Source organism: Homo sapiens, chromosome 7, assembly GCF_000001405.40.
Source record: "Homo sapiens chromosome 7, GRCh38.p14 Primary Assembly".
NCBI classification, from domain to species: Eukaryota; Metazoa; Chordata; class Mammalia; order Primates; family Hominidae; genus Homo; species Homo sapiens.
In genome coordinates this window covers 37,645,073-37,784,400 of record NC_000007.14, presented here as the reverse complement: position 1 = coordinate 37,784,400, position 139,328 = coordinate 37,645,073, and the positions used below count along the sequence as shown (strand labels likewise).

At 38.5% G+C, this 139,328-nt stretch overlaps 1 protein-coding gene across 15 annotated transcripts, besides 7 other annotated features; it reads right to left on the bottom strand.

Moving 5' to 3' along the window:
- Positions 18,042–18,511: an enhancer, noted in NCBI's record as "active region_25862". NCBI's record gives its function as "activates an Ori minimal core promoter by ATAC-STARR-seq in GM12878 lymphoblastoid cells {active_cell/tissue: GM12878}" and the evidence as "EXISTENCE:reporter gene assay evidence [ECO:0000049][PMID:35858748]".
- GPR141 (G protein-coupled receptor 141) lies at positions 40,566–100,635 on the bottom strand. Of its 15 annotated transcripts, XM_011515374.4 has the most exons (7): positions 100,498–100,635; positions 99,103–99,222; positions 98,818–98,941; positions 74,602–74,683; positions 68,633–68,673; positions 54,363–54,398; positions 40,566–44,021 (listed from the first exon to the last, which is right to left on the bottom strand). In XM_011515374.4, the coding sequence occupies exons 2-7, from the start codon at positions 99,148–99,150 to the stop codon at positions 43,090–43,092; spliced, it is 1,263 nt and encodes a 420-aa protein (XP_011513676.1). In that variant the 5' UTR covers positions 99,151–99,222; positions 100,498–100,635; the 3' UTR covers positions 40,566–43,089. The 15 variants fall into 15 exon arrangements, with proteins under 15 accessions (XP_011513676.1, XP_011513677.1, XP_047276286.1 ...); XM_011515375.4 differs by lacking the exon at positions 54,363–54,398; XM_047420330.1 differs by lacking the exons at positions 74,602–74,683; positions 99,103–99,222; positions 100,498–100,635 and adding an exon at positions 86,197–87,204 and having other exon boundaries at positions 98,818–98,859.
- Positions 55,255–55,364: a silencer, noted in NCBI's record as "silent region_18106". NCBI's record gives its function as "represses an Ori minimal core promoter by ATAC-STARR-seq in GM12878 lymphoblastoid cells {active_cell/tissue: GM12878}" and the evidence as "EXISTENCE:reporter gene assay evidence [ECO:0000049][PMID:35858748]".
- Positions 65,270–65,379: an enhancer, noted in NCBI's record as "active region_25861". NCBI's record gives its function as "activates an Ori minimal core promoter by ATAC-STARR-seq in GM12878 lymphoblastoid cells {active_cell/tissue: GM12878}" and the evidence as "EXISTENCE:reporter gene assay evidence [ECO:0000049][PMID:35858748]".
- Positions 65,670–65,729: a silencer, noted in NCBI's record as "silent region_18105". NCBI's record gives its function as "represses an Ori minimal core promoter by ATAC-STARR-seq in GM12878 lymphoblastoid cells {active_cell/tissue: GM12878}" and the evidence as "EXISTENCE:reporter gene assay evidence [ECO:0000049][PMID:35858748]".
- Positions 74,173–74,222: an enhancer, noted in NCBI's record as "active region_25860". NCBI's record gives its function as "activates an Ori minimal core promoter by ATAC-STARR-seq in GM12878 lymphoblastoid cells {active_cell/tissue: GM12878}" and the evidence as "EXISTENCE:reporter gene assay evidence [ECO:0000049][PMID:35858748]".
- Positions 78,272–78,489: a silencer, noted in NCBI's record as "fragment chr7:37745514-37745731 (GRCh37/hg19 assembly coordinates)". NCBI's record gives its function as "represses an EF-1alpha promoter that drives an FKBP-Casp9 reporter gene in an ReSE screen in K562 erythroleukemia cells {active_cell/tissue: K562}" and the evidence as "EXISTENCE:reporter gene assay evidence [ECO:0000049][PMID:32094911]".
- Positions 102,573–102,632: an enhancer, noted in NCBI's record as "active region_25859". NCBI's record gives its function as "activates an Ori minimal core promoter by ATAC-STARR-seq in GM12878 lymphoblastoid cells {active_cell/tissue: GM12878}" and the evidence as "EXISTENCE:reporter gene assay evidence [ECO:0000049][PMID:35858748]".

Here is a 139,328-nt window from a genome sequence, read left to right as displayed (position 1 = left end):
TGGCCTACGACATCCTCCTTTTATATGCTTGACCATAATTCCTACCATGCCACGCTCCATCCCTTGGATTTTATTTTGCTCCTGGAGCCCACCCAGCTCTTTGTGCATTGTGATCTTTCCACCTGTGGGTTTCTCTGCCTGGAGTGCTTTTCTCACTTCCACATGTGGGGCAGTCCCTGGTCATTCCATTCTCAGTATTAATGGCACCTACTTGGGGAAGGCTGCTTTGACTGCCACAGTGTTAGGAAACTGCTCAAGCACTATCACATTATTCTATTTGAATTCTTTGCATATGACTTTCCACCAGATGTTTTTATTGCCCTATTACTTGGCATGGGTTCCTTGTCCGCCTTCTGCTGAGATATTCTGCCTCCAATATCTTAGTGGACTTAGTCACTATACTTTAAAATCAAACAAGGCACCCCCACCTGGCATTTTATAGTCTTGATCAGTGTAAACAGGGAGGGTAAACAGGTTTGAGAATTAGCAGTTGCTGATTTAGCTAACACTTTTCTAACAATATATTCCACATGGCCCTAACTATATTGTTTATTGTTATTTCCCAATGCCCAGAATAATGCCTTGCACATATTTGTTCAAGTAATTCAATATTTTCAATGATGGTCTAACTATACATGATTTTCTGAGAATAGTCGTGGAATAACCCTTCTTTTGTAGATAGCTATTTAATCATTCTTAACTTCATTTTCAAAACTTTTCTGGGATCAGTGTTGAATGTGAGGAGAACTGACCTAAAAAAAGGCTCTATCAAATCCATATACATTATTTTGCAGGGAAGGAACAGAACCCAGAGAGGCAGCCTGAGTAGAAAGTATTGAAATGCCCTGGCTCTGAGATTCTCAGTCCATCCTCCTTTCTTAACCAGAACTGGTACCCAAAGGGATCTCTCAAATCCCCTACAGCTGGAGGTTTCTCCATTTCCAAAGACAGCCTTTTTAGGGCACTGTATATCTTTATTTTAATATTAATATATGTGTTTCTTTATTAGTATAGTAAATACAGTATCTAGTGACAGGTTTAATGGTCACTGTAATATTGAAGTCATGATTTGCATAAATGGTATTCTGAGAATTTGCCACAGTTGCAGTGTAATGTTAAATGATCTGTGATTCCTACTGGTGACAGAGACACTGGTTTCTCTAATACAATTCTCCTTTTTTGTCTATATTTATAATAGATGGAAATGACAGATTTAGTTATAGATGAGTGAAAAATAAAAGTCAATTGTTTTCTGATCCCAGTTCACAGTTGAGGGCATTGTATATCTTAACACTTTGGAAGCATCCCATAGCATGGGTACATTCAATCAAGAATGAGAGAGGGAGGAGCAAGATGACTAAATAAAGCCCTCAATTTATCATCCTGCCAAAGGAATATCAAATTGAACAATTATCCACACAAGAAATCACCTTCTTAAGAAGCAAAATTCAGGTGAGCAATCACAGTATGTGGTTTTAACATCAGATCAAGGAAAGGGGAATGGAAGAGGGTAAGAAAGACAGTCTTGAAACACACCTTTCCCATCATTCCACAGCACCATGTGGAGCATGGAGAGATAATTTGTGTGCTTGCAGGAGGAAAAGTGAGTAATTGTGGGGCTTTGCATTGGAAATCAGTGCTTCCCTGTAACAATGGAGAGCAACACCAGGCAGAATCCAGCTTTTGCCCATGGAGGGAGCATTCCAGAGGAGAATCGCTCATCTTAGTGGCCTGAACCTGAGCTTCAGTTAGCTTCACCACTGCAGGTTAAAGTGCTCAGGGTCCTAAATAAATTTGAAAGAAAGATAGTCTAGGTCACAAGAAGTGCAATTCCTGGGCACTCCAGTGGACTTGGAGTGCATGTGACCTAGTGAGACACCAGCTGAGATGTCAGGGCCAAGAGATTGCTTTCATCACCCTTCCCCCAACTCCAGGCATCACAGCACACAGCTCTGAGACTTCTTCCACTTGAGGGAAGAACAAAGAAGACTTTGTTTTGTAGCTTGAATATCAACTTAGCCACAGTAAAATAAAGCACCAAGCAGAGTCCTGAAGCCCCTGTTCCAGGCCCTAGCTCCCTGGGCCAGAAAGGAATCTGCTGTCCTGAAAGGAAGGACTCAGTCCTGGCAGGATTCACCACAACCTGCTGGCTAAAGAGCCCTTGGGCCTTGCATAAACATCAGCAGTAGCTAGGCAGTAGTCAGCATGGGCCAGGGCAGTGGCAGACACAGGGAGAGACTCTTGCTTGAGGAAAGGAGAGGGAAGAGTAAAAGGACTTTGTCTTGCAACTTGGGTATGAGTTCAGCCATAGTAAAATAAAGCACCAAGTAGACTCCTTAAATTCCTGATTTCAGGCCCTATTCCCCAGATAACATTTCTAGGTCAATCCTGGGCCAGAAGGGAACCTGTTGACCTGAAGGAAAAGACACAGGCCTGGAAGGATATACCACTTGCTGACTAAAGAGCCCATGGGCCTTGAATAAACATCAGTGATAGCTAGGCAACAGTCTCCACAGGCCTTGGGTGAGACCGTACTGTGTTGGCTTCAGGTGTGACCCAGCAATGGAGGCCACAGGAGTGGTTCCATCACCCCTTCCCCAACTCCAGGCAGCTCATCACAGACAGGGAGACTCCATTTGTTTGGGGGAAAAGTATGGAAAGTGAACCAGAGACAATGCTTGGGAATTCAGGGAATTCACCCAGATCTTACCCAAGACCACCAAAATGATGCTTTTACAAGTCTGCAAGGGTCACATTGTTACTGGGCTTGGGGTGTCTCCTAATGCAGATGTGGCTGCAGTGAGTGACCAAAGACTTAAATCACAACACTCAATTCCCTTTGAATACTTGGAAAGCCTTCTCAAGAAAGACAGGTACAAATAAGCCCAGAGTGTGAAGATTAGAATAAATATCTAGCTCTTCAATGCCCAGATATCAGTGAATGTCCACAAGCCTCAAAATCATCTAAGTAAATGTGACTACATCAAACAAGCTACATAAATTACCAGTGACCGATCCCAGAGTAACCGAAATATGTGACCTTTCAGACAGAATTCAAAACAGTTGTTTTGAGGAAGCTCAATGAATTTCAACATAACACAGAGAAGGAATTCAGAGTCCTATCAGATAACTTTAGTAAAGAGATTGAAATAATTTTTTTAAATCAAGCAGAAATTCTGGAATTAAAAAATCAATTGACAAACTGCAGAATGCATTACTGTGTCTCAACAGCAGAATTGATCAAGCAGAAGAAGGAATTAGTGTGCTTAAGGATAGGCGATTTGAAAACACACAGATTAAACAAAAGAAAAAAAGAGTGAAGCATGCCTACAAGCCTAGAAAATAGCCTCAGAAGGGCATATCTAAGAGTTATTGGCCTTAATAAGGAAGCAGAGAGAAAGAGATCAGGGTAGAATGTTTATTCAAATGGATAATAATAGAGAACCTTTCCAAAATATACAAATATATTCATGTTTAAGTATAAGAATGGTATAGGCCACCAAGCATATTTAACCCAAATAAGAATACCTAAAGACATTTAATAATCAAGCTCCCAAAGGTCAAAGATAAAGAAAGATTCATAAAATCAGCAAAAGAAAGAAACAAACAACATATAAAGGAGCTCCAATACACCTGGCAGCAGATTTCTCATTGGAAAGCTTAGAGGCCAGAAGAGAGTGGCGTCACATATTTAAAGTGCTGAAGGGAAAAAACTTTTAGCCTAGAATAGTACATCCAACAAAAATACCCTACATAAATGAAGGAGAAATAAAGACTTTCCCAGACAAACGAAAGCTGAGGGATTTCATCAACACCAGACATGTCTTACAAGAAATGCTAAGGACAGTTCTTTAATGTGAAGGGAAAGGATGTTAACAGGCAATAAGAAATCACCTGAAGGTACAAAACTCACTGGTAATAATGAGTACACAAATACAGGATATTATATCACTGTAACTGTGGTGTGTAAATTATTCATATCTTGAGTAGGAAGACTAAAAGTCACACCTATCAAAAATAATAACTACAATGACTTTTTAATGCAGAGATAGTATAATAAGATATCAATAGAAAAGCAGTAAAAAGTTATAAAGTGGTGTGGATGAAGTTAAAGCATAGAGTGTTCATTAGTTTTTCTCTTTGTTTGTTTTTGTAGTCAGTTAAAGTTTTATCAGCTGAAATAATGATTTATAAGACGTTATGTGCAAGCCTCATGGAACCTCAAATCAAAAAACCTGTAACAGACATAAAAAATGAAAAGCAAGAAATTAAAACATACCATCAGAGAAAATCACTTTCAGAAAAGAGAAGACAGAAAGAAAGGAAGGAAGACAAGACCAAGAAACAACCAGAAAACAAATAGCAAAGTGGCTATACTAAATCCTTACTTATCAATTAAAAACATTGAATATAAATAGACTAAATTATATAATCAGAAGACATAGAGTGGCTGAAAGGATTGAAAAAAAAAAAACAAGATCCAATGATCTACAAGATACTTCACCTGTAAAGAAGCACATAGACTGAAAATAAAAGGCTAGAAAAATACTCTATGCAAATAAAAATAAAAACAGAAGTAGCTATACTTACATAAGATAAAATAGATTTCAAGACAAAACTTATAAAAAAGACAAAGATTGTTATATAATGATAAAGGGGTCAATTCACCAAGAGGATATTGGGTAAATATATATGCACCCACTGTTGGAATACCCAGATATATAAAGCATATATTATTAGACCTATATAGAGAGATAGATTGCAATACAATAATAGCTGGAGACTTCAACACTCTCCACTTTCAGCATTGGACAGACAGATCATTGAGACAGCAAATCAACAAAGAAACATTGGACTTAATCTGCACTATAGACCAAATGGATATAATAGATATTTATAGAACCTTTCATCCAATGGATGCAGAATACACATTCTTCTCAGCACATAGATTACACTCAAGGATAGACCATATGTTAGACCACAAAACAAGTCTTTAAATATTAAAAAAATTGAAATCATATCGAGTAACTTCTCTGAGAATAATGGAATATAACTACAATCAATAATATGAAGAACTTGGGAATCTATACAAACTCATGGTAATTAAACAATATGCTCTGAATGACCAATGCTTCAATTAATAAATTAAGAAGTAAATTTAGGCCAGGCACAGTGGCTCATGCCTGTAATCTCAGCCCTTTGGGAGGCTGAGGCAGGCGCATCACCTGAGGTCGGGAATTCGAGACCAGCCTGACCAACATGGAGAAACCCTGTCTCTAATAAAAATACAAAATTAGCAGTGCGTGGTGGCACATGTCTGTAATCCCAGCTACTCAGGAGACTGAGGCAGGAGAATTGCTTGAACCCAGGAGGCGGAGGTTGTGGTGTGTCGAGATTGCACCATTGCACTCCAGCCTGGGCAACAAGAACGAAACTCCATCTCAAAAAAAAAAAAGGAAATTTAAAAATTTCTTGAAGCAAATTAAAATGAAACCACAATATACCAAAACCAATAGGAGTGCAACAAAAGCGATACTAAAAGAAAAGTTTATAGCAACATGCACCTACCTCAGACAAGTAGAAACTTTTCAATAAGCAAGCTAATAATCAATAAACAACCTAATAAACAGTAAACAACCTAATGATGTATTTTAAACAACTAGAAAAACAAGAGCAAACTAAGCCCAAAATTATTAGAAGAAAAGAAATACTACAACACAAAAGCTCAATGAAATGAAAAGTTGTTTTTTTAAAGATAAGCAAAATCAACAAATCTTTAGCCAGACTAAGAAAAAAAAGAGAGAAGACCCAAATAAATAAAATCAGAGATGAAAAAGGAGATATTAAAACTGATACCACAGAAATTCAAAAGTCATTAGAGACTATTCTGAATAACTATATGCCAATAAATTGGAAAAACCAAAAGAAATTGATAAATTTCTAGATACATACAATCTACCAAGATTGACCAATGAAGAAATCCAAATTCAGAATAGAACACCAACAAGTAATGAAATTAAATCTCCTAGCAAAGAAAACTCTGGGACTTCATGGCTTCCCTGCAGAATTTTACCAAACATTTAAAGAAGAACTAATACCAATCCTACTCAAACTATTCTGAAAAATAGAGGAGGAGGGAATACATCCAAACTCATTCTATGAAGCCATTATTACCCTAATGCCAAAACCAGACAAAAACACATCAAAAAATGAGAGAGAGAGAGAGAGAGAGAGAGAGAGAGAGAGAGAGAGAGAGAGAGAGATAGGCCAGTATCTCTGATGAAAATTTATGCAAAAATTCTCAACAAAATACTAGCAAACTGAATTCATCTGAACATTAAAAAGATGCATTATAATCAAGTGGGATTTATTCCAGACATGCAAGGATGGTTTAATGTATGCAAATCAATCAATGTGATACATCATATCAAAAGAATAAAGGACAAAAATCACATAACCATTACAATTGATGCTGAAAAAACATTTGATATAATTCAACACCCCTTCATGATAAAAATCTCTCAAAAAACTGGATAAAGAAGAAACTACTTCAACAAAAAAAGTCATGTATGACAAATCCACATCTAGTATCATACAGCATGAGGAACAACTAAGTCTTTCCTCGAGATCTGAAACAAGACAAGGATGCCCACTTTCACCACTGTCATTAAGTAAAGTACTGGAAGTCTCAACTAGAGCAAAGATATGGGAGAAAGAAATAAAGTGGATCTAAATTGGAAAGGAAGAAGTCAAATTATCCTTGTTTGCAGGTAACACGATCTTATATTTGGAGAAACCTAAAGACTCCACCAGAAAAACTATTAGAACTGATAAACAAATTCAGTAACGTTTCAGGGCACAAAGTCAACATACAAAAATCAGTACCATTTCTATATGCCAACATCAAACAATCTGAAAAAGAAATTAAGAATATAATCCCATTTGCAATAGCTGCAAGTAAAGTAAAATACATAGGTATAAACTTAACCAAATAAGTAATAGGTCTCTATAATGAAATTTATTTTATTATAACTATTACTGATACTCAGTAATTTATAAAGGAAAAAAGATTTAATGGGAACAATTCAACATGGCTGGAAGAGACCTCAGGAAACTTACAATCATGGTGGAAGGGGAAGCAAACATGTCCTTCTTCACATGGTGGCAGCAAGGAGAAGAGCCAAGCAAAAGGGGAAAAGCCCCTTATAAAACTATCAGATCTTGTGAGAACTCACTTTCAGGAGGACAGCATGGAAGTAACCACTCCCATGATTCAAATACCTCCCATCAGGTCCCTCCCACAACATGTGGCGATTATGGAAACTATAATTCAACATGAGATTTGGGTGAGAACACAGCTAAACCATATCATTCCACTCCTGTCCCCTCCCAAATCTCATGTCTTCACATTTCAAAACACAATCATGCCTTCCAAACAGTCCCCCAAAATCTTAACTCATTCCAGCATTAACTCAAAAGTGCAAGTCCAAAGTCTTATCTGAAACAAGGTAAGTCCCCTCTGCCCATGAGCCTGTAAAATCAAAAGCAAGTTAGTTGCTTCCTAGATAAAATGGAGGTACATACTCCCATTCCAAATGGCAGAAATTGGCCAAAATGAAGGGGCTACAGACCCCATGCAAGTCTGAAATCCAAAAGGGCAGTCATTAAACCTTAAAGTTCCAAAATGATCTTGACTCCATGTCTCACATCCAGGTCATGCTGATGCAAGAGGTGGGCTCCCATGGTCTTGGGCAGCTCCACCCCTGTGGCTTTGCAGGATACAGCCTCCTTCCTTGCTGCTTTCACAGGCTAGCATTAAGTATCTGTGGCTCTTCCAGTTGCATGGTGCAAGCTGTCAGTGAATCTACAATTCTGGGGTCTGGAGGACAGTGGCCCTCTTCTCACAGCTCCTCTAGGCAGAGTCCCAGTGGGGACTTTGTGTAGGGTCTCCAACCCTACAATTCCCTTCTGCACTTCCCTAGAAGAGGTTCTCCATGAGGTCTCTGCCCCTGCAGCAGACTTCTGCCTAGATACACAGGCATTTCCATACATCCTCTGAAATCTAGGTGGAGGTTCCCAAATCTCAATTATTGACTTCTGTGCACCTGCAGGCTCAACAGCATGTGGAAACTGCCAAGGCTTGGGGCTTGCACCCTATGAAGCCACGGCCTGAGCTGTACCATGGCCGCTTTTAGCCATGGCTGGGGCAGCTGGGATGCAGGGCACCAATTCCCTAGGCTGCACACAGCAGGGGGGTCCTGGGCCTAGCCTGCAAAACCATTTTTTCCTCCTAGACCTCCAGGCCCGTGATGAGAGGGGTTGCCAAAAAGGTCTCTGACATGCCCTGGAGACATTTCCCCCATTGTCTTGATGATTAGCATTTGGCTCCTCATTACTTATGCACATTTCTGCAGCTGGCTTGAATTTCTCTGCAGAATATTGGCTTTTCTTTTCTATTGCATTGTCAGGCTGCAAATTTTCCAAACTTTTATGCTCTGCCTCCTCTTGAATGCTTTTCTGTTCAGAAATTTCTTTTCCAAGTATCCTAAATCATCTCTCTCAAGTTCAAAAGTTCCACAGATCTCTAAGTGAGGAGCAAAATGCTGCCAGTCTTTTTGCATAGAAAGAGCGACCTTTACTCCAGTTTCCAACAAGTTCCTTATCTCCATCTGAAACCACCTCAGCCTGGGCTTCATTGGCCATATCACTACCAGCGTTTTGGTCAAAGCCATTCAATAAGTCTCTAGGAAGTTCCAACCTTTCCCACATCTCCCTGTCTCTTGAGCCCTCCAAGTCTCTAGGAATTTCCAAACTTTCCCACATTTTCCTGTCTTCTTCTGAGCCCTCCAAACTGTTCCAATCTACCCAGTTCCAAAGTCACTTCCACATTTTTGGGTATCTTTATAGGAGCACCCCACTCTCTGCAGTACCAATTTATTATATTAGTCTGTTCTCATGCTGCTAATAAAGATATACCTGAGACTGGGAATTTATGAAGGAAAGAGGTTTAATTGACTCACAGCTCAGCATGGCTGGGGAGGCCTCAGGAAACTTACAATCACGGTGGGAGGGGAAGCAAACACATCCTTCTTCACATGGTGGCAGCAAGAAGTCCCAAGCAAAAGGGGAAAATCCCCTTATAAAACTATCAGATCTTCTGAGAATTCACTCACTTTCAGGAGAACAGCATGGAGATAACTGCCTCCATGATTCAATTACCTCCCACCAAGTCCCTGTGGGGATTATGGGAACTACAATTCAAGATATTTGGGTGAGGACATAGCCAAACCATATCAACTGTAAAAAGTTGATGCAAGAAATTAACGAGGACACAAAAAGATGAAAAAATATTCCATGTTCATGGATTGAAAGAATTAGTATTTTAAAATGTCCATAATACCCAAAGCAATCTACAAATTCAATGCAATCCTTATCAAAATACTGATGATATTGGCCAGGTGTGGTGGCTCACGCTTGTAATCCCAGCACTTTGGGAGGCCAAGATGGGCAGATCATGAGGTCAGGAGTTCAAGACCAGCCTGACCAACATGGTGAAACTCAGTCTCTGCTAAGAAATACAAAAATTAGCCGGGCATGGTGGCACACACCTGTAATCCCAGCTGCTCAGGAGGCTGAGTCAGGAGAATCGCTTGAACCTGGGAGGCAGAGGTTGCAGTGAGCTGATTATCATGCTACTGCACTCCAGCCTGGGTGACAGAGCAAGACTCTGTCTCAAAAAAATAAAAATAAATAAATAAATACTAATGATATTCTTCACAGAAGTAGGAAAAAAAAACCTAAAATTTATATGGAACTACAAAATACCCCAAATAGCCGAAGCCATCCTGAGCAAAAAGAACAAAACTGGAGGAATCACATACCTGATTTCAAATTATATTACAGAGAAATAGTAACCAAAACAGCACAGTACTAGCATTAAAATCGGCACATAGACCAATGGAATAGAATAGAGAATCAATAAATAAATCCATACATCTACAGTGAACTTATTTTCAAGAAAGGTGCCAAGAATATGCATTGGGGAAAGCACAGTCTTTTCAATAAATGGTACTGGGAAAATAGGATATTCATATTCAGAATAATGAAACTAGACCACTATCTCTTGGCACATACAAAAAACAAATCAAAATTGATTAAAGACTTAAATCTAAGACCTCAAACTATGAAACTACTAAAGGAAAATATTGGGAAAACTCTCCAGGGCGTTGGTTTGGGCACAGATTTTTTGAGTAATATCCCAAAAGCATGAGTATCAAATAATGGTCAAGAGGGAGCACATCAAGTTAAAAAAATAGGAAAAAATATAATAATCTAATTTAAAATGGCATTTATCAGAAGAAGACATACAAATGGCAAACAGATATATGAAAAGGTACTCAACATCACTGATTATTAGAGAAAATGCAAATCAAAACTACAATTGGATATCATCTCACCCCAGTTAAAATGGCTTTTATCCAAAAGACAATCAATAATGAATGCTGGTGCGGTGGTGGAGTAATGGGAACCCTGATACATTGTTGGTGAAAATGTGAATTATCATAGCCACCCTGGAGAACAGTACGGAGGTTCCTTAAAAAAACTAAAAATAAAACTAGCATATGATCCAGCAATCCCACAGATAAGCATTTACCCAAAATAAGAAAATCAGTATATCAAAGAGATATCTGCATTCCCATGTTTATTGTGGTACTATTCACAATATCCAAGATTTGGAATCAATCTAAGTGTTCATTAACAAATTTTTTTCTATTGAGTTGCTTGAGCTCCTTTATACATTGTATCTATTAATCACTTGTCAGACAGACAGTTTGCAAATATTTTTTCCCATTCTTTGTCTCTTCACTTTGTTGTTTCCTTTGCTGTGCATTTTTTTTTAACTTGATGTGATCCCTGTTGTCCATTATTGCTTTGATACTTGTGCTTTTGGGATACAACTCAAAGAAATCTGGGATAAAGAAAATGTGGTACATATACACAATGGAGTACTATTCAGCCATAAAAAAGAATGAGATCCTGTTATTTTCATCAATATGGATGTAACTGGAGATAATTATGTTAAGTGAAATAAGCTAGGCAAATAAAGACAAATTTCACATGTCCTCCCTCATTTGTGGGAGCTAAAATTTAAAACAATTGAACCAATGAAGATAGAGAGTAGAATGATGGTTACTAGAGGCTGGAAAGGGTAGTGGGGAAGTGGCAGGGGGCAGAGTGGGAATGGTCAATTGTTAATGGGTGCAAAAATATAGTTAGATAGATGGAATAAGATCTAGTACACACATACAGTCTACAGTAATTTATTGTACATTTTAAAATAAGTAAAAGCATAATTGGAATGTTTACAACACAAAGAAAGGGTAAATGCTTGAGGTGATGAATACCCCAATTACTTTGATGTGATTATTACACATTGTATGCCTGTATCAGAATATCTTATGCACCTCATAAAAATATGCACCAACATACCCATAAAAATTCAAAATTAAAAAGTAAATAAAATGAATGAAAAAACATTTTGTCCAATGTAGACTTTTTCTCTGATCTTCTTTTTAGTCTTAGATCCTTAAATGTTTTGTGCAAATCTTCACTCATGCCTTAGAGTACCAGTCTGATTTTAGTATAGAAGAAGCAAGTGACCTCTTTACAGGTTACTGTACAATGAGGTTTAATTTTTTTCATCTTCTTTATTCTATGTCTTTATGAAAGAAAGAAACTATTTATTTCCCCAGAGCACAGGAAGGGAGCTGGCATTTTTTCTAACAAATGATATACTCTGGACTAAAGAATGACATGTAGCTCAGATCAGTAGATTAAACTCAACTGTTTACAGAAACAATTATCTTAGAATTTTGACATCCAGAGGAATGTCAATCAAGATATAATCAACAATATATCTGATTAATGTGACAAGGAGGACTCTGTAAGAATTCACAGAAAGCACTTTCTTCAGGGTATAATAATATCCAGAAGTTGTACACATGTCTGTCACTCTAGTGGTTTAAAAGTTAAACTTCTAAAGCACTATTTCTCAAATATTATTGTGCTTACGAATCATCTGGTGATCTTGCTAAGATGCAGATTCTGAGTCTGTAGGTCCAGGGAGGAGCCTGAGAGTAGGCATTTATAACCAGCACCCAGGTGATGCAGAAGCCACTGGCCCATGGACCACATTTTATGTGGCAAGACTTCACAAAACACTGTCCAATAAAATAGCCATTTGTCACATGTGGCTCTTTCAATTAATTTAAATTAAATTACATTTAACAATTTACTTCTTCAATCACGTTGGCCACATTTCAAGTGCTCAATCAGAGAGAGTTCTATTGAATATATCTACTAAAGAAAACACAATTTATCAAACAACTCCTAATCCCTGTGATCTCACCTCATCTCTCTTTTAGCTGTGGGCTGACAGCTTACATTTGGAGAAGAGCAAAAATTGGCTGGATAAGCACTTGGATTTGGAACTGGGGGCAATGGGACTGAAGAGAACCAGTGAGAATAATTGTTAAGGAATCAAAAGAACAAGGGGATTTCAAGAAAGGCATGATCAACAGGGTCAAATGCTGCTGGGAGGAAAAAGAAGCTAAGGCTTAAAAACTGTTCATTGACCTTGAAGAGAAGGACAGAGTAAGAGGGCAGGAGTTGGTGGAATATAGCATCAAACAAGGGTTTCTGAAGATGGAAGATTTTTGCTTGTTTACATGATAACTCTCAAAATGGCCATGAGGATATACTGGTTTTGAATGCTCCAGTCGAAATGGGACCTGTGGTGACCTAATTTATGCTCTGACAGTTCAAAGAACTCAAACAAATACCATTAGCTGTTAAAGATTTCGGTCTCCCATTCTAAGAAGCAGATCTCAAGCCTTCAAAGAAACCTCCCATTTCCTTCTGGCTAAGTAGAAAAATAATTACTTTGTCATGAATACACCAGTGACTACAGAACTCTTCGCTGTTTTGCAGGCTCTAGTTAGGATGAGGAGCAATTTCACTAATCATTTTTTACTCAAAATCTCACCAGACCCTTAAAAATAAACCCTCTAGGCCAAGCGCTATGGGATTTTGCCAATCGAAATCTGAAGCCTTGTTCAGAGTGTGAAAAGCAGTTTTAATTAGGAGCACAGGCCAGCCTCTTTTTAAAGGAAAGAAAACTTCTTAAAATTACATTAATTGCCCTATTATTAGTAAATTAAAAAAAAACACAAAAGTCTGTAGAACTCAGTGATGGGTGAAACTGATTGCATTTTCCCGTTGCAGCAGCAGAAAAGCCCTCTCAAGGAGAATGGCATGCATCATGTGCTGGGGTAGATAAGGTTTAATTTCCCCCGGGCAGTGCCGGGCCTTGAACACTGAGAATATTGCTTCCTGGATTGTTCCAAATTACTACCAGAGCATTGCATCACTGCATTACATGCTGGCAAAGGACAGCTGACGAAGTTACTTGAAAGGACTCTTGGGACCAGTTGGACAATGAGATTTTGGCTCAAATGAGTACTGCGTGACTTCGGGCAAACCATAGATTATCTTAATTCTGTTATTTTTAAAATAGGCAAAATATAATTTTTTCTTCTCTTAAGAGATTTTTTTTAGAGGAACAAAAAGCAAAATAAACAAGGACATCAAAGGCATCTTGATTTCTTCAAGTAGTTGAGCAGTGCTGACCCAGCTCATGCACCGAACATTAGTTGATGGCTTATACTTTTATTTTAAGCAATTTTTTAAAATCTGAGTTTCCTTTGATTAACTCATAGAGGTCATTCATGGGGACACGGTATCAGTGGACATCTGGGAGATGACATAATTGAGTTGAGCTTAATTACAGGTACTGGAGAGAAAGATGAAGACAGAAAGGATGGGACTGAGGGAATGGACACCACCAAGGGGCTTGCCCCATTGGGGCAGTGGGGCCATCCAAGGGCAGGCTCAGATGAAATGACAGACTCAGGCAGGTTCGACCTGGTGAGGACAAGGAAGCAAGAGGAGATCCAGGTGGTGGATGTATTCTAAACCCAGGCAGGTAGAGGCAATGAACCTGGTTTTATGTTCATTCATGCATGGGCCCGGTGAGAGAACAGTCAGAAGGTATGTGGAACTTTCAGCTTTAACCCACTTCTGAGTCATCTGGGAGGCTTGCTGACATGACCCTTCCTGATGGACTGTGGGGAGCTGGGAGGAGACCGGGCATCCACACTTTTGAAAGCCGCTAGGTTGTCCTAATACAATTGATCAGATGACCACTTCTAAAGCAATGGAAAGGAGGCCTTGTCATTCCAGGTGTCAAGGTAGCACGCAACAGGGCCAGATTTTACCTGAGGCCCACCTAAAAAGGAAGCTAGTGTTCTAGAGAAGAAATAGAAGCAGAATCATAGTTGTGTGGATCAGGCAACAGGCTGATGAGCAGAAAACGATTAACTCGGGCTAGCCAGATGTGTTCACCTCATACATGTTGGCCAAAGCCCTACCACACTTCCTGCATGACTATGGTCTGTGAGATATAACCCTAGAGGCAGGGTTTAGAGGCAGATCCAACCATAGAGAAGCCTAGAAGGTAGGGATACATCACATCTAGAGTAGCCTCAGTAGTATTTATTACCAAGTGATGCCTTCAAGTTGAAGAATCCCAATACAAGAGTCTTGGATAAAATGAGAGATTTTGTATCCCACATTACAAGAGATTTGGGGTGGATGGCTCCAGACCAGGTTATTCTTGAGCACTCACTGATGGCAGAACTCTAGCTTGGTTTCCCTGTGGTCTCATGGCCTTCTTTTCATGACTACAAAAAGATGAATGTTGCTTCAATTTTCAGGCCATCACACAACCTTCTGGAGAGGAAGACAAAGAAACTATATCTTCCTGGTGCCTCTTTTTATCAGGGAGAAAAACATTTCCTGAAGCCCTCGTGCAGATCTGCCTTTACATCTCATTTGACAGAATGAATATTTGTTGATTCCTCAGTCCATCTTAGAAGCATTATAGTTCACACTGTGGCTAGAGAAGAGCCTCTTTTCCCTGAGCCTACTCCTCCCAGTACAGAAAAGTATTGTGGTGCAGTGAGCAAGGCAAGAATTGGCATATCTCTTTAAAGACAACACATAGTGCCTTTACCCTTTGACTCATGTGGCAAGGCTTGAAACCTCTCTAGCTCTGATGCCTTATAGTAAAATTAGTAGTTGTGTTAGATTATTGATGTTTCATTTGAACACTGATGATTTTATGATCCTATGCTTTCTCTCAGCAACTAGTCTTCTGGATTTTTTCATTTATTATCCAGTCATCAGGACTTTTACCTAAATTTTAGATACAATGGCTAAGTGCCAAGAACACATCCGTGCAGAGTTTACTGCATGGATTCTTTATGGTCTGCCCATTATCAAATTATGGCAGTAAAGTCATGGTCAAAGAACTAAGCTCCAAATACAACTGAGAAGACTGTAAGTCCTCCTTCCATTCATCCTCCTCTGAAAAACAGTAAAACAGTGTACATTCCCAGCACACAGCCTCCTGTGCAGGATTCTGCAGATCTTCTCTGTGTCATTGCAACCCTTGTTGTGATGCACTTAGCAATATTTCATAACTTGAATGTTTCCTCACTTTTTAAAAAAAAAACATAAATTCCTTCTTCCTACTTCTTTTCATTTTATTTTTCTCAAGGCTTATCTTAAGATATCGCACCTCTAACATATTTCCTTCTTCAAGGGAAAGTGTCTTAAGAAATGCTGCACAAAAGTAGTCTGGGTTCTGTTTTTGAAATGACATGAAATCATGTTTTTCTATATGCCCACAAGGACATTCATGCCTAACGATTTCTGTGAATAATGTAACTTAAAAACATATAGGCCAGGCACAGTGGTTCATGCGTGTAATCCGAACACTTTGGGAGGCCGAGGAGGGCGGATCACTTGAGGCCAGGAGTCCAAGACTAGCCTGGCCACATGTCAAAACCCCATCTTTACTAAAAATACAAACAAACAAACAGACTTCTTGCTTGGTTCCATTTATGTTTCATAATTTTATTATCTGGTTTGCACTTTTAAAGCTGTGGCAAGAGAATAAATACTAGCAGTAAGAGTATCTTAGTTGGCTTCTGTATTCCTGCATTCCCTTTTCTTTGGCAAGGTACATTTTAAAAAATCTCAATATCAAACAACTTATGTTTGAATATTCAAAACAAGCTTTTTTAGGAACAATAAAAAATGTTATTGCAGAACAATCAGCCATTGTATCTAGAATTTAGGTAAAAGTCCTGATGGCTGGATGATAAATGAAAAAATCCAGAAGACTAGTTGCTGAGAGAAAGCATAGGATCATAAAATTGTCAGTGTTCAAATGAAACATCAATAATCTAACACAGCCACTAATCTTACTGTAAGGCATCAGAGCTAGAGAGGTTTCAAGCCTTGCCACATCTCACATGAAGGAGGATGCGGAGACAACCCTTGTCTTGCTTGGGCTTATATCTTGGACCTGCACTGCTTAAGGCAGCAGCCCCAAGTCAAATGGGGCTGAACCCTTGAAATGTGGTCGTCCTAGTTGAGATGTGCTTGAAGGTAAACTACACACTGAATTTTGAAGTCTCACTATTAAAGAAAAGAAATGTAAGATATATTGTTAATATCCTTATATGGATTACAAGTTGAAGCGATTATATTTTTAACATATTATGTTAAACAAAATGATATACGAATTTCACCTATTTCTTTTTACTTTTTAAAAAATGTAGTTACTAGGGAATTTAAATTTTCTCACATGGCTGGCATTATATTTCTATTGTATTTAAACTTAGATGGTTAGCTCTTTTGGTCCTGAATACTAACCCTATTGAATGAGAAGGGCATAGTCTGGCCTCATGGAAGGTTTGTCTCACTATGATTTAAGGAGTTTTGGGGGGGAGGGGGCATAAATTGTGATTTTTTTAATTGGAAAAATTAAAAAATCAGCTCACAATGGGAGTGGATTTGAGGCAAATTGTGCAAGCAGATTTTCTTTAAGTGGCTAAGCAAAGTTTAAAAAGCAAGTAACAATGGAAAAAAAAATGTTTCTGGTACAGGACCAGCAGTACAAAAATAGTGTACGAGTACCTAGATAACATACCCATTTTGCAAAGTGCAACTTTTAAGTACACTATTTTAATGACTTTATTTGTTGCTTAATCCTTTGGATCATTATAAAATAGTTTTATGAATCAATCAATAGCCAGGAAATTTGAGGTATATTTCCTACCTCTATTGTTTATCGTACGTGTGTTGGTCTCTAGTCCCACTTAAACTCTACAGCCCATGCCTGGCAATTAGGGACTAACACTATGGATAGAGGTATATGGTTTTACCAGAATTCCTGACTGGAAAAAACAATCAGCTTTAACTGGTTAGAAGTCATCAGTGCTGGTTTATCTATTAAATAAATCACTTCCGTAAGTCTGACAGTGCCTTAGAAAGAAGCACTTTTCCCTGGAGACTTCACCTATGCGGAGCACAGAACAATGAACTCCAGAGCCAGCCATTGCTGGGAGATGGAACAACAGTAAGGAAAGCTGAGAGAAGCATGGTGTCAGTCCAGGGCTATTCCCTGCAAGCAGCAGAAACTTTGCCTTGGCTGACATTAAACAGAAAAGGAGGTTTTGCAAGGTTATTAGTTGGTTCACAGAATAATTGGGAAGATGCAGAACTAGTTTCTGAAAATAGGCATGAACGGAGGGCAGCCAGAACCACAGCCCAAATCAAGACTCAGAACTTGATCTTAGGGTGGTCAACGCCGCACTGCAGATGCTGCAGATTCCCCTGCAGTCACTGTTGACCCTGCACACTGAGGCTGAAACTGCCACCCCCAGACTCCAGCAGCAGGTGACCCACTTGCGCTGGTATGCTCAAAACTCTTTGCTGGTTTTAAACTGATAGTCTGGGCTCCTGAGAACCCCCTCTGTCTTCAGCAAAGCAGGACAGTTGGTCACACTAGTCGGAATAAATTCTCCACCATCCACGGCTCCCATGTTCAAGTGCTGGGCATGTATGTCTGATTAGGCCCTGCTGGGTCACCTAAGTTCTGGCTGCCAGAGAGATGAAGAGAGAGGGTCTGGCCATCTATCTTCCCTAGTGGGTGGCTGCCCCAGCTTTCCATCAGAGGCTTATAACTAAAACATAAGCAGACTACTTCTCAGTAATTTGAGTTAAATAGAGGAAACGGAACACAAAGAAAAGCAGCCAGGAGCAACAGGAACTGGTGGCTCTCCTTCTGAGGCAGCGTCCTGTGGTCAAAGGAGGAGGTGCTTTGCTGGGACTCATTTTGTTCATTCGAAAGTTGGAGAAAGGACTCTAAAGGAGCTCATGTAAGGAAAGTACCTAGCCCACATCACATGCTCAAATATTTCTTTCCCCTTTCTTCTGTTTTTCACTTTCTTTTCTCACCCCTTCATTGGAATCTGATGTCACTGCTGTAGAAACTAAACTGATTTACATTCTCTACCAACTAGCCATTATTAAAAATTCAAGTAATAATGTGTAGAACTCATCACTTACTAGAACTTATCAATTACTGTGTTTTATTTATTTATACTTTTGAAGTTACTTATGTCTTAGTTGCAAGTTGCGAGTTCTACATAATGCTGTGTCACTGCACATTTCTTCCCAAATCTGTGTTTGGTGACATCACTCGGATAGCTTGAAATTGGCCTGGTGGGAATTGGCAAATACTACAAATCAGGGCTCAATTTATTTTTTATTGACTGTCTAGACTTATGGAAGTGGTAGAGAAAATGTTGATAAAGCAGATTAAACTTAGAAGTGTGTTGTGTGTCTGTAGTTATTACACTGACCAGCACTGAAATGAAAAATACAGTTTTCTAGTATTCAACCACTATTACACAATTCAACAGGGAACTTGCTCACACCATGGACAAAACAGTGAATTTCCGAGACGTGAGTCTTCATTGTTTGACTTTTGTCTTACATGAGATAAACAAATGTGTCAACTAACTTATTCATCAGTTGCAAACAAAGGTTGGCTATAGATAAGAGTTTGGTAAAAATTAATAAAAGCATTCTGTGGGAACTAACTGGCTGTATGGAATTTATAATAAATAATATTGTGTATATAATATATATGCATATACACATACATACACACACACGCACATACATACACACACACACAGAGGTTTTTTTTAGGGAGAAGGGAACCAGTTGTTCAAAAATTACCAGTACACCACAGTGAGCTGCCCTCTTTAAACGTGATCTATCTTTACAATCATATTATTATTGTTGTTTTTAATTTTTATTTTACTTTAAGTTTCTGGATACATGTGCAGAACATGCAGGTTTGTTACATGGGTATACATGTGCCATGGTGGTTTGCTGCAACTATCAACCCGTCATCTAGGCTTTAAGCCCCAAATGCATTAGCTATTTGTCCTGATGATCTCCCTCTCCTCCTCCCCCTACAGGTCCCCATATGTGATGTTCCCCTCCCTGTGTCCATGTGTTCTCATTGTTCAACTCCCACTTATGAGTGAGAACATGTAGTGTTTGGTTTTCTGTTCCTGTGCTGGTTTGCTGAACAAGATGGCTTCTGGCTTCATCTATGTCCCTGCAAAGCACATGATCTCATTTGTTTTTATGGCTGCATAGTATTCCATAGTGTATATGTACCACATTTTATTTAACCAATCTATCATTGATGGGCATTTGGGTTGGTTCCATGTCTTTGCTATTGTAAATAGTGCTGCAATAAACATACATGTGCATGTATCTTTATAGTAGAATGATTTATATTCCTTTGGTTATGTACCCAGTAATGGGATTGCTGAGTCAAACGGAATTTCTGGTTCTAGATCCCTGAAGAATTGCCACACTGTCTTCCACAATGGTTGAACTAATTCACATTCCCACCAACAGTGTAAAAGCATTTCTATTTCTCCACAGCCTTGCCAGCATCTATTGTTTCTTCTGTCAGTTCATCCATGTCATCCTCCGTCCAGTTCTGTGCCCTTGCTGGAGAGGTGTTGTGATCATTTGGAAGAGAAGAGGCACTCTGGCCTTTTGGGTTTTCTGTGTTTTTTTTTATTTTTTCTCTTCTTCATAAGTTTGTCTAGTTTTGATCTTTGAGGCTGTTGATCCTTGGATGAGGATTTGTGGGGACTTTTTTGTTGATGCTATTGTTGTTGCTTTCTGTTTGTTTGTTTGTTTGTTTTTTAATAGTCAGCTCCCTCTTCTCTAGGGCTGCTGTGGTTTGCTGGGAGTTCACTTCAGGCCCTATTCATCAGGTTCACTCCCGTGCCTGGAGATGTCACTCGAGGAGACTGGAGAACAGCAAAGATGGATGCCTGCTCCTTCCTCTGGGATCTCTGACCTCGAGGGGCACCAATGTGATGCCAGTAGAAATGCTCCCATATAAGGTGTCTGACAACCTCTGTTGGAGGATCTCACTCAGTTGGATGGCATGGGATGCAGGACCCATTTAACGAAGCACTTTGGCTGTCCCTTGGTAGAGGGGGTGTGCCTCGCTGTGGGGAAACCTACTCCTCTGGGCTGCTCCGATTCCTCAGAACTAGAAGAACAAAAGACCAAGTCTGCTGGTCCACGGAGACTATGGCCACCCCTTCATGGGCTCAGGCCCAGGGAGATTAGAGTTCTGTCCCTGAGCCCCTGGTTGGAGTTGTTGGAATTCCTGCAGGGAGGCCCCACCCAGTGAGGAGGAATGGGTCAAGGTCAGGCCTGAAGAGGCACTTTGGCCGTAGTCTGCCACAGCCGGTTTGTTAGGCTGTGGCGAATACCTCTTGGGACCCAACCGTCCAGCCTCCTTGGCTCCAGCAGAGGAAAAGCGTGGCCTGGAGCTATAGAGATGGCTGCCGCCCTTCCCCTGCCCTGGGAGCATAGTGTGTTAGGCAGCTAGCATTCCCAGTGTTGCCTGCCGCCCCTCCTCCAAGGAGCCCAGAAGGCTTAGACAGCAGGCAGCTGCAGCTGTGGCGATGGCCTCCCCTCTCCTCAAGAACTGGGCAAGCTTAGGCAGATTCTAGCTGAGTGGCTGTTGAGAATCTGCATGGCTCCATAGTTGGGACGCTAGGCCACGGTGGCTTGGGTTCACGAGTGGGATCTTCTGATCTGTGGGTCGCTCAGTTGCATGGAAAAAGCACAGTTTCCCAGGCTGGGTAGTGTGCTCACTCACCACCTCCGTTGGCTGGGGGTTGAGGTCTCCTCCGCCCCTTATGGCTCTCAGGTGGGCCGCCCATCACACTGCTCTTCCTTCCTCTCCGTGGGTCACCCCAGCCTCCTACTCAGTCCTGATGACAGAACCTGGATATCTGGGTTGCCAGTGGAGGATTCGCACACTGTTTTGGTTCTTTTCAATGGAAGACTCTGACTGACACTGATTCTAGTCGGCCATCTTGGCCCTGCCCCCCAGTCATATTATTTTCCAAATCAAATAAAAATACATGATTGGACAGATTTATTTTCTGAATTGTAGAACTTTTTACATGAAAATGCTTACATACAATTAAATCATATTTAGTTTTATGTTTACTAGGTTGTCTTCATGAAAAAAATTGTCACATAAAACCAATACACAATTCTACATAAATTATAACAATGCATTACTTATTTGAATAATAATAATGTACTATATTATGAAAATATAATCAGAAAGACTTAGTGTTTAGCTTTTGCTGTGTGATATTGGGCAAATTATCCTGAGTATCAATTATCTCATCTATACACGCAATTAATGATATCACTCTCTCATCCTTTTATTCAAGTCTTTTAAAATAATTTCAACTTTTGTTTTAGATTCGGGGGTAGGCGGGCAGGTTACTTACATGGGTATATAGGATGATGCCAAGGTTAGGAGTACGAATTATCTCAACACCCAGATAGTGATTATAGTACCCAATAGGCAGCTTTCCAGTCCTTCTCTCCCTTTCCCCCTCTAGTAGTCCCCAGTAACTATTGTTCCCATCTTCATGCCTGTGAGTTCTCAGTGTTTAGCTCCCACTTATAAGTGAGAACATGCAATATTTGGTTTTCTGTTTCTGTGTTAATTCACTCAGGGTGATGGCCTCCAGCCACATTCATGTTCCTGCAAAGACATAATTTTATTCTTTTTAAAGAATGTGTAGTATTCCATGGTATACGTACCATATTTTCTTTATCCAGTTTACTGTTGATAGGTACCTAGGTTGATTCCATGTCTTTGTTATTGTGAGTAGTGCTGCAGTGAACATGAATGTATGTGTCTTGTTTGTAGAAGGATGTATTTCCCTTGAGTATATACCCAGTAATGGGATTGCTGGGTAGAATGGTAGTTTGTTTTTTATTTCTTTGAGAAATCTCTAAACTGCTTTCCACAGTGGCTAAACTAATTTACATTCCCACCAAGAGTGTATAAGCTCAACAAATATTTATTGAGTACCTACCATGTACCTCACACAGCACAGAGTGCATTGAACAAGACATGGTCACTGTTCTCAAGGAGCAGATGATTTCATGTCATATGAATTTTTTTAAATAATATGTAGAGTGTCAAACATGGCAGGCTCTCAGTAACAGTTGGTTTCTTATTTCCTTCTCATTTTTCCAGTCATCCAGGTCATATGGTCTTCAAAACTATGTACATTTTGCCCTCCCTGTGCTATTAAAGAACCTATAACTTTCTTCCCTTTGACAATCTTAATCATAAGATCACACACACACACACACACACACACACACAAATTGGAGAACAAAAATGTTTCTTCTGCAACTTGTCCTCTGACCTAATAAACCCTAAGTGTCAGAAGCAGAGAAGAGAAATTCAAAAATCAACTAAATTAAGAGCTGAAATAATACAGAAGACACTGTTTCCCTAGAAGCTGAAAGTGATATTTTCCTTATTCCTCTGTGAGTGAACTTAGCTGGCCCCCTGAAGTCTTTCCTGGCCAGAAATTAATTGTCTGTGTAAGTTCCCTTTCTTATCCTCAATTTCTATCTCAAAGTAGAGCTATTCTGAGCTTGAAGTTTTATATGCGTCTGGTTTTGCCACAAAGGAAATTAAATCAGCACCTGGTAGAGATATCTGCACTCTCACATTCATTGCAGCATCATTCACAATAGCCAAGTTATGGAAACAACCTAAGTATCCATCAATGGATGAATAGATAAAGACATTGTGGTATATATCTACAGCGGAATATTCAGTGGCCTTATAAAAAGGAGGAGACACTGCTACTTGCTACCACATGGATGAACCTGAAGGACACTGTGCTAAGTGAAATAAACAAAATCACAGAAAGAAAAATACTACATGATCTCACTTATATGTAGAATCCAAATGAAAGTCAAATACATAGAAACAGAGAGTTAGAATGGTGGTTATCAGGGGCTGGAAAGAAAAAGAAATGGGGACATGCAGGTCAAAGAGTCCAAATGCTATGATGTATGCTGAACAAGTCTAGAGATCTGATGTACAGCAGGGAGACTACAGTTAATAATATTGTATTGTATATTGAAAATTTGGTAAGGGGGTGAATTTTATATTAAGCATTTAAAATGAAAATGTTTACATATAATTAAATCACTTTAATTTTATGTTTACTAGATTCATCTTAACTGAAAAAAATTGTAACATGAAAGTAATACACTATTCTACATAAATTATAACATTTAATGCATTATGTATTTGAATGAGGCATGTCTCTAGATAATGTACCATAGTACAAAAATGCAATCAGAAAGACAGTGTTTTGCTTATGCTGTATGATATTGGACAAATTATTCTAAGTATCAGTTATCTCATCTATACATGCAATTAATGATATTTCTCTCTCATCCTTTTATTCATCACTTTTAAAAATAACTTCAGCTTTTATTTTAGATTCAGGGGTACATGTGCAGGTTTGTTACATGGGTATATAGCATGATGCCAAGGTTAGAAGTACAAATGATCCCATCACCCAGATAGTAAGTATAGTACCCAATAGGTAGCTTTTCAGTCCTTCTTGCCCTCTCTTCCCGTTTCTAGCAGTCCCCAGTGTCTATTGTTCCCGTCTTTATTTCCATAAGTGCCCAGTGTTTAGATCTGACTTATAAGTGAGAACATGCAGTATTTGGTTTTTTGTTTCTACTTTAATTAACTTGGGATGATGACCTCCAATTATATCCATGTTCCTGCAAAGGACATGATTTTATTCTTTTTAAAGAATGGGTAGTATTTCATGCTATAAAAGTAAAGGTACTCCAAGTTAAGTACCTATACTTTACTTACCTGTAATAATAAATTCACTACATGTATGAATACCTCATGTTGTGCACTATAAATATATACAATAAAAAATGAATCAACTTATTAGTTCATTAATGAAAACACAGTCATATTTCCTCCAGTATTCAAACTGTAATGACAATGTCCCCAAGCACATGGTTGGAAAGTGAGATTTTATTCTGGACTTCTATCCAGGTCATGCTAAGACTCTCTACTGTAGTTTATACTCCTGAATAATCAGCTCTCCTTGGTGTTTCCCTGCTGCTGCCATCTGTCTGGAGAACACAAAACCAGCTGTGCCCACGACAGCTGATCTCTAATCTGCTCACTTCTGGGCAGGTGGTGCAAGCCCCGTGTTCTGCTGGGACCCAGCGAGCAGTAAGCCAGTGTGATCCCACAGCTCTAAGCTGGGCTCTGCTTGCCCAAGGAATCACCATGGTAACCAAGGCCCAGCCATCCTTGCACAGCTGGCACTCCAGCAACCCTGTGTAATATGCTGTCTACAGCATTGATCCTTCAATGTTTCTCTGTAACAGATGAAAGTGTTTGACTCTTTAATAGTACACTCGACCAGGGGTGTCCTACAGCAACAGCCACAGGACGCAACACCCAACAGTTCTGGGCTCTGAGACAACAGCTCTTTGAGTTTGCATACATGCAGCTATCTTCCCAGTAGAAGATAGGAGGAAAGAGTAAAATAATGGGAACTGCATCAGGAAAGGGTACGGTACAGCCACAAATTGTGTCTTGATCCAGCCTTTTTCTGAGAATATCTAGGCTCTGGGTTACATCCAAATCACTCATTTAGATCCCTCCCTGATGGTGAGTTTCCTCCTAGGGTACCCTGTTGACCTTTCTTGGTAGCTGGTTTTATTTGCCACCCTTCTAATGCATCAAACAGATTCTAGTTAATTATTGTAAACTTCAGAGATGATATTTGTGTTCTATTTCTCTTTCTTCCAGAAAAGTCCTTGGCTTCTAGGAAAAAACATAAAGCAGAATCAAATCAATACATAAGAGATACATTTTGCCTAACCATACACAGCAAGGTTTCTGTGTCCCAGACTCCTGCTAGGCTGACATGGATGACACATTCTTCTTTCAGAACAGTGAGTGGGGTACTTGATCTACAGCAACATCACTAAGAGGGACCATTGAGAGCAAAAGGGTCTATTTCAGTAGGTACAAAACTTCAGGTACAAAAATATAAAGTCTGCTCATCTCCAGCCTTAGCGAGAAAACTGCTTTCAATGGAAATGTGAGCTTCTCAGCCTGCATTTAAGTTCCATCTGTTATGACATCTTTTCCATGTGTTCCAACATGTTCCCTGGAAGAGGAGAGGGCAACGCAGAATTACAGCTATTCCACAGGGAATATCCTCCAGCCTCCAGCCTCTGTGTGCTTTACTGGGAGAGATAGTGTACCACGTGTGAGTACTATCCATCACAGAATAGGGAAGAATAGTTGAGAATGACTGTGCAGAACTACATGCACCTGCCTGTTCACTCACTCAATGCTGCATGTGTCACCCTTGCCTACATGGGCACAGAAAATATTTCTAACAGGTAGTTTGTCAAATATTTTTTTGTCCCCAAATTTAGTCAAATTCAGAGAATATAACTGGGCTCCTGTCTGAGATGACTGTCCAAATGTTCTTGGACATCGCTAGACTGCAGTTGAACTAGGAAAGCAGGCCCATCTCAACCTTTGCCCTCCTGATCCTGACACTTGCCTCTCTCCACTGTTTCTTCCTTAGTAACTAGCCCTCATGGACTCCTACTCAGAACCCACGTTCCAGGCACTCGCAGTGATTTTCTGTCAAAGTCAGCCTCCAGCGAGGATTAGTTTCTTCACACTGAAAGAAAAATGACTGGTCTGACCAAGTGCTGCTCTTCCCAAAAGCCCAAAAGAATGCCAAGGAGAAGAATGAGAATCTGAGAGCTCCCCACTCTCCAAGTTATACTTGCAGATACATCTTATTACTTTGGAGAAAAGCAAATCATCAAGACTGAGAGTTACACAAATTCTATTTCTTCCAAAACTCTGTAGCTTTAATCAAGGCATGCTGACACTAGATGATGTCTGGTTTATGGCACCACAAAGTTAAATTAAATTAAATGATTAATTTACACTAGATTAAATATTTAACTGCTATGACCACATGGCAGACTTTGAAATAAAGATTGTTTCAGCAACAGCCCCTGCCTTCAAGGAGCTCATGATCCAGAAGACATATAAGCAAATACATAAGAGCAGAGTATATCAAGTACCTGCCAACAAGTGCACATAAGGGACTGATGACTAGAACCACAGAGCCTAGGGAGGGTGCAGCCAGGTTTGTGTCCTACTAACACTCTGTGGAAGTACTGCCGTCCCTACCAATTATCTTTTGGTTTTGACAAAAGTGATGACGTCGCTGTGGTAAGAGCTAATCAGCCACCTCTGAGAGCACTGGTTAAAAATCAGGTCAAGGCTGGGTGAGGTGGCTCTTGTCTGTAATCCCAGCATTTTGGGAGGCCAAGACAGATCACCTGAGGTCAGGAGTTTGAGACCAGCCTGACCAACTTGGAGAAACCCCATCTCTACTAAAAATACAAAATTAGCTGGGCGTGGTGTCCCATGCCTGTAATCCCAGCTACTCAGGAAGCTGAGGCAAGAGAATTGCTTGAACCCAGGAAGTGGAGGTTGCAGTTAGCCAAGATCACACCATTGCACTTCAGCCTGGGCAACAAGAGCAAAACTCCATCTCAAAAAAATAAAAAGAAAAAAAAATCATGTCAAATGCTGCACTAGTGCATGGCCAGAGAAGACAAGGCTCTGGCTGTGGGGCTTCCCCTGGAGGGCTCCCATCATGCGTGGCAATGCCAGGGGACTCTTCCACAAGGGGCCCAGATGATATTCTTTTACCTCACTTTTATCTGAATATCCTTATTTTAAAACTTCGGTTATTTGTTCTATTTCTGAAAATATTCACTTAAGCACCTAGGAAATATATTATTGAAAAGAAAAAAACACAAAAATGAAGAAATTGTATTGAATCTAGTTACACTTCAAAACTAAACCTTCTCTGTGAAGCTCAATTCTCTCTCCTCATTCCAACAGAGAGTAGTCATGTGATACCACCTCCTTCCAACTGAAAACCACCCTCTCTCCTTATCTGTGACTACGGTTTACTGTCACTAGACACCCAGCCCTCACAGCAAAAAATATCCCTTGGCAGATCGAATGAGATTACCTCATGGTCAACATTCTTTCAATTCTGCTTTTAATTGTTCACCAAAGGTGGCAATTGCACCATTAAATTCACCTTTTCCAAGAGTGAATAGATTGCTTTCTTAAACCTTAAAATATTACCGAAGTCATACACATTTACTACTTTAAAGTCCACAGGAGTAAAGACATTCAGAAAAAAAAAAAAAGCCAATCAGAATCAACTGTGAGTACAGCTAAAATCTCAATTTAAATTCTTCTCGATAACTTTACATGTAAAGATAAACACACACACTGTATTTGTCATATGCTTAGTTTCCTGAATAATACACAAAGAACATTTTTTTCATAGAAAGAAAAGTTCAGCAGCACCATTTTTAGGACTGCATAATAAAATAAAACACCTATGGATAATAGGCAGGGTTGCACAGATGAAGGAATGATCAGCTCTTCTTGAAGGAATGAATTCTGTTCTGGGTTTTAAAGGACAGTCAGCAATTTGCTGGGCAAACAATAGAGACCACTGTTGGCAGCAGAGAAACAAGACAATGGCGTGTGCAAAGTCACTGAGGCGAGAAAACATGTGAAGTGCTTTGGGAGTTTTAAAGAAACTTCATAATGCTAAAACATAAGAAAGTTGTAAGTGATGATTTTCTTTCTAGAAAAGTAAGTAAGGTTTTTTAGTTTGATGTAGCCCTACTTGTTTATTTTTGCTTTTGTTGCCTGAACTTTTGGTGTCATAACCCAAAACTCACTGCCAAAGCCCATGTAAAGGAGCTCATTCCCTATCTTTTTTTCCAGGAATTTTACAGCAAGTCTTACACTGAAGTCTTTAATCCATTTTGAGTTGATATTTGTGTATGGCGTAAGATAAGAGTTCAATTTCCTTTTTTTGCATGTGCATACCCAGTTCTCCCAATAGCATTTATTAAAGAGACTATCCTTTCTCTGTTGAGTATCATTGGTTTCCTTACTGAAAGTGAGTAGTCCTTATATGTTTGGACTTATTTCTGGACTCACTATTTTGTTCCATTGGTCTAGATGTTTGTTTTTATGCCAGCACCATACTCTTTTGATCACTATAACTTTGCAGTATAATTTGAAATCAAGAAGTGTGATGCCTCCAGCTTTGTTCTTCTTGTTCAAGATTGCTTTGGCTATTTTGGGTCTTTTGTGTTCCATTTGAATTTTAGAATTGTTAAAAATGTCATTGCAATTTTGAATAGGAATGCGTTGAATCTACATACTGCTTTGGATGAACATTTTAATGATTAATTCTTCTAAACCATGGACAAAGGATATATTTCCATTTATTTCTATCTAAGGACTGGGGGAATATATTTCTAAACAATATATCTGATTGGGGTTAATATCACAAATATATAATAAATGCACATAACTCACTAACAACAACAACAAAAAAACTCAAGTGGTTTAAAAATGGGCAAAGGACCTGAATAGACATCTTTTAAAAGAAAATATACAAATGACCAACAAGTATATAAAAAGAAGCTCAACATTACTAATCACCAGGAAAATGCAATTCCAAATCATATGACCTCACACTCCTTAGGATGGCCGTTACCAAAAAGACAAAAGATAGCAAGTGTTGATGAGGGTGTGGAAAAAAAAGGGAACCTTTGTACACTATTGGTGGGGCAGCTATTATGGAAAACAGAATGGAGATTCCGTAAAAAATTAAAAATAGAAATGCCATATGACCCAGTAATCCTTCTGTTGGATATATATCCAAAGGAAACGAAACCAGCACATGATAGAGGTACCTGCACTCCCATGTTCACGGCAGCCTTACTCATAATAGCCAAGCTATGGGAACAACCTAAGTGTCATTTGGTGGATTCATGGACTAAAATGGTGGATTTATGGATTAATATTAAAACTAATATATATATACACACACACACACACACACACACTATATGTGTGTGTGTGTACAGAATAGAATGTTATGTGACCTTTAAAAAGGAGATACTTCCATTTATGACAACATGGATGAGACATTAAGTAAAATAAGCCAGACACAGAAAGAAAAATATTGTATAATCTCACTTATATGTGGAATTTTAAAAAGTTAAATACATAGAAATAGGGATGGGGAGATAGTTGAAATGGGGAGATGTTGGTCAAAGGGTACAAAGTTGCTATTCTGTAGGATGAATGTTTAGAGATCTAATGACTAGCAGGAGGACTCCAGGTAATAAATCTGTACTGTATATGGAACATTTGCTAAGAGAGTAGATTTTAGGTTCTCTCTCCATAAGAAAAATAAAGGCAACTCTGTTTGTAGATGGGTATGTCAATTTGCTCAACTATAGCAATCATTTCACTATGCATGTGTGTAAGCAAACGTCATGCTGTACACTTTAAATAAATGCAATTTAAAAAAAAGAAAAAGCAGGCAAGGGCCAGATCAAGTTATGGAGGTCATAATGAGGAATGTGGGCTGTATCCTGCATGTCATTACTTTCTAAACTTCTTTTGAGTTGCATACTGACTTTGAAAATCTAGTGAGATCTATGGATTCTAAACCCTGAAAATACAGGCATACGAGGTACACACAAACATTTACAAATAATTTAGGAGAATCAGAGGCCTCTGAAGTTAAAACCAGTGAAGTGTTTTAGGCAGCGAGGTGACAAAGTTACATATGTCCCTGATTGGTTTCTAGTAATAATGCTTAACTGGGTTATATTCGGTTCCACACACATCCTTCAAATAGCTTTGTCACCTAAAAGAGAAAAGTAAACATACTGTGCAATCTCTAATGGCCATGTATAACAGTGATTTGTCATTTGGGATATGTAAATTCACAAAATAAAAACTTATACACTAAGAGATCTCTTTCTCTTAAACACTAACAGAAACGCAAAATATAACCCTGTTCTTTAATTCTGCTACGTATATCTTGAAACTTTTGTCTTTAATTATTATCATCCTCTATAAATATTCATAGACCTCCTAGCAGAGCACTCCTCTAAATCATGTAGATAAAAGGGGAAAAGGGATTTTGTTCCTGCTCCTGAAAGAAGTAAAACTTTAGAAAGTCTGTAATGCTTTAAATCAGAATCTTTACCCAGCCTTAGCTCATAGTTATCTCAATTCCTTGGCAAAGTTCAGCTGTCATTGAGAAGGAGACTTGACTTCTTTTCTAGATGGTTTCTGTTTTCCTGTAGCTTTGTTGTGATTTTTTTTTTTTTTTTTTTTTTGGTAACCAGAGGTTTTCCTCTGCCTGTCTTGCATAGAGACAGAGCACCAGCTTTCAGCCACATATACCTGGGCATAGCCACATCCATGTCTCTGCCAAATTTTATCCCTGTGTCCTCAGACTAGTCACTTAACTTCCCTGACTCCTATTCTTAGCCTTGGAATAAGTGGATGATAAGACCTATGCTTGTTGTTATGTTACTGTGAACATGTGTAAAAGTAGTACATATAGTTTTTAATAGAAGACTCCTGATTCATCAATGAAACAGGAAACAGCAATAGCAGCAGCAAAAACAACAATGTACCAATAAATGTGCTATGAGTAGGCCATCATCCACCTTTCCTATGCCCATACCACAGCTCTTTTTCCCACCTGAACTCAGAGAATCGTTGCAATTCTTCTCAACAGAGGAGTCCAAGCAGACAATACCATTCTAATGTAACTGGTCCTCAGGTTGAAGATTCTTTGATATCCTGAGCAGCTGATTCAATCACAAAGCCTCACAACACAGGACAAGCATCAACTCCTTCCCTAAAGTGCACATCTGCTCGGGGATAGGCTCTCCTCTCTTCCTTATTACATTTAGGTTATTGAAAAAGTAATTGTGGTAAGTAATTACTTTTAATGGCAAAACTGCAAGTTACTTTTGCACCATCCTAATACCTTTTGTTTACGTAGAAATGTTATTAATTTTTTAAATTAATCAAATTCACTGAGAGAGAGACTCTAATTATGATTCCCACAACAATTCTGTCAAAATTATTAAAACAAGAACATAGCCTATTAAGGCCTAAGGCACTCCCGAAGTTTATGCTCTACTGGATCAATTCGCAAAGTCAAAAAGAGTCATTACAAACCCATCAGAATTACAGAATTTCCCCAAGCACATAATTTATCATCTCTGAAAGAATCATTTTTAAATCATCCAAAAGAAACCAAAAAAACCATTTTATTAATGAAAAGAACTTTTCAAAGAAGCGAAACCATGATGCTTTTATCTGAATACAGGCTGTATATGCTAAGCTGCTCAGTGACGGGCAATTCACTTAGATATCTACTCTGCTTTATGGCATTGTGCATATGGGCTGGCACTGTTTCCACACCTCACAAATACCATCTCACTTGAGATCTGGAACCAAAATACCTCTGTCCCATAAACAACGCCATAGAACATACTCTCCTGCCCCAGTGCTAACCAAATCTGAGACAATATATTCTCCCTGTTTCTTTATTAATCAATACTGAGAACAAACAAAACACACTTAGCTACTTGCTCCTTGAAACACTTGCTTGTAGAATATAAGACTGTAAGCCAACCCAATCACTTATTCATTAGGACTAACAGCTTGCTAACTTAATTCATTTTACCACCCTCACCCTACTGTGTCCATCAAAGCACAGCTGTTTCATAAACTCTGTCCAATCCAAACCTTAATAGACACTCTTTAAAATCTCCCAGGCTGGCCTGTGGTCCTATAAATATCCTGCCCTAATTGCTCTTTTTAAGAAACTACTTAGACTCCATCAAGAGATGGCTCTGCTTGATCAAGAAGTCTTTCTTATGGTTTTTTGAGGAGATATCATCCAACCTGGTGAATTTTCACAGTAAGCTTGGGAGAGTTAAATGTTTTAAACTATCATCTTAGAGAAGAAGAATTTGAGGTTCTTAGATATTGAGAAACTGACTCAAACTTTATATGCTAAAAAATGGCAGATCATGGGTTCAAATCAGTGTTGAAAAGCAGGAATTCATTCCTTTACCCACTTTTTTATTCTTTCAACATATGTTTATTGAATGCCATTAAACCTTAGCTCACAATAGCCAGGCAAAAATAATTTCCTTCTTTATGACACTTAAATTCTAGTGGACAAAAATTTAATTAATTCTTGTTAATTAAGAATACTTAACATAATTTGTGGTAATAATAAATGCCAAAAAGAATATAAAGTAGCCAGGTGTGGTGGCTCATGCCTATAATCCCAGCACTTTGGGAGACCAAGGTGGGGAGGATCACTTGAGGTCAGGAGTTCAAGACTAGCCTGGCCAACATGGTGAAACCCCATCTCCACTAAAAATACAAAAATTAGCTGGGCGTGGTGGTGTGCCCTTGTAATCCCAGCTACTCAGGAGGCTGAGGCAGAAGAATCTCTTGAACCTAGGAGGTGGAGGTTGCAGTGATCCGAGATCGCACCACTGCACTCCAGCCTGGGCAACAGCATGAGACTCTATCTCTGAAAAAAAAAATATATATATATATGTATATGTATATATTATATATATATATATAAAATAGTATAAAAAGTAGGGAACAAAAAGCTACAATTTTACATAGAGAAATAGAGAAATCAGGACCTTCTTTGCAGAGATGACACTGGAGCAGTTATGAATGATACAGAGGAACCAGCTATTTGAGGAAATGTTCCCATCAGAGATAACAGAAAATTCAAAGCTTATGAGGCAAAAACAAAGGAACAGAAAGAAGTTGACTGAGAGACAGGCAAGGGTCTGATCATGGCGTTTACATTTTCATCTGAGTGAGATCAAAAGCCACAGGAAAAATTTTAGTGGAGACTATCATGATTTAACATCAGTACTATAAATTAGTATAACATTGAATTTATACTTTCACACGATGTATGGCTAATGTGCAGAGAACTGACCACAGTGCAGCGAAAGTGAAAACAGGGAGAGGGAGAATGTTGTACTAGCCTGAGAAGGTAGTAGCAGTAGAAATGGCGAGAAGTGGTCAGATGAGAGACACGCTTTAAAGCAGAGTCATCGGTATTAGAAGATACAGCATACGTGGTGTGGGTGTAAACAAAAGAAAGGCTATCCATCCATATATTGTCTTCGGCTCCAAATCCACCCTCTACTGCCCTGCCATGAAACTAGCACGTTTCTCCCTTACCAATGGGTGGGATGCTAAACTAATCTTCATCATTACAAGGCGCTGAAGCAGCACTTGGGGAAGAATAGGCTTTTCTCCCTGGCTCTGGTACCTGCTTTCTCGTAGCAGGCTCCTGCCTAATGCACGCAATGCATGTGGCCTCCTCGTGGACAGCCATCCCTGCCCTTCAGAGAGCAGCTTCCAAAGGCATTCGGTTCCTTGGGCAGATGCCCAGCATGGCCTGAGATGCAGTTTCTCCCCTTGGACAGCTTTTTCTAATACCCCTATGAGTGGCTTTTCAGCAAGTTCCATCAGCAAAGCACCTTTGTGAACTTCTCCATCATCCAGGGGACCCACCCTTTCCTGCAAGGTCTGCATTTCAGTGCTGGGTGTGTGTGTATGTGAGGTGGGCTGGTGGGGGTAAGGAGGCGGATTCCTTACCCAGGTTGGTTTTTCTTTGCATGCTTTGCCTCTGATCTGAAGATAGTGGCTGCTGGCTACATCTCCTACTCTTGTATTCTTTAGACATCTCTTTACCTCTTAGTAGCTAATCTCTCAACACTTCAATCTCCTTTTATAGCTAATGATTAAACTTTCCCTGTTTAAATCACCAAGCAGTTTCTGTCTCATAATTGGAACCCGATGGACACAAAGGGCATTGAGCATAACTTCTTGGTATTTGGTTTGAGCTAATGGGTAAAAAGTGATGCCATTTTCTGAGATGGGGAAGGCTGCTGAGGGGAGGAAATCCAGTGTTTTGCTCTGGTGAAATTAAATTGAAGTTGCGTATTATTATAAGCAGAGGCTTCAAGTGTAGCTGGAATCTAGGAGGGAGGACAGAGTGAGAGATATAAATTGGTGAAGATCAGCGTACAGATCACATTCAAAGCCACAAAACTGGTAAGATGTTTTAGGGAGGTGTGCAGAGAAAGGCAGGAAGGTTGCTGAGGATGAAGCCCTGTGCACTCCAACCTTTAGAAACTGGGAAGAAGAGGATGAATAGCAAAGAAATGGAAATGGAACACCTAATGAGGTAGGAGAAAACCCAAGAGCAGGAGACATTTTAGTAATTAAATGAGGAAAGTATTTCCATAAAAAGAGATTTCTCAACTGCATCCTACCCTACTTTGAGATTGAATAAGGTGAAGACTCAAACTTAACCATTGAATTATATAATTGATACCATTAATTACCTTGACAAAATTGGTATGGTGGAGTGGGGCATAAAGGAAACTATGGAACTGGGCCAAGGGAATAATGGAAGGTGAAGAACTGGAAACAGAATGCAGCTTTGGGAGGCCAAGAGGGGCGAATCACCTGAGGTCAGGAGATCGAGACCAGCCTGGCCAACATGGTGAAATCCCGTCTCTGCTAAAAATACAGGAATTAGCCAGGGGTGGTGGCTGGCGCCTGTAATTCCACCTACTCAGGAGGCTGAGGCAGGAGAATCACTTGAACCCAGGAGACAGAGGTTGCAGTGAGCCAAGATGACGCCATTGTACTCCAACCTGGGCAACAAAAGCAAAACTTCGCCTCAGAAATAAAATAAAATAAAATAATGTGGATGTTACCTTCAAGGAGTTTTCTTGTAGAAAACTTATAAAGGGAGGCAAAGCAATAGCATGGCATTTACTGGAGATGATGGGAGTGGTTTTGTTTCATTAATACTGTATCATTTATGCAGACATGGGTAGTTCAGTAGAAAGAGAGAAAATGATGGTGCAGGAGTCTGAGGCCACAGTAGCAGAGGCAAAGTCCTGAGTGGACAAGAGAGGATGAGGTCTGTGGAATAAGTACGTATTTATATACCAACACTCAAGATTTGGTAGTTTCATAATTTTGGAGCATTTTTACTTCAAAAAATTATCTGCATTGATCTTTTAGCATAGTATCTTATATTTAAATGTATTTAAAGGTTTTGTGGTTTTAAAGCATTAGAGCAGACAAAACTTATTAATATCATGCAGTAGAGTTGCTTTGATCATTTGCATTTAGCTCAATAAATCTGAAGTGAATATGTGAACACTCATATTTTCAAGTAATTCTGCATGACTCTCCTGGCAGGCTGGATGTTATTCTCATCATGCCCTTCTGTGAATTTACTCACAACACAATTCATGGCATACACATTTTTACTCTGTCAGGTCTTTTTAAAAACATTCAAGGCCAGGCGCTGTGGTTCACGCCTGTAATCCCAGCATTTTGGGAGGTCAAGGCAGGTGGATCACCTGAGGTCAGGAGTTCGAGACCAGCCTAGTCAACATGGTGAAACCCTGCCTCTACTAAAAATACAACAATTAGCCAGGCGTGGTGGCACACATCTGTAATTCCCGCTACTCAGGAGGCTGAGGCAGGGGAATCACTTGAACCTGGGAGGCGGAGGTTGCAGTGAGCTGAGATCGTGCCTTTGCACTCCAGCCTAGGCGACAGAGCAAGACTCTATGTCAAAAAAGAAAAAGAAAAAAAAAGAACATTCAAACAGACCAACTGGAACAAACTTCACTTTGATATGTTTAACATTATTGGTCTTTTAATATCCATAAAAGGTAGAATTAATTTTAATCATCAAATACATCAAAAGTCAGGACTTCGAGAGAAATTCAATGTGTGTTCACTTATTGATTTTTTACAAATAATTCCAATTGCATATAAAAATTTATTGTTTTAAAAACTTTGCCAGATATTTTTGGAGCAATGTGTCATCTGGGGTGACTTTACTGATAACAACAGCAGATATAGAACTCATTTTGTGTCCATGATATACCAAGACTGGCCAAAAGACATCTAAGGCCAAAGACTGGAAACTGACCAATATTGTCAAGAAAATTGTCTATGTGTGGTTCTTAGCACAACCACCATCTTGCAGATTACTTAATTATAATCTTATAAATGGTGCTTATAATAGTTCTAGTACATTATGATATAATACAAATAAAGTGAATTATAAAAATATGTCTCTGAATATATCATTAAATATGTTTCACTTTAAGAAAAACTCAGTGCATCATTATTGCATTTCTTATTTCCCTGGAAAAACAAAATTTTATTATGAATCAGCACCTCTCGTGTGTGGATTGAAGATTACTTAGAGGTTCACTGACATTGGGTAGAGGGGGTTTGTACACACAAAAAAAGGGCAGTTTCTTCACTCCAGAATCATTCTGGGTACACAGGGCTGACCACTTTACACAAGGGAATTAATAACTATACAAAAGAAACTGCAAAGTTAGTAGAGTTTTCCATAATCCCTACAGCCTCTCTCTTGCCCTTGGGCACTTAGCACCAGGAACTGGTAATCAATCTCCAATTTTTACATTTAAGTGGAAGCCTCTAAGAGCGCCTGATAATAAGGAGTTGCTGAGAAGAAGCCACTGACACAGTTGATAAGGAAAACTAAGGCCTGGTGATATCTTACTTAGGAATACAGGAATAAGGGGAAAAAACTACATGTGGCCAATAACCTGAACTGCTCAAATTGTAGAAAGAGCACGTCTGAAAAGAATTTTCTGAATGAGACGGAAAGGCATTGTAGACTGCACTGGTCAATTTTAAACCATTGATAAAACTCAAAATACATGTTTTCTATAGAACAGAGGTTAAATGTGCAATAAGTTAACAGGTTGTGATAAAAATGGAGATGAGGCAGAAATTTAATTTTAGGAAAGTTTAGGAAATAAGGTTGTGAAACTAAATATGCAATAAAAATTCAAATGCAAAGCAAAATTTTGAAGATGGTTGTGATAGGAGGAGAGAGACAATTATTTCAGAACAGATATCTGGCTCTCTTTCTAGTCTAACTAAGGAAATAGTGACATGGGAGCGGCTCTAAGCGGGAATGGAACGTGAGAACAAGAGGCCAGGGAAAGCTGCCTTCCTATTGTAAGAATCATGGAAGAAACATTTTTCTAGACTGAGTGCTGAATGGATCTTATTCTAAAAGGAAAGTTAGGTTTCGCCAGCAACTTGCCTCCTGAAAAGATAATTTGGCCTCAAGATAACCAAGTGGAGTTGCTCTCCTACCTGTGGAAGACCCTGGAGAGGGAGAAGCAATGGCTTTGGGATGATAAGCCCCGAGATGGAGAGGAAAATCCGTCTCAAGTTCCTTTGTTTACCCAGGGGCATGCACAGTAATTGCCTGCTTAGAGAGTTCTTAGCCATGATATTTTAAATCAAAATCCAATAGACATTGCTTCCCATTTTCTGGCATTAGGCTGTGAAGGAAAATACTTAATACCTTTCTAATTGTTTTTCTTTCTTTTAGAGGTAAACATTTCTCTTGCCTGGCTTTTTTTGTACTAATTCTTTGTTCTTAAAATTCAAAGCATTCTCCAAGGATATGTCCAGATGTGAAGTGTTTTCCATTTGCTTTCCCTATAGGTAGTCCCTTGATAGGAGGACTGAAGTCTTTCTATGTCTCAGACTAGCTTTTTTCTTTCTAATATTTTAACTTTCTCCATCAGCTCAGTTCTTGCCTATTAAAGTTTCTAAATATATATATATATAAATGTTATATATATAACTAAATATATATAAGATATATATATATCTTCTAATTTAAAAAATTGTTTATTGTGATAAATATGCATGACATGAAATCAACCATCTTAGCCGTTCTTAAGTGTACAGGTCAGTAGTGTGTCCCACTGTTAAGCACAATGCTACGAAAATAATGGAATTCTGAGAGGCAAAGGACAACTCAGAGAATGGGGTACCCAGCTGGGCTGTGGTAAGAAGTGTGCTGTGTTATACAGAATTGAACATCATTGGAGAGGGGGCCTAGATGTCTTTCCAGACCCTCCTGAGGGTGCCAGAGGCTGGTGTAGACTTTGGCAAGTGTCTACTCCTGACATGTAAGATGATGCTTTCCTGAAAACAGAAGGGAAACTCTTCAGACCCTTCTCTAAATTCCAAGGGATTCTTTTCTTACTTGACTTAAGGATGAGCTGGAGATCTTTATCCAAAATCTCTGATCAGGTTGCCAGTGGTTACATCTTTGTAACCACACCCTGTCCTCCATGAGATCTATGGCCCAGATCAGCAACAAAGGGCAGAAATAATTCATTGCTAATGACATAAACTATTAGGACAAACTGCAAATAAAATAAACCATGCTCGCCAGCACTTTCTTACCTCCTGTTCAAAACAGTCTTTGTTTGCTGCCTCCATTGCCCTGTCTTCCAAGAGCAGTCCTGTTTGCTCAGAACTCCTGAGCAAGACTCACACAAGCCCCTCCTGCTCTCAGCTAGCCGTTCTCAGACCTGGGTCTCATTTCCCCAGCAGCTCCTGCTGGGTCTTCAGATTCCCCTGGTTTCCAATACCCATGGGTGTCCCTTGGCATGTTGCAATCTCTGGGCATTATCCCCACAGTTCTGCCATCCCTGTGCCCCTTTACCATGGAGCTCTCAGTACCAACTGTCTACAGAATGCTGTAGTTGGCCCCTATAACAAGAAGAGCTTCCTTGTTCCTACCAGTACCAATAGGTGTGAGAGTCTTTGGCCTATGTCTGTCTCATAGAGGAAAGTGGGCAAAATCTATCCAATCAAAGCTATGACAGCATCCCAAATTCTAACTTCACACCAAAAGCCAATGACTGAGAATGGATTGGCCCAATACCCTCCTTCAGAAAAACTGATTCTTAACCCAACAATCGAGTTTTCATGGCAGCTTCATTGAGGAGGATTTGGGGAGGCAAGAGGGATTTATTAACACCTCTTGAATCACTTTACACAAAGTTCATTTCACCTACAATTTCTCCTTAATTTAAATGAAGTTGAGGAGGAAGGCAGGGGACTCAATGATCCTTTCACAGGAAAATTAAGGAATAAACAAGAGCCAAATAGTGTCCCTTTTAATGGGTGCCTGAAGAGATCTTTCTCCCTGGGCCTCAAAAATTATTATGTCTGGGTTAAAAATCTGGTAGATATTGATCAAGAGCCAATCTGAGAGTGGTGAGGCTCAGAAAAAGTGTATTTTTCTTATTAAAAAAGAAAATACACATGTATATTTTCTTCACATTTTTCTAAAAGTTGCATTTAATTGCTGTAGAAACAAAAGAAGTAATTTAGAATTGAATGAAGATGAGGTAAGTATTTCAAAAACACTGAAATATTTTTCCTGTTTATAATGTTAAAATTTATAAATTTCCCTCTTATTTTGTCCCTTTGTGGTAATTCAGTGGTTCTCAGCTTTCTCAGACCCAATACCTTGCTTTTTATCACAAATATTTGGTAATACTTTTACCATTCTAAAAGGAAACTTACAGATAATTTTACCATTTCAAAATGAAATGTATATGCTTTCTACACTAATAATGTAAACATACACATTATTTTTACGTATAATGTTCTCACTGTAATATAAATGAGTAATGAAAAGAAAAGTTATGGATAACAGTATATAATTCAGTGTGTAAATGCTCAGGCATAATCACATAAAGAGACAAAATGAGTGAGTCTGATGCTGACACCTGTATGTAATATCTCCTGAATACAATAGCTACAAATATTGCTTACAGGTATGTTGTGTCATATTTTAATGTCATAAATGGTATTGTTACTTATAATGTCATTTCCAAAGTACTGAACAACTCTTGGTAAAGCTCAGAGGAAACCAAAGTAAAATCTTTCTTCAATCCATGATAGCTGCATTTCCAGAAAATTCAGAGAATTAAAGCTATACAAAAAAAAATACTACGTGTTTACGAAAACTGGGTAAAACCTGATAGCTGCTCTGATTGTTATGAGTATATGTTTCACTTCATTAATATCTAATAGAGTATTCAAATAGAGAGCAAGACCTGATACTTCTTTATTGTACAGACAATTATGTGCAAGGCAAGATGTCTATTCCTTGGCTCCCACCACCAAATGCTAATACTAGTGCTCTCTTATAATGGTGATATCCAAAAATGGCCCTAGAGGCCAATGTCACTCCCAATGTCACATGAGGTTCATTTCTGTATTGATTCAAGACAAAGAACAGGAAAACTAAAATTTTTCTATTTATTCCATAAATACTGATGAAAAAGATATTTTATATTATGAAATATTGCATTTCTATCTTTTGAGAACATTTCTAATAAGCCTGTTATTATAATATATGAAAATAACATAGTGTTATGTTAACATTATAACAGATTAATACAGAGATTAATTCTTTTGAATTGCCTGACCTCAACATATCTAAAATCTGGAAAAGAGTATGACATAATCTACAAGGTAATGAAATTCTCATGAATACTTTTAATTTAAATATTTTTCTAAATTTTTTTTACATATTTATAGGTATTATAAATTTTCTTAAAACTATCAGGGGTCTTAGTAACGGTCTTACAAATTTTATGGTTCAAAATGAGAAAGAAAAAATGTAAAAAATAAATGGGAAAAAAGGCAAGAAAGAAAAGAAATATTACTTGTTTAAAAGGATATTTAAAAGAATATATAAAACAGAAAATATATGGAAACAAGTCATGTTTGAACTATGTTGCTACTTCTGCTTCCTCAGAATTAATTTCTGTGGCTCAGTAATTTTAGTGGTCACAGAAATTCACAGAGGTATTTCTTATTCATCTGAGGAATTTGTGGATCCACAGTGATAATAAATTATGAAAAACTTTTAAATCCCGAAGATATACCTTGATGAAAAAAAAAGTTCCCTTAATTCATTCTGTTATTCTATTCATGTTACTAATCACTTCAGGTTTTCTGCAGCATTAAATATGAAACTGGATCAGATCCTGGGAAAATTTTAAGATAAAACACTGAAGACACTGGAAGTATGGGCAGGAGCAAAAAAAACCCAAAAAGCAAAAACCCACAAGCCTATGTATCAACCTAGCCAGTAACAGAAGTTCTTGAAATAAAATCAGTTTAACGTGCCACATGCCACAAGTTATTAATACAATTTTACAAAAAGTAATTCCGAATTTGGAAAGAAAATCCATATTATTTTATTATTATTACTTTAAATTTTATTTTAAGTTCAGGGGTACATGTGCAGGTTTGTTACATAGGTAAACATGTGTCATGGGAGTTTGTTGTACAGATTATTTCATCCCGAGTATTAAGCCTAGTTCCCATTAGTTATTTTTCCTATATTTTAAAGGATTATGATTTTATTGCTTTGGGGGACATTTATTTATCCACTCTTCAAATATTCAGAAAACCTTCTTCATGCAACCTAATCTCACAGAGTCTAAATTAATGGTTTTTCTATATACTTCTCAAAAGTCCTCTTTTAAAAACACAGTTTTCATTTATTTAAAAATATATAATTTTAACCTGGAAACCATCATTCTCAGCAAACTAACACAGGAACAGAAAACCAAACACCGCATGTTCTCACTTAGAAGTGGGAGTTGAACAATGAAAACACATGGACACAGGGAGGGGAACATCACACAATGGGGCCTGTCCAGGGGTGGGGGGCTAGGGGAGGGAGAGCATTAGGAGAAATACCTAATGTAGATGGGTTGACAGGTGCCGCAAACCACCATGGCACGTGTATACCTATGTAACAAACCTGCACATTCTGCACATGTACCCCAGAACTTAAGGTATAATTTAAATATATATATATATAATTTTAACGGCGGAAGGGAGCTCTAAAGATTTCAGTATAACTTTCTGTCCCCCCTAAAAATCTTAATTAACTGTGGCCCAGGACATCTAGAAATTCTCTCAAAAAACAGAAGAGAAAAAAATTTTAATCACTTCCCTTGGGAACTCATTTTAATGCCTACCAGCACATTAGTCAGGGATAGTCTCTAAATTACAGTTTCACCATTATGTAGATATGTCCAGTAAGCTTTTAAATGATTTTTGGAGCAACAGTGCAATTGGTGATAATTGAGGAAGTTGATCCCCAAGTCCTTAAACGACCTTTCACAGGACAAATCTAGAAACCCTTGTTATAACAGGAGGCCACACGTTCTTTTTCTCTTGATTTCTAGACAGATGACTTCCTACCAGAGTTATGATACCCTAGAAAAATTTTTAACTATTCTCTCCCCTTATCAGTTTTTATCAGGGCATGAGATGAATGGGACATCTAACCTGGTTAGCGAAGGAGAGTTTGTGTCTTTGGAGCTGGGTGGTGGCCAGAATTTACTTACCTAAGGTGAAGTGGGATGAAAAGAACTAAAGGTCTGAGTTCAGTCCAAAACCTAAGAGACCATGCTTCAAACAGAGGAACTTAGAATGAGCTAATGAAACTCTAAAACTCTTAAAACCTATGTTGCTTTCATGGGCCACACAGACATTCTGTACTGGAAAATAATGTAATATTGCAACTCCAGGTGGATTCAACAACACTGGTCTTTGTACGGCCATCACTCAGAGATGGGAGGGATCCCATAAGGACTACAATGAGGGCTCTTGCATTTTATAGTCCTTTTGTTTTGGGTACATCAAGGCATGGTTTTGATCAAGTAATGAAATACCATTCTTACCTCCCCTATACCCATTTTTATTCCCAATATAAAGGAAGCAAATATGAATACTGTAGTTTGTGGCTAACGGCACAAAACACAATTCCATAAGCCAATTATCTTTTGCTTAAACCAATGGCTTCCCCCAAAGACAAAGAGAAGCAAATCATAGCAGCTAATTGCTGTTACACTCAAGAAGATTTCGTTATAAAATGCAACCTTGCTGTTACAGGCATTGGAATGCGTCACAACATTCAAGTAATAGATCCTAAAGAACTGGTAGGGAAGGAAACAAACAAGGATGACCCCTATAAAAAATAGGTTTTTCAGCTGAGCCCAGAACTCCTGGTGGGATAGTAAAGAGTGGCGTAGCTTCTGCACCATCAACATAATGATGAAGACCTGGAAGACCAACAGAATCACAGCAACGGCTATGACAAAAATGACTATCATATAGTTGATGATTTTCACATATGTGTAAGCAAGCTCTTTGTGAAATTTAAAACAGTGCTCCTCATTGTATTCCTCATGGATTCCATACCGGGAGACAACCAGGGGTACCACAATGACAATCACCAGCGTCCACATGCCAGCACTGGCAGCCACAGCATGCAGTTTTCTGTAGAATTCCACTTTGTCTTTGCACTTGAAGAAGATGAGGTATCTGGTGACCAGGATCACCACATAGAATAGGAACGTGAGGTACATGTGGATGTGCAGCATGGCACTCACAAATTTGCAGAAGGGCAGCCCAAACATCCAAGTCTTCTTGATGAGGTAGGTCAAGCGAAATGGCACTGTCAGCAGAAAAACGCTGTGGACCACCACCAAGTTAATGACCGCCATGGTGGTCACTGACCGGGTGTTCATTTTCACCAGGAGGAAAAGAATGGAAATGACACCCACCAGCCCGCCAATAAGCACTATGAAGTAGAGGCTGATTAAGTGGGGTGTCACTATAGGATCGCAAGAGGAATTCCTGGAGGTATTGTGGCCAGGCATACTTGGGAAGTCACCTGGAGGAGAAAAAGCACCAGAGTAACTGACAAGCTTTCAGAGCTTTGTTCCTATCTCTTTTACAGCACTGACAATGTGACTTTGCCATTTATGTGCTTATATGATATAAACTTTACATGCTTTAAGAATGAAGATTATTTCCTATGAATGTTTGCATACCCTAGACCTAAAACACAGTAAGCCATTGATTCTTACTCTTTAATAGGAATAAAAATCGAATCTGAATCTTCAAGTTGCCCCCCAGAGAGATGTATGTAGATAAGACAATTTACATAAAACTTCAGGAGGATTGCAGACCATCTGGAGCTAGTACTTGGATACTAGTACTACAGTAACCCTTTAAAAAGTTGTGAGATGGATAGAAAGATCGATGGATTCATGAAGTATACAATTTTTTTTTCTTACGGGCATGATTATAATTCTCTAATTCTTTCTTACTTATTAGCAAATGACCCAAGAATATTCATACTTAATTCATTTAGAATACTGATTAATTTGACCAAAAATACCATCTAAGTCAAGAGAGCAGCAAGCAATAGGAAGGTTTACCTGAATTTCTCATTACAGTTATTTTATCTTCTAGCAGTGAGTGAGGCCTTGCTAAGCCTTCCCATGGGCCCCACTGAAATATAGCATGTCTTCCAACTCTCTCATCTCCTACTCTCAAAGGCCTTGCAAATTCGTGACAGAGCCACTGGCATTTATCCCCTGGACTCCTGAAAGATCCGCTCCACAATTACTCTCAGTCCTTTCTAATTCATTCTCCATATTCTTATTCATTGCTTGCTGTAAAAGATTTAGTAATCTTTTAATTTCACTAAGAAAGTCATGTCAGTTTCCTATCTAAATCCCTTCAACGGCTTCCCATCTCTCCTACGATAAAGATTGATAGCCTTACATGTCTGGAATGTTCTGGGTTACAGTGGCAAAATCTGATCCCTTGAGACAAGATTCAAGCAATAATCAAGAGATGAAATTGGCAGGCTTTAATGGATTTGACATGGGGAAATGAGGAAAAAAGAAGTGTCTTGATACTCTCAGATTTCTGACTTGAACAATTGTGTTATTAGAGGTATGTCTACTGACACCAGGGAGACTAAGATTTGAGAAAGAACTCACTCCCTGACCTTTGCAACACATATGCAATTATTCTTATTCATTTATTGAATGTCTCTTTGTATAATGGAATATTACCCAGCAATAAAATGAACCAACTTCTGATACACACAATACTGATGAATCTCAAACACATTACACTAAATCATGTATTCTCAATGGGGTGATAGCACCTTGTGAGGGGCAAAACATTTTGAGGTGTGAAAAAAATCTTACTCTGTATAAAGCACAGGTGTATACACAGTACATAGACATATAGATATATCTGTGGTATCAAAATTTCATTAAGTGGGGAGAGACAATTAGGGAAAAATACTCATTAGAGGGACCATAACAAACACAAAAAGTTGAGAAACATTACTAAATAAAAGGTACCAGCCACCAAGATTATATATTGTATGATATCTTTTTCTAGAAGAAGCAAAACTAATGTGACAAAAAGCAAATCAGATAGCTCAAGATCTGGGTTGTGGGGGAAAGGATTAGTTTCTGTTTTATATCATGTTGGTTACCATTGTAGTTATTCATCAAAGCTCATTGAATTGTACACTTAAAATTGGTTATTTTTATTGCATATAACTTATACCTCAATGAAACTTAAAAAAAAAAAGATAATAATAACCCAACCTCACAAAGCCTTTTGCATTTGTGGGCATGGAAAAAAATTTTAAGGAATTGTGACTCACTTAACTGAACATGATTTTTTTGTTGGCTCTGCAACAGCTGTCTCATGTTACACTGTGTATTTCATCCGTAGGCTGAAATCTCTCTACTTGCCTTTTATTTTTCCTTGTAGAAAAGTAGTTTTATCAAGGAGACATGAAATTATATTGTGTTCACATGTGAGTCAAGAATGAATGTGCCACTATAGGTTCTGCTCACCATTTCCTTTGGCTATTGGCCTAGTAGGATTGACTCCTAATTGATGAAAGTAAAGTAAGTAGCACATCACTTGTCCCAAGTCCTCTTTCTTATTATAAACTGCCATGATCGTTGCCAGATATGAGAAACACATCTTCGATGTTTCAGGACTACACTACATCCTTGCCTGTACTTTGTCTTATTTAATTTAACCCTTACAACAGTTAATTGTGTAATGTATTATTATACTGAATTTTAGATGACAAAACTGAGTCCTAGCAGGATAAGTCATTTGACCAAAGTGTCCAAAGCACACATACACTCCCGAAAACTCATTATTATATATTATGGAGAAGCATTGTGAATCTCCTAAGTCCAAGTTTCTAAACTGTAATACAAGAAGGAAAGGAGGCCATGAAGAAATTTGGTTCTACTCACATGGCTGTATGCCAACATATCTTGAAAGGTGCTTTTCTCTCTTTTTGGATATCTTACTTTCCCATTCCCTTTACTAGGCTTATAGTCAATCCCATAGGTTAGTTCACGCAATATCCACCCGAACCCTTTCTGGACTGCTTTTCTGTACAGACTTTTTGCATCTAGAGTGCTTGTATGTGCCTTAGTTTCTGCTAGTCTGTTGCACTATTGCAAAACTTGGAGGTAAAAGTGAACCAAATGAGGGATGTCAATGTGCAGACAGATTAGACCAGAGGTGTCTAATCTTTTGGCTTCCCTGGGCCACACTGGGGAAGAAGAAGAATTTTCTTGGGCCATATAGAAAATACACTAACAATAACTAATGAGCTAAAAAAAAAAAGTTAAAAATAAATCTCACAATGTTTTAAGACAGTTTACAAATTTGTGTTGGGCTACATTCAAAGCCATCCTGGACTGTATGTGGCCCATGGGCCGCAAGTTGTATAACCTTGGATTAGACCATTTGACAAGACAGTAGTATGTTTATCTGGTTCCTCTGGGACTGCTGTAATAGAATCCTGGATTTCAAATACTAACATGATATATTACACATAATTTCAATCACATTTTACATTAAATGTAAATAGAGTAAACAGTCCAATTAAAAAATAAAGGTTGTTATACTGTATCAAAGAAACAGGATCCAGCTACATGGGTTTTAAGAAAGACATTATAAACACAGGAATTATAATAAAAGTGATATATTCATTATGAAATTTCCTCTTTATTTCAAATAATGATTCTTCCTCAAGATCAACTTTTGACACACTCAAGCTTCTTTTCTTTAGTGTGTGTACTTTATATCTTTTCCCTTTTTCTTGCAATCTTTATGATTATTACATTTAAAATGTGTGTGTTGTAAATAGAAATTTTGACTCTTGTTTAAAATGTTATAAATTCAGAGCATTTTAATTCCATTTACCCACTCCCTTATTCTCAGTTTTCATGCTTTTTATTTCTACATATCTAATTAAACCCCACACAATATTATTGTATTGTATCATTAACATTCAATCCCTAGTCATTTATTTTTGTCCATTTAGTTTTCTTATCCATTGATTTTTATGTCTTCTTGAATTTCTGTGTTTCCATTGGGTATAACTTTCCTTCTGCTGAAGAACTCCATTTTAAATTTCTTTCAGTACAAATTTCTTAGGGATAAATTCTCTCAGCTTTCGTATGTGTGTGTCTGAAAATGTTTTCATTTCATCTTTATTTTTAGGATATATTTGCAAGACATAAAAGCCGAGGTTGGCATTTCCTTTCAGTACTTTAAAGATGTTATTACATTGTCTCTTGCCTTTCATCATTGAGACTTCAGTTGTCAATATTGCCATTGCTTCTATTATGGTTGCATGTCTTTTTTCTTTCTTTCTTTCTTTTTAAGAAAGATTTTTTTGCACTTTTGCCTGGGTGTTTTTTTTTTTTTCCTCTGTTTATACTGTTTGGGGTTCTTAAATTTATAGGTTAATGTCTTTTGTCACTTTTGGGAAATAATCAGTTTTACCCCGCCAAATATTGCTTTGTCCCAATCTGTTATCTCCTCTTAAAGTTCAATTATAGTTATGTTAGACATTTTAACTGCTTTCCTTCTGTCTCTAATTTTTTCTGAATTTTATATACATTTCATCCATCTCTTCTTCCCTTTTTCCATTTGCATATATTCTTTTTTTTTTAAAGAGTCTTGCTCTGTCACCCAGGCTGGAGTGCAATGGCACGATCTTGGCTCACTGCAACCTCTGCCTCCCAGGTTCAAGCAATTATCCTGCCTCAGCCTCCCGAGTAACTGGGATTACAGGTCTCCACACCCGGCTAATGTTTGTATTTTTAGTAGAGACGGGTTTCACCATGTTGGTCCGTCTGGTCTCAAACTCCTGACCTCAAGTGATCCACCCGCCTCAGCCTCCCAAAGTGCTGGGATTACAGGTGTGAGCTATCATGCCCGGCCTGGATATATTCTTGTTCAGTGCTTTTATCTTTGGCTGTTTCTATTCTGCTGCTAAACCAACTAGAATTCTTAATACCAGATATGAAATACTTTCAGTTCTAGGCTGTGTCGGTCTTACACATTCTACTTTGTGAAATTTTCTCATCTATTTCATTTTCTTCACCTTTTCCTTTAATTTCTTAAATACTTTAATCATAGTTATTTCAAAAGGCTCGTCAAGAACATTTATAGATATACTTCTATTATCTGTTTTTTTCTCTTGGTTTTCCATTATGTAATCTTTTCCTTTGATATGTCTAGTAATTTACTAATAAATTCTGTATATTTTTCTTAAAAAAGGTAGTGGTTCCAAGTAATGTTCTTTTCCTTGAGAGGGGTCATCCTTTCTGCCACTATACTAACATTATTTTGAGTCAAGCCTTGTTTGCAGTTCTAGTAAGGCTTAGTGTACTTCTGGGTCTCCTTAGCCCCCTTTGTAATTTTAGCTACAGTCAATAGTCTTATCTCTGACCACTTTTTCTGATGAATCTGGCCTGACTTCAAATCCTGGTCTTATAAAACTGCTGACATCTTTGCTATATTTTTCAGCTGTTTTAAGGCTTAGGATATTAGTCTCCCATCCCCCCAAGTCCCAGAATTCATCAAAATGTCTTCATGCATTGGTGAAGAATTTGGATTCTCAGCTCTGAATTGGAAAAGCTACTGTTGTGAAAGAAGTTGCTTTGAGCTTTTCTCTCCTTGGGAGTCATGACCTCTTCACTAATTGCCTCAGCTGTGCTCCACTGTCTTCAAGCAAATAACTTCTGTATTTTACTTTATTTGATTTCTTGGATTATTCCTGGTGGGAGCTCTAATCAGTTGATCAACCTTCCATCCCATGAAGATGCAGAAGCTAACGCAATTTTTAATGTTTCAGTAGTGCAATACATTCTTACAGTCTTGAAATTAATTGAATTAACAAGAGAAAGGTAACTTCCTCCCCAACATACAAAGATTAGTTCCCTAACTTTTATAAATTTCAATTATAATGTAAATATGTTATAGTACTGTTATTTGTACATTTTAAAGTGCATCATCTAATCCCTGCTGGCAGCAGCCACACTCCATAACACCTTATCTTCACTCAATGCCTCAAGCTCTTTCTTGCCTTAGCACCAACACCTCTTCTCTCCCCTCCCCATCCATCTACTAATCCTTCAGGTCTTAAGTCTACTATCAGTTCTTTAGGGAAGTTTTCTCTGACTCCCATACTAGGTAAGATCTACTTGGTAAGATCTCTTTCAGAAGATAAGTCAGAGAACTCCTACACTACATGAGATCTATCTGACCTTCTCTTTTCTCCTCTTCTGAAGATAAAAGAATCACCTCTACAAGGGTGATTAAATAATCACTTGGGTTAATGGGTGCTGGTTGCTGGTATCTTCCCTCTTTCCCCTAGATTGTAAGCTCCTAAGCTCCACAAGGACAAGGACTGTGCATGTTTTTATTATTTTCCACTCTTTTATCCATAGCAATAGCCAACACATAGAAGATAGTCTCTAAATATGAAGTGGAAGAGTAATTAAATATTCATAACATGTAGCTAAGAGAACAATGCGTTACTTCAATTCTTGCTTCTACTACTGTTTGCAGTGTTACTGTGAACAAACTACTTAACCTCTCTGAGGCTTATTTCTCTCACCTAAAATGTGGATAAGCCCTACCTACCTCATATAGTCGTTATGAGACAAATTAGATAATTTATGCAAAATTAAAACAATATACAACATAATAATTAATATTGATTAATTGAGTAATTAATGAGTTGGGACAGTCTTGTTCTGTTGCCCAGGCTGGAGTGCAGTGGCATCATCATGGTTCACTGCAGCCTTGATCTCCTGTGCTCAAGTGATCCTCCCACCTCAGCCTTCCCAGTAGCTAGGACTACAGGTGTGCACCACCACGCCTGGCCTAACTTTTGTATTTTTTGTGGAGACAGGGTTTCACCATGTTGCCCAGGCTGGTCTCAAACTCCTCGGCTCAAGAAATCCACCTGCCTTGATCTCCCAAAATGTTGGGATTACAGGCATGGGGCACGATACTCGGCCAATATTGATTAATTTATGAGATAAATATCCAACGTATGAAGTGGAAAAAATCTTCTAGGAATATTTTAAACATCACCTTTTGGCTGCAAAATTCCTGCAAACTTCTGTTTTTCTGAGGGGTCTAGCAAGTGGGCAATAACTGGAATGGTAACTAACAGTGATGCTAATCCTAGCAATACTTTTTTTTTCTTTTCTTTTTTCTTTTTTTTTTTTTTTTTGAGATGGAGTTTCACTCTGTCACCCAGGCTGGAGTGCAGTGCTGGGATCTCGGCTCACCGCAACCTCCGCCTCCCGGCTTCAAGTGATTCTCCTGCCTCAGCCTCCGGAGTAGCTGGGATTACAGGTGCCTGCCACCACACCTGGCTTATTTTTTGTATTATAGTAGAGACGGAGTTTCACCATTTTGTCCAGGCTCTTCTTGAACTCCTGACCTCAGGTGATCCACCCGCCTCAGCCTCCCAAAGTGCTGGGATTACAAGCGTGAGCCACCCTGCCTGGCTGTAATACTTATCTGTGGTTTTCCTCATCCACGTCCCTGCTCCATTTGCTGGGACAAGTCACCATGTGTTATGGTGACATCACAGTTATTCCCAGGAGCTGGGGCTTCTTCCCATCCCAAAACCTAGGACCCAAGCTGTTTATAATAACATTCCTTGCCAGGCTGTATGATAATAAAAGCACCTGTAGATATAGCTGCAAAACATTCAGCTAGCCAAGCACATAGAGCCAAGTCCATATCTTCTCAGCCCCGCCCAGACCTATTCATGTACTCTATGTTACTCATTCTTGACTTGTCACCTGATATCTGGTTTTGGTTCTCTGCCTTACCTGACACACTTTGGCTCACTCCCCACCAGCTCCCTGGCTCAGACTCAGCGCTCTTGATTGTTTCCCAGGCAAACCCATCTGCCTGACTTTAAAGCCTAATTTTCCCTTCTAGGAAATGCCTCTTCATGTCTCAGCTCCCCCATATATTCTTGCTACTTTCCTGTGACTACATCTCCACCTCAAGCTTTGTAATAACCTTCTCCCAATCAGAACTAAGTTTTATCTGCGTCTCAGGAGATTCTGCATGAACCACTGCTGTGCCAATCCTCTCCTTACGACCATCTAGCTCTTATAAAGAGTCCTGCTCTGCTCCTTTGTTACATATCTATTACTGAGACTCCTTGGTGGTGCTGTTTATCTGCTCATTATCTTCATAACCTATTTATTGTTCCTATAGTGTAACCTTGAGGTCAAGTTCCATGATCCCACCTACCTATGATCACTTGTCCTGAAATTGAGTCCTGATAGGTTTTCCAGATGCTGCCTTTTATGTCTGCCTGAACTCAGCATGTTTCCAACTTCCAAATTCCTTTTTTATGGTGCTCTGTCCACACTTAATCAGGACATTGCACAAGACTTTCAGATGATCTGCATCAAATTGCAACATCTCCATTCTGTCCCATGGACTACAGCTAAAATTATCCTTCTGCTAAACCATGCACTCTCTCAATCTGCCTGCTGGGGGCAGACTCTCGCAACTCATCACTCTCAAGGTGAGGGGGCTCTGACTCTAGCCTAGGTAATAGGTTGTTGCAAAAGTAATTGCGGTTTTTGCCATTCAAAGCAATGACAAAAACCGCAATTACTTTTGCAACAACCTAATAACAAAAAGAGAGGTTGCAGTGAGCCGAGATCACGCCACTGCACTCCAGCCTGGGTGACAGAGTGAGACTCCATCTCAAAAAAAAAAAAAAAAAGAGAGAGAGAAAGAAAAGGAGAAGTTAGAAAGTTCTTCCTTCACGTTGTGCACATGTACCCTAGAACTTAAAGTATAATAAAAAAATAAAATAAATAAATAAATAAAAATAAAAAAAACAAACAAAGAAACCTCTCTTCCTCTTTACTTTGCTTCTTTCTACAAGGCACTTACTCCCTTATTGTCCCCTTGAAGACCACTTCATCTCATGTAATGGGCACCCTACTCCCAAGATGGCTCCCCAGCATCTAAAAGCAAAGCAAGAACTAGGATGGGGCCAAATGGAGGAACACCATGAAGCAATAAACATTTCAAGATTCACATTTAGTAAGAAAGGACAGAAAGCGATTGGGGCACAATTTTTTCCTAATGGGACAAAAAAATTATATATCTGTATAAGAAGTATTCCTTTGCGCCTGTAATCCCCGCACTTCGGGAGGCCGAGGCGGGCGGATCACGAGGTCAGGAGATTGAGACCATCCTGGCTAACTCGGTGAAACCCCGTCTCTACTAAAAATACAAAAAAAAAGAAAAATTAGCCGGGCGTTGTGGCGGGCGCCTGTAGTCCCAGCTACTCGGGAGGCTGAGGCAGGAGAATGGCGTGAACCCGGGAGGCGGAGCTTGCAGTGAGCCGAGATCCTGCCATTGCACTCCAGCCTGGGCGACAGAGTATTCCTTTGCATATGGGATGCTATTCTAGAGATTGATGGGAATTTTTAATTAGTTGACCTAAAATTTTCTCTCTACATTTCTTTCAGAGAGACACCTCGTTCTCCACGTGCATGACTTGCTTGCAGCCATGACTACATCCAGTGCCCGACCAGCAGAGCTGGACAATCACCTCCCCACCTATGCAGGTACAAGGGGGATTGCTACATACTCGTAACAGCCTGTCTCTAATCCCTGAGAAGAGATGAGTATGCAGGATCAATAACATGATTTTATCAGTATTACATTAAAGAACTGAATTCTCCAAATTGAATTTGAAACATTAAAATCTGCAGATAATTCTCATTTGAGTTTTAATTTTAGCAGTGTCACATTTATCCTCCAGGGCATATTTCTTTGTACAGTGGTTTATTTCAATAGCAATTAATAGCAACATCAATTCAGCCAAAGTAAACATATTTGTTTGAACTTAGACCGTTAAATATTTCCTAGTCTATTAATTTATGTGTCTGTTAGAGTTGGATGCCCACAAAGAATGAAGGAAATTTCGAGCCTTTTCACAAAATGGAAAGTTCAAAGCTTAACAACCTTGAAAGGAAATGTCTTCATTGCTAAAAAATTGAGCACATACAAAAATAATAAATGCTTCTCAGAAATGCTTCCAATACCTCACTTCAGAATATTAGCTTGCTATTTAGAACAGTCCCTGAGACTGTGGGAAAGCCAAGAGAATGTCTGAGAGACACAGTGAGCTGTGAAGCAGTGAGCCTGCCAGGTATGAGACAGACAAGCCTGAGAGACAAACACCATGGCCATGGCCGGGCCCTGGGACCCTGGAACAAGCAAGCCAGCACCTGCAGTCACAAAAACAAGTGCAACTGATGGCTTTGACGCGTGTTATATACAGAACCTGCCAAGTGTGGTTAAAACAAACACTTGCAGGTAAGAAATATGCAGTCTCTGATCAAACGAAAAGCTCTGTTTTCCTGGATGCCAGCTTTAGATGATATATGTTTAGATTTCTTAATATTCAGGTTCAGGTTTTGAAATTTGTCCTGAGCTTTGGGACACAGGCACTTTGAAGAGAAAACAACTGAAGCTTACAAGGTGCCCAGGATAGACTGTTTGAGATACACTTGTTATTATTATTTAGAGATCCACCTCACACTTTATTTTGTAGAAAAATATAGCATGTGCCGTAGCTCAGAATTTGGAACATGGTATGTGTCAAGTACTTCTGCAATGATTCAGTGAATTCATGAAAGAGAGCGAGAGATCAAGAAAGTGAGGGAGGAAAAGAGAGAAGAGAAAGAAGGGGGGAAACAAAGAAAAGGAATAAGAAAAAGAAAGAAGAGAAGAAGATGAAGGGAAAATAGGAGAGTAGGTTCTGAGGGTCCCAGCCAGTGATGCTGGTGTTATACTTAGGCATTGAACTGACCGTAATATTTTCCTGGGATCTGGTCTTTCTTTACACCTAGAAATGATTGAAATGTCTCAGTTACTTTCTCAGTTGATTCTCCAATATACTTTTGCTAAGGAGTGCAGCTGATCCCAGGAAAACCTGAAAGAAGGTAAGAGAGAGGTAGTTTCTGCTTCCACGGAGACAATCCATTCCAAATACAAGAAGCCAGGGAATTGTTTTTTAAACAACATTAACAACAGTTATTTGTTGATGCTACTTAGATATTTCACCTATATATCTTCATTGCGCTTTCTCTTCCCAAAATATTACCCCCACTCACACAGTCTTGCACATCTTTGAGGTGTAAACACAGACTGCATTTTCTTTCAAGCCCTTCAGGCCCCCGGGACATTCTCAGCTCCTTTCTCAAAAAGCTTTACAGGTGCCTTTCAGTCCTACCTTTGTTGTCTTATTCTCTGTTTTAATTATTTTAGTCATTTGTGGACTTGTTTTTAACTTTGAATTTCTTTCAAAACTAGCATATAATTTTTAAATAGTGGTCATGAGTTGTTAACTGAATGGGTGAAATAATGGTGAAAAAGTGCCCTGACTGGATTAAACATTTTTTGGATATGGCCACATTTGGATCTAGACCAACAACTGACATCAGGATCCCAGAAATAAACTGCAAACCCAGAGCCAGCTCTCTCAGGGGACAGGGCTGCCTCTCTGGCTGGCTGTGGACCTCCTTGTTCCACATGAGGATCCCCTCTTTACCTCTGTGATTGACCTTGGAAGGTCATCATGAAGCCTGGCCTCAAACTCTGATTTTCCCCTGCCCTCTGTCATGTCTCTGCTTAAAATCCTTCTTTGGTTACTGTTAGAGAAAAGAAAAAACTCTGAGTTCCTACCATGACATGTAAGCCCTTTGCAAGCTGGCCTCAGCTTCTATTTCAAGGGACACCTCCTCTCTAACCCCCTTCCTTCAGCCTCGAGCTGTGACTCAGACTTACCTGTCATTCTTGGAATGTTCTCTTTCATACCTCCAGCTTGCTTCTTGTTTCTCTAGGACCCAAATGTACAGCTAAACAACTAGAATGAAGTCCAAATTGCATCATCAATGATTTCACTTCTCTTTTTAAAAACTTTCCCTGGCATCCCATTGTCTATGGGAGCTGTGGGAACTGACATATTAGCTGACCTGACATACCAGGCCAGGCCTTGCTGGTATTTGTAGCTCTAAACAAGCCTCTGCCCTATCCTGGTGCACCAGGATTCTCCCATCCTGCCTGCATGATTCTCTTGTGATTCTGGTCTGATCTCATCCCACACACAAGAGAGCTCCTCAGGTCTTCCTGAGGCCTGGCTGGTGGCTATTCCCTTGTATCTTATCAACCCCCTTCCCAAAGCCTTGCCCACAACCTTGCTTGGGTCTCAGTGGTCATTGTCCATGGCCTGAGGACTACATCAATGTCAAAAGTGAGATATGGAAGTGGTTTCTGTGGCTGTTTTATAAGAAACCTATGGTAGAGCCAACATCAGAGACCAGCCTACAAAATGAGAGTCCTACACAATTTATAGAACCCTGAAAAATAACATTAAATAATCCAAATGCTCATTAGCGTGTAGACCTTAGTCACCAGAACCCCTCCCTGCACCATTTTAAAACAGACAAACAAGTATAACCTACTTTGGGATTTCTCACTTAATTTATTAAACAAGTGATATCACTCTAACTGTCTACTGTACAGTAGGTAGCAAAGATTCTGAAATGAATAAAACACATCACCGCTTTTAAATCTCCTGTTTGGTAGGAGAGAAAGAGGCACATCAATTATTTACAGAAACACCTATGGGTACGTGAAAAATGCTGCAAGAATTCAGAAAGAGCAGTAATTATTTAAGAGGTACTTGAGGATGAAGGCATCAAAATAAAGTAAAAGATGCTTGGGTACAGATATGTAGCAGTTACTGGATCTTGAAGGGTGCATTGAAGTTCTAGATGTAGAGAGGAGGAAATAAAGCACTCCAGGGAAAGAGAAGATTCTGGGCAAAGGCTTGGATGCACATTCGGGGAATTACCAATAGTTTGATGTACCTGGAACATTTGACATATTAGGAGAACGTGGGTGAGAATCTGTACATGAGGATTCCCATATTTACGGCATGTTGCCACTCTAAGGATTTTCAATTTTATTCTGAAAATTATGAGGGATGCAGGGAATTTTAGAATACTAAATGACATCTTAATATTTCAATTTTGAAAGCTTGTTTTGGCAACAGATTGGATAGTTGGCAAAGGGTTATTCAAGTTTAAATATTATAAGGATTGGAGCAAGATGACACCCACCTAGGAGAGCTTGCCCCCAAATTAAACAAAAATTGAAGAGTCTGGGCTTGGAAAAGAAAAGTACATGCTTCAGGTAACTTCATCCACATTCAACAGTAAAAAGACAAAGAACAGTCACTGGATATTTTAGGAGAGCTAATGACACATTAGATGGATACCAAATTTCCCAGACAAAAGAACTAACAGATGGGTTGGTTTGCTAAGAGGGCAAAGTGGAAAAAAGTAACTTTAAAATGTCCTCAGAGAGAAGAGAATGGTGTGAAATAAGACTCAGAGTTGTTATTTTAATTAAAATGTACCAAACCACACAATCAATGAGCTTGTAAGAAGGTTGAGAATACTCCCACAGATAGAAGCAAAAAAGGTCAAGAGATGGAAGATTTAAAAGAAAAGCTAAAAAACCCCAAGAACAAAACTATTAATAGAAGTTCCAACATCATCTGGAGACAGCAAAAGAGAATGAAATGCTCAGATAAATAATTAAAGGACATTTTCTACACATAGAAAAGATAAAATGTTTATGTTGAAAGGTCCCACCCAGCACTGAGCTAAACTACTAGAAAAGACTCAGATTTAGACACATAAAGATGTTATTTCAAATCACAAAGAACAAATTAGCATATCCACTTCGATGTATAATAAACATCTCAAACTTAGTATATCCAAGGCTGAACTGTGCCCCAGACATACACAAAAACTTCTTCCTTGCAAAGTCCTCGCAGTTTAACTAGTAATACGAACTCCATTTTCTATTTGCATACGTGAAAAATCTTACAATTATCCCTAATTCCTCTTTTTCTCCCATAATTCACCTCCACTCCTTCAGCAACTCCTATCCCCTGTCTCTCATATTAGTCCACATAGAGTCCATGGGCCAGATTTTTTCTATAAAGGATATTACTGGTATAATTGGCCAAATATTAACACAGTCTGCAGATTAAATAATAGAATTGTATCAATGTTATTTTCCTGATCTTGACCATTGTATGTGGTTGTATAAGAGAATATCCTGTTCTTATATAATATACACCACATACTATAAGGATAAAGGCAGCATGCTTTCTATTTATTATCAAATCAATCCAAAAAATTACAATATGGATATACAAAAAGAGAAAAACCAATGTGGAAAAGATTACAATTGGGGAATCTGGGTGAAGGTTATATTGGAGCTCTTTATCATTCTTCTAACATTGTAAATGTTTTGTGTAAAATTATTTCTAAATTTAAAAATTATGAAAAATTACATAAAATAAACATAGAGTTGGTCAACTCTTCATTGCCTAAATTGCAACAACTGGGATTCAGCCACATTAACTCTTAATGGGATTATTACAGCAAGCCCATGAATTCTCCCATTTTTTACTCCTAACTCCCCTATTCCCAACTCAGCAACCAGAGTAATCTTTCAGAATGTAAATTAGAAGATGTCATTCTTCTTATCTCAATCCTCCAATGGCTTCTCACCTTTCTCAGAATCAAATCAAGATTTGGAAATGGTCTGAAAGGCCTTACAGGATGTGATCCCTCCTCCCCGCTCTCTGTCCTTTGATCTCACTTCCTACAGTCAAAATGCAGTGAAACACATTTTAAACCTAAAATGCTCATGTTCATACCAAATTAAAACACCCATTGGTTTCCACATGGTGGCAGTGAGGGAAATAAAAGAGAGAAATTGTATGTGAATATCTCAGTATTTTTTGGTGGGGAGGAGGTTAAAGGTACTGTTTAAGTGTAGAGAAATAAAAATGAATATAACTTCTTGATGAAAACTTAAGAGCAATCAATTAGTGAACCAAAGTTGCATGTATGGCTTGCAAATTATGAGAAGGAAAAATGGAACACAGTAATAGCAGTAACAGAGGCAGGAAGGAAAAAAAAAAACAAAGCAAACATGGTAAATAGACATATTTTAAAATAAAAGAATGAAAAGTCCAGACATCTGAAATCACACAATTTATAATTTGTTCCTTCTTCCACCTACAAAAAGAAGAAATTTTGTCTATCACTCTGTGACTACACTAAAAACCACTGAATTGTGGTTCACCAACCATAAAGTTGTCCTTTGAAAAAAGAATGACTTTTATAGTTGGTGAATTATATTTCAGTAAAGCCATTGTGCAAAAAAAGAGAGAAAGAAATTGCGTCTGAGCTGAGCCTTGGGGATGAGGGAGGAGGGGGAGAATTATTGACAGAGAATCAATGCTGCCGGTGACTGCCTTCATTCATTCATATCAAGGGCAGAGCAGGAAACTCCCTGGTTAGAGGACTAGGAGGATGCCGTGCCAGGAACCAGGAGCCCTGGATGCCTCACCCTGCTCAAGTTCGCAGGCCTGGTCCCTCTGATGTGGCCGCTCATTCCTCCTTGCTCCCCGCTCCATCCCTGGCTTCACTTCTTTCTGCTGCACCTTGAACAGATGGGACTGCAGATTCACCTTCTTGATTCTTGACCACTCAATACAAGGAACCAGCCCTACCCAAGCCATGTTCTTCATAACACTGATCACTGTCATCTCACTTTTTCTTTGTCATTCTCTATATTCACCCCTTCTTCCAAGAAGAAAAGATCCATGAGAGTGGTCATGGTGTCTCCATCTCCAGGAGAGAAGGAACCCTTGGACCAGGAATCAGAAGAAAAAATCACAAATTCTTAGTGTCAGAGTGAAACCTAGAGATTATAGCATCCAGTGCACCCATTTAACTAAGGAAGACACCGAGGCCCACACAGCGACCTTTGAAAGCTAGCACGGCTTGTCACTGGCTAAATTCCAGGTTCTGTGTCTCAGTCTGGGACTATTCCTGTGACACAGCACTACTAAAGGCAGACTCCAGAGGCCCAGCAGGACAGACGGCAGCTTCTAATCAAGAGAACTATGCTTTAAGTCCAGCCCCATAGGCCCCACCTCAAGGACACCAGTTGGGAGCCAGGATGGATGTCCAGCCCCAGCTAGAAGAGGCATCACAGGTTGTTCTGAGAAAAGGTTGTCAGCAGACAAATGGCTTCCTGCCTTTGAGCTCTCCTTAGAACGAATTATAGTTTGTTGTGTTTGCAGAAAACAAATAGGAACAGTCACTTTAATCACTCACTCAGGGAAACTCAAGCAGCAGTTCATCCAAAATATATTGAGAAAAGATTCTGGGATGGCAGCTCCCACATTAAGGACGAGCTCAGTGTAGCTAAAAAACCAAAACCAAAAAAATCTGTCTGAAAATATCTGAAGCAGTGTGGGAAACAATAAAAAAGAAATATCAACTCTAAAGAAATTCACTGCAGAAGGTTATATGCCTAAGTAACATATAAAAATTGCCCCCTGCTTTGTTCATATTCGAACTCTCTCTCACAGTCCTCCTCCTCTGTACATCCTATTTCTGAAGTTTGAAAGGACTCTCTTGGGTTTTCTATGGTTTTTTTAATAGCAAAAAAAAATGTATATATATATTTTTTAGGCAGTTTCAAGTAAAGTTAGATCTGCAGCCTCACTCATCAAAGACATCATTTTTCACCAAAGAGCAGGCTTCTGGATTTGAGCTATCCTTTCTCTCCTCACTTGAGGAGTTCACCATTGCTGCTGACTCTCTAAAGGTGAGGATGCAAGTTCTGGTTACCTACAAGGGAAGTGGGAGCTGAAACTCAGAGGCTTTGTGTCTGTGTAGAGTGAGCCACACTGCTCTGCAAGGCACCCAGGGCACCCCTGCTGCCACCCATGTTCTCGAAAATAAGGAACTGTCAGTGAGTTCTTTCCATTCCCAGGGAGAGCCTTGCATAGATCTGTAGGTCTGCAGATATTGAAATGTGCTATGAATTCTGATCTTTGTGAATGTCCATCTCCTTACCAGAAATTTTGCTTCAAAGAAATCTTTCATTGTCCAGGAACTGTGCTTTATTCTCAGAAACTGTTAAATCTGGGGGACTGTGTTCCTGGCATTCCTGAGTGTCCAGTGCTACTACAGCCTTGTTGCCACCTTTGACACACCATCTGGCCTACTTAATCCACCCAACCTCAAAAGACAGAGAAACATGTCTATACGGACATGTAAGGGACGAGGCCTTCAGACAGGCAAAACGTGGTATCCAACAATGCTGGTAACTTCCTTGCCTCCAAGCCTCCTTATGGCCCATGAAGCACTAAAATGTGATAGAGCAAGAATAGGACATCACTAAAGGAGGCTGCTTTTCACATCACCATTTCACAAGATTCACTCTGTGCTTCACCCAGTATCATAGTTTCCTCCCTCCCTCACCATGTCCACTTCAGGCATTTCACTATCTGCTTGCTCATCTTCCGTGCCATTCACTTTTTTTTTTTCTTCCTAGTAACTTCTAGGGTTTTATTTCTTTTTATTTTCTCAGTGTTTCTGGTATTTTTTATATTAATAAAAAAAGAGGCAACTAAAAGGCACTAAAGAAAAATTAGGCATTTCTGGACTCTTAGGCCAGGCACGGTGGCTCATGTCTATAATCCAGGCACTTTGGGAGGCCGAGGTGGGTGGATCACCTGAGGTTAGGAGCTCAAGATGAGCATGGCCAACATGGTGAAATCCCGTCTGTACTAAAAATACAAAAATTAGCCAGGTGTGGTAACACACTCCTGTAGTCCCAGCTACTCAGGATGCTGAGGCAAGAGAATCACTTGAACCCAGGAGGCAGAGGTTATAATGAGCCAAGTGGTACAAGATACCACTGTACTCCAACCTGGGCAACAGACTGAGACTCTGTCAAAAAAAAAAAAGAAAGAAAGAAAGAAGGAAGGAAGGAAGGAAGGAAGGAAGGAAGGAAGGAAGGAAGGAAGGAAGGAAGGAAAGGAAAAAGAAAAATTAGAACAGAATTTTTCCACTTTTTAAAATATTAGTGTATTTTCTGCTAATATCTTTCTATGCATCTGTGTTAGATTGTTAGATAGTGATAATATTGCACCTCAATTTTCAAACCATGTTTTTTGCTAGTAATGTATAATACCAAAGTACTTAGCCTTGGAGTTTCTGAACTTTTTTTTTTTTTTTTTTGAGATGGAGTCTGGCTCTGTCACCCAGGCTGGAGTGCAGTGGCATAAGTTGGCTCACTGCAACCTCCACCTCCTGGGTTCAAGCAATTTTCCTGCATCAACCTCCCAAGCAGCTGGGATTACAGGCACCTGCAACCATGCTCAGCTAATTTTTGTATTTTTAGTAGAGACGGGGTTTCACCATGTTGGCCAGGCTAGTCTCGAACTCCTGACCTCAAGTGATCTGCCCACCTTGGCCTCCCAAAGTGCTGGGATTAGAGGGGTGAGCTACTGTGCCCGGCTTTTTTTTTTTTTTAAGAGAGGGAACCTTACTATAGTGCTTAGGCTGGTCTCAAGCTCCTGGCCTCAAGTCATCCTCCTGCCTCAACCTCCCAAGTAGCTGGGACTGCAGATGCAAGCCAGCATGCCTGACCTGTTTCCGTGCACTTTTATACGACCGTATAACATCTCATCAAGTGGATGTCTCCAAAGTGATTTAATCAAATTTTCAATGATGTTATGTTTCTAACTTATTGTTATAAATAACTCTAGGACAATCACTTTTGTGAATTTAGTGTTTTACATATTTTAGATTTTTCCAGAAGGTGGTGTCCAATAAAAAAGTGGTCATATGACATGAAAGTATTTGTGGATATAGATTAATAGTGCCAAGTTGCTTTATGTTGACAGACATGAAATATTTCCTTAAAGTCAAAAGTTTATTTCTGCTTTCTAATTTAAACTATTCCTGTCAAGAAGTTTTCCAATATGTTATCCAGATGACTTCAATCAACCATTAATCTTTATTCACTGTAGGTGAAATATACTTGTAGGCAAAATTCTGAAATGAACAAGACAAAAAAGGCTGTGGATAAAATATATCCTTCAAGTAACCCATTGCCCCCTGAGACAGACACCATACTTTCAGGCCTCCACAGTCTAGGCTGACAGTGAGAGAAGACTCTCCCAGAAGTTCTAAAAATTGTGTCTCCACTTTACACCCAAACAGAGACGTGGAGAAATTGTCAACCTTTGTCTTGGAGCCCAATATAATCTGCCAACAAGTTCAGCTGCCACGCCAACAAAAAATCTAGGGAGGACCAAGAATGGAAAATAATTTTAGGACACGTTGGGCATGTTTCTAATGGGCATTTCATCTGTAGAAGTAACCAACATCTATGGATGGAAAACACCACACCACCAAAGGGAAAGCCGTTCAGAGAAGACCTTTCTTAAATCAAAGCTACTGAGACATTAACCAGGCCAATCTGTCCAAGATAACCCTTACTCTGTCTTCAGCCCCAGGTACCTCTAGGTTTATGCCTTTTCACCAATAACGGGCACATCTATTGTAGCATAATGTATTGATAACTTTTGTCACCAGGTCCTGAGTGCCTCTTCAGTTCCTGGCACTAAGATGGAAATTTCTTATATGATACTTATAATCCTCCCAAGAAATCCAGGACAAGGGTACTTTTATTCCAAATATTAGTTGAAGAAATGAAGCTCGGAAAAGTTAAGCAACTTTCTGGGTTCACTCAACTAACAAATGACAGCCCTGAAATTGGAGACCCAGGCTGTTTGACTCTGAAGCCTAAATGTTCTGCAGCACATCACAGGGTCACAGCAACACAGAAGTCCCTTTCCTATGAAAAAAGAGAAAAAGTGACATTTCTTCACTGCTCCATCCCTGCTCTCCTTCGGAGCTGTGGATTCCCCTAGACAATTGGTCCTTGTTTTTCAACTGTATTGTTTGTATCTCTATGACCAATTATCAGGGTATTGAAAAGCAGTTAATTAGAATACTAGAAGAGGACTTGGAGAAGTAATTAAAACAGGCCTACTCAAGTTCTCTAAAGCCAATAAATGTTTGAAAAGCAGTTCATCAGATTGCAATGTAAGAGAAAAATAAAACTGCACTAAAAATTTAATTCCCCAAATTTAATGTATCCCAGAGAGGGTTCTGAACCCTTTTCTTAATTTCTCTTTTTTTTTTTTTTTTTTGAGACGGAGTCTGGCTTTTGCCCAGCCTGGAGTGCAGTGGCGCAATCTCAGCTCACTGCAAGCTCCGCCTTCCGGGTTCACGCCATTCTCCTGCCTCAGCCTCCTGAGTAGCTGGGAGTACAGGTGCCCACCACCACCCCTGGCTAATTTTTTTGTATTTTAGTAGAGAAGGGGTTTCACCATGTTAGCCAGGATGGTCTCGATCTCCTGACCTTGTGATCCATCTGCTTCGGCCTCCCAAAGTGCTGGGATTACAGGCATGAGCCATGGTGCCGGCCTAATTTCTTTTCCTTTTTGAACTCTTAAGTACTTAACTCTCTGCTTTTGTTGAAACTGGAAACTACACTCAGAGATTATTATGGTGTGCTCAATTCACATGCTCAGCTCCAGGAAGACCTAGCCCAAGGTGGGCCATGTAAAGCCATTGATGGGCACCAGGGTCTGGTATCTCTAAGTGCCTGCCGCCCTGTGCCCTGTGAACCCAGGATGAGTGCCTGGGGCAGGCCCTCTTTTGAAAGTGCCAGGCTTGAGTCATGGCACACCTTTTCTCTGCCTGCCTTCTGCCCAACTCCTGGTTCACCTCCCAGGCCCTGCTGAGTCCCAAGCCTTCCTGAACCCCATCAATCTCCCGACACCCTGGAACCCTTTTCTTTCATGTCGTTGCCCTGGCAGTAGTTTAGATGTTCCTCTTTGACCAGTAACCCTCCAAGACTGGTCACCCCTTCAGAGGCTGGTTCCAGGCTGGCCCTGACACTCTCTGGGGGCTGCTTTCCCCATTATTCCTGCTGCTCCCCATTTCCAAAGGCTGCCCTGGCTCCCCCATCCTTGCCTTATTTCTAATGGGATCTCTGGAAGGATTCAAGCTCCTCCTCACACTCTCATTCCCTCATCTCTTCCAATAAGCTCATTCCCTGCTGTATCTCACAGGAGTCGAAGGAATGTTTTTCAAAAAAAAATTCCTGACTGGGTGGAGAATCACTAATTTCACTCATTTCCTCAGTTTCTCACCTAATTCTCAGCCCCCTTTTTCTGGTTTTCTGCTCAGCTGCCTATGAACTGTACATTCTAAATATGGCCAAGGCGAACTCTAAGATTAGACAGTTTAGTCCCTTACAACAATAACTCATAATTCGCAGACGTGTGTGGCAAAGGTGAGTGTCAATATTTTTGAGGAAAGGAACTAAGTTGCTAGAATCATTTTGATCCTCCATATAAGATGGGAGAGGACCCATCTGTCAATTATTAAATACAAGATGAGATCCATGTTAGAATGGTTAGAAGAAGCTACTAACCATCAATGCTGGATGAAGGAAGAAGAGATGCAGATATCCAAGCATTATCAGGAAACTTCTTGCCAAATTGAAAACTTGCAAGATACAAAAACTTATCACTGAGTCTGATGGTCAGACAAGATGACTAATCCCAAGAGTGTATGATTTGACAAAGCCCTGGCTTTTGCAGTCATATCTTACCACCTCTCATAGCTCACACAGACTTCCACCTTAGGCTCAATCAACACAACTGTCTTGTGATAGTGCTGGTTACCAAGCAGCCAAAGGCATTTGTTTCCGGGTCCAACCTTTGATTCTGGCATGGCAGAACCAACCAGAACTGTGTGGACATTTTTAAGTATAAACTGGCCATGCTCCACATCACAGCTTTCCCAGGTCACAGGAGAAAGCTGAAATCGTCTGGTGAAACTCTTCACGCACAGGCAAGAAAGCTTATTCTTCTTGCCTCCATAATGCCCTCCAACCCTATCCCCCACCCTGCAACACATATACACGCACACACAACTTATCAGGGAAGCCTAAAATAAAACAAATGTGAGCCCTGCTTAAGATACTGCATCTTCAGTTCTATGTCGCTGGTGTGCATTCAAAGCCTAACAGAAGCCCTTGGTTAAGGTTCAATGAGCCAGGGAGATCTACATAGGCTCTATCACCCTTGTGATCTCAGAAGAGCAATTGTTAAGTGGATGTAGACAGGGCTCTAGTATCAGTTTCTCTCTCATTTATGCTCAGGGCAAATGTTGTTTCCTTTGCCAACCAGTGGCTTTTTCATGCATCTCCATAAATGAGGATAGCTCAATTTGTCTTAAATCAAGCTCATCAGCAGAAATGACTTTCTAACCCACATTTTCTCTAAACCTTCTTTTCTAGAATCCCTTCCTTCTTTCTTTCCTTCCTTCCTTCCTTCCTTCCTTCCTTCCTTTCTTCCTTCCTTCGAGACAGAGTCTCACTTTGTTTCCCAGGCTGGAGTGCAGTGGTTCATAGCTCACTGTAGCCTCGAACTCCTGGGATCAAGCAATCCTCCTGTCACAGCCTCTCAAGTAGCTAGAGTAGCTAGGATTACAGGCACACGCCACCATGCCTGCTAATTTTTGTAGTTTTTGTACAGATGGAGTCTTGTTATGTTGCCCAGGTGGCCTTGAACGTCTGGCCTCAAGTGATCCTCTCACATCAGCCTCTCAAATCACTGGAACTGTTTAATTTCTTTATAGCACTTATACAATGTCTATCTGTGAATCTATTTGCTAATTCGCATATGAATTGACCATTTTCCTCACTAGACTATAGTCCCCATGAGGGTGCTGAGAGTGACTATTTAGTTCATCACTAGCATGATACTAGATACCTAGTAAACACCAAATACTTTGCTGAACATTTGCTGAATTTAGGGCTTCTAATCACCCTTACTAGTTATAAACTTTTTAACAATTCTAACTTTCAATATAATTGACTTATTTCACCCCAGAGAGAAGAAAGAATACTTCGCAAGGCAATTAGACCAGGGGATCCACTTCCTGGTACATTTATCACACAATTATATTTAACAATTATACTCATGAGCAATGTAAACAATCAGATTTAAGATATATGTGTTTGCCCAAGAGATGTATAAAGATTGTTCAGTAACGAAGGAGGGACACACAGTAAAAGAAGAGCAGTCCTGCCCTCAAGGAGCTTATAATTTAGTGAAGGAGACAGATGCATGTTGTAGAAATTCATGAAGGTAAAATAAGATAGTGCATCAGAGCATTGTTGTGGGAGAACAAGCCAAACTGGGAGAAGGGGGAATCTGAGAAGGCTTCATGCAGGAAGCTGGTTTTGGAGTGACACTTAAAGGCAGAAAGGATTTAGTACACAACAAGGGGGGTGAGAGAAAGAAAGAGGGGGCAGAAAATGTCAGGGATGGACAGCATGAGCCACAAAAGGCAGGCACTGATATGGAAACGTTTGTTAATGAACAAAGTGGTCTTCTCCATTATGGTCTGAAATGCATCAATCAGCAAATACACAACCTCCACCTAGATTTTGACTATCTACTCCTCCTTTTTCAGAAATGTCCTCAATCCTCTTAACCTTTGGGGGAAAGGGAGATTTCAATAAGAAATATATTTGCAATTATCTTTTATTGGTTCAGTTTTAGGCCACCTACTTTAAATGTAGAAGAAAGAAACTGAGCTTTCCTTTTGTAGCTTTGAAAACAGCTTTTCATTCTTCTTCTCGCAAGCCCTCATGCATATTTTCTGAACCACATTCCCTCATAGTGTCTATTATGTATTTAGGAAATGAAGCAAATTTTCACCTTAGTGGAAGACACACATAATTAGCAAGGCCTATCTGTCCTCAGATGCACCCATGGTTTGGACATGGCTTGATTCTCTTTTGATCATATCCATCCTGTAAATTTGAGGCTCTTAGATAGAGGACCTCTCACCTATCTTCCTGGGAAGCTTACATAGAGCTGAGCCCTTTTAAATGCTCACAACACCCTCAGCCCCTTGGCAGGCACTTTATCCATCTCCAATCTGTAAAGGAAAACCCTCCCCTTAATACCTAGAAACAAAGAATTTGAGTTGAAAACTTAGCTGAAAGCTCAGGTATTTTGTGTCTTCTTTTAAAGCAAAAGAGATATAAGTAAACAAATACAGTTGAAACTTTATTCAGAGATAGAAATTCTTAAGAAGGAATCAGATAAGCTGACAGAAAATATACTTTGCAATACACTGGTTCCCTGAGCAAACAGCTAACTCAACAAAGAATATAGAAGTTACCATTTTTCAGCCAACAAGAAATTATACTTTTGTCCACACACTTCTGATTTTTTGACCACACTTATTGGAAAAACTGATCCCAAGTAAAACAGTGAAATTGGGTAATTTTTGTTCTTTGGAGCCCTATATTTTCTACTAAAACCCTGGGCATTACCTCTCCTCATCTTTATGTCTATCTTATTCCCTAACAAGTCTTACTCTCCCTGTGTCCCAGTTTCTCTCAGCATCATATCACACAGAGTTAAAAAAAATTCCTAAGTACCCCTTCTAGCTCTAAGAAATCTTTCACCCCCTTTGAAAATTTTCCATTATTTGTACCAAAAAGTAATTCTCCTTCTCACTCTAATAGGTAGTTGCCACTTTTATGTCACAGCATTTCAGGTTTTGATTATAGTTATTAATTTAGCTCCTCCCTCTCCATAATAAATTATAGGCAGCCTGGACAGGAACTATGTCTAATTCTTGTCAGTTTCTCCCACCGTTCTTAGCAAGCGTGCTCTCTAGATGCGTCTTTGAAAGAATAAATGATGTTGTGGACAGCTGGGTTTGCCTGGCTCCCAGACTCCCATGTCTGTCTGCCTTCCTCAAAGCCTGCCACTTCCATTTCAAGATCCACGTCATTCTGAAAAGTTGACTCTGTCTCAACTCCAAGGATGGGATTCTTGACTTGGGCTATGTTAAATGGAGTAGTGCATTTCACCCCCGCCTCACCCCTAATCACAATTACTAGTTTGGGCTGCACATAAGGCTTATGGTGGTTTAATCAGAATGAATTTCAGGACTCGTTTCAGGAAGGGTGTCAAAGGCAAATTCTCTTGTTTTAGGTAGTGGAATGTGTGCATTGGCGGCCTACAAATGCTGCCACCATGTTATTAACATAACAGAGGTCAATATTTAAACTAATACTCACCTCCTGACGCTAATACCTGCTGGCCACAGTCTTCTAGGGATCTGGTAGAAGAACAGTGTTTTAATATGAAAGGAAACAAACAAAATTTCCTATCAAATTTTGAACCCATCAAAGCCTGACAACCAAAAAAGCTAAATTAGAGATCTATGCAGTTTGCATTATCAAAATGCCATTGTTTCTTCATCTGTAATATGGAACTAACATTGCGATAAACTAAGTAAAGCACCCAGCGTAAGACTGGATGCTGAACAATCACTCCATAAACATCATGTTTCCTTTCCTTTTCCTCCTCATCTAAAGGTTTGGTTTTTTTTAAAGGAGGAAAAAAAACACTATTTAAAGGAGAAAATAGACTGGGCACAGTGGTCCCCAGCACTTTGGGAGGCCGAGGTGGGAGGATTGCCCAAGGCCAGGAGTTCCAGACTGGCCTGGGCAACATAGTAAGATCCTTTCTCTACAGAAATAAATTGTAAACAAGAATTAGACACGTTTGGTGGCTCACACCTATAGTCCCAGATACTCAGGAGGCTGAGGCAGGTGAAGTGCTTGAGCCTAAGGAGTTCAAGGCTGCAGTGCGCTGTGATCATGCCACTGCACTCCAGCCTGGGCAACAGAGTGAGACTCTGTCTCTAAAACACAATCAAATAAGATAAATAATAAATAAAAAACTTTAAAACCACTAACATATATCAATAGCCAACAATTCTTGTTAATAATAAATAAAAAACTTTAAAACCAGTAACATATATTAATAGCCAACAATTCTTGTTATAACATGTTTTGCAGAATTCAGGATAAAGACAAATAATATCCAGAAAAGAAATGCTATTTTCTAACTTTCATGAAGATAAAACTAACCCAAATCAGGACTCATAGGGTTTTTTGAAACTCCTAATGCTTGAGACACAGATGAATGGGAAGCCATTGCAAAGAACATAATAGCTTACATCCTGTTTCCACACATCAAAGTAACTGCCATGGCGTAACAGTGCTTGCTACACGAATGGCATATGAAAACAACATGAAGAAAAATAAACATGTTTTTGGACCATATCTTTACAGTAAAACATATTCATTGGAAAGTGAGGACAATGGAAGGGAAGAAATTTCAATTGGCTTTCTTCAAGGTTATTTAGATAAATTGAAATTAGTTTGACTTCTTTTTGGGTTATTCTTTAACTTAAATTGTCCAAGAAGTTAGGTAAACGACCACTAGTAACAAGAGTCCCAAGTTATTCAAAAATCCTTTTATAAACCCAATACTCTAGAACCTAGTGGGCCGTATGGCTGCATAGTAACTATCCTCTGCCATCTTATTTCTATGTTATTGCAATGTGAAGAACACCCATGCTATTATTATTCCCAAACTCTTCCAGAACTGTATAAAGAAATATAGTTCTTTAGGTCCAAGTTCACTGGCTAGTTCCAGTAGCAAAATTATAGACTCTCACACCTTCGATTACCATGATTAAACATAGTAATTGAAATAAGAGAAGAGAAAAATATACAGAGTCTGCATCCCAGTCCCTGTAAATCTCTTCACTTCAAAGTACTAGTCCCTGCAGCTTTACAGAGGATAATAATAACACGTGTTTCCACACTCACAGGCTCTCAAGAGAATAAAAAGAGATGGCACTAACACTTGCCACCCAAACATTCTTTACTACATCTCAGAGAAAAATCTAAAAACTCAAGTATATGGGTAAGAGGACGGGACATGATGAAAAAAAAAAAGATAAGTGAAAAATAATAGAAAAACCATTGGCTTCATAGCCAAACCAAACTATGTGAATTCTGATCTTATTACCATTTCATCCTTAAGCAATGTATTTAATCTTCCTGAGTTCAGTTTTGTTTACATAATGGGGATTGCTCAATCAATACTGCAGTATTGTTGTAAGGTTTAAAGGAGATGACAAACAGATATAAAGGATTTAGTGTAGATTCTTCCATTAGAAGGTTCTCAATATGTGGCAACTAAAATTACACAGGAGAGAAATAACGTCTCAGTCACGTAAATATATAACTGATGGGTATTCTGCAGAATGAACTGGAGGCTTTTTCACAGCAACTTTAAAGACATAGTATCTTTAAAGTGGCAGAACAATTGCAGATATAGAGTCTGAGAATTTTAATTGAGTAATACCATTCAAGGCAGACAAGTATAGCTTTGGAAGCATGAGGAACACAGAAAAGAATTAGAAGAATCTATACACAGAGAAGCAAAATAATTCTGAATAACACCAATCAGATTTGGATACATTGACTAAAGTGTTTTAACAGTTTATTCATAGGAAAGCATTATAAATTAACATCAGGCCAGGCACAGTGGCTCACATCTGTAACTGCAGCACTTTGAGAGGCCAAGGTAGAAGGATTGCTTGAGCCCAGGAGTTTGAGACCAGCCTGGGTAACATAATGAGATCTCTAAGAAAATAAAAAATAACAATAAAAAATTAGCATCAGAATCTAATGGTATTTTATCTAAATTTTCTTACATGTATTTCACTTAATTGATAACACATGGTATATATTTGTGTTAGGGACACTATTTGCCCAATTCTTCATGCACTGCCTATATGAACATTTCCTGACATATAACTTTGCAGTTTCTTCCACTGTAGGAGCATAATGTACTTCTGGCCCTCTTGACCCTGTGTTTGGCCAGGTGACTTGCTTTGGCCCATAGACCAAAGTGGAAGTCACAATGTGCTAGCTTGTGGCTCTGGCATTAAGAGATGGTGTTTCTGTACATTCCCCTATGCCTCTATCATTACCATGAGAAAAACATGCTGGGCTAGCCCCTGGTTTTAAGAGGAAGATGAAGACACATGAAGCAAGTGAAATCATCCAGGACAGCCCAGCTAGAGTCAGCAGACACCAGACATGGAAGCAGGCCCAGCTGAGCTCTGCAGAGCCACCAAACTCAGCCTTGACCAACTGGCTGACCCTCGGCCAATACACAGGTCCATAAGGATAAATGATTGCTCTTTTGTGCTATTGAGTCTTGGGATAAACTTATTAGGTGGCATTTTGCTGGCAGTAGCTAACTAAACACAATGTTCTTCAGAGGCATCTTATGTATCTTATTTTAAAATTATTGTCCCCATCTGCTCATGCATTGCCACCAGAAGGGCAGCCACTGTTTCTCATCTTTCAGGTATCAGGTGTGCTTAAAAACAAAAGGCCTTTGATTCATGACCTGGTGTTCTTGACCTGAGGTATTACCTGGAGAAACAGAGGGGCAGGTAGTGTGAGGAGTAAATATCAGTCTAGCATCATTAGTCCAAACAGAAGCAATATTCAGTAGGCAACACTGATCACTTTATTACCCTCCTTGTCTTTGTTTCTTTCATCCTCTTTATTACTTGACCCACCCAGCCCTCAGACATACACACCCTGGGTCCCTTAATTCTTGGGTCCTCCTCCCTATACCATATACCACCGATTCAGGCCAGCCCAGGAGATATGGAGGTGAATAGTCACTGTTATCAAGGGGATCACAGGTGGGAATTTGATTGCTTCTCTCTTGCTGTGTACCAAAGGCCAGCCAGTTTCTCAGTATCCCAGGGATGCCCCCACCCACTCTCCCCCTTGGGACTTCTCTCTAGAGCAGATTCTGTCTCCCTGGGATCTGCCTTTTGGATTTTCATATTTCCCTGTTAATCAAGTAACGGGAGATGAGAAACTCAAATACCCAGGGAGAGTTACAAAGCTTCTAGCAACTTTAAAATCCTAAAGGTGCTTCCTGGACTTAGATTCCTGAATTGTTATGAAATGAAGGTATCTCCCCTGACTTTGAGGGCATCTGTCATCTATTTTTACCATACAGACAGGACTGAGTTTTCTAAACCTCCAGCACTCTGGCTGCAACAAATTAAACCTGGAAGCCGTTACTCGAGCGAATCAGTGTACTCTTTTGTCTGGAGTTTAAAACTTGCACCTCTGGCATAACCTAGGTATCTAGATCACTGCCTGTTCAAGAATGTCTAAACAGATGCAGTAGGAAGTACTCAGGGACAAGAGAGGGATACAGGCAAAGGCTGTGGGATTTCAGAGAAAGGTTGCCTCCAATTAGGAGATTCACATAAAGATACCTAGCAGTGTTTGCAACAGGCTTACATTGAGATCAGTGGCTTAAATTCGTCTGGAGAGGGAGAATCTTTCTTAAGGATTTGATTTTTAAAAGGAGGAGTTATCTCAAAGGAATGAACCTATGATGAAAAATTGACAACCCCCAGTAGTAGTGAGGCAGCTGAGTCTTCTCTATCTGTCACATCAGGTAGAAAACAGCCTGGTCAACCCACAATTCACCTGCTCCTGCCCCATGACTTGATTTTTCCACACTTACTCCCATGTAGCTCAAAGTGAGTTCATCTCTACTTTAGCAGGGCTGTAGCCAAGAAGATGCTCCCGTTAGCTGTTATTTAGGCAACACGTAGATGGATTAGTGCCACTAAATCAGTCAGTGCACTGGCAGCATCAGCATCACCAGGGCCCCACCCAGACCTGTTGAAACAGAGTCTCTGGGGTGAGGCTCAGCAATTGGGTTTTAAGAAGGCCTCCAGATGATTCCTGGTCATATTAAATTTTGAGAACCATTGATTTAGATCACCTTGAGCAAGTCACCTTTCCAGCCTTAGTGTATCTCTCTACAAAATGAAGAGATCAACTAGAATGATTTCAGTAGACCCCCGTAGCTCTGTGATTCTGTGATTTTAATTTAAGTAACATCAGTCTCTCCACTTGCTTTATTTTCTTTTTGATTCATTGATGTTGCAGAGTATAAAGGAAGATTTTGAAAGCCAGGTCACATGGTAAGTCATCCCTATTCTCACCCAAAAGAACCTAAAACACTATCAGTTACAGTAATCACACTGAGTATTTAACTAAGAAGATACAGAACTCTGATACTCAGGAGAGAAAAAATGTTGTACTGTTATATAAATAAGTAAATAGCAATCAAAATATTGTGTGTAAAATAAAAATACCCTCCTATTACTTTCTAGCTCTGTCCAGAAATAATAACCATCAGAGTTGCAATAAGCGTCCCTGGCACTCAGACTGTGGGCATTTATTTAAATACCATTTCCCACTAAAAGTACCATTTATTTATACTTATTAAAGTGAGTACAACAACAAATCAACAAATGCAAGATACAGATCTTGTGTGGAACCCAATTCAAGAAATCAACTGTAAAAATATGAGGCAATCAGGAAAATCTGAACAGTAGTTGGCTATTTGGCAATTTTAAAGAATTTTTGGGCAAGATGATAGGTTTTTCAAAAACCATCTTGTAGAGATATATACCAAAATATTTATGGATAAATGATATTACATCTGGGATTTCTGGGATTTTCTTCAAAATTATGTAGCTGCAGGGTTGGAGGGGAGACAGAGTAAATCACTCAGGGCAGCCTTGCATGGAGTCTATGTAGTTGCATGTAGCTGAGTAATGGGTACATGGGGTTTATTGCTCTCTACTGTGCTACAGATTTCAAATTTTCCATAATAACATTTTTAAATTAGTAATCTAAGAACAAAAGAGTAAGGGCAGAAAAAAAATACCCAAAAGAAAAAAAATCCAAACAATAACAAAAGATAGTTCTACTTCCATTTTCTATTATGAAGAGTGAGATGACTAAACTCAATGCCTCAAAAGGAAATGTTGCCTGTGGGGCATCCTCCAGGTCATCACGTACTCTCAGTTTCTCTACTTGCAACCCATTCTTGTTTTACTCTTTGCAGAGAGAGCTTCATGAACAGAGAATCCATGCTGTGAGAGAATGCTTACTGCGGGCGTGCAGGGAACCCGGCAGGCATTTGGCAACTGTTCATGCAATGAAAAATACTCAAAGTGGAAGAAAGAGAGGCAAGTTGACAAACAACAGACATCCTTTAGTCCCTGCTGCTGTGATCCCAGCTCTTGTATGCAATACCCAAGCCTCCCTCACCCTTGAGTACTTACCTTGGCCCATTGAGAGTCACTTTGCCATTGGAGGGAAACATCCAGTTAAGCTGCCTTTTACAGGGATTTCTTTTATCCATGTCTTTAATAAGTTGTGTGGACAACGTAAAGTGACCATGCAAAGTGAAAATTAAAACAACAATATCTTTTAATCTATAAAATTGGTGAATTAAAATATTGTGACAATCTTCAATGCTGGCAAGGCAAGGTGATGTTGCTCATTAGAGCTGAGCTTGGTACTACTTTCTAAAAGTCACTTTGGCCATATGTGGCAAGATCACTAATAGCAATCATGCTCTTTGGGGTGGTAATCCCTCTTCTAGGAATTATGAAGAGGGATACCAGCAATAGGTACAAAATACATATACTATATGCAAGAGATTTGTTAACAATAAGTTAAGTAAATTATGCTCCACTCACATAATCTACTATGCCATTAAAATGATGTTTACTAAGAATATTAAATAAAATAGAAAATTTCTGTGATAAAGAAGACAACCCTGTATGCACACTATGATCTTTACCAAATAATCCAAATATATTTATTTATTGGAAGTAACTGTACCAAATATTTAAGCATTGCTGCTTTGGGCAGGTGGATCATGAATAATTTTTATTTCTTTCTGTGTACGATGATCTCTCATTTTTCTGCAATAATAATAAGACTATTTTCATATGCTTTTCTAATATACCTTCACCATGCAAAATTATCCTATATTTCTTAGTTGCCTAATGACAGAAACAAAACAGTCTTAGATGCACTCAAAATAGGTGCTATAGCTTGTGGATATATATATAATTTTACTCGGCTTAATTAAAAATATAGTTTAATAATACCTCCATTTCAGAGTCATTTAGCACATAAATGAGATATTACATATGAAAAAACCTTCATAAGCCTTTACATACGCAGTTCGCTTTGAATGTAAAATGTTGAGAAGGCTTGAGTGAGATGTCAAACCTGAACACACATTGTAATCTATGAAATGTTGTAAAAATGGTAGCCCCTATGACTTATTTAAATGGGTGCTTTAAGGAAAGCATTTGAGCTTTGATACCTTATTGCTCTTCTACACTCTAGGTGGCTCTTACATAATGAAGCTAATAGTTATGCATGAAAGGACCCTGTCTGTACGAGGTCAGTATCCTATAAATGTCACCCTGATTTCCCTCTTGAGTTTCTTGGAGTTATGTGCCTCTTCCCAGAGGAAACCCCTGACTTTACTGTATGTACAGCATGATATTATTGCTCTCAGACAGGATGCGTACTCATTTTTCCCAGGTCTTATAAGGTCAGCTTTAGCTTTCACCACTCTCTGAACATGGCACCTTATTGGGACACCACCATTCCAGTACTTCTTCTAAAGCATAGAGGAAGAAATGTGTCTTCCTAGTACAAAAAATAAATTCAAGAACAACTCTCTGCTTAATTCAAATGCAGGCTGCTTTTGGCCAGCTTTTGCGTTTTTTTTTTTTTTTTTTTTTTTTTGCCAGCAATTTGTCAAGAGGCAGTATGAAAGAAATGCTGGCAAGACTAGAAATGCTCACAAGACCAGATTCTGAGCTGAGCTCAATGACTAGATTAGTCATTTACCTGGATTCAACCACATGTCCTCATCATGCTTCAGTATGGCCACTTATAAAATTTTATCATTACATCTGTCAGGCTGCTGTGACGGTTTCAATGAGCTAACTTCTATATCCAAAGCATCTGAGAGGTCACATACTAGCTTAGAGGTCATATACACTCCAATGTTCTCTTCAATTTAGGAAATTTCTTTAGCATCTGAAAATTTCCAAGGTCAAAATATTCACACTCTGTTTTGAGAGGCAGTCTGTGGTGTTGTTAAAAATAGTTGCTGGAAAGTCCTTTATCACATTGTGCAGAAATCTGCCTCCCGAGAAAAACCCTGTCGTAGCATTGCAATGTAATTGTTTTTCCTCTCTAGCTGGTATTTCCTTGTCAACTGAATATTCCTATTTTCTCTCTTTGCTCCCAACCTCCATCTTCCTCTGTGTCCTGTCATCCTTTCTTGTTCAGGCAAGTAACTAAAGTTTCTAGTGTAGTATATGACTATAAGCGTTGGCTCTAAAATCTTGCCTTTATTATTTACTAGCTGGGCCATCTTGGGCAATTTACTTAATGTCTCCATAATTTATTTTCCTTATCTGTAAATTGGGGTGATTATAATGTTACCCGTTTCATAAAGTTTTTGTACTTATAAAACACATCATAAGACTTGGCATAGAGTGTACACTTGATAAATGCTTATTGTTGATGAGAGTGATAAAGATAGTATGGTTTTCAGTACCTTCCTCAGAGGGCCAGGATATTTGGACACTGTAGTTCATCAATGACCTTCATAAATTATAATGCCACAACTAGAGTCATAAAAATGTTACAATCAGGGAAGCTCAGAGTACAGTGGGATATATACCACTTGATTTGAATATTAGCTATCTGAAATTGAGCAAGTTGTTTGACCTCTCTAAGCCTACATTGATAAAATGGGGATAATGGTAATAACGGTATCTACTTGTAAGGTACAAACTATGTGCAAATTACCATTCTCAGCACTAAATTTAAAAATACTTAGAATTGTCTTGGCAAGAAGTAAACATTCTATTATTATGTAGACGTTCTGGGAGGTTCAGGACCTGAGGTTACCCTGCCCCTGAGAAATCCCACAAGGCTCTGACTACAGTTCTGTCTGGCTCCACCACCAGACACTTTTTAACAGGAAGGAGGTAAAGGGGAGGAGAAGAGGGTCAGGGAAGCTCTGGAGGGAAAGGGAAAGAGGAAGAGGCAGTGGGCGTGGAAGAGAAGAAAACGTACCAGCTGGGTGGGTGGTTGCTCTCAGGAGAGAGAAGAGGGAAAGCCACCATCTCAAGAAGGGGCAGTTCTTATTTTCCTTTGTCCATGCCCAGGCTATTTGCAAGGGTCTCTGGTCAATCATTACGATTTATATGAAAAGAAAATGTATGTGAAAAAGCGTCCTACAAAATTCACGCTGTCACTTGCATATAGAGAGGCAATGATATGGAGAACAAAGGATGTGAACTTTGGTATCAACACATTTTCCTTTTGTATAGTCACATTTTCATGACACCCATCATGAAACCTCTCCATTTGAGTACTAGGTTCAGCTGAGCCTCTGCCAAGTGTGGCCTTTGTTTGGCTAGAATCCTCTTAAAAGTTATTTTTGCCATTGATTTGTGAATTCTTTAACGCTTCCAGATGAGCGGAAGGAACTATGGTGGGGGGTCAGGGAAGATATTCCCACTTCCTCCTGGTACTCACAGAAATCTGCAGGGTGGAAAAAAGCTCTTCACTGGGAGTGTTAAACCTCAAGCCTTCTTCTTGAATCTGGATAAATGCTTTTACAAATATTTTGCTGTTTAAAGTTCACTAAAACAACAGAGTACAACAGTGCTCTGAATTTTGGAAGTTCATCTATCCCAAACCAGTGATTCTCAATCTGGTTTTTAAATGCTCTCCAAGTATTTCTCAATCTATTGACAGACTTGCACCATCTTGTCCCTTCTATGCATCCGTAGAGTCCCTGGCCACAAAGGTTAGCGTTAGACGCCATGAATAATAAGAGCTGTTACTGTGACACCTGCAGGTAGAACTGAAGAGAAGCCATTATTTTTGTGTGTGTGTAAACACCATGCAGGCCCGAGAGCTTCTGGAGGAAGAAGACCTGTAGTTCGCCAGTGGGTCTCAGGCTTCTTCTAAACCACCCTCATTGGAGCAAAGCAGCTGCCCTCTTTAGTGGTAGTTTCCAAAGATTCTCGCATTTCCTGATTTCTGGAACAGGAGCAGCAGCTTTTTCTGGTCTTTCCTCTCTCAGCCCGTTCAGTGCTGTCGCAGCCTCTGATTCCCTACATTAGACCCCTTCCTGTTTCAAATACCTGGAGTGGTTTCAGTTTTCTCATGGCATCCGGATTGATGCATCAACTGTGGCTGCCCTATAGAATTGCCTGGGAAGCTTTTGCAAAATAGTGACACGTGGTTCTCACTTATGGGAATACCGTATAGCTGTCTATATTTTTTATTGCTCTCCAAATATTTTCAATAGGCATCCCAGAATGAAAACCATTTTCTTAATTGCAAATTTGAATTTTCAGCCTCAGGCTTTGGTATCTTTTCCCTCAGACCCCCATCTCATTGTCACTTCAAATCAGGTTTACCAAGTCAGAGAACTCACTTTATTTCTTGCCCTCAATATGTTTTCTCAACATATTGAGAAGAGGCCAGCAAGCAATTTCCAATGTAAAAACCCTAGATTTGCAGATGTACTTTCCTTCAGACAATTAGCATAAGCCAGAATCCAACTGATATATCGCAGTCCCCAGAATTTCCTTTCTCTACTGAGGTTATAGAAATAATATTATAAATGGAGAATACATTCTCTAGATGTATTTATGCTGTGATGTAAATAATTTATCAGTGATATAGGTTTTACCATTTAGTCTGGTGATCAAACCAACATTTAGAGTATTATTTTCTATGGCAGAATATTCTTCAAAAGAGCAAACACATGAATTGTGGACTGCCCATCTGAAGTCAGTAAAAATTCCTAAAGTTGCAGATTGAGGCCTGCATTCTGTTCAGAGCTTTAATAGAATGTTTTAAATTTAACATATTTTAATTGTCTTCAATATCAAAGTAAGCTTTCCTTGGGTTTTTAGAGAAATATCTAAATAATACCAGGGTTACATTCAACTATACATATATTTATTCATTTAATAAGTATTATTAGAGTGGCTATTGCATACTAAGTATTGGGCTTGTCACTGAGCACATAGCAATAACTCTGATGTGGAATTTGAGGCAGAGTCAGTTAGTGTTGACCTCGGTTCACAGTGGAAAGTACCCTAAAATGCGAAAAATCATTTTTTAAACATCTTTTAAAAACTCATGGATGAGTTAAAAATAAGTAGAAAGTCTTAGTAGAAAAGAATAATTTCATAATACATAAATCAAGAAAGGTAAGCGAGTAAATGAGTATAAAAGCAGAGGCAGCTCTGAAGTTATTCATCAATGCTGGAGACTTAGATCTTTCCTGTTAACAGACCCATATACACAGCACAACAGGGACAAAGCCTGGGCCCCATATAAGGTGTAAAGTCAGATTGGACTCGACCACACTGATATGATTTAGCTGTGTCCCCATTCAAATCTCATCTTGAACTGTAATCCCTACAATCCCCATGTGTCATGGGAGGGACTCAGTGGGAGGTAATTGAATCATGGGGGTGGTTTCCCCCATGCTGTTCCCATGATAGTGAGTGAGTTCTCACAAGATCTGATGGTTTTATAAGCATCTGGCATTTCCCCTACTGGGTCTCATTCTCTCTCCTGCCACCCTGTGAAGAGGTGCCTTCTGCCACGATTGTAAGTCTCCTGAGGCCTCCCCAGCCATGCGGAACTGTGAGTTAATTAAACTTCTTTCCTTTATAAATTAACCAGTCTCAGGTGTTTCTTCATAGCAGCATGAGAACAGACTAACACACACACAAAGCTACAACCTAAGAAAAGGAAAACACTTGGAAAAAAAAAAATCAACTCCAGAGAAAGACACAGTCTACTTACTTGTCCTAGTTTTAGCTTTGGGTGGAAAAGAAAAAATATATTCTCCCCACAAAAATTCATAACCATAAGACAGCTTTGTCAGAGTTTGGACAAAGGAATCTATACTATCAGTGGGTCTCAAAAAATCCCATGTTGAAAATTTAGTTTGAAATGGCCCAGGGTTTCTGGGTATCTGGCAGAAGGTAACTAGCAATAGCAAATGCCAATGCAAACGTACATATATAAAATAATGTAATATATTAAAAGTAAGTGATTTTTTAAAATGTATAGGCATTTTGAAAAATAACCAAAAATTACTTTTCGAAAGTTGTATTTTTGAAAGTGAAAAATATACTAATAGAACCAGAAAGAGAAAATAAAAATTGGTGAACCATATAATAGAGATGAAAAAAATTGCTCAGAATGCAACACAAAAAGAAAATAAGAGCAAATACACTGTGCAAGCTTCTTAGCACTTTACACATATTTCATCTTGCAATCTTTACAACAATCCTATGAAGTAGATACTATTGCTCCCTCCATTTTAGAACTGAGGGAACTGAGGCACAGAAAGCTTAAGAAACTTTCTTGAATTTATATACCAACTAAGAGTTAAAGGCATCATTTCAACCCAGAGTTTGGATTCAATTCTGTTTCTTAGCAACTATGCTATGTTCCTGTAAGAAAAATGAAAATTACAAAAAGGAAGTCACATGGAGGTTAAATTTGTTCCAGAGTAGAAGATAAAGAGAGCCAAGTGAAGGCAGTTTTTTTGAGAGATAATAGCTGAGAAATTTCCAGAATTGATGAAAAACATCAATCATCAGATTCAGTAAGGCCAAAAGTTCTTAAGCAGGGTGAATAAAAAGAAATCATACCTAGACACAGCATAGTGAAACCACAGAATACTAAGGAAAAAGAAGCTGATATTAAAGGCAGCCAATTAGAGAAGACAGACCACTAAAAAAAATCCTCTACACAGACAAACAGCTTCTTAAAAGTGGCAGTGGAAGCAGGAAGACAGTCGACTACTATCTTTAAAAAAATGAGTGAAAATAATAATCAACCTACAATGTGTACACAGTAAAATTCTTTGAAGAATGTGAGCAAAATAAAGACCTTTTATACAAATGAAAATTGAAAGATAATACTACCGGTTTACCCTTACTAAAGGTACATATGGAGGATACATTTGAAAAACAATGAAAGTTACACAGGAAGGAAAATCAAATAATAAAGGAAGAAATGTTACCTCAAAACACTGTAAATATGTGGGTAAACATATTTTATATGAATCAACAATATCTGATTTATCAGTTTAAAATACTAGAAAATACTAAAATACTAGGCAACAATATTATATGACTTTGGGGGGACTTTTTTTTTTAATTTTTATTTTATTTATTTTTTTTTTTGAATTGAACTGGGTTTTAATTTTTTATTTTTTTATTTTTTTATTTTTATTTATTTATTTATTTATTTTTTATTATACTTTAAGTTTTAGGGTACATGTGCACATTGTGCAGGTTAGTTACATATGTATACATGTGCCATGCTGGTGTGCTGCACCCACTAACTCGTCATCTAGCATTAGGTATATCTCCCAGTGCTATCCCTCCCCACTCCTGGGGGGACTTTCTGTCTATGTGTTCCGAGATATGTGTATTGTTTGAGAAGAAAGTAAGATTATTTAACTTCCGTTTTCTTAAACTAATGTGAAAATTTGTATTTGACAGCAATAAAAGAGTAAAAATAGAGTGTATATCTTCCGAACTAGTAAAGGTAAAAAAACGAAGTGAAGAAGAAAAAAGTTTACTTGATTAAAAAAGAAATGAAGGAAGGAGGAAAGGAAGGAAGGAAAAAAAGACAGAAGGGAGGAAGGGAGAAAAGGAGGGAAAAGGGAAGAAGAAAGGAGAGAAAAATAAAACCTAAAACAATATTGACAAATAGTAAACAAAAAACTAAAAGGCAGAAATAGATGTACATTTTATCAATATATAATTTGTGTACCAAACTCTACAGTTAAAAATGAGATTTTTAAAATCAGACTTTATGTCTAAAAATTACTTAGAAGGCCATTATTTAGACATGTTTTAAATAAGATGACTTGGAAAGTTTTGAAAGAAAAAAATCTTAAAAAGTTATGTCTGACAAAACACAAACCAAACAAGAAAGAAATTGGTATGTCTATGTCATTATTACAAAACAAGCCTTAAACCATGTAGGTTGCTGCAACAGAAAGAAGTACAGCCTGTTGAAAGGGAAAAGGGAGGAGCTCCTTATTCTTCCTGGAAAGGTTAGGAAAGCATTGAAATAAGTTTGAGAGGAAAAAAGAAAATAAACATTTACCTAATGATTTTCGAGCAGCTGCTGAATCCTAACCTGAACCTAGATTTATTTGCATTTTCTCCATTTAATCCTCATGACAACTCTACGATATGAATTATTAGCTGCAGGTTAAGCAAGTTTTCTAAAGGCTTATGTGTGGTTGTGCAGAAAATTAAGTACAATTCCACTGAATGAGAAAACTCTCCACATGAAAACTCAGAGCCTTAAGGATTTGTGTGTAGGGTTGACAGATAAAATGCAGGATAACCAGTTAAATTTGAAATTCAGGCAAACAACAAATGATTATTTTGTATAAATACCCCATGCAATATTTGGAACATAGTTGTACTAAAAAAATATTTACCATTAATCTGAAATTCAAATTTTACTGGGAGTCCCATGTTTTCATTTTCTAAATCTGGCAAGTCTGCATAGGAAGTGAAATAGAACAGAAGACAGAATTGAGCTGAGATCTAGTGGTGCTTCTCAAAGGCCTTTCCCTGGGTCATGAAGCAAGTCTCCCTCCATTCCTCTCCCAACAACCCACTCAAACATTAAAGTCAGAAATACATGGATGACCATTTTTCTATTATGATTTATATTTCCTATTATTAATAGTTATTACTATTTTCGTAAATGAATGTACAATGAGGTACTGGAGAAAGAAAGAGACTTAGGAAAAATAATCATACATTTTCTTCTATATTCCATTTGAAGCACTTGGAAGACTTTTCTTTGCCAAATCACAACGAATCATAAGATGTATTGTCCCCAAGTTTGCAAATGGAACTACTAGGAGTATGTTCACTATAATAATGTCCTACCACAATGACATAGTTCCATGTACAATGGGGTATATGATCACTTTTCAGCATAAGCTAAGGATGCAAATCCTGTCTAGACTGGAAGAATAAAGCATCCACGCTCAGGTTAATCAGACACAATTTCCTGGGGCAGGTGAGTTTACTAGGCTGGTAGTAGGAGAAAAATATAGGTTGGACTCTTCTAAAAGAGAATACTGTTTAGTGGCGATATTAAAGATTTGAAGATTTGAAGATCTGGCTTCAAATTTCATCTTACATATATAATATACTTGTGATAATGTTGGGATATCTTCCATATTTATCCATAGAAATATGTAGGAGCTGGGTATATGGTATAAATGAATGTATAAATTGTATGACTAGGAGGTTGTTTTAATTAATTTGCATGAAAAATATCATTTGTATGTTATTTGACTATAAACATAAAATCATAACAATGTACCGTACCAGTTACCTATATATGTTTGTATTTGTTTTCCACATTTACAGAATAGGAGATTCTAGTTGAAAATTCCTTTTGCCTGAGATCAGTGGCATAGCATGTGGTAGAGGAGGTTCACAGTGAATCTCTCTCATGATATGCCTTACCTCATCTTTCTACCATCAAGCTACAGTGGAGACAATCTGACATGGTGGCGGTAGATAATCTTGGTTTTCAGGTGGGGTTATTATGCTATGCTTTGCCGAAAGAAGAATCTATAAAAAGGAAATTAGCATGCTGAGGCTCAATATGCAATGACCTTCAACACTATGGTACTGAATTGTGATTTCCACATTTAGCCTCTAATCCTAATTTTTCAAAAAAGTAAAATGTAACAAAATACACTCTGCACTAAATTCAATCTGATCACATCATTTTAGTTCGATGATTCAGAAGATAATCCAAGATCTTCTTTTGGCCCAGAACATCAATTGAATAATTTGTAAAAATTGAGGGATAAGGTATAGTGGAAAAAGTGTGAGTTTCAGCACCAGCTCTACCACAATATCTGGATGACTGAGGACAAATTGTTCACCCTCTCCAAGCTTCAGTTTAGCAAACAAGAGTTATCATTTAAGGAATAATAAAAGGAAGGGCCAAGTATGGTGCCTGATAGACTGAAGGACAGAAAAGCTATTCAATAACCACTTTGGCCTCACAAGATCCAGTTGTCACTATACAGATGGAAAAAGCAAATGGCATGAGGCCCCATGCTGATTCTCTGTCGTGTTTGGAAATAAGCATTTTTAAAAATAAGTAAATAAATAAACCCCTGAAAAAACAAAACCTCACAACATTTATATTTGCTCATATTTATATTTATTACACATATTTACTTATTCAAAGCAACTTTAAATGTGTTCAATACATTTTTAAAAATCCAAGTTCATTTGGGATCTTGTTTACTTATCATCTAGATAAAAAGTTTGCAAACTATAGCCAAAGGGCCCAATCCCACCTGCCACCTGATTTTATAAATAAAGTTTTACTGGAGCATAACTACACCTATTTGTTTTGTTTTGTTTTTTGAGTCGGAGTCTCGCTGTGTTGCCCAGGCTGGAGTGCAGTGGCACGATCTCAGCTCACTGCAAGCTCCGCCTCTTGGGTTCACACCATTCTCCTGCCTCAGCCTCCCGAGTAGGTGGGACTACAGGCGCCCGCCACCACGCCCGGCTAATTTTTTGTATTTTTAGTAGAAATGGGGTTTCACCGTGTTAGCCAGGATGGTCTTGATCTCCTGACCTCGTGATCCACCCGCCTCGGCCTCCCAAAGTGCTGGGATTACAGGTGTGAGCCACCATGCCTGGCCCACCTATGTGTTTACATATGATCTATGGCCACTCTTTCACTACATTGCCAGTTGGGTAGTCCTACTACAAACTTTATGGCCCACAGAACCACAAATATTTACTATCTGATTCTTCATAGAAAAAAAAACTGCCAATCCGTGATTCTGGATCAAAGTATGTTTTCTATTATAAGTAAAGTCAAAGCCAGGCCATTTCAACAGACAGGCAGGAATTCATTCACATGCTCTAATGGTGCCCAAAGCACAGCTCAATAAGGTGACAGCACACCAGACTGGGAGTTTCAGTGGTTAAAAGTCAGCTAGATCTGGCTTCAAATCCCACCTTATGTAGATAAGATACTTGTGACATTCTCAGAAGGATCAAAGTTTATCTTGACGTAGGATACAGAAACTGCTCAACAAATATTCAGTGTCTCAACACTTCTTCACCTTTCACAATTCAAATATATATCAGCTTTGCTCCTACATTTTCTTTTATTTCAGATGTGAGAAATTAAAAAAAGAGAGCAGCTCAAGTAAGATCACTCTAAGGCCATGACAAAGTGGTACAAAACAAGTCTATTGCAAAATTTTGTCTAAGCACAGACAAAAACAAGGTCATTGGGCCACCCATAAAATACCAAATACCCCCTTTTCTGGTTAAAATTAGTGACTGACATTTCTTTACCTAATCATAAAGTTGTCCCTGCTTTCTGACAGCATCCAATACATAGCAAATCCCCAGTTACCCAACCAAAACCCAAATCCTTCCACAGACTGTTTCTAATACTCCCTTACTAAGTTGCCTCAAGATTCCCCATGGCGTGTGTTTCCCCTCCCCGCAATGAGTCATAAGCCCTACACACAGGTTCTCGTGGCCTTTGGCTGAAAATCGTTGACTGATGGAATAGTGAGACAGGATAGTTTGTTTTTATTTATAGATGTTATAAAAACTAAAAACTGTACCATGGTGGTAGGAGGGAAGAAGGGTAATAATTTTGAATAATGCTCTGTCCTAGGCATTTTTCACACATTATTACTTTTGATCCTCACAATTTTCATTTGAGTTAGATATCACTCTCTTCCTTTTACTTACATGAGAAGCTGAGGCTTGATGAAGCTGACCAAGGCCATGCATCTGGAATATGGCAGGTGTGCTTGTTTCTTTAAAGTACTCAATAGCAGAGAGAATCATCACGGTTTTTATAAAGAAAGTCTAGGCAATAAGGAATAAACTTACTAGCCTATATTTCACCCTGTGGCATAAGCCTCCTGTATGTATCCCATGCTGCCAGGCACGGGGGCCAGGATGCACAGGGTGTCTCTGAATATCTTAGAAACTTCTCTATTCCTCCTTCTCTTAAACTTAAGCCCTCAGATCGGCTGTTAGTTATGTCCTTGGTATTGGCACTTACTATACAAGATGAGAGATAACCAGGCTCCTAACCACTAGCCTTCATAATCACCTAAAGAGATTAATCAAATCCCTCGTGCCCAGAGCCTCTTCTCAGACCACTGGATTAGAATTTGTGGAGAGACTGGTGCTGATAAGTGGTTCAGGTGATTCTGAAACAAACCCACTTTGAGAATCACTGCCTTAATGTGCCTGAGTGTCAATTTTCTTGTTGTTTATCCAAATGCCATTTGTACATTGAGACTCAGTGAAGAGTCAACCTTCTGATCTCGCCACCTTCACTGATCTCCCTCCTTCCTAAACCACCACAGCATTCAGGGTCCACATCCGTAACTCATGCCTGAGCATGGAGGCTGCTGAGACACACTTAGAGCTGGAAGTCAAAATTCACTCTCCTGACTGGCTAGGTGACCTTGAGCCTTGATTTTTCCATTTGTATTATAAGGCTTTAAAGTTTTTAAAATAAACTTTAATTGTATTAGGACATATTCTAGAAAACTAGCTACAAAACTAACTACCCACTCAGTCATTTGGTTAATGATATTTACTCAATGTTCTTTTTCCATTTATGCTAACAAAGATTATCTAATCACTCTGTTTTTCTGCAAATGTCTCCGAATTGGCCTGTTTTAGATCTGTTCCTGTGAAGAAAATTTGACGCTTAACTTGTAATTTCTCGTAATTAAGTATCTGGGAAAAAAAAACAGTAAAATAAGAATTATTACTTCTACCTCCTCTTTATAAATCATAAAGCATTTTACAAGTATAGATTTTCAGAAAGTCTTCTGATCTTGGCATTAGTTTTACATATATAAATTGTGTCCTTCTAACTAATTATAGTCTCCTGGAATGCATGGGTTATAAAAATATCTTTGAATCTCTCTGTCTCTCTCACTCTCTATCTATCTATGGTATTATAAAGATAAATTAGGTAAAATCATTTCTATTTTACTATTAAAATTTTTTCCAGAAAACGCAACTAAGAAAACCTATATATGTTTGTGTCAAATTTACTGCATCTGAAATGAGTATGAAGGGTGACTGGGGAGAGGAGAGAGAGAGTAGGCATCAAATTAATGTGACGATTGTTTAACTTTTTAAAACATTATTGCATCTCATGCCAAAATTTTAAGCAAGGCCATCACATAGCATAAAGACTGGATCCTGTTCTACAAGGAGATTACAACCAAATAATAAGATTAAACCTAAACTAAAATTATCTTTGTAAGGCAGCATAGATGTGCTATATGAGTGCCATTATACTAGATGACACAGAGAAATGAGAACAATTCCATATGTGCACATCAGTGGTCCTTGTGCTGGGCTGAATAACAAGTCGCGCTGAGGAAAATGAGGTGGTTGAATGCCAGGCATAGAGCATAACATTCCAAAGAAGGGAATTGACAATATATGTTTGCAGGAGCAACAGGTGGAGGACAGTGGGCGGTAATGCATGAAAAACACATAGCAGGGTATTCTTAGACAAGATTCCAATATGGATGCTCCTCAATTTTCAAAGGGGTTTTGTCTCTAAAAACTCATCGTAAGTTGAAAATACCATTAAATTGAAAGTGTATTTAACATACCTCACCTACCAAACATCATAGCTTAGCCTCAACTACTTTAAATATGCTTAGAAGACATCCATTAACCTACAGTTGGGCAAAATCATCTAACACAAAGCTATTTTATAATAACGTTATTATAAATGATTTTTAAGCAAAACTCAAGATTCAGAGTCTGTTTTCTACTGAGTATTGCTTTCACACTATTATAAAGTTGCAAACTTATAAGTCAACCATTGTTTATATGGGGAATTGTCTGTACTTCCAAACCAGAGGTGGCTGGAGGCCAAGGTATATGGGTAACTTATTTTTTCATGTGATTCCAAGAACAGATGCAAGAATTTATCTTTAAGGAAAAGAACAAATATTATGTAATTTCATTTATACAAGGGACCTAAAATTGTCAAATTTATAGAGACTGAAAGTAGAATAGAGATAATCAGGGGATAACCTCCACCGCCACACAGTGACAACACGGCATGTTGGCTTGTCAATATACATTTTTAAATTCAAACACTACATAAGTGTTTAAAGAGAAAGTATAGCTGAGTGACAGAAAGATGGCTGACTAGAAGCCCCTAGCACATGTCCTCACCACAAAGACAGACAAAACAATGAATAAATAACTACATTTTAATAAAAAAGGCTAAAGCAGAGTGGCGGAGTTCCTAAAAGAAGTAATAGAAACCTGAGTGAACACGGAAACTTAGGATACCCACATAGAGAACGGAAGGAAACACAAGGACTCCTACATCCCATCCCCCACCCAGGATCAGCTGGGAGCCAGGAGGAATTTCTCCCATTGTCAGAAAGGTGAGCAAGAGAACCCTAGCCAACATCATCCACACTTTGGACATCTACAGACCTTGCCAGTGGGTCTCTACAGTCCTCACAGGCATTAAGTTGAGCTGAGGGAGCTGCCTGGAGTCCACACAGCTGTGCTCTTAGCAGAGGAGTGGACACAGTGTCCCACCCCCAGTGGCCTGCATGGCTACTGTGTTATGCCATTTTGGAACTGGAACTATGTTGGAGTGTGTCTTGCTCCAGGGGCATGGAGCTATGGGTGCCTCTTCATCCCTGAAGTTAAGCTGCCACAGAACCACCCCCATTCTGTGGCCTGAAATCCCCAAGTTGAGCTGTGAGCAGCTGTTACACCCTTCCCTGGAGACCAAGCAGCAGTGGAACCACTCTACCTGCTCCTCCATCTGCCCCCTTGCCTGGAGCTAAAGCTGAAGCTGTGCAATCCCTCCTAGGGAAACCTTGCTTTGGCAGAACAGCTCCATATACATCTCCCAGTCGTGGCTGTGCCCTGCCTTCAGGGCCCTAAGCTGAGGCTGTACACTGCCTGCTGGGAAAATGGTGCCTTAGTGGAATTCCTTTATCTACCCTTCCCAGTCACTGAGCTCTAGCCTTAGGATAGAGCTGTAGTTTGGATATTTGACCCTCCAAGCCTAATGTTGAAATTTGATCCACAATGTTGGAATCCAGGCCAAACAGGAGGTGCTAAGGTCATGGGGGTGGATCCCTCATGAATGGCTTGGTGCTCTCCTCATGGTAATAAGTGAATTCTTGCTCTATTAATTCCTGTGAGAATTTCCCTGAGAGCTGGTTGTTAAAAAGAGCCTGGCACTTTCCCCATCTCTCTTGCTTCCTCTCTTGCCATGTGATCTGCACACCTGCCATGTTTCTTGTACAGGCTGCAGAACCATGAGCTAAATAAACCAATCTTCTTTATAAACTACCCAGCCTCAATATTCCTTCATTGCAACACAAATGGACTAAGACAGGGTCTGACCTGCAGCTGCACGCTCCCTGCTAGGAAAACAGTTCTTCAGCAGAACAGCTCCATCTACCTCTCCAGTTGTTGCTGCGCCCTGCCCCTTGGGGCCTGAGCTCAAGTTGCACAACCTTTCCTGGGGAAATGGTGCCTTGGTGAAGTTGCTTCATATACTTCTCCCAGTTGCTGCTGCACCCTGCCCTGAGGGGCCTAAGCCAAGGCTGTGCATTGCCTCCCAAGTAAACAGTGCCCCGGCAGAGCTGCTCCAAAAGCCCCTCCCACTTGCTGCTGCACCTGTCCCACAGGACCAATACTGAAGTTGCACACTGCTTCTCATCCCTTCCAGTTACTACTGTGCCCTGACACAGGTTTCAGAGCTGAAGCTATGCCTGACATCCCAGGGAAACAGTTCCTTGGCTGCCCAAAGCAGTCATACCTCACCAAAGTCTAAGTTGAAGCAACAACCTGCCTCCCAGGAAATGGTGCCTTGACTGTCTGAAGTGGTCATACCCTGCAGCACCTAAGCCGAAACAGTGCCCTATATCCCAAGGAAATGGTGCCCGGGTCATCCAGACTAGTCATGCCTTCCAGGACTGGCTGAAGTGGCTCATTGCCCCTTGGGAACTTTGTCTTTACAGACTTCAAGCTAAGAAGCTGCACATCTAAGGCTGAACTGACATGACACCCTACATCCAAGGGAAACAGCAGTGGCTGAGCTGAGACACCCCACATTTACAGGCAAAACAACTCCAGTATTCTGCTTCCCTGGAGTTGGACTAGCCCCCTAGAGTCTGAACTACTGAGATACCCCTCTTCCCAGGGAGTAGAGTCATTGTTGTGCTGCTTCATGCTCCCCCAGGGCCCCAACAGCTGTGCCCCACCATTCTGGGGTACTTGCTGCCACTGTACCTGCTCTCACAAGTCTGGGATGCTGCTAAGCCCCACCATCCCAGGGTCTAGACTCACCACTACAAGGTGCTTCATCCCCTTTGTCCCAAGTTGCCACTGAGGCCTATTGGTTCAGTTTACAGAAACACAGCCGTATGTGACTCCTCAAGCCCATATAACCAAGACAATCCTAAGCAAAAAGTACAAAGCTGGAGGCATCATGCTACCTGACTTCAAACTATACTACAAGGCTACAGTAACCAAAACAGCATGATACTGGTACCAAAACAGACATATAGACCAATGGAACAGAACAGAGGCCTCAGAAATAATGCCGCATATCTACAATCATCTGATCTTTGACAAACCTAACAAAAACAAACAATGAGGAAAGGATTCCCTATTTAATAAGTGGTGTTGGGAAAACTGGCTAGCCATATGCAGAAAACTGAAACTGGACCCCTTCCTTACACCTTATACAAAAATTAACTCAAGATGGTTAAAGACTTAAATATAAAGCCTAAAACCATAAAAACCCTAGAAGAAAACCTAGGCAATACTATTCAGGACATAGGCATGGGCAAAGGCTTCATGACTAAAACACCAAAAGCAATGGCAACAAAAACCAAAATTGAAAAATAGGATCTAATTAAACTAAAGAGCTTCTGCGCAGCAAAAAAATAAAACAACTGTCATCAGAGTGAAAAGACAACCTTCAGAATGGGAGAAAATTTTTGCAATCTATCCATCTGACAAAGGGCTTATATCCAGAATTTACAAGGAACTCAAACAAATTTACAAGAAAAAACAAACAACCCCATCAAAAAGTGGGCAAAGGATATGAACAAAGACTTCTCAAAAGAAGACATTTATGTGGCCATCAAACATATGAAAAAAAGCTCATCATCACTGGTCATTAGAGAAATGCAAATCAAAACCACAATGAGATACCATCCCACGCCAGTTAGAATAGTATCATTAAAAAGCCAGGAAACAACAGATGCTGGAGAGGATATGGAGAAATACGTATGCTTTTACACTGTTGGTAGGAGTGTAAATTATTTCAACCATTGTGGAAGACAGGTGTGGTGATTCCTCAAGGATCTAGAACCAGAAATGCCATTTGACCCAGCAATCTCATTACTGGGTATATACCCAAAGGATTATAAATCATTCTACTATAAAGACACATGTACATGTATGTTTATTGCTGCACTATTCACAATAGCAAAGACTTGGATCCAACCCAAATGCCCATAAATGATAGACTGGATAAAGAAAATGTGGCACATATACACCATGGAATACTATGCAGCCATAAAAAAGGATGCGTTCATGTTTTTTGCAGGGATATGGATGAAGCTTGAAACCATCATTCTCAGCAAACTAACAGAGGAACAGAAAACCAAACACTGCATGTTCTCACTCATAAGTGGGAGTTGAACAATGAGAACACATGGACACAGGGAGGGGAACATCACACACTGGGGGCTGTTGGGGGATGGGGAGCTAGGGGAGGGATAGCGTTAGGAGAAATACCTAATATAGATAACAGGTCAATGGGTGCAGCAAACCACCATGGCACATGCATATCTATGTAACAAACTTGCATGTTCTGCACATGTATCACAGAACTTAAAGTGTAATAAAAAAAGAAAGAAAAACAGCATGCAATTCAGCCCACACAAAAAAAAGAAGTCAAAGACAGCGAGAATTCTTAAAACAGCAATAAAAAGTATAAAGTCACTCTAAAGGAATCCCCGTTAGATTAACAACACATTTCTTAAGAGAAATCTAACAGGCCAGGAGAGAATGGGATGACATATTCAAAGTGTTAAAGGGGGGGAAAAAACTCCACTCAAGACTACACCCAGAAAAGCTATCTTTCAGAAATGGAGATAAAAACATCTTTCCCAGACAAAGAAAAACTAAGAGAATTTACTACCACTCACCAGCCTTACCAAAAAATGCTCAAGGGAGTCCTACATCTAAAGCAAAACGACAATCATCACGAAAACATGCAAAAGCATAAAACTAACTTGTACAGCAGATACACAAAGGAGAAACAGAAAATAATCAAACTTTATACTACAGAAAATCATCAAACCACAATACTAAACAATAAGAGAGGAAAAAAGAACAAAGAACATACAAAACTACAATAAAACAATTAACAAAATAACAGGAGTAAGTCTTCACCTATAAATAATAACCTTGAATGTAAATGGATTAAATTCTCCACTTAAAAGATATAGACTGACTTGAACCCGGGAGGCAGAGGTTGCAGTGAGCCAAGATGGCGCCACTGCACTCCAGCCTGGGCAGCAGAGCGAGACTCTGTCTCAAAAAAAAAAAAAAAAAAAAAAAAGGATATAGACTGGGTAACTAGGTTAAAAAAAAAAAAAAAAAAGGACCCAACTATATGCTGTTCACAATAAACTTACTTCACCTGTAATAATACAGATAGACTAGAAGTGAAGAGATGAAAAAAGATATTCCATGTAAACAGAAACCAAACGTGAGCAGGAGTAACTATACTTATACAGATAAAAGAGATTTTAATCAAAATTCTAAAAAGATACAAAGAAGGTCATCATACAATGATAAAAAGGATCAATTCAGAAAGAGAACACACCAATTGCAAATATATATGACCCAACACCAGAGCACATAGATACATAAAACAAATGTAATTGAATCTAAAGGGAGAGATAGACTACAATACAGTAACACAGGAGACTTCAACACTTTGTTCTCAGCATGGCCAAATGATATAGAGCGAAAATAAACAAAGAAATATTGGATTTAAGCTGCACTTTGGATGAAATATACCTAACTGATATTTACAGAACATTTCATCTAGCGGCTGCAGAATACACTTTTTTTTTTTTCATCAACACATGAAACATTCTTCAGGATAGGTTACATGTTAGGCCACAAAACAATCCTCAACACATTTAAAAGAATTGAAATAATATCAAATATCTTTTCTTACCACGATGAAATAATCTAGAAATGAATAACAAGAGTGTATTAGGTTGCTCTTGTATTGCTATAAAAAATATCGGAGACTGGGTAATTTATAAGAAAAGAGGTTTATTTGGCTCATGGCTCTGCAGGCTCTACAGTAAGCATAGTGCCAGTATCTGCTTCTGGGGAGACCTCAGGAAGATTTTACTCACTGTGGAAGGCAAAGCAAGAGCAGGCACGTCGCACTGTGAAAGGGGAAAGGACAGGGGAAGTGCTACACACTTAAATGAGTGGATCTTGCGAAAACCCTCTCGCTATCAGGAGGACAGCACCAAGCCGTGAGGGATCTGCTCCCACGACCCAAACACCTCCCACCAGGTCTCACCTCTAACGCCGGGAATTACATCTTAACATGAGATTCGGAGGGGACATCCAAAGTATATTACAAGAGAAATGTTCAAAACCGTAAAAATGCATGGAAATTAAAAACAAAAACAAAAACAAACAAACAAAAAAACATGCTCCTGAATGACCAATTGGTCATGAAGAAATTAAGAAGGATATCTTAAAATTTCTTGAAATAAATGAAAATAGAAACCTAAAATTCCAAAATTTATGGAGCACAGCAAAAGCAGTATTAAGAGAGATGTTTGTAAAAATAAATGCCTACATCGAAAAAGTAGAAAGATTTCAAATAAACAATGTATCTCTAGGGACTAGAAAAACAAAAACAAAACAAACCCCAAATTAGAAGAAGGAAAGAAATAATAACGATCGGAGCAGAAATAAATGAAATTGAAACTGAAAAAAAATAACAAGAGAAATGAAACAAAAACTTAACTGTTTGAAAATATAAATGAAATTGACAAATGATTATCTAAACTAACCAAGAATAAAAGAGAAAATACCCAAATAAATAAAATCAGAAATGAAAAGAGACTGTACAATTAATAGCACAGAAATTTTAAAAAAAAAGGATCACTGAAGACTACCATGAACAACTGTACACCAACAAGTTGGAAAACCTAGCAAAAATGGATAAATTCATGGACACATACACCCTACCAAGACTGACTCAAGAAGAAACAAAAACTCTGAATAGACCAATTATTAATAATAAAACTGAATCCATAATTTTAAAAAAGTCTCCCATCAAAGAAAAGCCCAAGACCTCATGACTTTGCTGCTGAACCCTACCAAACATTCAGAAAATAACTAATACTATTTCTTTTCAAACTCTTCCATAAAATTGAAGAGAAGGAAAGTCTTTTAAGCTCATTCTACAAGGCCAGCATTAACCTGTTTCCAAAACCAGACAAGGATACAACCAAAAAAGAAAATTATAGGCCTATATCCCTGATGAGCACAGATGCAAAAATCCTCAACAAAATACTAGTAAATGGAATCTGGCAGCACATTAAAAAGATTATTCACCATGACCAAAAGGGATTTATCCTAAGGATAGAAGGATAGTTTGACATATGCAAATCGACAAATCTGACATATCACATCAATAGAATGAAAGACAAAAGCCATGTAATCATCTCAATAGATTCAGAAAAAGCATTTGATAAATTTCATCATAGCTTCATAAGATTACCAGGGGCCTGAGAGAAGGAAAGAATGGGGAGTAACTGTTTAATGAGTAAAGAGTTTTAGTCTGGGATAACGAAAAACTTCTGGAAATGAGTTGTAGTCCTGGTTGCACAACAAACTGAATGTATTTAAGCCACTAAGCTATCTGGTAAAATATTTAAAATGGTAAATTTTATATACTTTACCATAATAATAATTTTTAAAAGAAAGGGGAAAAGAATTGTCTTTATGGCAGACTCTCTCTTTAGTCAAGAAAGGAAAATTTTGATAAGCCCTTTAGTGGTATTAATGGAAGGTAAGTGCTACTGGTAGTTTCAGAGATGCTTCCGACCTCCATGGACCACATTTCTATTCAATGGGCCTTCCTCTTGTCAGATGACTATGACATGAACTTGTTTTTCACATCCCTAGCTGGGGCTTAACCTGTGCGGAGAAGAACCTGAAATTGTGGAAGTGAAGGCAAGGAGGAGAGAGGACTTCTGGCCAGGAAGGATGAGTGCGTCTCAGTAGCATGGCCTCAGGCCAGGGCTAAAATGAATGATGGACACCTCCAGGAAGGGAAGTGCTGATACCTCTGGAAGGCATTCTCTAACTGTCAGTTTTATATCTCTTTTTACTACATTGTAATTTTATTTATTTATTTATTTATTTATTTTCTCAAATGGAGTTTTGCTCTTGTTGCCCAGGTTGAAGTGGAATGGTGCAATCTTGGCTCACTGCAACCTCTGCCTCCTGGGTTTAAGTGATTCTCCTGCCTCAGCCCCCTGAGTAGCTGGGATTACAGGCGTGTACCACCATGCCCCAGCCAATTTTTGTATTTTTAGTAGAGACGGGGGTTCACCATATTGGCCAGGCTGGTCTCGAACTCCTGACCTCAGGTGATCCACCCACCTCCCAAAGTGCTGGGATCACAGGCGTGAGTCACCGCGCCCAGCCTACTACATAGTAGTTTTTAAAAGTTGACACGAAGCATTCAATATAGTTCATGGGCCAGCAAAGTACATCCCATGGGCTGGCCACTCGTTTTTGTAAACACAGTTTTTATCTGATCACAGCCAAGCTTATTTATTTATGCATCGTCTGTGGTTGCATTCACATTGCAATTGTAAGTTGTATCGTTGCAACAGAGATTGTTTGGCTCACAAAATCTAAAATATTTATGATCTGGTCCTTTAAGAAAAAGTTTGCTCCAAAAATAGCTTTGTCACAGATTTAAGTTTACTTGTGTTTGAGAGGGAATGGAAGGGGTCTTGACCACGTTTTGGAGTAAAGCCTTCCAGGGAAGTGCAGGGGTCATCTGAAAATGGAGCTTGGGACAGCAGTCGAAGCGAGAGGAGTGTGTGCTACCAGTCTTGAATTTGTAGAACATGCAAGCACTGCCCAGGGAGTCTCAGAAATCCTCAGAGAGGGGACTAAGCTTCCTGCCACATCCAAGTGAGACCTTGGATCATAAGACATATTCGAGCTCCCATTCATGAAGCATGTGGTCTTTGGATTATATTTGGGACTTATCTCAATCCTTAAGGAGATCCGGGAATATGTCCTCAGTAGAACTGCTAAATGTGTGAAGAAAATGGTGCTATTTAATATAGAGTGATACTGCACAGGCTCACTGTATAATTGTATCCCAAAGCAAATAGTATATTTCTATTTCCTAACAGCTTCTGAGATGAGAGGATGACAAGAGTAGAGGTGAGAGGCACTTTTTTGAATAAGGATGTCTCAGGCATGACACCAACTATATACAAAGCTACTCAGGTTTTTCATTACCATTTCTCAACATTTTAAATCTTAAATTTCCCTAAGAAGTGAATGAATCATATACTAGATATTATAGATTGGATTTCCTTTAGTGGAATTGTTCCTGGAGTGAGAACAGAGCTACAATTTGATTGATCACAAGTTATTCCCCTGCCCTGGGTAGCTGTGGGAAATTCCCAGGAAACAGTGCTCCGACTGACATCATCAATTGGGCAGGCAGTGGAGCTCAGTCTGAACTTCTTTATCAGGGAGCAGAGTGGTGCCCTAAATTCTACCAGACTTGACTTTTGGATTTCCCAGAAAAGCTACCAGTTATGCATGATGTTCCAGCTGATACTATCTTCTACCCAGTCTCAGGACACGAGGGGCTCAGATGCTGATGGCAATGCTTTTCATTAACAAAATTTCACTCTCCACTCACGCCATCCCAGAGAGTAGGTTACTAGCAACCTTGTAAAAAGTATTTCTCTCTCCTATGTTAATTAAATTCCACAAATTTCACTCTTTTTAAAAAGTGACTTAATCATCAGGAACTGCAATATTGAGTTGGCCAATTATTTTGAAATCACAGTTACATCCAATTTTGAAAAGAGAAGCCATCTTTGGACTTAGCAACTACTGCTTTTAGACCATCTGGAGTTCCAAGCCTTCACTATCTATGGTACGTAATCTCCATGATAATACCTTCATCATTTCATTCACTTATTCACTCATATAACCATTCCAAAGATGCTGGGTACTTATTATGGGTCAAACCCTGTTCTAAAATATAAAGGTAGCAAAGGCATAGTTCCTGCCCTTAAGGAAATTATGTTTTTAGGAAACAGACTATGCTTAGATTAAGTTTGATTATGACTGTCACGAATAATAACATTGTCATTCAAAATAAGATGGGACAATAACATAATTTGGAAAATACTTTGGTATAACGTATGAACTAGCTTTGAAAACACTTTGCAAAGCAATGTCTCAGAAATCTTTGATCAATTGAAAATTGTTTTCAATGTTATTACTTTGAAAGACAGCACAGACTTGCACATATTCTAACTTCTTTAAAATATTTTTAGTCTGAGTCTGAGTCAGGAAGACTGCTTGAGCCCAGGGATTTGAGACCAGCCTTGGCAACATAGTGAGACCCCCTCTCTAAAGAAAAAAAAAAAAAAAAAAGGCAGGCAGGGTGGCTCACACCTGCACTCCCAGCTATTCGGAAGGCTGAAGTGAGAGGACCACTTGATTCCAGGAGGTGAAGGCTTCAGTGAGCTGTGATTGTGCCACTGCACTCCTGCCTTGGAGACAGAGCGAGGCCCTGTCCCAAAAATATATTTTTTAACATATTATTTAACAATATATTTAACACATTATTTTAGTCACAACATGCTACGTCTCTTATAGTGCTAGCACAATGGCTTACCCATAGTAGACACCAGTAAACATTTCACAGGCTCATTGATTTTAAATTTGGAAAGCACTTTTAGAAATTAGCTAGACCTGTGGTCCTTAACTACAATTGGATTTTGGACCACTTTGAAAATCAATCCGTGTTTTTCTTATTTAAAAAAAAAAAAAAAAAAAAAAAAGTGCTGCCAGGCACAGTGGCTCATGTTTGTTATCCCAGTACTCTGAAAAGCCAAGGCAGGAGGATCACTTGTGCCCAGGAGTTTGAGACTAACCTGGGCAACATGAGCAAGACCCTGTCTCTATTTAAAAAAAAAAATTAATTAATTAGCCAGGTGTGGTGGCAAGTACCTGTAGTCTCAGCTACTGAGGAGGCTGAGATGAAAGGATCACTTGAGCCCCGGAGGTCGATGCTGCAGTCAGTGAGCCATGATTGAGTCGCTAAACTCCAGCCTGGGCAACAGAGAGAAAGGCCCTGAAGAAAGAAAGAGAGAAAGAGAGAGAGAGATGGAGGGAGGGAGGGAGGGAAGAAGGCAGGAAGGCAGGCAGGCAGGCAGGCAGGCAGGCAGGAAGGAAGGAGGGAGGGAGAGAAACACACACACGCACAAAAGGAAGAAAAGAAAAACACACACTTACATTTTTGCATGCAATTTCAGAGGATTGGTGTATCAATCTAAAGACCATCCAGGAACTCCCTTAGCTGAGCATCTCTTATCCAGTCTACAACTTCCATTTTATAATTGTTGAAAATCATTGCTAGAAGAATAGTTGGAAAATTGTGTCACCTAAGCCAAAGCTGGCTCACTTCTTGTTTTTATACAGCCTGTGAGCTACGAATGGTTTTTATAGTTTTAAATGGTTATGTAAGTACCAATATATTAGCCTCAGTTCTACCTCTTGGCTTGCAAAGCCTAAAATATTTACTATCAAGGCTTTTGTAGAAAAAGTTTGCCAACCCCTGGTCTGGAATCCTTAGACAATATTCCCCCAAATTATGCAGCCAATTACTAGAAAACAGAGGACTAGAATTCACACCACCTGATTCCTCATCCATTGGTCTTCCCATTACTTCTATTGACTGATTAAAATCCTAATTAACTGATTTAAACCCAATAAAACAGAAAACAAAGACATGTAATTCTGGAGTACTTAATAAGTAATTTCTCAGATAAGTAATTGTGCAGTTATGTAGAACGCTGAAGTCCAGAGAATTAAGTGACCTATCAAAAGTCATATAACAAATTTGTAAAAGAAACAAAATTAAATGCCTATATTCAGGTTAGGCATTACTGACTTATTGTTTAAAAACTTTGCATTATATTTCATTCCACATATTTGAAAAATATTACTTCTTGGAAGTAGAAAATACTGGTATAGAAAGTATTTTACTTAAAGTAAAATTATTTGAACAGATGTTGTTCTTTTTATTTATCTTATTTAAGAAGTTATTTTCAGATCCTTCCTGTTAAGTAGTACTTTAAAAGTGGGATGGAAAGAATTATAATTACCATTATTTCACATGTTATTTTGAATATACTTCTTTTAGAAATTTCTAAGTACTTGATTGCTTACAGATTGTTTCCTTCTATTGACTAGGGCTGCCTGAATAGTTTCAAACTCTATCTGAAAATAATGCAGTAATAGAGTTAAAGGATTTTCATAACAAAAGGAAATTAAGACATCACTTAAAAGATAAGCATTTGAATAATTATACACAAATTCAATAGTGCCAACTGCTCTAAAAAATTCTATGATATGTTTAGCTGGTTTTTTGACAGAGAGATTCTGAAATCATTTTTGTTCACATTTACCCATAAATATTAGGTTTTACTTTCAGAGCAGCATATCCTAAGCAGTAAGAATAGAACAATTCTTTCTATAAAGGAGGAGTTGTGGTCAGAGAATAAGCTTGCTTTTTAGAGCAGAACCATTTGAAGATTCTGAATTAGGACTATGCCAACAAATTAAGTGTGCTTTATTTCTATAGCACTTTCATTCATGTCTCCCCAAACCTAAGTCATCTGCACTTACCTTGAAAATCCAGATTTCTCAGTGATGGCTACAGAGATGGGCCACATGTCTGCCTTCCAAATAGGATTCTGTTTCAACAGCAGGGCAGCTGGGTCATTTCCATGCTCTGCATGCATTTGCAAAGGCTCTGGACAGCTCACCAAGCAAAAGGAAGTGAATGTGTTCTAAGTTCCTCAGAATGTCAACAGACCATAAAACCTCAAAACCATTTGAAACACAATAGTCTTGAAAAACCAAGCTCTTAAACATGAGTAGTCCAGGTTGCAAACTACAGAGAGGCCAATTGTCAAGAAATATTTATGAAGGATTGATGACTACGATGAATCAAGTTTTTAAAATGTTCTTCAAACTAAATTTTGTAGAGAATGGGGAACAAAGTGGTATTATCAAAAACAAAAAGGGAAGGTAAACTGTGTATTGTTCTTCTGGTGAAGGAATATGTGTAATATTTCCTTTCAGTAAGGAGAAAATTTCCAGAGTTGCTCTATACCTCACTGGTAACTTAGGGCTCCCACTTTTATAATTGTGTTAATTAGCTGTCACTGATAAATGGCATTGACTGGGATATGGCACTATAATTATGTCATTTAATTAGAATTAAGAGAGAAAATATTTAAAATCAGAGTGTGCTATAGGGGCAGGGGAGGGGAGTAAATCGTCACAGCTTAACTTTTTAGACTGTCAACATTATCTCCAGAAGAAGCTGCCCATACAGTCATAGAGATGCACTGCAAGTATTGAGAAAAAAAAACATCAGTTCCTCAAACTGCTTGAACTTTCCTACCATTTGATGACCACTCTATAAATTAGGATTTTATAAACTTTCTAATTATGTAAATCGGTGGTCCCCAACCTTTTTTGGCACCAGGGAAAGGTTTCATGGAAGACAATTTTTCCACAGACAGGGGTGGGGATGTTTTCTGGATGATTCAAGCACATTACATTTATTGCGCACTTTATTTCAATTGTTATTACATGATAATATATAATGAAATAATTATACAACTCATCATAATGTAGAATCAGTGGAAGCCCTGAGGTTGTTTTTCTGCAACTAGATGGTCCCATTTGGGGGTGATGGAAGACAATGATAGATCATCAGACATTAGATTCTCATAAGGAACACTGCAACCTAGATCCCTAGCATGGACAATTCAACAATAAGGTTCATGCTCCCATGAGAATCTAATGCCGCTGCTGATCTAACAGGAGGTGGAGCTCAGGCAGTAATGCAAGTGATGGGGAGCAGCTGTAAATATAGACGAAACTTTGCTGGCCCACTCGTGCACTGCTCCGCTCCTTCTGTACAGCCCAGTTCCTAACAGGCCACGAACCACTGCTGGTCTGTGGCCCAGGGGTTGAGAACTCCTGATGTAGACAGCATGTTAATATTATATAGAAATTGGTCAATTAAAAAGTACTAATTTATTAAATATCAACATTTTCAACATTCCCCTATTTTTAAAATCCATTGTGACATTTCACTATTTCAAAAAGAAATTTTAAAAGGCATCAAAATGATACTGGCCCTGGGTTCTTTCTATTTTAAGGTCCCTAAGTAGAATGATAACTTTGGTAATTTGGGGTGATTCCTGGTATTCTTTACAGTGCTAAAACACTCATTATTTTAGGCGAAATTTTTGCAGTTCTGTTTTCATCAGTATTCACATTTCTTACTCCAAACATAATGTTCTAAGTGCTTCCAACTTTGTTTCTTAGTTTGAAGAGAAGGCCTCTGCATCAGGAAACTCTTCAATTTCAGCAGATGTGCGTTCTTTCTGCCATATGAGTTAAAATGCTATCTGCTTCAAAATAACTCATGCTAGAGATATTTCAAGCTTTATTAGTTGTAGAGAAGATTGTTGCTGACAAACCCTCCTGCTGAGAGCAGCTTACAAAAATGAACAGAATGCAAAACCTATAAGTTTGAAGGCTTCAGAAAGCTGCCCAGGCAATGACACCTTGAAGAAATAAAATCCCCAGAAGACAGGAAGTACAAATCAGTGAATCTGATTTTCAACTCCTGAGTACTTTTTACTCAAGGCACTGCTGATTTGAAACTGGACACTGAGAGGTGAAGAAACAGGTGAAATACAGTGGCTAAGATGCTCAGAAGTTAAGGAAATCTAGTTTAAGAAGCAAACAGAGACCACCAAGGAGGTGGTGCCCTTATAATTACCTCAAATTTTCAGTTAGGACCCCTGAAGGGCTACACCCTAGGAGACAGCATGTGCTAAAAATATTGTACCATCACAAAGTGGGAGCCCAATTTCAAATCACCTAAATTGCTGAATTAGGTAGACAATCACTGAATAGATAGGAGATTTGCCATCGTCATAACGACCTCCTCACACACATCAAGCAAAAGTAAATACTCTCTGGAGGACGATAACACTAACCAGATCAATGAATTGACTCTCAAACTTTTTAAACACAATGTCCAAATTTCAATAACTATTAAAAGCCATGTCTGAAGATAAGTCTAGAAAAACAGACCATGAAAATAAACAGAAAATAGAAACAAATGCACAAGGGCATTCAGAATTGATTGGTTTTAAAATAGCTGTAATCAATGTTTGAAGAGAGTACACAAAATATAGAAAATTTACACTAGAGAATTTTTTTAATAAAATAGAAATTCTGAAACTGAAAAATAAAACAACTAAAGTTACTTAACTGATGAAGACTAATAGAAGATTAGACACAGAGGATGATGGAATTGAAATATAGGTCAGTAGAAAGTAGCAGATTGGGCTGGGCATGGTGGCTCACACCTGTAATCCCAGCACTTTGGGAGGCCAAGGCAGGTGGATCACCTGAGGTCAGGAGTTCAAGACCAGCCTGGCCAACATGGTGAAACCCTGTCTTTACTAAAAATACAAAAATTAGCTGGACATAGTGGTGGGTGCCTGTAATCCCAGCTACCAGGGAGGCCAAGGCAGGAGAATCGCTTGATCCCAGGAGGTAGAGGTTGCAATGAGCTAAGATCACACCATTGCACTCCAGCCTGGGTGACAAGCGCAAAACTCAGTCTCAAAAAAAAAAGAAAAAGAAAAAAAAGAAATACCAGATTGAATAATGGCAACAAAAAAAAGATAAAAATTATATAAAATCACACAAAAGTCATGAAAGACATAGGGCAAAGTTTTAACATGCCTATAATGTTGCTCTGGAAAGAAACAAGAGGAAGAATTTGGAAGAAACGATATTTTAAAGGGCAATACATTTTTTAAAAAATCATAATAAAAAAAGACATAGACTCAAGAAGCACTATGAATCCCAAAGAGAATAGAAACAACAACAAAAACTCTACCAAGGTCCAATATATGAAATAAAAAAATGAAGAAAGAAATTTTAAAATTATGTTACACGAGAAGCTGAGATGATAGGATTGCTTTCAGCCAGGAGTTTGAGACCAGCCTAAGCAACATAGTGAGACCTCCATCTCTAAAGAAAAAACAAAAACAAAACTTAAAATCTGTTCGGAGGCAAAAACTTTTAAGTGTGCAACAATAAGATTGAAGACAGCCTTTTCAACAACAGCAATGGAACCCAAAGGAAATGGAACAACATCTTCAAAATTGTAAAAGAAAATAACTGCTAATTTAGAGTTCTTTATGCAATAAAAATATCCATCATCTTGATGACACAATAATATTTTCAGACAAACTGAAACTATGATGATTTGTAACCCACCAACATGAACTAAGGGAAATGCTAAAAGGAGTGATTCCAAAAGTGCAAAGGCAATCCCAGGTGAGAGCCAGAACTGCACAAAGAAACCAAGAGCAATAGAAAGAGCAAATGTGTGGGTAAACCTATGTACATATCAAAGATTTACAATAACAATAGTAATCACCTAACAGGATTTGAAATATAGGTAGAGTCAAAATTCCTGACAATAATGGGATAAAGCATGGAGAGATATAAATTGAATTCAAGTGTTCTAAAATCTTTGCATCTTCTTGAAGGTGGTAAAAGTACTAATTAACATTAGACTTTAATCAATCAAGAATGCTCACCATCATCTTTGGAATAGTGACTAAAAAATAACAACAAAATTAGCAAGATAAAACAGGAAAAAATGGAATGAAGAAATATTATCCAAAAAAATGCCAAAAAGTACAGAAAAGACATATAGAATGAATAGATAAGTAGAAAACAAAGAGTAAGAGAGCAAATTTAAAACCCCAAATTTGATGATAATAATATGTAAATGCACTGAGCACTTACCAGATTAGACTTTAAGGCAAGAAACATTATTGGCAACAAAGAGAGGTAATTTCATAATAAAAGTGTCAATCTTTCTAAAACATTACAATTCTGAATTTGTTGCAGTTTTAGTCTCAAATATGTGAAGCAAAACAATGACATGACGAAAGGGAAAATGGACAAATTTATTATCATAGTAGAAGATTTTAACAAACCTCTCTGTGATACAACAAGCAAACAAAAATTCAATGTGAATATAGTACACTTGAACAAGGCAATCAATAAACTTGACCTAATTCATATTCCTTATACTCAGCAAATGCAGAATTCACATCATATGAACAACCTCAATTAACCCAATGGTAGATATAAAGCAAATATAACAAATATAATAAGACTGAAACTATACAGAGTATATTTTCTGATAAAAGGCACAATTAGGCTAGAAATCAGTAACAAAAAGATAATGTTAAAACCTTTATATGTTTGAAAAGTACTCAATATACTTCTAAATAAATCACAAGCTAAAATGTGAGTACAAATGAAAATTAGGAAATACTGTTATTTGAATGATAATGAAAATTCAACTTATAAAAACTTTAATATTACAATTAAGGTCATATTTAAATGCATATAGTAGAGGTGGAAAGGTGAAATGAATGAAACTCGAGGTAAGCAGCAAGAAAGAAGAAAAATCAAGCAGAAGTCAATGAAAGATAAAACAAATATATAAAAGAGAAAATAAATCTACAAGTTCATTCTTTTAAAGACTAATAAATTCAATGAATCTCTAGAAAAATAGAGAAAAAAAGAAAGAGGGCACAAAATCCAAGTATCAAGATTTTTTTAAAGAAGGGGCTTAACTACAAATCCCTCAGGTAATAAAATGCTAACAAAAAGATATCATAACAGTTTTAGAGCAATGATTTCAATAAAATGGTGAAATAATTTAAAAAGCCATAATTTATATACTATACTGCCACATGAAGAAATATATAATACAAATAGTTAATATCTAGTAAAAGAAATGAAATCTGTAACTACAACCCTTTGAAAACAAATTTCCAGGCCTAATGATTTTATGTGAATTCTTCTAAACATTTAGAAATAACATCAATTTTACATATATTATTCCAGAGCACAGAAAAAAAAGATTTCTAACTCATGTTTTGAGGTTATCGTAACTTTGATAGCAAAATCCAGTGAGGAAATTATAATAAAGGACCTAAGCAAAGTCTACTCTGATTTATATAGACACAAAACTCGTAAACAAAATATTAGCAAATAAAATCTAGTGATACATATATATAAATTATAGCTGGGCATGGTGGCTCAAGTCTGTAATGCCAGCATTTTGGGAGGTCAAAGCAAGAGCCCAGGAGTTCAACACTGCAGTGAACTATGATCAAGTCACTGCACTACAGCCTGAGCAACAGAATGAGACCTGACTCAGAAAACACACACACACACACACACACACACACACACACACACACTAAGGCATGGCATTATGGTCAGGCGAGAATTATTCCAAGAAGACAACACATGTAAAAATCAGTGAGTGCAATTCACCACCTAGGCAAAATAGAGGAGAAAAATCATAGGATCTTCTCAAACAGAGGCAGAAAAATCGTGATAAAATTCAACATCCATCCATGATTTTTTAAAAGGCACCTACAAATGAAGAATAGATGGATACATACAAAATCCTACAGCAAACGACCTGCTTTAATGGGAAAATATTGAATGCTTTCCTCCTGGTAGCAAGTATAAGTCAAGGATGCCATCTGTTGCCACTCTTACTAAAGATGTTTTATTGGATCCTAACAGAATGCAGTGAGGCAAAATAATTAATAAAAGGTATAAATATTGGAAAGAAAGAAATAACACAATCTTTATTTCCAAGGGACATTATTTTATACATATAAAATACAAAGACTCCATAGATAGACTTATAGAATAAATTTGTTAACTATTGTAAAGCCAAAAGTTACATATTAATTTTCAAAAATCAATTGCATTTCACACTTGCAACAAAGAAGCAAATAATACAATTTTTTTAAATAATACCATTTTAATTAGCATCAAAATGAAAAAACTTCAATGCCTAGGAATAAATTTAACAGTAGATAAGCAAGTCTTCAATGTAGAATAATATAAAATATTGAGAGAAATTAACAAAGATCTCAGTGGGTGGAAGACTATGCATTACTTTCACATAAAAAGGTTCAATATTGTGAAGATAGCAGTGCTTCCCCAAAACTACCTATGTTCAATATATTCCTAATAAAAACCCAAATAAATGATTTTGTGAAAATTAACAAGTAAATCCAAAAATTTATATGGCAATGTAAAGCGCCTTAAATGTCCAAGAAAATGGAAGAAAATTAAAATATTTGAAAGACTGAATTACCAGATACCAAGATTTATTTTAAAGCTAAAATTATTAAAACTGCATGGTATTAGCACAATCATAAAGAAATATAGTATAGAGTCCAGCAAATGATCCACACGCATAGATGAACACTTATTTACAAAAACGGTGGCAATGTAAAGCAGTGGGGAAGAAGAAGAGAAGAAAGAGGGAAAGAAAGAAAGACAGGGAGAGAGGGAGGGAGAGAAGGAAGGAAGGAAGGAAGGAAGGAAGGAAGGAAAGAAGGAAGGAAGTCTTTTTAATAAATGATGTTGGGTCGATTAAACATTCAAATCAGGGGGAAAAATGAATCTTGAGTTTCTACCTCACATTATTTGCAAAAAATCAGTTCCAGATAGATTGTTGACCTAAATGTGAAAAGTGAGACAATAAGGCTTCTAGAAGATAACAAAGATTATCTTCTTTACCTTGGAGTATAGGAAAAATTTTTTAAGAATACAAAACTCACTAATCACTAAAAAGGAGACTGAGTCAAACTACTTTAAAATAAGACTTTATACTCATCAAAGATATCAAGACAGTAAAAAGAGAAACCATGGAATGAAAGCAGATATTTGTAGTTCATATAACTGACCAAAGATTCATATCAAATATGTATAAATGAGAAAAAAGATAGATAATATAATAAAATTAGTACATACAAAATACCTGGATAAGCAATTTGCAAAAGAAGGTTTTCTCATAAGTACAGGCGATGTTACTCATCTAAATTAGTCACTTGGTAAATGATAATTAAAAACAGCCATGGAATACCACTAAATATATACCAAATGGCTAAAATTAAAAAAACCACAATACCAAGTATTGAGGAGGATGTGGAGCAAATAGAATTTGCATACGCTGCTAGTGGTACAGCTAAAGCTTTACTTCTCAAGCTCAACATTCCTTTGTCTCATGATGCAGCAATTTCATTATTAGATATGTACCCAACAGAAAATGCATATGTATATGTGCCAAAAATACTACAAGAATGTTCATAACAGAAAAAAGCACAGTAGTCAAAATCTGGAAATAATCCTTGATGTGGCTTAACAATAAAATGTATTCTTTTTTAAAAAAAATATGGACGCGTAGTTGCTCTTTAACAATGAAAATGAATGAAATAATGTTACATGCAAAAACATAGATGCATTTCACAAACATAGTATTGAGAAAAGAAGCCAAAAACAAAGAATTCACTGTGTGGTTACATTTATATGAAGTTTAAATACAGGGAAAACTGATCTATGATGTTGCAAGCCCTGCCAGTGGTTACCACTGAAGGCATGGGAGGAGTGGGAGCAATTAGGGGAAGAAGGGGTACTTCCCTGCTATCTCTTGATCTGGGTGGCGAGCACTCAAATGTGCTGACATTGTGATAACTCATCTGGTTGCACTCTGTGATTTGTGCATTTTTCTGTGTAAACAATATACTTAAATAATAAAAGTTCATTTTTAAATGTTCCACACTAAAAATTTACTGGTACAGGTGATTTGACACTAATTATTTTCACAGTTCCATTATTATTATCGTTATTATTTTATGATGGAGTTTTTGCTCTTGTTGCCCAGGCTGGAGTGCGATGGCGCGATCTGGGCTCACTGCAACCTCCACCTCCTGGGTTCAAGTGATTCTCCTGCCTCAGCCTCCCTAGTAGCTAGGATTACAGGCGGGTGCCACTGCACCTGGCTAATTTTTGTATTTTTAGTAAAGACGGGGTTTCACCACCTTGGCCAGGCTGGTCTCGAACTCCTGACCTTGTGATCCACCCGCCTCAGCCCACAGTTCTATTATTTCTAAATAATGATTCAGCCAACATTCTGTTTTCTCATATGAAGCTTCACATTAAGTGTCCTCCTTTTCTGAATTACCTGCATGCTAGAGCTCATTTTCCTGGGAACAATGCTAAAACATCCTCTTCCTCACTTTGAAATATATTTGTCCAATGCTTTATCTCATTGAAATAGATGCCAGAACAATTAGTTCCAAATCCATATTTAGAGCTCATTTAGAACAAATTTGCATATGGCATTTGTGAGCTTCCAGCTCTCACCTATTAAATCAACGTGCAAAGTAAACTCTGGTTGAACCCTGCTGCAGATCTTCAAAATTATCTGAATCACCTAAAAAGGATGATTTCCATTATTGGGACTCCACACAAAAAAGAGGGTGGTGATAACATGCCAAATATTTAAAGAGCAAAGGAGGGATCTGTGAAGCACAGAATCTCAGTGTTCAGAACTACTCACTGATACTGGAGATACCCCTCCAAGTACCATCCAGTCTCTAGTTGTTCATCTTCTGACAGCTCTGGCATTTAAAGTTATTTATTACTTACAAACTGAAATGTTTCCTTATACTAACGACCCACATTTTAAATTCCCATCTTATAGCCAAGGAGAAAAAAAGTTTAATCCCTTTTCTCCCTGACAGCCCTGCAGATGATTGTCTTGTACGGTCTGAGTCTTCCCTTCTCCGTGTCTGGAACTGTGATCTTCTAAAGCAATATTCACATGATGTGGTTTTGAGTTCCTCCATTCTCCCAGCCACTCTGTTTACAACATCCTTCAGTTTCCGTAAGTTCCTCTTTCTTAAAGTGTTCATCCAGAACTGCACCAAATGCCTTCAGTGTGCTCCGATTTGTGAAATAAAATTTCTCTCCTCTTATGTGGTGCTTTAAGAACTGCCTTCAAGCACAGCTTTCACCATCCTGTGATTTGGGACCCAGGAGAAGGACCTTTTATCAATCATTATTAAACTTTAGTTTGCTCCTGCCTTCTTCAGGACTTTTTAGATCCTAAGTCTGACCACTCACCTCATTCAAGATGTGAAAAACTGTCCAAAACAACAGACCTGAGGTACAAGTCCTCCACCAGCTACCTGACAGTCTCCAGTTGGGCACCAGTTCATTCACGAGTGTCCTTTGCCTGGAGGTATTCTCCAAATATCATACAGGCTGTGTTTCTGTAAGGTCAACATAGCCAGCAGCGGCCTTGCCAAATGCCTCGCTGAAAACCACATACCTGTGACTAATGAATATTGTCCATCTTCATTCTGATAACCTGTCCAAAATATCCCTTTTGCAACTGAGCTTTCCAGCCATGTGAATTAGGATGTAGATGCTGCATTCACAGTAGTACAAAGAGATTTGGAAGTTCATCTGCACTCAATTCCTCCCCTTCATCTAGTAAACTGAGTGCCTGTAGAAAGACCATATAGACTTTCTGAGCGTCATTTTGCTAATTACAACAGTGGGGTAATTGCCTATATCTCTATTATAGATTTTTTGAAAATTTCTTTGTTTTACAATTTGGTGACCTTTGTTTAAAGCAGTATTTTCTCTTTAAAGTGTTCAACAAATTTCAAACTTCACACTTCAGAATGATCTGAAACAGAGGCCACCAAACATCCCCACCAGTGCAGAGGCAAAGGTTCTTACCATTTAATGCATTCAGATACTATATTTAGTTGTAGAAACCTTTGTCACCTGTAAAGAAATATTGTGAAAAGAAATAGTGATATCATGAAGATGACGAAGATGATGATGATGATGATGATGATGATGATGATGATGATGATGATATCCTGGCTTCCACCCTGAAGTCTACACCTGGAAGACTTCTGATGTTGGAATAACTTATGTCACTTGCTTGGCTTCTCAGAGTATGAGAAATTGTATTTATACTCATGTCAGGATACTACAAGGTATTTTAGGGCAGTTGCTAGGGTGACAAACATATTTTATGGGGAATATGAATGCACCTCAAATCTGTACTTCATCTCAGCAAAGGACTAGATTCAAGTCGTGTGTAATTCTCAGGAAACAGAGTTACAGAGTATCATTTTTAAAGCAGAATGTGTTTTTCCAGAAACAAAGCAGCAGGCCCTGCTCTGTGGGAGAGAATACCCCTATAAATAGAGAAGAAATCTAATGGTATTTTGTCTTAGGCAGGAAGGCTTAGAATATCAGGGCAGAATTTCAATTTTTAATGTATTTATTCATCAATAAGTTTCAAACACACACATGTACACATATCAAATAGATCTAGTAACTGAATCACCAAACAAGAGCTTTTAATCCAGGCTAAGCCCAGTCAGCTCCCATTTATGAGCTTCAGGCATCCTAGCCACGTTTACTGGAAGAGTCTCTGACCTTTTCTTTTGACCTTAAACCTTAACTTCTTGCCTCATTGCCTACATTAGTCAGGGTTCTCTAGAGGGACAGAACTAATAAGATAGATGTATATATGAAGGGGAGTTTGTTAAGGAGTATTGACTCACACGGTCACAAGGTGAGGTCCCACAATAGGCTGTCTGCAAGCTGAGGAGCAAGGAAGCCAGTCCGAGTCCCAAAACCTCAAAAGTAGAGAAGCCCACAGTGCAGCCTTCAGTCTGTGGTCAAAGGTCCAAGAGTCCCAAAGCTGAAGAGTTTGGAGTCCAATGTTCGTGGGCAGGAAGCATCTAGCATGGGAGAAAGATGGAGGCTGGAAGACTCAACCAGTCTAGTCTTTCCATGTTCTTCTGTCTGCTTTTATTCTGGCCATGCTGGCAGCTGATTAGATGGTGCCCACCCAGACTGAGGGTGGGTCTGCCTCTCCCAGTCCACTGACTCAAATGTTAATTTCCTTTGACAACACCCTCACAGACCCACCAAGGAACAATACTTTGCATCCTTCAGTCCAATCAAGTCGACACTCAATATTAATCATCACACTGCCAAGTCTACATTTACTCAGCTCTTGACAGTTTAGCCTTAATTCCTTTTAGTGGCCCTGGGCTGCACCCTGGACTTGAAGGTAGATTTAGCTTCTTCAGTTCCAGGCAATCTCTCTCTCTGATGGAGTCCCGGCTTGGAACTCATCATCAATGATAGTTTTAACACTCACTCATTCCCTGAGAGGTTCAAAGAGAATGGCCAGCTCTTGCTTGAGAAAGATAAGAAACAGCTACACTGTGTCTTCACCTTAGTGGCTTTAAAAGAGTTTTACTCTCTTTAAAAAAAAAAAAAAAATTCTGTGGCTTACTGTTTACTTAACATCCTTCTCTTAATCCTTTATTTTGGTCCCTGAATCTTCAGAGTGTATTTCCTCCAAGGATGACTTTATCAATTCATTCAAAAATGCTTATTACACCAGGCATTGTACTTAACAGCGTAGGTCCAGAAGCTGCCTGTTAGTTTGATTCTGCCTTTGCTAGGGAACGTGTCATCTGCTTGTGCAATGTCACTCAACAGCCTCCTTGCATTTGCCAGCACTCCATTAGACACAGTCTCTTTGCCTTTGAATTCCTTCACCTTTATGCACCAGTCTCCCTCTCACACACTCTCACTTTCACTACCATTTCAACTTGCACATCAAAACCTTAAATTATCTACCATAATAAACTCAATTGTTAGATTCGATATCCATATTTTGTATACAGTTCAACAGAAAGGTGGGTCTATGAAATTAGGAACTATGATTTATCTATTTCCCTATGTTATCCTAATTTCATAGGGAATATCTGGATTATCCTAATTTCATAGGGAATTTTCTATGAAATTAGGAACGATGATTTATCTATTACTGCTTCACCAGCACTTAGCACAGTGGCACCAAACACACTGTATGTGCTCACATGTTTGCTTAGTGGGCAGATGGACAGATGCTTACTTTGTGCCAGGCAGACAGTAAGAATTTCATAATTTTTTAATATTATCCTCACAACAATTTTATGAGGGTAGGAATCATCAGTTTCGTTTTATAGATAGGGAAGCAAACTAGAAATATTGTGGTAATTTGCTCAAGGCCATTATTAACAAATACTATTATTACTTGGTATTATGTTAGTCAGATTTGCATTTATGATATTTATAATCCTATTGCTAGCGTTTATTGGATACTTATGCCTTCAACAAATATTTTCTTCCTATTATCTTATAGAGTCCTCAGGCAACCCTGCAAGATAGTACAATTATTACATTCATTGTATGTATTCTCTACGTGCAGGACAATCTAAATGAGAGCTGTTAAATGCGATCTTTTCACTTACATTTCTCTCTCCATGGCCAACCCAGGAAATGGAGCATACAAAAAAAACTTCTGCTTTCCTAGAAACAGCATTACCTAAAGAAAATTAAATCAGTTTACATCTACAGTTGCTCCTCTGGTTCTCCATTACCAGAAAGTCATCAGGATCACTAAATTGTCATCACTAAATCAATTTGAAACTTCATCTTCCATTATTGATAGGGACCAGGATGGAACCACAGGTTTTGACATGCTTTGATATTATTAAATATATGTATTTGTTTTTTCTTACACATCATATCAGTTAAATAGGAAATAAAACTGTGGTGTGTTTTATGATAGGAAAACTCAACTATGAATCAGGTTTGTCTAATTTCCTCATTCTTCATTTAAATGTACTCTACCATCAAGTCAATATATCTATCAATTGTTTTCAGGTATTGAATCTTTCCTAGTCTTCTATTTCCTTCTCTTCATCTACAGAAACTAAAGTAAGTACCAAACACCATGAACCAAAAGTTGACACAAGGATGAAATTTCCTCTATATTGACATTTTTGGAAAACACAGCTATCGCTCACCCAGGGATTTTCCCACTTCCTTTCAAATGGGATGTCAATTGTGTTTGGTTGGCAAAGTGCCCAGCTCTGGTGGATCTATTCTCAGCCAATAAATTTTTAGCCAGCCTTGGTGATGCACATCCTCCTTGCTGGTGATTGGTCTAAAGATAGGAATATGACACAGGCACAGCCACTGGAGGTTCCTGAGAAAGACTTTGCTCTCCCATTTTTTAGGGGGTTAGCAGGGAGATAACAAAGACACCTGTCCTTTCTTTTTGAAACTGAGTTATGAGAACAAGCTTCCATAGCTGTACCCATGCAGGGGGTACTTCTAAGAACAAGTACCCAACATGCTGAGGTTGGCGTACTGGATTATTAAAGAGCTGGGTCTTTGACATCTGTCCAGGCACTGCACAAAACCCCTGTTCCTCCATGCATTCTAAAAATTCTTCTAATATGAGATAATTTAATGCCTGTAACTTTTGTCATATTTAGTTAAGCTTTCCATTTCTTTAAGTGCAAAAAAAAAAATCCCTAACTTAATCAATATGTGTTACTAGTTGCAACTGAAGAGAAAAAGAGACCATTTGCATCCTTAAGAGACAATTTAACTGTGCTGCCAGCAGCCAGAGCTAACATGTGTCATGTCCCTCTGTCGACTTGGCCAAGTTGACAAACCACAATTTCTTCATGAAAAAAAAAAAACCACAGGAATATAATACTTACCTCACCTGATTACTGTGAAAAGAAAATGTACATGACACATACCTGATATATAACTAGTGTCAGGTAACTGATAAATACAAGTTTCTGTGATTTCTTTAGAATTATCTCAGTGGGTGATGAAGTATTGCTGAGTAATTGATTGTTCTTTTTGCACTTAACTGATATTTTTTGTATGACAAAGGCTACAGGAAAGGCAGGAAAATCCTCTCTCTCCATATTTCGAGAAACCCCTCTGAAGAGCTTTTTTCATGAATGCCCACTGTGCCTTTTTCATTGATGCCACTTGCTATTTCAACCTTTCCTGTCCTAATTCATAGACAGTGTCCTACCACGGCAAAAACAAGCAAACAAACAAAAAACAAAACACACAGACACATACACAATTTTCAGACCTTCCACCATCCAGCTAATTTTACTGAAAAGCTGTAAAATAAACCTGCAGGCAAGTAAAAGTAGGTATTAGTGAAATTTCCCTGTTTTTTGTTTGTTTGTTTGTTTGAGACAGGGTCTTGCTCTGTCACCCAGGCTGGAATGCAGTGTCGTGATCATGGCTCACTGCAGCCTTGACCTTCCAGGCTCAAGCAATCCTCCCTCCTCAGCCTCCTGAGTAGCTGGGACTACAGGTGTACGCCATCACACCCGGCTAATTTTTTGTAGAGATAAGGTCTCCCTATGTTGCCCAGGCAGGTCTTGAACTCTTGGGCTCAAGTGATCCTCGTGCCTTAGCCTCCCAAAGTGCTGGGATTATAGGCCATGGCAACTGACTTCCTGTTTTTTATCTTTCTCTCAGCATTTTTTCTAGAAAATAAATATTGCAAGACCTCATCTGGGGAAAACTGGAGCAACATCACGAACTCATCCCAATAGTATTTCTCTGAAGGGACACTGGTAAGCTTGTCCAATACCCAATATAGGTGAGCACTAGACACACCCAAACTGTGGCTGCACATGCCCTGAAAACTTGCATATGAAATTTTCCCATTCTCCTCAGTTTTGGTCTAATTTTAGACAAGAAATCTTTTCCTATCTAGCTTTCTCATCTGAAAAAGGAGCAATCAATATCGTCTACCTTTTAGCCATTGAAGGGATTCACAGATTGCAGGAAAAACAAAGTACTTGTCACGAAGAAAACACCAGTGACTCAAATACCACTCTTAGAGGTGAGAAGACCAGATACATATGCAGATTCCTTCTTCCCCAGATATGATAAAATGCGTAATGCCAATGTGAACTTCTTGGCAGGGGGATTCTCCCTGTTAAGTGTATGTTTACCAGTCTTGGACTCATGACCATGAGTCTTGACTGACAGACATCCCGGTGAGCCTAAAATCAAGAATATTTTCATGGTCTGTCTCCTTAACTTGCACTCCCATTGTGTTTCTGCTAACATATTTTGCCTGGGATACATTTTAGAAGCTAGGACTACTGTGATAAACTTTAAAAATATGAGGCACTCAATGACTTAACATTGAATTAATAACTTCAAAGGAACTATATTCTTCCAACTTCAAGACCGCAGAAAAAAACGTCAACTCCACCTTGTATCAAAAACCCATCAGGTTGACAGAATAGATTAAGAATTGACTAAGCTAAATCTGGAAGCTTAGTTTCTTTCAATTTTAACTTTCAGAGCCAAGTAAATTGGGTGTCAGGCCTTACTTCTTTTGGTCTTTAATGTGTTTGGATTTTAACTTGCAAGAAAATTTATTCTTTGAACTAAATTCTCTCCCTTGGGATATCATGATGGAAGTCACTTACATTCCAAATTGGGGTGTCTCTCTTTTTTTTTTTTTTTTTTGAGGCGGAGCCTTGCTCTGTCACCCAGGCTAGAGTGCAGTGGTGCGATCTCGGCTCACCTCCCAGGTTCAAGTGATTCTCCTACCTCAGCCTCCCAAGTAGCTGAGATTACAGGCATGCACCACCATGCCCAGCTAATTTTTGTACTTTTAGTAGAGATGGGGTTTTGCCATGTTGGCCAGGCTGGTGTTGAACTCCTGACTTCAGGTGATCTGCCCACCTTGGCATCCCAAAGTCTGAGATTATAGGCATGAGCCATCGCGCCTGGCCTTGGAGTTTCTCTTCTAACTCAGCATCTTCATGTTATTATCTGATCTCAATGCAGAAGCCTATATTGAATTATGTAGCTGGATACAATATGGGATGAAAAATAATATAGCCAATAAAAATTTTAGCTTTGGGAACAGAGTGGCTACAGGGTTAATTTTATTTAACATTTTGTCCTGATCCTTTTCAGAGTGTTCAGTGAAAAAAAATAGTTAAAGTCCTAGGAGGACCCTAAAATGAAGAGTGATTGATATTAGAGGAGGAGATCTGTGCTAATAGAATCATAATCTTCCCTCCCAAAGGGGTAAACACAAACTCCTTGATTAGCATGAGCTTAATGGTTAACCCCACTGAATTAAGAGAAGCAGCAGCTGAGAAAATGTTAGATGGTTTCCAGAAGAGGAGGTTTTTCCTTATGTTCTCTTGCCTACCTCTTAATTCTCCCCATAGAGGTGAGAACAATTATCGTATTGATGAACAATAGCAGTTGGTCTCCATACTTCCATATTGGGTGGAGCTAATTTATCAAAAGCCCTAGACATGGAAGAGATTATCTTTTGCTTCTTTCTCCTCTTCTACCTGGGACCTACGGAAGTCAGCCCCTCAAAGTTTCCTCCCTGAAGGCCATTCTCTGTGATCATGAAGTTGGCAAGCCCATTTAGCTCTCACACCAAAACCACGGCATTCAATATCACTTTATATGCACGATAATCTTTATTTGGTCTCTCTGGATCCTTCATCTTATATCTCCAGTCACGTGGACCTCATGCAAAGAAATGGGCGCTCTTAGCCTCCCCTCCTCCTCCCACAGCCTGCACGTTGGCCAGTTTCTGTCTTCTTTCAGATTGTATCTTATACTCTTATCCTGTTTTGTCACCTTTCATCTCATTTCAGCATCCACGTTTTCTTGTTTGTCCTTGAGAACAGAGTAAATGCTCTCAAAGGCATTGTCTTTTCTTGTGAATAATCATCAGAAGAAGTTAATTGTTAGGATTCTTATATTTCTCCTCCACATGCCTTCATGAGCCTTGAGTTTGTGCTGTTGCCTCTTTCTCTAAGTGAATGAGAGTAGAGACATAGTGATGAGGCTGCAGGAGAGAAGGAGGGTGAGGAGAGAAGAGGAAGGAGAGGGAGGAGGTAAGCAAAGGAAGAGGGGAGAGAATCCTCACTGCCTCAGAAAGGAGGTCCGCACAGTAAGTTAGGAGTTTCCTGATCTTTTTGCTTGAATATGCTAAGGATGCCTTTGTCCTGTCTGGCTCTGTAGTTTAGTTTCAAAATTATAATAAATGTTGGGCAACAGTGATTGCTCAAGACAGGACCAGTCATGCTATACAAACAGGTAATGCCTCATAGGGTTGACAAATCATTGAACAGTATGTGAGGTTCTTTCAGAAGCAATTGTTAAGAAAGAAGATTCATGCCGGGCAAGGTGTCAGAGCCTCAGCAACAGAAAGTGATTGTCTCACAAGTAGTAAGAAGAATTTACCAACAACAGTATACATTTGAAGAGGAAAGTTTTATTAGATAAAAGAACACCGCAGAAGAGTGCGGTGGGGTGCCTCAGCAAGAGAGAACTGAGCACACAGTGGTGGATTTTTCCTTGAAAGTATTTATGGGCCTTAAAGCGGGAGCTTAAGAGTAAATTGGACAACATTAGCCATGTAAATAATGATAAATGATTACATTTGCAGGAATTTTGGTGCTTTGACGTCAAGAAGGGTTATGCAATGAGCTTCGACATGCAAGCATTCCAGAGATGTATAGAAATTCTAGTTATAAATTGTGGGGAAAGAAGCCTGAAACCAGGTGCTGGCTTTAGATAATAGGGAAGTCTAATTACTTCTGAATTCCCCGGATGAGGAGTTTGCCTCTGGATGGTCTGCCTGATGGCCACCAGGTGATCTTTGCTTTCCTCAACGCAGAAAATAATAAAGTCGAACTAATGGGTTTGACTCTCAGTCCACAAACTAGGCAATAAGAAATGTCCTGTTTATATTCTAGTCACATGATTTTCTGACTTCAAGCCCCCATTCCCACAGGCTATAGAGAAAAACTTAACACAGTTCTTTCTGGAGATTCCTTATCTGCCCTGAGCAGTGCCTCATGTCCAGAGTCTCCAATGCTGCCAAGGCCCAGCAGGGCAGAAGGAAAAAGGCATCCGATCCTTCATTGCTTGTCTGTCATTGCCCTATCAGGTGGCTTTAAGAAGACATTAAGCTCTCTGTCACTGCAGCTGATGAAAAACACAGGGAACATCTGCAGGGTACCCACAGCCCCATCTTTCCAGAAACACCAGGTAGCCTTTCTCTTGTATTCGGCTGCCCCTATGGCAGTATACCACCAGGACAGCACAGGATCCCTCTTTTCTTACAGCCAATAAACCCGGCTCCTGCACTGCCTCCAACCTGGGCAGACTGAGTCCTTCTCTAATCCCCATCAAACCACTTCTCTATCCACAGATAATCTCCCTGAGGACCTGAGAATGTACAAACAAAAACCACATCTATTGTTTTTTAATCTCGTGACAAATTTCTGTGCTTGTTTCAATGTGGGGAAGAAAAAGGGGAATAGATCAGTAGAAAAAAATATATGAAACACTAACCAGCCATCCACCATCCTAACTACAAAAACGCTCCTCTTATCTTTCCCCGCCCCCTGCCTCACAGCTTTGTGTTAACCGCATATTTGCCATAACAAGGATTCAATTAAATGTAGAATTTTAAAATAATAATTGTGTTTTTCAAAAAATGGTATGTAAGAGTACCCCCATTTTTCTAAGAGATAGTTTGTTATTTTTCTCCTTTTCTCCTTTCCCCTTACCCCTACTTCTCACTTAGCCCTTTCTGAAATGCAAAATAACCTCTTGCCTCTCCCTCACCAGATACTCCCTAGAAGGCAAGCTCATCTCTGTGCTCTGGATCTCTCCTCTAGAGTTGACAGTCTATTTCCAGATCAAAGCATGTCCCCATGGAGCTCCCACCTCCAGGTGCATGCTTTAGGCATGCCCACTTGGCTACTTCAACAACTGACTCCTGCCCAGAAAGATGCCAACTCAACTGCCTAGTTGATAATTTCTGGGTATCAGAAGACCCCCTGCCCTTGCTTACTTCATTCCTTACCTAATAAAAGTGCCCACTTTTTGTTCCAAAAGCAAAGGGGCACATTCAAAGCAGGGTGAACTTCCCCCAAGCTAGCTTCAGAAATAAATTCCTTTTCTTGTACCAATGAGGCAGGAGAACAGGGTCTGGAGACAGGGAACTTAAGGCCAATTTGTGCTAACTTCCTAAAAGAGAAAACACCAAGGTCTGGGGGCAGGAAATCTACGGCCAGTTCACACTGACTTCCCAATACCTCGCTTTTGTTATTTGGGCTCTTCATGCAGAGGGCAACTAACCTGTTTTGTGGCTACAAATACATATTTCCTTTGGATACTTTGGAAAATTCATAATACTATAGTGAAGAAAATAGTAATATACAATGCCACCACTCTGAAATAAACACAAATGAGGTATTGATATGCACACATATGGGTAGTTTTCAAGAATTTTATGTGGCAGGTTAGCTGAGTTGGAAATTAAGGGTTTGATTTTTCTCAGCTGTAAGAAATATTGTAGCCAATATTTCTATTTAGTTAGGCATTATACATTTCAATACTCAAAAATTTGGAGCCCAATATTTTATGAGGTTATTTTTACTATGGAATGTTTCTTTCGCTAATATAGAGTAACATTAAATTGTTCTGTTTAATTTTTAAATTTTTGCCTTAAATATGCTTTTAATATTTCTATTGTCTTCCTTGAGTCTGTTCATGGCTTCCTAATACCTAAATTTTACTTTTAAGTTAGTTCTGATTTCCCTGTTTTAACATTTGTTTTAGTTTGAGAGTCTTTTATTTAGTAGGTAACTTTACTCATGACAGATATTATCACAATTTCTGTTTCGTCTTGCTCCTTGTAAGGCTTAACAGGAAGTACGGCTAGGAGGACTCAGGAAACTTACAATCATGATGGAAGGCAAAGGGGAAGCAAGCACATCTGACATGGTGGTAAGTGAGAGAGAGGGCGGCGGGGGGAGGGAGGGAGGAAGAGAGAGAGAGAGAGGAGAGAAATTGCCATGTATAAAACCATCAGATCTTGTGAGAACTTACTGACTATTCTGAGAACAGCATGGGGGGAAATGGCCCTCATGATCCAATCACCTCCTACCAGGTCCCTCCCTCAACATCTGAGGATTATGATTTGAATAACAATTCAAGATGAGATTTGGGTGAGGACACAGAGCCAAACCATATTACTCCCGTAACCGCCCAAAGGGTTCACCTTGCCCAATGCCTAGGCAGAGTCAATTTGTCAAGAAAGGGGAATTATGATGGAGAAAAAGTAATTCACACAGAGCTGGCTGTGTGGAAGATGGGAGTTTTATTATTACTCAAATCAGTCTCCCCAAGCTTTCAGGGATAGGAGTTTTTATTTATTTATTTATTTTTTGAGATGGAGTCTCACTCCGTCGCCCAGGCTAGAGTGCTGTGGCGCCATCTCTGCTCACTGCAAGCTCTGCCTCCAGGGTTCACATCATTCTCCTGCCTCAGCCTCCTAAGTACCTGGGACTACGGGCGCCTGCCACCACGCCCGGCTAATTTTTCTTTGTATTTTTCGTAGAGACGGGGTGTCGCTGTGTTAGCCAGGATGGTCTTGATCTCCTGACCTCGCGATCCGCCTGCCTCGGCCTCCCAAAGTGCTGGGATTACAGGCGTGAGCCACTGCACCCAGCCAGAGATAAGAGTTTTTAAGGATAATTTGGCAGGCAGGGGCTCGGGAAGTGGGGGGTGCTGATTGGTCTGGTAGGAGATGGAATCATAGAGGGTCAAAGTCAGTTTTTCTTGCTGTTTTCTTTTCCTGGGTGGGATTGTAGAATTGGATGAGCCAGATTACTGGTTTGGTAGTGTCAGCTGGCACATCAAGTGCAGGGTCTGCAAACTGTCTCAAACACTGATTTTAGGTTTTACAATAGTGATGTTATCCCCAGGAGCAATTTGGGGAGGCTCACCAGTGTATGTGAGGTGGATCTGTTTACACACTGGTGAAGTCTTTGACAATAAATGTCCTGATCACGTTTCACTAATAAGAACAAATAGAATTGGTATAGGAGGCGATCACACTGTGAAACAATTTATTTTAAGATCGCTCCATCTTGTCAGAACCAGGTGTTGTCTCTTTGCCCAAATGTTAGCTGTCACTCTTCAGGCTTTTTCAATTGAGACAAATGAGGCTTTCATTCCTATTGATTACCAAGTCCAATCAACAGGTTAGCACAATCAGTTTAGGGTAACTATATTTAAAAGAGCTGAATAGATTTAGCAATAACAACACAAAAAGGTTTCCCTCACATTAAGTATAAGATCTGACAGAATCTGTTATACATAATTTTGTGTATGTTCTCCTAACTCTTTTGCCTACAGAATAAATTCCAGTGCCTCTCAGGTGAAAACTAAAACCCGGCTCTCTTTGTATGTACTAAATCTGTTTGTCTCCAATCACTCCACAGTTATGACCACAACTTTTCTACTTGCCAGACCTGATTATTTACTATTTTCCAATTTAACTACAAGCTTTTATATCTTGATGACTTTACTCAGGTTTCCAAAATGTATGCTCCCCTGCCTGTCCAAAGAGAAGACTTTTGTTTCTCATGACTCAGTTCAAATATCTCATTCTTTGTAACCTCACCTTCCTTTTGAGTAAAATTATTTGTTTCTTCAAGTTTATTCCTATAGCAATTACCACACTGCACCACATTAGTATGTAACACTGATATCTTTGAGAGAAGGAACTGTGTACTATTTACATTTGAATCCCCAGACCTAGCACAAATGGAACAGACATCTATTCCTTCACTCATTTACTGAAAAAACAATTCATTACTGTTAAATCAAGTTTAGCCTAAAGCTGCCTCCTTACATGTTTAAGTTCGGCCTGAAGGTTTTTCTGTACATTGTGAACTATAACAAGTGAAGGTGTAAATCAACCACAGCCCACACCTGTGCCAATCACTGAGTTTTGGCCAATCAAATGTAGCCAACTGTTCAAACCATGTTCAAATAAGGCAAACACAGAGCCGTAAACAATCCAGTTGCTTCTGTACCTCACTTCCGTTTTCTGTACATCACTTTTCTTTGGCTGTCCGTAAATCTTCTTCCACCACGTGGCTGCGCTGGAGTCTCTGAATCTGCTGTGATTCTGGGGTCTGCTCAATTTGAGAATCATTCATTGCTCAATTAAACCCCTTTAAATTTAATTCAGCTGAAGGTTTTCTTTTAACATGACTTACCGTATTCCAGACACTATTCTAGGCTCTCACAATACAATAATGAAAGAACAAAGTCTCTACTTTTTTAGAACATCCTCAATAAAAAACAGTTTAGTGGAATCGAAACTTTTGAAAATATTATATATTTTAGATTGTATCCTTATGAAATTGGATGGCTGACTTTAAAAGAAATTTAGTCTAACTGATTTATTCTCCATCTGACTTATATGAGAAATCATTCCTTTGTGATGCTATTTAGCTGCTTTTTTGGAATTTATTGAAATAATTCAGTATTTTTTCTTCATTAAAACACACTTAGCATAGAGTTATGAGCTTCTTTCAGAAATTGTAAAATGAATAAAGTAGGCATGAAGGTTTTACTGAAACTTGAAACTGGGCTCAGCAGGTGGCCTTAGCACAAAGTAAGGGTTCACTAAGTATTTGCAGAGTGAATGAGTGAACGAATGTATTTACAGAGCAATGCCTCTGTTATAAGATAGTTATCGAGGAAGGTAAAATGATAACTACATACTGGTTGCTTAAAATAGATACAATTTCTATATACAGTATATTTCTATACATATGAGTCCATTTTTTTTCTCAGAAATTCAAATTTTATATTCACCACAAGGTAGGATAGATTCTACTTGATTATTTGAAAAGATTTTATTTCTACAGCAGAAAAGGAATGAATCCATCTGTCAGAGGTGTTTGAACCAGGGCAATTCCATCTTGAATAGGGGCTGGGTAAAATAAGGCTGAAACCTACTGGGCTGCATTCCCAGGAGGTTAGACATTCTATGTCATAGGATGAGATAGGAGGTCGACACAAGATACAGATAATAAAGACCTCACTGATAAAACAGGTTGCATAAAGAAGCAGGCCCAAACCCACCAAAACCAAGATGGCCACGTAATACATCAGCATGCTAAGAGACACTCACACCAGCGCCACGGAAGTTTACAAATGTCATGGCAATATCAGGAAGTTACCTTGTATGGCTTATAAGCCAGAGGGGAGACCCTCAGTTCCAGGGAATTGCCCACTCCTTTCCTGGGAAACTCATGAGTAATCCACCTCTTGTTGTCCATAAAAATGGGCCATCAGCAGGCCTCAGGGATGCTTTGCCTATGAACTAGCCATTCTTTCATTCCTTTACTTTCTTAAACTTGCTTTCACTTTACTCTATGGACTCCCCTCGAGTTCTTTCTTGAGCAAGATCCAAGAACCCTCTCTTGGGATCTGGATTGGAAGCGCTTTCCAGTAACAGATTCATACCCTTAGTTGTATCCAACTACATATAAGTTTCTGAACATTCAAAACAAAACAAAACAAAAAAACAATGAATGTATTTGAAATAGAATGTAAAAGGTGAAAGAATACAGTAAGAAGTTTTAACACTGATGTCATACAAAAGAAGCATGTCAAAAGAAGTCATTTATAAGTACAGAGGTGGTGTACTCTGAAATGAAATGGACTAATATCCTTGGCATAGTTGAGGTTTTGCATCTCAGTTCATCTTGCTGTGCACCAGCCTGTCAAATTGAAGTGATCTCAAAAATGGTGTGAAAAATACTGTCTGGGTTTAGACAGATTCTTTTGTTTTGATTTTGCAATGTTCTTATATTTTTGACACATCTAACATTTTTCCTTCCTGAAGTATTAAAGAAGACATTTTTAAAGGTTAAATATCATATGACTATCTTATTTTAAGAATCCCTGTATTTCTAAATTTCCAGTTGTCACTTTCATAGGTGGGTAATTTGAGACAAAATAAACACACACATACACACACACACAAATATACAAAATTGTATACTTTTTACAAATATAGAAAACTATATTTTTATAGTTTTAAAGTGAATTTAATAGATAATGTAGTTACGTGATTCAAAATTCAAAACATACAGTAGAGTGACAATCTCTCACCCCTCTCTCTTCTTCCTCAGAGGCCAATAATATCATCAGTTTCTTGTTTCTCATTCAAGAAGTATTATTTTCTATTTCTCTACTCCCCCCACTTCCTTTCCATACATGGAAGCATAGCAACATACTACATACAATGTCATGCATGTTACTTTTTACTTAATAATCTTGGAAATTGTTCAATATTAGGACACAAAGTAGGTCTGCCATCTTTTCCTACAGTTGCATTGTTTTCCATTGTAAGAATGGGCTACAAATTATTGAAGTAGACTATTAACAGAAAGTTATGTCTCCAACCTTATGTTACTGCAAATTCTTATTAAAATTCTTCAATAGATAGCCTATGTGTGGATATATATATGAGATAAATTCCTACAAATGGAGGAGTGGTTATTTTGGGGTTTTTTTAACATTTCTTTTAGGTTCAGGGTACATGTGAAGGTTACATATGTAAACACGTATCACAGGGGGGCGGTTTGCTGTACACATTATTTCATCACCCAGGTATTAAGCCCAGTACCCAATAGTTATCTTTTCTGCTTCTCTCACTCCTCCAACCCAAGGATGGTTATTTTGAAAAATTATTGCCATATTATACTCTAGAGAATTCATTCCTATTTGTCTCCCTTACACCCATATCAAAGGGATGTTTCCCCACACCTGTCAATAATGTGTGCTGCCAAACTCTTTTGGTTTTGCCAATATGATAGGAGAAAAAGACAACTTCAATGGAGTGTTAGTTTATATTTTATTACCATGAATGATGATGACTATCTTTTTAAAAGCCTTTCATGTTTGCCCACCTGTAAACTCTCAGTTCAATTCTTCACCCTCTCTTCTATTGAATTACTGGCAGCTTTTTTTCTTATTTAGTATATATTTTCTATTTTAAGAAAATTTGCCCTTTGTTTTTTTCAATAAGTTGCAAATAATTTTCCCAGTTTGCTGTACGACTTTTGACTTTGCTTATGATATTTTTGCTATACAGAAATGTTGATTTTTAGGCACTACATTTATGAATCTTTTATATCACAATTTCTGGGTTTTATGTCCTAATTGAAAGGACCATTTCTACTTCTCACAGTTTCTTCTAGAACTTAAATGTAACTTATATTTATATATAAATATATACATATATATATTTACATATGCTTGGTCCTATTTCTAGACATTTATTTGGTTCTATTCATGTTGACATTACCAGGCTATTTTAATTAATTAGTTAGTTGTTATAGCCTTAGTATATGTTTTAGGGTTTGGTAAGGATAAATCAACTTCAGTACCTGCTTTTTACTGAAAAATTTTATTACTATTCTTGCTTATTTTTTCCCACTTGAAATTCAGGATCATCTTCCCTAGCTATAACAGTTTTTAAAGTATTTACTGTGATCACATTACATGTATACTTTAAAGATAATTTACATCTCCATGATAGTGACTATTCCTATCTGAGTTTACAGTATATCTTTTTCTATGTTTGCATCTTCTTTTAGTTCACTGCTGAGCATTTGCATTTTCTTCATATAAGTATTTATAATAAAGGCACATATTTATTTCTTGGTGTGGCAGTTACTGCAATTTGACACCTACTTCCACCACTTCTCACACATCCTCCTCCACCACAGAGGAGATAAAGCTGGAGGTCCTTCCACCAAACAGAAATGTTCACACAAGACTTAGAAGGCAGAAGTGAGCAGTGTGAGATGACATCTAGACTCAGGGAGATGGAATTTCCATGGGCATCTGCAGCAGAGGTGCCACTATCACAAGTACTGAGGAGGAGGTGGCAGCTTCGAGGTTTCCACTAAACAAACAGTGGATTAATCTGCATCAATCCTGCCTGTGAAGTAACCAAAATAGTTTCCCTGATTCTTGCCGAAATTCTGTAAAAAAAAATTCTTTATGATTATTCTACCTGATATCCTGTTTCCTGCAATAATTAGAACCCCCTCCAAAAAAGTTTGCAGGCAACAGACCATAAAGGCAATTGGAATTTAGAATCAGCTCTCTGACTCAGTCTGGGTTAAAGAGTTAGCATTAATGGGTGGGACATCATATTCCATAACTCAAAGTGGTAAAATAGTTATGTCAAGGATCATCTTTGGGAGAGTAAGTGGCATCTGTGATAGACTACTTTGATGTGGCACTAGGTATACAAGGATCATGGAGTGGGCTGGCTGCATCTAACTACACTGGAAGGTTAAATAATAGAACTCCATTTTTGTATTTTGGGGTTAAGACATGGTTGGTAGCCCTGGTAGACTGAACTTCTTACTGTGGACAGCAAGTGACTGTCTAATTTATTTAGATTCACACACCATTAGGCTGGGTGTGCCCAGCAGCATTCTACCCTCAAGAGGAAGTGGTCTATATGAGACTGAGTTTGAGGAGATCCTGAAAGCACAAGTACATTGCCTGAGCAGCTGGTGAGCACTCCCAATGTGCCTACTCCTGCCACACGGCCTCTTCACTCTTCTCCCATATCTACAGCTCCATAGGGATCATCCTGCAACCCCCTTACTAAGGCCAAAAACAGTTAAGCACTGCACTATGTGCTGGCCCCAGTGGACTACTGAAGAATTACTCTCATCTCAGGGCTATCCCTAATGACTCAGGAATCCTCACAGTACTCACACCTCCAAGCAGTATATCTCTTTAAGCCCTTTCCCTGAAAGGACAGGTGGCCAGATATTTATGCTCCTGTGTTGATGCTGGTGATTTGGTAAGCAATCAAAGGTTCAGGAGGAACAAGATTTGAAGATTAATAACAAGGTTTGGAGAAGAGGTTTGTGCAGGTGCCTCTCAGAATGCTAGAAGAGTATGAGTATATTTGCATCCTAGAGAACACTCCTCAGGAGGTGTCTATAAAAGAGATTCTAGATAAGAAAGTGAGCAAGAAGACATGCTCTATGAATGTCAGTCAGCCTCTTTCTCCAGATACACCATTGATCACAATGGGCTAATGAAGAGATGACAAGAGGAGGCAGGGAAGGAGATTCCATGTGAGTTTCACAACATGTACTTCCCCTCACCAAGTCTAACCTAACTTCAAGTCAACCAGCAGGGGAGACCAACACTAATTCCCAAATATAGCCCCATAGCCCAGGGGAACCAGATTGCACCTGGTGGCAGATCAACAGAATTGGATCCCTTTCATTATGTAATGGGCAGTGACACATCACATTCAAATAGAAACCTATTTTTGTTATACTCTGTTGCCTGCAATTCCTTTAGCAATACCATCCATGGACTTAACAAAATCCTTATTCATCATAATGATACATGGCTTCTAACCAAGGATCACATTTTAGGCAAAAGAAGTAAATGCAATAGGCTGATGCCCATGGGATTCACTAATCTCACTATGTAATCCATCATCCAAAGATCGACATTATAGAAGGGTAGAATTACCTATGGGAATCTAAGATGTAGCCTCAACTAAGTTTTTAAAAAGCCTGTGAGTTTGGGATACTAGCCAATAGGTACAGAATATACTCTGAACCAGCAGCCGATATGTGATGCTGCTTCTTTTATCACTGAACTATAGGAGGAGTCTGAAAACCTAGGGATAGAAGTTGAAGCGTCTCTTTTTAATATGGCACAAAATGATATGACACAATATGAAAAATTTTCCTTCCTATTATCACAACTTTGAGCTGTGTTGGTTCAGCAGTCTTAGTACCCAAGAGACTAATGCTTCCACCAGGCAATACAACAATGGTTCCATCAAATGGAAGTTAAGAATGCAACTGGCCATTTAGTTCTCCTATGACATTGGAAAATCCGGTAAAATACATGCTTACTGTGGCATTTAGCTGACGTGATTGATCCCAAATATGAAGAAGCGGGTTTCCAGCTACATAATGGGAACTGAGATGAATATTCTAGAACATGGAGATTCTCTAGGGTGCCTCCTAATACCATCATGTGTAGTGGTTAAAACTAACAGAAGACTCCAGTAATTCCATACATTGCAGGACTCCAAGGGCTCAAATGAACAGGAATGGAGGTTTGGTTTACCTGAATTTTTAAAGATTTGTACAATATAAAGGGAATGTGGAAAGGACAGGCAAGAAGTTATACAAACTTTTCCCTTATGACCATTTGCAGAAAGAAGACTCAATTCGCTACTCATATTCTTCCCGGTTTTCGTATGTGGATGTGCTCTTAGATTCTGTATGTGGATGTGTAATGTGCTCAGTGGCCACAGTGGGGTCTCCACTGGCACCAGGTCTCTTGGTGTGTTTGTGCATTTTGCCTTGTTGTATTACTTCATGATGTGTTGCTTCCAATACCAGTTCCCTTTCCCTTGTGGACATTCTGTAAGCTACTTAATACCATGTGCAATTGACTGAATGTGTCCCCTCCAAATCTTGATGTTGAAACCTAATCCCAATGTGATGGCACTTGGAGGTGGTAGCTTTGGGAGGGGATTAGGTCAAGAAAGTAGAGCCCTCAAGAATGGGATTAGTGCCTGTGTAAAGCCCCAGAGAGCTAGATTGCCCCTTTTACCATGTGAGTACACTGCAAGAAGGCAGCAGTCTATGAACCAAGACGTGGGCCCTCAGCACACACTGAATCAGCCAGCACCTTGATTTTGGATGTGCATGCCTCCAGAACTGTGAGGAATAAATGTCTGCTGTTTACAAGCCACTCAGTCTATGGTATATAGTTAAAGCAGCTCAACACACTAATACATCATGTATTTTCTCTTTAAACTAGCACAATTGGGTTATGTTGTCTGCAGTTAAGACAGACAAAAAAAAAACAAGAAATTTTTATTTTCTTTTATTTATTTTTGCTTCAGAAAACAGCTTCTTTTCTTTTACTATGTCTTCGAAAGTGCTATTTCTTCCCTTTTTGCGGTGGATGCTTGGGTATACAATTATGTCATCTGTACATAATAAAGTTTACCTATTCTTTTCCAATATTTATACATCTATCTATTAGTTCACTAAGACTGCCATAACAAAGTACCAAAGGCTGTGTGGCTTAAGCAATGGAAATTTATTGTTTCACAATTCTGGAGGCTAGAAGTTTAAGGTCAAGGTGTCAGCAGGGTTGGTTTCTTCTGAGGCCTCTTTCTTTGGCTTGTAGAGAGCTGTCTTCACCTGGTCTTACCTCTGTGATTCTCTGTGTCCTAATCTCTTTTTATGAGGACAAAAGTTATATTAGATTAGGGCTCATCCTGATGACCTCATTTTAAAACTGAATTAGCCCATTTACTAAACCTATCTTCAAAGGCAGTCACATTCTGATGTACAGGGAGTTAGGAATTCAACATGAATTTCTGGAGGACACATTTCAGCCTATAACAATCTACCTCTTGTTTCATTTTTTGACAATATACTTATTTGACAAAATAATAGAAGTGATTATTGACAGTAAATACTGTCAATAGTATTTACTGTCAATAGTATTTACTGTCAATAATCAGGAAGCTGATTTTGAAGGAAGGATTCCATTGTTTCTCCATTAAGTAGGATTCAGGATTTTGAGTTAAGATATAAGTAGATCTTATCATGTTAAGAAAGAATCCACCAGATCCAGCAATTCCACTTCTGAGTATATATCAAAAGGTATTAAAATTGGAATTTTGAAGATATGTCTTCACTCCCATGTTCATTGCAGCATTATTCACAATAGCCAAGACATGAAAGCAACCTAAATGTCCATAAACAGAGAAAGAAATAAAGATTATGTGGTATATACACACAGTGGAATGTTAGTCAACCTTATAAAGAAGGAAATCCTGCCATCTGTAAGAACATGGATGAATCTGAAAGACACCATGCTAAATAAACTAAGCCAGATGCAAAAAAAACAAATACTTCATGATATCCCTTACAGTCATACACTGCACAATGATAATTTGGTCAACAATGGATCACATATATGATGGTGGTCCCATAAGATTATAACACCACGTTTACTATACTCTATGTTTAGATGCACAAATACTTGCCATTGTGTTGCAACTGCCTACAAGATTTAGTACAGTAACATGTGGTATAGGTTTGTAGCCTAGGAGCAATAGGCCATACCACGTAGCCTATTAAATACTTACAGATTTAAGTAAGTACTGTACACTCTATGACATTTACACAATGATAAAATCGCCTAATGACAGCATTTCCCAGAATGTATTTCCATTGTTAAGCAACACATGATGAGTCGAAAATAGAAGCAGAGTATAGAGGGGTAGTTGTCCATGATCAAGTGGGCTTCATCCCTGGGATGCAAGGCTGGTTCAACATACGCAAATCAATAAACGTAATCCAGCATATAAACAGAAACAAAGACAAAAACCACATGATTATCTCAATAGATGCAGAAAAGGCCTTTGACAAAATTCAACAGCCCTTCATGCTAAAAACTCTCAATAAATTAGGTATTGATGGGACGTATCTCAAAATAATAAGAGCTATCTATGACAAACCCACAGCCAATATCATACTGAATGGGCAAAAACTGGAAGCATTTCCTTTGAAAACTGGCACAAGACAGGGATGCCCTCTCTTACCACTCCTATTCAACATAGTGTTGGAAGTTCTGGCCAGGGCAATCAGGCAGGAGAAAGAAAGGGTACTCAATTAGGAAAAGAGGAAGTCAAATTGTCCCTGTCTGCAGATGACATGATTGTATATTTAGAAAACCCCATTTTCTCAGCCCAAAATCTCCTTAAGCTGATAAGCAACTTCAGCAAAGTCTCAGGATACAAAATCAATGTGCAAAAAGCACAGGCATTCTTATACACCAATAACAAACAGAGAGCCAAATCATGAGTGAACTCCCATTCGCAATTGCTTCAAAGAGAATAAAATACCTAGGAATCCAACTTACAAGGGATGTGAAGGACCTCTTCAAGGATAACTACAAACCACTGCTCTAAGAAATAAAAGAGGATACAAACAAATGGAAGAACATTCCATGCTCATGGATAGGAAGAATCAATATCGTGAAAATGGCCATACTGCCCAAGGTAATTTATAGATTCAATGCCATCCCCATCAAGCTACCAATGACTTTCTTTCACAGAATTGGAAAAAACTACTTTAACGTTCATATGGAGCCAAAAAAGAGCCCGCATTGCCAAGTCAATCATAAGCCAAAAGAACAAAGGTAGAGGCATCATGCTACCTGACTTCAAACTATACTACAAGGCTACAGTAACCAAAACAGCATGGTACAGGTACCAAAACAGAGATATAGACCAATGGAACAGAACAAAGCCCTCAGAAATAATACCACACATCTACAACAATCTGATCTTTGACAAACCTGATAAAAACAAGAAACGGGGAAAGGATTCCCTATTTAATAAATGGTGCTGGGAAAACTGGCTAGCCATATGTAGAAAGCTGAAACTGGATCCCTTCCTTACACCTTATACAAAAATTAATTCAAGATGGATTAAAGACTTCAATGTTAGACCTAAAACCATAAAAACCCTAGAAGAAAACCTAGGCAATACCATTCAGGACATAGGCGTGGGCAAGGACTTCATGTCTAAAACACCAAAAGCAATGGCAACAAAAGCCAAAATTGACAAATGGGATCTAATTAAACTAAAGAGCTTCTGCACAGCAAAAGAAACTACCATCAGACTAAACAGGCAACCTACAGAATGGGAGAAAATCTTTGCAATCTACTCATCTGACCATCTGACAAAGGGCTAATATCCAGAATATACAAGGAACTCAAACAAATTTACAAGAAAAAAACAACCCCATCAAAAAGTGGGCAAAGGATATGAACAGACACTTCTCAAAAGAAGACATTTATGCAGCCAAGAGACACATGAAAAAATGTTCATCATCACTGGCCATCAGAGAAATGCAAATCAAAACCACAATGAGATACCATCTCATACCAGTTAGAATGGCGGTCATTAAAAAGTCAGGAAACAACAAGTGCTGGACAGGATGCAGAGAAATAGGTACATTTTTACACTGTTGGTGGGACCATAAACTAGTTCAACCATTGTGGAAGACAGTGTGGCGATTCCTCAAGTATCTAGAACTAGAAATACCATTTGACCCAGCCATCCCATTACTGGGTATATACCCAAAGGATTATAAATCATGCTACTGTAAAGACACATGCACACATATATTTATGGCAGCACTATTCACAATAGCCAAGACTTGGAACCAACCCAAATGTCCATCAATCATAGACTGGATTAACAAAAATGTAGCATATATACACCATGGAATACTGTGCAGCCATAAAAAAGGATGAGTTCATGTCCTTCGTAGGGACATGGATGAAGCTGGAAACCATCATTCTCAGCAAACTATCACAAGGACAAAAAACCGAACACCACATGTTCTCACTCATAGGTGGGAATTGAACAATGAGAACACTTGGACACAGGAAGGGGAACATCACACACCGGGGCCTGCTGTGGGGTTGGAGCGGGGAGGGATAGCATTAGGAGATATACCTAATGTAAATGACGAGTTAATGGGTGCAGCACACCAACATGGCACATGTACACATATGTAACAAACCGGCACATTACGCACATGTACCATAGAACTTAAAGTATAATAAAAGAATAATAAAATTTAAAAAATAGTTGTGTAATCACTTACAGTGTATGAACAGAATATTTACAGCATTATAAAATATTTTTATAGTTTTAGTTTGTAGAGTTTACTAAGCTTACTTTTTAGACATTAATGCAGTTTAAATCGTGGAATAATTCTTTACAACAATAGGATGCATTTCAAATTTGACATAAGAAAGTCCTAATTTCACAAATACTTTTAAAAATCGCTTTTAATTTTTACTTGTGTCTAGACTTGAGGCTTTTTGTTAATTCTGCTCTAGAAAATGTTGGATTAGGAACCCCTTTTCTTCACTCCAGATACATACATAAAATTTTAATTATAAAATGTGCTATGGCTTTAAAGTGAAATCTAAGGTAATATGACTTTAAATGGGTTGCATGGTAACATATACTTGGTGGGCTTTTTTGTACTGTTTAGAAATTTGAGTTCAATAAACAATGTACCGTTCTGTATGTCAAAAAAAAAAAAAAAAAGAAGGGTGGTTGTCAGGCGCTGGGGAAAGGGGGAAACAAGGAGGTATTAGTCAAAGGGTACAAAGTTTCAGTTAGGCAAGATAAATAAATCCTAGAGATCTACAGTACAACATAGTGCCCATATAGTTAATAATATTAATAATATTTTATTATATATTCAAAATTGCTAAGAGGGTATTTTGTTGTGTTCTTATTATACACATACAATAATAATAATAACAGAGAGGGGGAGGAGGAAACATTTGGAGGTAATGGATATATTCATGGCATAGATTGTATTGATTCTTTCATAGGTGTATGCTTACCTCCAAACTTGTCAAGTTGTCTACATTAAGTATGTATAGCTTTTTGTAAGTCAAAACACAAACAAATAAAAACACTGCTGATGACAAAAGAAAAGGAAAGGAAGGAAGGAAGGAAATAAGGAACGAAGGAAGGACGGAAGGAAGGGCGTATTCTACTCTTCCTTGTTTATTAAAGGTTATTTTTCAGAAAGCGATGTAAAAATTGTATCAGTTATTTTAATATCACTGATACAAGTGGTCACTTTTTAAAATTTTTTCCTTTGAGCTGGGTGTGATGGCTCACACCTGTAATCCTAGAATTTTGAGAGGCCAAGGTGGGCAGAGCCCCTGAGTCCAGGAGTTCAAGAGGAGCCTAGGTAACATGGATAAACTCTATCTCTACACAAACAAACAAAAAAAATTAGCACAGCATGGTGATGCACACGTGTAATCCCAGCTACTACAGAGGCTGAGGTGAGGTGGAAGGATCCCCTGAGCCCAGGAGGTCAAGGCTGCAGTGAGCCGTGATTGCACCACTGCACTCCACCCTGGGTGACAGAGTGAGACCCTGTCTAAAAATATTAAATTAAATTAAGAAATAATTTTTTTTTGCTTTGAAGTAATTGTAGATCCTCAGAAACTTATACAAATAGTACAGAGGGTTATATCATTTTTACCAGTTAGTATTATTGATCTAATAAATTTCCGTGATAGATTTCCAAATGTTGAACTATTTCCTGCATTCTTGGAAAAAAGTCTACTTGGTCATCGTCTACTTTTCTTTGTAATATGCCACTGGATCCTACTTGCTAAATATTTTGTGTAGTACTTTGGCATCAATATTCTCAAGTAAGATTCATCTTTTTTAAGCAATTATTAGGTGTAGATATCAATTATGCTCTCATCTTCAAAAGAATTTATAGACTTATCTTCCTTTTCTATGTTTGAAGCACTGAAATTACTTAATTTTTCAAGGTTTGGTAGAAGTGTCTCAACTTGCTTTGTTTGCTTTTATCGTTGCTTGTTTGTTTTTGTGGGGAGTCGGTAGCTTTTAGATAAATTTCTCTATTTCTTCTAAGATAACTGAGCTATTTAGATTTCTTTATATCTGTTTAGAGTTACTTTTGATAAATTATATTTTCCTGGAAAATTATTCATTTCATCTAGCTTTTCCAAACTTATTAACATAGGCTAGAGTAAATTAGCTCTTCATGATCCTTTTAATTTTCTCTGATTCTATAGTTATTTTCTCATCCTTGCTTATTTTTGCCTATTTGTGCCTTTTGTCTTCTTAATTAGGGTAGCTAATGATTCATTTTCTTTTCAACAAGCAGTACTGAGAACTTTTAATTAATTCTGTCACTTTTCTCTTTTATAATTTATTTTAAATTTTTATCTCTATTATTCCCAATCTAACTTCTTGAATTATATGACTAATTTATTGACTTTCATTATTTACTAGTAGAATGCCTAATGCTGGCCGGGCACAGTGGCTCACGCCTGTAATCCCAGCACTTTGGGAGGCCGAGGCGGGCAGATCACGAGGTCAGGAAATCGAGACCATCCTGGCTAACACGGTGAAACTCCGTCTCTATTAAAAATACAAAAATAAAATCAGCCGGGCGTGGTGGCGGGCGCCTGTAGTCCCAGTTACTCGGGAGGCTGAGGCAGGAGAATGGCGTGAACCTGGGAGGCGGAGCTTGCAGTGAGCCGAGATCGTGCCACTGCACTCCAGCCTGGGTGACAGAGCGAGACTCCCTCTCCAAAAAAAAAAAAAAAAAAAAAAAAAAAGAATGCCTAATGCTATGCATGTTTCTCTGTGTGCTGCCTTCATGTCTAGATTGTTCTGCCATCTCATTTTAATTTCTTCTATACCATGAGTTAGTTAAGAAAATTTTTTTATTTCCAAGCAGTAAGGAATTTCTGATTTTATACTTAGTTTGCATTTACTATCATTTTTCATATTTTATTTTCAACTTTATAAATCACTTTGTGTTAAAATGTCTGAAATATACCATACAGAGTTGATTTTTGCTTGGTGATCCTATACAACAATTTCTTTCTTTTAAAGCATGTATATGTAAATATAATTTGCATTTATCAGTATGATAGTTATGTTAGGATTTAGCTCTCCTTTGTGACATACTTTCTGCTTTTATAATTCTGTTTTTAAATCTGAGACTATTGGGCTCTTTGTTTTGTTTGAGAGTATGTGCTTCTTCTGATAATTGGAAAGCCTGTATTTTTCTTCTAATGGTTACTTTGTGGCTTTTTATAATATCAGTAATAGTCTGAATCTTCTATTTCATAATAATATAATATCAGGAAACTTTTGTTGGTCTGATTTTGATAATTCCCCACTCTGAGCAATGACTAATTGAGAAAGTACCCCCTTTCTCCTTACCTATCTCCTCTGTCACAACAGTTTGGTTTTTGCCTTCTCATTATGTGTTTTGTGTTGTTAAATATACATATTCCTCTACTACTTGGTTTATTTATTTAAAATGATGTCTTTTGGTTCCTGGGAATGAAAAGATAGATAAGACCATCAAGAAATTTTGAGCACCTACCAATGCTTTTTTTTTTTTTTTTTTTTTTTTTTTTTTGAGATGGAGTCTCGCTCTTTCGCCCAGGCTGGAGTGCAGTGGTGCGATCTCGGCTCACTGCAAGCTCCGCCTCCTGGGTTCACGCCGTTTTCCTGCCTCAGCCTCCCAAGTAGCTGGGACTACAGGCGCCCGCCACGACGCCTGGCTAATTTTTTGTATTTTTAGTAAAGACGGGGTTTCACCGTGTTAGCCAGGATGGTCTCGATCTCCTGACCTCGTGATCCGCCTGCCTCGGCCTCCCAAAGTGCTGGGATTACAGGCGTGAGCCACCACACCCGGCCTAGAACACCTGCTAATTCTTATTAGTAACATCATATTAATATTGTCAGAGTTTATAACATTTACATGTCTTTAACCATACTGTTTCCATTTATCTCTTAATTCGTTGACAATCTCAAGTAGTGTCTTCAAGAAGACACAGGGATAATATTTATAGGAACAACATTCCCTGGACATTTGCATGTTTTTAACCACATCTTTCTCCACTTCACATTGGCATGGCAGTTTGACTTGGCTTTAAAAAAATATTTTCTCACTTTCTTTCCATAAGGACTTTTTCCCTGAGGATATTTTGACCGATTTAGAAGGTTGTGTTGTATCTGAGACAACCCGACTTGCTTGTTTGTTTGTTTAATTATAAGTTAGTAGATCCTTTTAGTCTGGCTCACCTAAAGATTTTTTTCCTTGGAAACCTAATAGGTCTACTGAAATCATTCTCCATTTTGACACATCTCTATTTTTCCTAGATCATTATATGCCTTATCAAGCATAGATTCAAGTTACCTTCTATATTTTGGAATATTACCTTGAATCATATTGTAGAATATCTGTATACCTCCATTTCTTCTTCTAAGACTCCAATTTTAAAAGATATTAAATCTCTTTTGCCTATCCTCTGTTTCAGGTGTCAGCAAGGTATGTCTCATTGGCCAAATTCAGCATACCACCTGTCTTTGTAAATAAATTTTACTGGAATACAAGCTATTGTTTATGACTATTTTCATACTGCAATAATAGGATTGAGTTATTATGACAGAGAACATATGGCCTTCAAATCTGAAAATATCACTACTGTCAACCCCTGTTCTATATCAATCCTTTCTCTCTAATCCTTTTTAACTCTTTATTCCTATTTCATTTTGCTGGGCTTTCTTGTTCCTGTCTTTTATGTTCTGTGTTTTTTCATTCAACAGTATATTTTCTCCCCAGAGTTGTTTCCAAATGCTTTTATTTATATTTTAATTTTAGTCTTCTACATTTTTCTGAGTTCCACCAGAAAACGTCACTTCATCTCCTTTTCTCTCAACATCTCTGATCACTGACTTCAGCATATATACACATATATGTGTATATATACACACGTGTATGTATATATACACATATATGTATACACATATATTTATATATACACATGTGTGTATACATGCATGTGTGTATATATGTGTGTATATGTGTGTGTATATACATGTGTGTATATATATGGAATTTCTTTCTAAATATATTTAAATTTGTAGCTATATAACAGGTCATAACGTTAGACCTTCTCCATGGCAAAATTTTTCAGGTAACCGTTCTTTATTTGCTATTTGCTTTTCCTTTCTCTTTCTCTGTACTTCTTTTCTTGTAGCATTATTATACAGGTATTATTCTGATTCCTGTTTTGTTTCAGACATCTATTTGGTTGATTTGACTTGGCATCTTTTCAGAATCAGCTATTTTCAGGAAACAGGGACTATGGGAAGTACCAGGCCTTGTTTTAGAAAACATTTCTCGTGACTTGAGGACTTCTGTATTCAATATTTGGCCTTTGCTTCTTCCCAGAAAATGAAGCTAGGCAGCTGTGCAGTTGTCCACCAAGCCACAGTTTCTGCGTAACTCCTCCACATGGATGACTATTTCTAGTAACCACAGCTTCTCTACGTCGGCTTCATTTCTGCCTCTCTGGCTTCTGAAACCCAGGCTTCCATCATCAGCCTGAGAGTCCGTGCACACCTTTGGCTTTACAGGCTCTAGAATCCATCTGTCCCTGTGTGGCTCCTGAGAGGATTCTGCTTTCCCCTTTCCCTCCTAATTTGCACTTTGCTGGGTCCTTTTTCCACCTATTTTGTGGTTTGGCATTTCACGTCTCCTTTTTTTTTTTAAGAGTTTACATTTCTGTTTTTTTTTTTTTTAATATCTCCATGTTGCTTTTTGTTGGTTTTCTAGAAAAGGTGGTTGAAATGCTGACTTCATACTGCATCATCACACCGATATCTGTCCTTAATAGTTTTAAGTTTCACTTTCTCAATCTGTTTAATGAGGTATTAGCTGCCCCATGGAGTTACTGCAAAATGTATTAAGCAGTCAATGTAGATTTCCTAGAACATCTTTCTCTACCATCCTTAGTATCTACTCAGGAAAGGGTAAGAGGCTAATTCTATTGCTTCTCAGTCTTTCTTGCTAAGGTTTAATTTCAGAACCATGCTGCAAATGTAAAGTTGCACTCATGTTTTCTGGTTATCGGGTAAACTTCATGTATATAAAAATTAAATTAAATATTTCCCTTCTCAAAGTCTTTATTTAAGATGTTATTTAGATAATTATAGTAAAATACTGGGACTAAAATTTTAGGGCAAAAGTAGAAGTTTTCCAGATAAAAGGTGTATGGAAGAAAGCATTGTAGGCAAGGCAACA

Bases quoted from the DNA above. Each gene is read 5' to 3' on its own strand.
- GPR141 (XM_011515374.4), bottom strand. From the start codon at position 99,150: ATGGTCTTTAGATTGATACACCAATCCTCTGAAATTGCATGCAAAAAT. The intron at 74,684-98,817 runs GTACTTGCCACC...AACTTATTAAAG, and splicing joins CTCAGTAGCTGAGACTACAG to ACATGGATAAAAGAAATCCC. The intron at 44,022-54,362 runs GTCAGTTCAATG...TTTCTCCTCCAG, and splicing joins GATCCCAGGAAAATATTACG to GTGACTTCCCAAGTATGCCT.